At 40.1% G+C, this 144,179-nt stretch overlaps 7 protein-coding genes across 10 annotated transcripts; 5 read left to right on the forward strand and 2 right to left on the reverse strand.

Moving 5' to 3' along the window:
• The first annotated feature begins 261 nt into the window (after window positions 1-261).
• Window positions 262-19,696, forward strand: LOC119733404. 4 transcript variants are annotated; one of them, XM_038207008.1, is made up of 7 exons: window positions 262-408; window positions 13,444-13,660; window positions 14,386-14,563; window positions 14,790-15,437; window positions 16,169-16,338; window positions 16,749-16,828; window positions 18,006-19,696. In XM_038207008.1, exons 2-7 carry the CDS (start codon window positions 13,496-13,498, stop codon window positions 18,235-18,237), a joined length of 1,473 nt encoding a protein of 490 aa, XP_038062936.1. In that variant the 5' UTR covers window positions 262-408; window positions 13,444-13,495; the 3' UTR covers window positions 18,238-19,696. The 4 variants fall into 4 exon arrangements, with proteins under 4 accessions (XP_038062936.1, XP_038062972.1, XP_038062950.1 ...); XM_038207044.1 differs by having other exon boundaries at window positions 13,449-13,660; XM_038207022.1 differs by lacking the exon at window positions 262-408 and adding an exon at window positions 4,436-4,694.
• Window positions 19,697-25,347: 5,651 nt separating this feature from the next.
• On the reverse strand, window positions 25,348-68,329 carry LOC119733783 (probable tubulin polyglutamylase TTLL1). The gene is made up of 13 exons (XM_038207185.1): window positions 68,111-68,329; window positions 64,585-64,650; window positions 63,257-63,399; window positions 62,207-62,311; window positions 60,421-60,496; window positions 59,917-60,051; window positions 58,134-58,242; window positions 54,751-54,831; window positions 52,664-52,726; window positions 50,880-50,966; window positions 50,037-50,146; window positions 27,598-27,651; window positions 25,348-26,942 (listed from the first exon to the last, which is right to left on the reverse strand). Exons 1-13 carry the CDS (start codon window positions 68,224-68,226, stop codon window positions 26,816-26,818), a joined length of 1,272 nt encoding a protein of 423 aa, XP_038063113.1. The 5' UTR covers window positions 68,227-68,329; the 3' UTR covers window positions 25,348-26,815.
• A 396-nt stretch (window positions 68,330-68,725) lies between these two features.
• LOC119733863 (transmembrane protein 41B-like) lies at window positions 68,726-80,889 on the forward strand. The gene is made up of 7 exons (XM_038207256.1): window positions 68,726-68,831; window positions 70,337-70,481; window positions 73,344-73,472; window positions 74,980-75,073; window positions 77,929-78,033; window positions 78,723-78,861; window positions 80,291-80,889. Exons 1-7 carry the CDS (start codon window positions 68,753-68,755, stop codon window positions 80,458-80,460), a joined length of 861 nt encoding a protein of 286 aa, XP_038063184.1. The 5' UTR covers window positions 68,726-68,752; the 3' UTR covers window positions 80,461-80,889.
• A 6,828-nt stretch (window positions 80,890-87,717) lies between these two features.
• On the reverse strand, window positions 87,718-98,619 carry LOC119733955 (peptidyl-prolyl cis-trans isomerase FKBP4-like). The gene is made up of 10 exons (XM_038207359.1): window positions 98,469-98,619; window positions 95,249-95,504; window positions 94,137-94,235; window positions 93,007-93,168; window positions 92,065-92,133; window positions 91,754-91,932; window positions 91,098-91,181; window positions 90,109-90,294; window positions 89,150-89,389; window positions 87,718-88,519 (listed from the first exon to the last, which is right to left on the reverse strand). The coding sequence occupies exons 2-10, from the start codon at window positions 95,493-95,495 to the stop codon at window positions 88,250-88,252; spliced, it is 1,536 nt and encodes a 511-aa protein (XP_038063287.1). The 5' UTR covers window positions 95,496-95,504; window positions 98,469-98,619; the 3' UTR covers window positions 87,718-88,249.
• Window positions 98,620-110,786: 12,167 nt separating this feature from the next.
• LOC119718737 (forkhead box protein G1-like) lies at window positions 110,787-113,573 on the forward strand. The gene is made up of 3 exons (XM_038194447.1): window positions 110,787-111,036; window positions 112,112-112,357; window positions 113,274-113,573. Exons 1-3 carry the CDS (start codon window positions 110,977-110,979, stop codon window positions 113,418-113,420), a joined length of 453 nt encoding a protein of 150 aa, XP_038050375.1. The 5' UTR covers window positions 110,787-110,976; the 3' UTR covers window positions 113,421-113,573.
• A 4,028-nt stretch (window positions 113,574-117,601) lies between these two features.
• LOC119723125 (vitelline membrane protein Vm26Ab-like) lies at window positions 117,602-120,309 on the forward strand. Its single transcript, XM_038193709.1, has 3 exons — window positions 117,602-117,655; window positions 118,341-118,466; window positions 118,864-120,309. Exons 1-3 carry the CDS (start codon window positions 117,602-117,604, stop codon window positions 119,089-119,091), a joined length of 408 nt encoding a protein of 135 aa, XP_038049637.1. The 3' UTR covers window positions 119,092-120,309.
• A 2,358-nt stretch (window positions 120,310-122,667) lies between these two features.
• Window positions 122,668-124,550, forward strand: LOC119734048 (transcription cofactor vestigial-like protein 2). The gene is made up of 3 exons (XM_038207447.1): window positions 122,668-122,840; window positions 123,210-123,338; window positions 124,061-124,550. The coding sequence occupies exons 1-3, from the start codon at window positions 122,790-122,792 to the stop codon at window positions 124,214-124,216; spliced, it is 336 nt and encodes a 111-aa protein (XP_038063375.1). The 5' UTR covers window positions 122,668-122,789; the 3' UTR covers window positions 124,217-124,550.
• The last annotated feature ends 19,629 nt before the right edge of the window (window positions 124,551-144,179 follow it).

A 144,179-nucleotide genomic window follows, 5' to 3' on the forward strand; every position in this document is an offset into this window, starting at 1 on the left:
GTTCATAGCTATCGGCTGTGATGGCCTTCTCTGCTAAGATCTTTAAGGCAAAGACCAGCTGCTAGCCATGCCTTTATCATCCGTTTAAGACCGGCCACGTGACGGGCTCTCGACCAATAGGAATGGCTAAACAGTGTCTGAGGTGTTTATGAATCTCAGACTAAACCCCTAAACGGTTCTACCGCCCTCTATATAGCTATTCTGTGGACTGACGTCAATATAAAATACATACATAATGCATAACTTAACTTGCTTTGCATTGTATGATAGGGCCTACAAAAAGTACATGTAGGCTAAACTGTACAAATGCACGTTATGTATTACTTTTAGTGTTCCAATCTTCCAGGCTGATGGGACAGGGATTTCTATATTTCCCTCGCCATGATGACAATAAGTAGTGTGTAATTGGTAAGTAGAATAGAGAATGAATTGTTGTCGGGGAAGATTGTATCGAAATTGTGCGCATTTCGTGAACAATGACGTGAATGAAACACTGCGGTAAATATACAGTTGCACTGTTGTTGCGGGCCACTCAGCACTGCTAGTGCTACTCGGGCGGCGGTAGTTAAGCACTGTACCCGGTAGCACAAGCAGTCCTACATTGTATTTACGCAGGCTTACAAAAAGTATTCTTTTCAAATTGTATTGAATTGTTGTACCATGGAGGAATGGTTGTACCACTAGGCTAGTTGCTGAACTACATGTAGAACTACATGGTGTAGGCCTACGTTAAAAATGGACTGTCTTTGAGCAAATTGAGGGCCTATATTATCATGATTATACTACTACATCATAGCTTGAGTAACTCCACCAGCTGTAATGCTTATAAGCATTATAGAGCTGGAGTTACTCTAGCCCCATAAATGTGGCCTATTTACTAAACATAGGCCACACATCCACATGTACAAAAATCGTGTTGACTTTGCCAAATTTTGATTTCCACATTTAGGCTTAGTTTGTAGGTTTTTTTTGCTTTTGAAGCATACTCGCCCTCTTTATAGGCTAATCAGAAAGTGCTGCCTTTTTCAGATGTATATTTATCGTGAAATTTCCAGATTCATTTTTACACGTTTGCGTATCAAAATTTCAACATGAAATTTCACAAAAATTAGACATCTGAAAAAGGCAGCACTTTCTGATTAGCCTATAAAGAGGGTGAGTATGCTTCTAAAGCAAAACAATCCTACAAACTAAGCCTAAATGTGAAAATCAAAATTTGGCAAAGTCGACACGATTTTTGTACATGTGGATGTGTGGCCTATGTTTACAGAGGCAGTCCAGTAAATAGGCCACATTTATGGGGCTAGAGTTATTCAGGCTAATTTGAATCCACTTTTTTATGCATGGTAATGGTATTCACAATTTAAGGTGATCTTATTCTTAAAGTAAACAAGTAAATTTTATCATTCAACAATTTTTAGCCTAAAGGAAACTTCTGTCAGTGTCTATTCTAATGACACCTTGTTAATTTTCAACAGTTTGGGGTAGAAATTACGATTTTTGAAGCAGTAGGTCTACACGATCGTGGTGATCGGCATCTAGTAATATTGTTCATGTCGTGTTTTGTCAATATTATCATCCATTTATTCCAAGATTTCCCTCAAAAGTTCAAAACCCGCCCTCAATCGTTTACATACAGTGTACATGTATGTGGTCTGCATGTTTGTAATGTAGCCAAGTTCATGAAGTTTGGTAGGCAATATTGAAAGTGGATTTTGTTCTCTCAAGCTTATAGGGAACTGGGCCCAAAACTACATGATCGTCAAATACTAGGCCTACATTGAAATTTGGAAAACTACGACAACGAGAAGATTGCAATTTGCATTAAGGTTGTAAAACTGAGTCATTTGGAATGATAAATGGGTTCCTAAAGTTGCGGTTGATTGAAATCTTTGATTAAAAAAAATAAAAAAAAATAAAAGAATTAGGCTCCTAATAAAAAAACAAGTTAAAAAAAAAAATTACAGGTCTGATAAATAAAAGCCTGTGAAGAATGAAGTCCCAATGTTTAAAACAATTTTGTCTTTATTAACATGGTGATCATTCCACAAATGATTGCACCTTCATCTCCGAAATATGGTAGCATGGGCGTCATTGGATAAGGCAAGGGGGGGGGGGCCCCCCAAAAAAAGGAAAAAACAAAATGGAAAAAAAAGGTAATCCTTACTTTTAGGACACCTCTATTTTTACAAGTTCTGTTCAAAACTGACTTTTGCAGATGACTGTCCATTACCAAAGTGACTTTTGCAGGCTAAAGCAGTCTCTTTTCTTCATATAAACTCATGTTAGTTGTAATTTTGAAAGCACTTTCAAAGAAAATGTGACTTTTCTACCTTTTTTCGCAGTCAGACATGCATGTTGTAGTTCTCACACGCGTGAAAGCCCCTTCATAATGAAAGCCTGATGCTGATTGGCTGCTAAAAAAATTAATAAGATGTTTATTTTTTATCAGCTAATCAGCATCGATCTTTCATCGCATTGAGCTTTCAGGTTTGCCATCCCTACATAATGAAAGCCCGATGCTGATTGGCTGCTTAAAAAAAATAAATGAGATGTTTATTTTTTATCAGCTAATCAGCATCGATCTTTCATCGCATTGAGCTTTCAGGTTTACCATCCATCCCTACATAATGAAAGCCCGATGCTGATTGGCTGCTAAAAAAATAAATAGATGATTATTTTTATCAGCCAATCAGCATCAAGCTTTCATCGCATTGAGCTTTCAGGTTTGCCATCTTGGTTTTTTAGTCTGTTTTCTGGTGGTCATCGTCGTCTTTTACCCCTGAATTTCCCTCATAAATCAAAGCCCTGCCCTCTTTCCACAAAATTAATCCTGCTGATATTCAAGAAGGTGTCATTGCCAATTGTAATAACCCGAGCCGGAGGCGAGGGTAATTATCAGCACCCAGACTCTAAGCGGTCTTAAACAGAGTGATAAATACCGACCGAGCGTATTTATTCCCATTCATAAATACCTTTTCGGTAAAAAAAATTCAAAAATTCGTTCAAAAAATCCTGATTTTGTTAACAAGTTCACTTCATGCTTTTTGAAACATCCCTCTAGCAAAATAGGCCTAATGGAGTGTTCAGCTGGCGAGTAAGATGTAAACAACCCTTTTATGGAGATTGACGCGCGCGAAGCATGTTCTGCGCGATGTCGCGCAGAACGCACTTGGGGTGTTGCGTTTTGAATTTAGAACTTTAAAATTCTGACTCGCTGGTAGTTATGCGCATGCTTACGTGATGATTGTGAACGTTCAACCAATGAAACGGTAAGAGGCATTGGATTTTTAGGAGTCCACATTTTATTGTGACACTGGAAAAGTGTTTAAGACCAGCTAGCCATGTCTTTATCATCCGTTTAAGACCGACCACGTGACGGGCTCTCGACCAGTAGGAATAGCTAAACTGTCTGAGGTAAATTTATGAATATTATTTAATGTAAATATTTTCTCCTGTAACAACCTGAAGAAAATAATTAAAGTCTTCATTTCATGAGATGGCTGCTAAATTTAGCATTGGAGCTACCGCGGAACATTTTGGAAAAAAAAAAGATCGACGCGCATGATTAAAATCGACGCGTGCGCTGACCAGAGACCGACTTATTTTTTTTTTTTGGCCTAACATTGACCATGTTGACAGTGAAAATAGGCCTATAAACGCAACTACCGTACATGTACTGTACATTGTACGCTGCATACAGACAACTTTATAACGTTACGCTCTGGTGAGTTATAATACAGTACATGCAAATTTCTGATTTCAATACATCTTTCCAAATATAATGAAATGTATTCAATTGTCCTGCTATTTGACCTCGGTTTTTTGGCTGTATTGAAAAGGCAAATCCAAGGGGTCTAACTCTAGATTGAATGTGATTGTGATATGCACAATGTATTGACAAGGCCAGAATAGAAAAATGCTGCGTTTATTGTAACCCCTCCGAGTAGGGTCGGCAGTTGATTTTTATTTTTTTAAAAATGTTATACGTGTAGTTCATAACTTTTGTTTGAGGTTTCTTTTTTCATATACATTGTACATGTATTTGTTTAGAAGTAAAAAAAATACCCCAAGTACAACTACAAGTCTGGACCACTTGTAAGAATATGCAGTATATACTAAGCTCCTCGATCCTTACAAGTTTATCTACAGGTCTGTCCATAATTTGTCCTCCAATATCAGGCATGCAACTTTTCCTCGGATCAGCTGATCTCCCCTTTTTTTTACTTCCCATGTGTGCCATTGAAAATAGAAAAACATTGTACAAAGTCTGGGAAAGATTTGAATGTCCACTTTTTGTGTGACTTCCCAGTTGCATGCCTGCAATATGCTTGTGTTAATGTATATGGAAAGTACATTGTACATGTACATGCATGTTTGAAAAAAACCTACCTACCGACCCGTTCTGTTTGGGCAGTATTACCAGAAACACAACCTTTTTTGGGGGGCCAATCACAAAGCTGAAGGTGTGGCATACGCTGTTCATGAACAAAATGGACTTTGTTCGTGGTGCAACTTGGTACGCTGTATGTATGCACAGTTGACTGCAGAATTTATCGTAGATACTGCTACACGTACCATTATGTGTTGTGGCACAAAATGCGCATTGGTCATGTTGGCACCGGTAGGCTAGGAATATACCCTTTCTGGACTCGCAAACTAAAGGCGTCTAGACTATCATCATGTGATCTGCTGTAAGTACATTGTGTAGCCTAGGTATGGTTTAAAGTTTTGCAATCTCAAATCTCCAGTAAAACTCACCTTTACAAAAAGTAGTTGATGTACCGGTACATGATTTGAATGGGTGTATTCAGAAATTGGCGATTTGGTGCAATGTACATACAGTACCGATCAGAGTAAACAATTCCTGTTATACGGTAAATACGTTCTTCGTCAAAGTGTTTCAGCTCTGCCCACTACGGAAGGCAGATTAGCGGGGATTAAAAAACCACAAACGATCCTGCAGTCAAGCGGCAAGTCGATATCGTTTTATTGCTGCAGTACACGTTGTTGTGTTTACCATTGAACCACAGGCAGATCTCGTGGCGGTAGTTCGTTTTTATGAGGTCGGCGAACGCTTCTTATCTGCGCTTAATCCTTAGCAAACACTGCGAGATAATAACATTGTTACCTGGAGTAATTCTGCACTCATACATGTACCAACAGGCCGCTACACTACAGTATGAGTATGATGAGTGGATACCGGTTTTCAGAACATTTCACGAAAACGTTCTACAGTATAGACTGTATAGTACGTACGTATCCAAAGAGCGGTCTAAAAAACGACCTATATAGTATCATGCCCGGGGGGGGGGGGAATCAGGCTTCTTTCTTTGAGAGGCCGCCTGGGTATTTTTTTTGGGGGGGGGGAATACGAAAATGTTAGGAAAAAAACATTTCCAGAGGCGAAATACAAATAAAGAAGAACTCAATCTTCTGCTAGTGTTGTCAAATATAGTGTCACTGTCACTTCAAAAATGTCACTTCAAGAAAGACATTTTCCAGGCCTGAGGAAGATCGTTTATTTGTATTTTGTACGTAACGTTCAAGCTCAGATTATCTTTAAAAAAATTATTAAACGAAATAGAAGCCGCATCTTAGGCCATAAGAAAGTTCTGCTTCCGGTTCCCTACCTGCCCTATTTTTATATGGGAAAATGAGAACAAAACACCCGATACCATCAATGTCTACCTTGTGCCGCATACGTCTCCATAATGATCCTACCAAAAAAAATGTCAAAAAAAATTAAAAATACATTCCCTACCTACCATACCTACCATATTTTTGAACGCCATGAAAAAATAATCGGAAGCAGAACTTTTTTGTTTGTTGCCTTCACAAATGTCCCCAAAGCGTCAGCATTCGAGAAAATAGTCACACCCTCTCTCACATGCAAGATTTTCTGGCTACGCAACCGGCAGTCTGGGACATCACAGGGGAGCCTCCCTAGCAACAGTATCTCTAGGCAACCAGGTTGGAATGTGACAGTTTTGCTGCACCTGCGGCTCAGCCTAGCAAGGAATTCCAGCCATTGGCCATCAATATCCATTTGAGTGTGGAAGGCGTGTCATATTCATGAAAGCATAAATGGTCCGTGAAGAAAGCAACCAATGGCGTATTTATTTGCCGGGACCGGCTCATTTAATTGGCTGAGACTGTTCATCAGACACCGTCCTCAAAGTTCGGCGGCGCCTTTTAAATGATGCCAAATAGATCTTTGTAACAACAACGAATATGTGTTGTATCAATTTGAACAATGCGGCTATCAATCATTCTGCGGGGAAGGTTTTTTTTTTGTTATATTTTATCTGGGCATTTTTTCAAAGGCCATGAAAACTTTGGAAAAAAAATGAGGGAAACTGAAATTTCACCCAGGCCGGTTTTGTGAATATGCACATGGCAAAATAACGAGTCGGATAGGGATATTCCAAGTCCCAAAATGAGTCATTAAATGCAGAGATACCTCCATGTCTTTTTTGATATTATTCTTCGTTTAAAAAAACCCATAACATTGCCTACATTATTTTGTGTAGATGTTACTCTTGAATATATTTTTCACGTTCAGTATTAATAAAAGTTCAAGGGCTGTTCAGTGTTGATAATCTTGATTTTATTCCTTTAAAAATAATAAAAACTAAGCATAATTCGTATAAAATTTTCCCCAGGAATTCACAGGAGATTGAACTGACAGTTCAGAATTTAATGGGCTAAGATGTGGTGAAATCGTTTCATTTAAAAAAAAAAAGAGAATCAGACAAATTGTATTAACTTAACTCCTTAAATGTATTCGGCGTCTCTCTCTCTGAGGTCGGGTGAATAAATGGGCATGGCCTATTATTTTTGGGTCCGCTCATAAGTCCGACGCCTCATAAGTCCGACAACGGAATAACGAGACGTTTAATTTGTCGGACTTATGAGGCGTCGGACCTATGAAGCGGAATAAATACATTTTAGGCCTCATAAGTCCGACGCCTCAAAAGTCCGCAATTTCGGACTTATGAGGCGTCGGACCTATGAGGCGTCGGACTTATGATACGGCCCCATTATTTTGTGGTCTTTTTATTTGACGAAATAGAAGCCACATCTTAGGCCCAAAACAGAGTTCTGCTTCCGGTTTCTCGACTTACCCTATTTTGACGGCCCCTACCTACCCTATTTTTTTATGGGAAAAAAATGAAGGAAAAAACACCCTAGAACCATTAATTCCTACCTTTTACCCTTGATTACGCGCAGACGCCTCCATCAGTGTTTCCTCTGGGTTGGTGGAAGGTGTGAGGTGGTAAAATAAATTTGGTCGAAAACAGACCCCGCGAGCGCGAAGCGCGAAGCCTTTGCGGCGTGGGGTTCGGGGCCCGCTTAAGGGCCCCGAAAAATTTTGCGTTCTAGACGCTCTGTGGTGCAATGTGAGGCATTTAAGGTCACTTTCTTCTTACTTTTTTGGGCAGTATATGTGAATAAAATATTGATATAAATTATTGAAGTTTTTTTCAAAAAATCCTACATAGGCCCCTATTTATTTGTGAAAATGTAGGCCTACCACCAGGGAGTTGAGCACTTTTTGGATTTTTTTTACAACCCTGGAAAATTTGGTATAATTGGAAAGAGAATCACACGACAAAATCACTAACGTTTAAATTAGTTTCATTTGAGCTTGCATTCTGGAGAAATAATAGTTAAAATAAAAAAAATTCAATGAAATTGAAAACATGCTGAAATTTTTAGTGTCAAAATATTATTATTATTTTAACACCTCTAAATTTTCGAATCCATCAAAATGTTTAATCAGGCTTTTTATCACTCGTTACAGAAAAGTTATGATTTTTTCCCCCCGTAACACTAACACCGCGCGGCACGATTGTACGGACAGACATATCTGACTCTGGGCCCACACCGCAATGCGACCACACAGCCCGCCGTAACACACGGGTAAAATACAGCTCCATTCACGGTACACACAACGCGGCAACACGGAACATGCACGTGTACGCGTAATCACGCGTTGCGGCATGCCGATAACATCGGCTGCCGGAACGGGCCGGCATTATTTTTTTTTGACAAAAAAAAAAACTTTCGTGTTCTCCTGAAAGTCCAAGCTTCCGAATAAACCCCCTTTCGTGGACTTCTTATGCATGTATTTTGAGGATTTTTGATTTGAAAACCGTTACTTGGTACCGTTTTGTAGCCTTCGGAAAACCATGGAGAAATAAAACGAACAAATTGCATTCACCGATCGCTTGGCAGGCTGAGCAGGGTACCAGGTCATACATAATGTACGCACGCGTGCTGTGCAACCAACGATCGTCGCATCACTTGCCCAATTGCACATGAGGAGCTCACTGCGAATCAGCCGGAACGTGCGCAGCATTCTGGGACTATCTGCCTTGTTAAGCACGGAGGATATGCGTTCATTTTAGGATTGCGCAGTGTATCCATAAATGGGATCATTGTCACTTCGTCACTCAGTCGAAAATCTCGAGTCGACATGCACCCAGACTCGACCAGTAATATACACACGTACACGGACGTTGAAAAGGCTCCATACTAGCTAGAGAATTGCAGGTACATCGACTTCGTTTACGCATGGAGAAATTTCTCCATGGTTTACGGTACGAATAACGATCTCAAAGAACACTAACATTAGTCCGGAGAATTCGAAGGTGAAATACAAAGACACACACATAAAATGCACAGGTTTGATTATAATATTTTTTTATTCCTTTTTCGTATCCGTGAGGCGGCAACATTGGCCAAAAAAGGCCGAGGCGGCCTCAAAAAGTCCCGAGGCGGGCCACCTCACAAAAGAATGGGCAGGGGAAACACTGGCCCTCCATAATAAAAATGGCAAAAAAATTAAATTCCCTACCGATCAACCTTATTTTTGAATGGCATATAAATCGGAAGCAGGACTTTTTTGGGGTTGTTGCCTTCACAAATGTCCCCAAAGCGTCAGCATTCGAGAAAATAGTCACACCCGCTCTCTCCCATGCAAGATTTTCTGGCTACGCAACCGGCAGTCTGGGACATCACAGGGGAGCCTCCCTAGCAACAGTATCTCTAGGCAACCAGGTTGGCGCGTGACATGACAGTGGGCATGCTGCACCTGCGGCTCAGCCTAGCAAGGAATTCCAGCCATTGGCCATCAATATCCGTTTGAGTGCGGAAGGCGCGTCATATTCATGAAAGCATAAATAGTCCGTGGAGAAAGCAACCAATGGCGTATTTATTTGCCGGGACCGGCTCATTTAATTGGCTGAGACTGTTCATGGGACACCGTCCTCAAAGTTCGGCGGCGCCTTTAGCTGATGCCAAACTGATCCTTTGTATATAACGAGCAACATATGTGTTGTATCAATTTGATCAATGCGGCCATCAATCATTCTGCTGGGAAGGTTTTTTAAAGATTTTATTTGGGCATTTTTTTCAAAGACCATAAAAACTTCAAACAGAAAATGAGGTAAACTGAAATTTCACACGGGCCCCTTTTGTGAATATGCACATGAAAAAATAACGAGTCGGGTAGGGATATTCCAAGTCCCAAAATAATTCATTAAATGCAGGGCCCTCCATGTGTTTATTTCGGGGCAAGACTTTCTTCTTCATTTAAACCCCCCATCGCCTCCCCCCCCCCCCCAAAAAAAACCCACCCCGCTTACATTATTCCGTGAAGGCTAGATGTTACTCTAGAATGTATTTTGACGTTCAATATAAAAGTCCAAGGGCTGTTGATAATCTTGATCTTATTCCTTTGAAATAAAAAAAAAAAGCATAATTCGTATTTACGTTTCCCCAGGAGTTCACAGAAGATTTAACTGAGAGTTCATAATTTAATGGGCTAGGACGTTGGAAATCGTTTTATTTTAAAATCAAGCGAATCAGACCGTATTAAATTAACCACTTGGTTGTATTCGGCGTCTCTCTCTAAAATAAAATGGCATGGCCTTTCAATAGTTTTATTGTGTAAATATACTTTGACGTTCAGTATAAAAGTCCAAGGGCTGCTGATAATAATCGTGATGTTATTCCTGAAAATAACAAAATCTAAGTATCATAATTCGTATTAAATTGTCTACAGGAATCAACAGGAGATTTAGCGAAGAGTTCGGAATTTAATGGGCTAGGACTTTTGAGTTATTCTGGAAATCGCATTTTTATTGTAACAATCAAGAAATTTAGAACCAGACAAATTATATTAAATTAACCCCTTGAATGTATTCGGTGTCTCGCTCTCTCTCGCTCTCTCTCGCTCTCTCCGAGGCTATAGAAAATAAGACAAAAAAGTGCGGTATAAACCAGTCTGTGCATGTACACGTACGGTAGCTATTCGCTATAGCGCAGAGCGCTAGCATGGCAGGCCCACGCGGTGCACTGTTTACTGGTCAGTCGGATTCGACGTCGTAAAAATGCCAAGAAAACACCAATGGAGAAGGAACATTTTAGCAAGTTTATTCACAGAGCTTGATCTCTCTTGTCTGTGTATGTATTTTCCGTGTTCAAGCGTTCATTTTCAGATGGCACTACTCGTACTTGGAGTGATACGATCCAGCGTGTTTCCCCAAAATTGTCCACAGTAAAAACGAGGTCTGTCGCCCGCTGGCCACACATGCATTCACTCATGAATTACGGAGTTTTGGCCAGTTTCCAGTCTTGACTAGCGTTAACTTTTTGTGGCATTTTTTGTGTAGCTTTCGTAGTGCAATGGAAAAAGTTCAGTCTAAAACTCCGCATATAATTGAATACCCCATTCAATCAGCATTAAAAAAAAGGCAAAACAAATATTCCGACCGACCGACCCTATTTTGGAAAAGCATGTAATCAGAAGCAGAAGTATTTTTTGGCCTAAATGGGAATGACGATTTTCTTCGTTTATTAAAAAAGAACATTACAACAACAACAGCGCACGGCCTATTATTTTGTTTTAATGATACTCTAGAATGTACTTTAGAATATATTTGATTGTTCGATTAAAAGACCAAGGGCTATTGGTAATCTTGACCCTCATTCCTTTAAAAATAAGAAAAACTTTAGAACAATTCATATTAAATAAAATCACGAATTCGCAGGATTTAACGAGGAGTTCAGAATTTAATGGGATGGGATGTAGGGAATTGTTTTGTTTCAAAAATCGAGAGGACCAGACAAATTTGTCTAGAATATATATTAAAAATATTCTTTGACGTTCAGTTAATGGTCCAAGGGATGCTGGTTACCTTGATATTATTTGTTAAGAAACTAAGCATAGTTCGTATTAAATGTTTCCCAGAAATCCACAGGATATTTAACGGAGAGTTCGTGTAGGTGTTTGTCGTTGTTTTACTTTAAAAAAACGACCAAGCACATTTTTATACATGTTCCCCAATTACAGCCGGGGAATAAAATAGTGTCCTATATATTCTTGTCTGGAAAGCCATTTCGAGACGATGATTGACAGGCGAACTTCAAAACTTATACATTGTATATATCTTTGATGATAAGCGGCCTTGGAGGTACTTGCACCATACATCGGTCAGCATGCCTTCTTGCAGCTGGAAAGATCGTGGTCAAAAGTTGATACACGATAGCAGATAATTGACTCAAGGATTTTACGACTGCATTATCTAACCACAAGTGCGTGTACTGGAACAATAAAACGATGTGTAGGCTGCTGCAGGAGGGAACGTTGTTTATAGAATCCATGAACGAAGGCAGGAAGTTTACAACCTTAGCCTGACCGCAGACTGTTTACCAATCGGATAAGCATGCCGTTTTGCGGCCTTTCGTCCAAACGCAACGAGATTATCGGGAGGATTATAGGTAACCATTGGTTACCGTTAACCGGTGGTAGGTTTACAATGATCGGTACTGTAATACATACATACTGCAGTTATGCGCCCAGGTAAGCCTAATGAACTTCTGAAGGCTATAAATCCAAACAAGTTTAACCCTCTAAAAATATTCATGGATTTCAGGTTTTTTATTCTTCCGTTGGGCACATATGTGGAAGGGGTTTTTCCACAATAACTGTTATTTTACATAGTCTTTGCGATGATTATGTAAGTAACCCTGCTATGCCCAGTGCAGTTGGCAAGGAGAATTATCAGACCTTTCAAAACATTTTAAATTTGCCTGACTAGGAGGTTTTTGAAAGGTGAAATAGTGCTGGAACTTTGGGACTTTTCGAAAGGTTTCGGAAGGTGAAGCAACTCTGTGGGCAAATTCAGTAAATTGCCCTTTCAATACCTTTCGAAAGGAATTGAAAGGTGTGGTAGTGCAGTAACAATACATTCTGGAGGATTTTAAAAGGTCCAGCATTTTCTTCCCTCCAATTTGCCAGCACCCAGATTTTGAGGTGTTTCGAATGGTCTAACTACAGGAGAGTTAACGCGTTATTGTACAAAGTATGGGACAAAAGGAGACCTTACTTTTCTGGGAATTATGACCCCGTTTCTATATACACGGGAAGGAAAATCAACTTTTAGGTTTTTGGACAAACTAGGCCTATTACATGTACATTGTAGTTAGCGATCGATACTTAAACCAACATACATTGTGGACAGATGGCAGGGTTTAGATATTTTGTGGGAAATTTTGGGGTAAAATGAGGATGACAACCTCAAAAGGCAACACGAACATAACGATGGCAATCACTGCATCGCACCATTTACATGTGTGCGCAGAACCGCATTAATTCACATGGCGTCAACTGAAAGTATGTTTCAAATTAGGCATTTTCTACCAAAAGATACTGTATAGAATTACAAATAGTACAATCATTAGAATTTTGGAGGTTTGTTTAAGATTGCTTTTCATTTTGGAATGATAAAAGTAAATTTAAAGTGGTTACTGTTACCACAGCCATAAGGCGATTTCCATCTTTTATTGTTAAGGCATTTCAGATACATGTACACCATCGCGAATCTTTATAATGTTTGCACCTTCATGTACCAACCGGAGTGCTTTGGTAGCTTGTTTGGTTGAATACTCGACAACCATGCTAAAGGTTCTGGGATCAGATCCAGGCTGTGCCATTTTTTTTTTCTTTATTCTTTTTATGGTTTTACTGATCAAATCCTACTTTTTATCGAAGTAGATATCATTTTCTTCTTTGGACATGCAATAAGTGGATTTTGAGGAGTTTTTTTTTTTAAGGAAAATAAAGTCTGAGAACCGTTTGGTTGATAGTCTGGTTCCAACAGCCAAAGATGCCGGCGTTGAATACTATGAAGTCAGGGAAACAGACGGTTGACTGCCGTAACAATAGCCACTGCGTAAAACATTCTTGGCTCAAACTTGGGCCAAACGAACATGACTAAAGAGGAGCCTGAAAAGTCGCACAGAAATTTACATACATACATGTACATTACAAATGTAAGAAATTGAGGACTTAATTTCCAAAGAGAGTTGTCTGACCCTCACATCTTCTGATGTTTATTTCAGATGTTTGTTTGTCTTTCTCTTTTTGTTTAGGATAGATGTCATGTAGCCACTGTCATCCATCTTTGACAGTAGATGTGCAGTCATGAATTCCAAGATGTCCTGTACGACGTTGCCACGTCAAAGGCCACGGATTACCTTCATGGCAATCAATGCTGTGGGCAAGAAATTAAATCCTCGGTCTTCTTCGGATTGGAGGCTTTTTGCTGCTTATCTGGATCCACAAAAATTCACTGCTGAATGGATTGATGTAAGTTGATACATTCAGGGACCTATTATTTGGATAACAGCTAGAAACTTTTTAGTTTAACCCTAACTCCCTAGGTCTTTTTGCTAGGACGTAGCCTCAATCCTGCAAAATCCCCCAATTGGCCTCGCCTCAATCCTGCAAATTCCTCCATTATTTCTTGAATATGGTCCATGGAGGGGTGACCACGGCCTGAATCCTGCAAAATCCTCCGGCTATGACTGTCAATAGGTTGAGGCAGAGGCAGTGACATCCTGGAGCAGTGCGGAGGATGTCAAGTATAATCAAGGACTAAATTTATGCACGGCTGAGCATAAACAACACAAGGTCCGGCCCAAGACCTTGACACAGTGCATACTCCGAAATCAGCAACGCACTTTTGCCATGTAACCTCAATCCTGCAAATTCCTCCAATTTGCAAAAAGGATTTTGGAGGATTCAGGGCGGTTAGGGTTAAAGATTAAAGTCTTTACATTTCGTTTGATGCATTCACTTTCTTTAGCAATTTGAAACTAAATAATTGTTACAGTTGAAAAGCAGAGTGCTAGTTTTCATCATTGCAGAACTGTTTACGTGCTTGAAAATGAGGCCCTTTCCACAGCTTCCTTTACCAAGAAAATATTCATAAACCATGTAAACCAGTCTTTACTTTTGTGGACTGCAGCTGGCTTGCTTCTAAGGGCTACTGAAAATTGAAATTTGGAATGTTTGAATCTTTTCAATGGCAGCACACAAAGTTTGAGTGTCTGCAACCAGACTTCTCACCAACCAATAAAGTTCTGAAGGAATGGCAGCAAGGACTGAGCGTAGATCAAGACGTGCCTGTACACGTGCTAATCAACACGTTGCAAGACTTGGAACCTTCGCGAAAAGACGTCGCGACTTTAATCAGTGTAATGATGTCAGGTGAGTGATCAACGTACATGTACAATATTATTCACAACTGTTACATTACATGTATTATTGACAGTTTCTTTTTTACCAAATTCATTTCTGATGCATCTTTCTGAGTTTGTTACATGTTGTGTAACAACACATGTAGTGTAACAATTCAAGTTTCAGTTTGTTTAAACTGTATATTTTGAATGGCTCTACATGTTTTCATGCAAAGGTACGATTCTTTCTTCTTTAGAGGGCACTTTCCTTGATCCGGTAGCTCCAACAGACAGCCACAGATGTCATAGTGTCTCATCCAGTCAGCATTATGAACATGGTCCAGGTCCATCTTGCTATGAAAGGGACAAGGCGCACAGCCAATCCAAAGGCCATCCCTCCCCAGGGGAATCATCCTTTCACGGCTGGCAAGATCAGATGAGCGCCTCCGACAATGGAATCCCGCGTCTGCCACCGAGTCACATTCCAGACACTACCATGCATTCTCAGTCTGTGTTCCATCAGAGCATCCCAAATGGCACCCCAGGACCCCAATCTGGACAAGAGCCACAGAACTTTAATAGGAGTAAGTTGTCTCTAAACACGGATGGATCCGGTAGTTGCAATGGGCTTCAGTCGGATCCAAATCCTCACTGGCTTCGACAGAAGAACAGGGATCATGACAGTGCCTTTTCAACTTGGCCACTACCTGGACACAGCAAAGTGTGGCGCCCCCGCCCTTTCATGAATGATGGCACGCAGATGATGATTTTTGACATCGAGCAATCTAATCAAGAAGTGTGCCACGGAGAGCAATTACACAGCCACATTTCACCACTCAATTCTCTCTCAGTGAATTCAACCTCAGCAGGTGCATCTCCTGTTCCAGTTCTGGACCCAAACCAAAGTAAGTCAAGTTTTACATTCTTCCTTTATCGGTGAGACACATGCATGTGCAACTGAAACTTCCAGAGCTAGTGCTACAGCTTGTCCCACAAAGAACCTACATGTAACAGTCGAAAACCAAGGTACATATTGCATGTGAATTTTGGAATATTTTCAAATTACCTCTTAAAGTCAGATAACCAATCTACCGTGCACACTTTATTTTATTCAAATTGATGCATTGGAACAAACGCTATGCTTCATCGAACTCAAGGGTTGAAAATCATCTCGGGCCACTTTCCTTGAAAGTGAGAAAGCGCAGTTAGAGAATCACACAAAGGATGGGCCAAAAGTGTTAGTGCAGCTTATCAGTTTATTATTTGGACAAAAGTGTTTTTGGAATCCAGGAGATCTACCGTACATGTGAATAAAAAAAAAAGTTGCTTAAGTAGTTTTTCAAGTCCCGTATTGTGATTGCTGTATCTTTTGAACAAAACATCCTAATGAAACCAACTAAAAAGCATTTGGAAGACCAATAATTCTACTCGGCAAATCATTAGACACGATTTTGAATACTGGCCCAATTTTTAATTTTTTTTTGTAGGACAACCTGTAGTCTCAGAAAGTTGAACTCTTTTTGGCCGGTGAACAAATGGTGGATATTTCCAAAAAACTTAATGAGTAGCATATATTCAGATTAACTTTTATTGTGTATTTATTTTATCGATTCACTGTTCTGATTCACTCTTACAGAGAAGTGTTGGTTCATTACCTACCCCTACAAATCCTACAAAAAGGCATTTGATTTGGGCATTGCGTTGAAGGAGCAAGGGCAAGATGTCATTGTAGACGAAAAGATGGACTCTGCTTCCGATGAACAGGATGAACAAAGACAAGCCACTACGCGTAACCACTTCCAAAGGGTAAGTTCCTACTTCGTACGTAGTCAGAGAATTGTGGGTGTGAGTTTGTTTCTGCATTCAATAGGGGACGTTGAACAATAGAGGACAATAGGGTCCCCAATTCCCGAAGGTCCCCAATTTGGCGAACGTGTACAAAACATATGGGAGGTCTGCCAAAAAAAGTTATAAGAGGGACGATAGGGGGTCCCTGATTGCAGGCAAAGACATAAGTCCATCCAAATCTTATCATTCAGTAGAAAGAATGAAAAACACAAGTCTGTTTGGTCAAAAGTAATGCAGGATTAAACAATGACAAAGGACTTTTTAGGGGTCAAAATTGGGCTTGTTGCCTGATTAATTGAATGAGGTATCATGAATGATTCACAGATCTTGAATTTGTTATGCAAATTGGTGGGTTTTGTTTCTTGCAGGCAACATACATCGTTGTCATCTTCAACGAACACTATATTGATGAGGTATTTGGTCAAGTACAGTCATCTTTAAACACAAGGTCAGATTTTATTTTTAAATTTTCATATCCATTTGAAATTTGAATTTGCATTTGAAAGTTGTATTTTTATTTGAAATTTGAATTTTTTAGTTTAATTTGAATTATTTGAAATTTGAGTTCTAATTTTGAAATTTGAATTTTCTTTTTAAATTGAAACTTTAATTAATTTTTATTTCACATTGGAATTTTCATTTGAAATGTTTTGAACCTGTTCATTAGTATTAGTTTTAGTGTTGCATGTTGTTGCAATTATGCTCCTCAAATTCAGCTACATGTAAATCCAAGGAATTTAATAATCCCATAAATAAGAACACAATTTTCTGACAAACTAAAGACATTCTTAAATGTTAACTTGGGATTTTCCGAGATTTGTTCAAGTACGCCGTGTTAGGGAACACTCGGCTGAATTTGTGCCCAATTTCTGTTTTTGAATTTTGGAAGAAATTTCATGACACTGAAATTGTTCACCAAGGTACAACAGCAAAAATTAAGGTAAAAGTACCATACATGTATTTCACTGAATGAATTTGAAGTTTGTTAGCAAAGAGGTTTTGCAACACTGCATGAGGAAAGTCAAGGGAGACATTGAAGTGCGCTACTTTAGGAGACTCGAATATACAGGGTGAAAAAAACCCCAAAAGTCGGGACCATTCTTTTGGTGAAGTTCTGCATGTAGCACTTTCAAAATCTAGGATATCAAAGCCCAATTCATAAGCTTTCTTTTAGTACAGGAATCATTCAAATCACTCACGTAATTTTTCAAGTTACAGAATTTTAAACACAACCACTGTTTTAAAGTTCTGTCCACGGATCACAAAACAAGGTGTGCGTTCTTTCAGCAAAACGAAAACAATTCACACACATCCGTATGTGATTTGTTTTCGTTTGCTGAAAGGACACTTACCTTTTTGGTGATCTGTGGACAGAACTTTAAAAGGGTGGTTGTGTTTAGAATTCCATAACTTGAGTGATTTGAATGATTCTTGTGCTAAAAGAAAGCTTATGAATTGGGCGATTATATCCTAGATTTTGAAAGTGCTACATGCAGAACATCACTAAAACAATGGTTCCGACATTTGCTTTTTATTCACTTACCATGTATATATATACTTCTTAAAATTCAGTGTAGATTTCGTTACAGACTGTTAATATTTATATTTTGTTGATCATTTGCCAGGTTCATCTACCGCTTGATGGATCAAGAGTTCAGGCAGCGTGGGAATAATGCCCGTTTTGTTCCCATCATCGACCACAAGCGGATCAGTAACATCCCTCCGCTGTTCCAAAACACACCGCGTTACTCCCTGAACTTTGTCTTTAAGGCACTGCAGGAGTTCAACACTGCCAGGATCAACCCCAGGAGGGGTAGAGAGGTCTCCATAGAGAGAGTAGTGTATACAAGTCACTGATATGACCGATGAATTAAACATCTGGATCAATCTGTATTAAGTATCTGGCTGCAATCAAAGCCACACGAACAGTATGAGCTGTGGTTGTACATGTTGTGCTCACATGCCGTGGTACCTGGGTTCCCCCCCCCCACCCCCACAGGGAACATGGTGCTTGTGTTGTTGGGCAAGACACTACAATTGCCTCTCCACCCAGGAGTATGAATATGTACCTGTGAAGGTAGAGACCAGAACGCGCTGATCTCGAGCTGCTGCAAAAACTGGTCTCGTGGCCTAACGACCAGGGGTAATAATTGACCTATCGCTGTTTTCGAGTTAGTCCTTAGACAACCCTACGGGAATTTTGAACGTTAAATTTTGTTTGCCTCAGATTTTGCGCATTCTGCGTTAATTTGTATCTCATATACGTAACTGGATAATATTTCACAAGCTGCGTTGACGCAATTCTATCTTGATACATGTACATGTAGGTCAAATGGGAAGTGCTCTTTGAAACTTTTGGATGAAGCGCTATATACAGAGTATACCGTTAAGCAGCACATGATTGTCAACAGTAACCAACTCTTGACGCTCACATATCAACACTGCCCCTGGGGAAACGCAACAGAAAGACGGTTTATAGCCCAATAATAGTGGTTTTGACATGTTTGGGGTGATGGGTACAAGTATGTATCTGTATACATGTATATTTTGTAAAATCAGCATAAACGCATTAAAAAAAAACAGATTGGGGAAAAAGAAAAAAGCAACTTAATACTAGTTACTGTATTTGTTATTTTGATTTTAATCAGCTATTTTACTATTCATTGGAATGATTTTGTTTGTATATTTTGGTACTTTCTGAGACCAAGCTATAAATAAAACCTCATTGGTAACTATTGGTTTGTAATTTTTCCATGTTTTAACCTGTAAAAATAATGTTGATATGTATAATTTTTTTTAAATAAATGAGCGAGCACAATTTTTGAGTGTTACATATACATATATATGTACATATATATGTAAATGTTTATGAGACAGGTAAACAGATCAATTATTAAGGAATGTGATTTTTTTCTAGTTACGGTCGCTGTTTCTGACATGCCTCTTCACTTGTCCTTTGAAAAAAATGATTGAATTTATCCCTAATTATTCTGCGTGTTGTGGAAAAATGGTATCTATTTGATATATCAGAGATTTATATTAGATATACACTGTACTACCCGCATTTAGTGGACTTTTTCTTTGGAAGATTTATATAATATTAGATGTCTTTGAGGAAATACAAGAATATATTGCACATGCGATAGCGAGTGCAATATATTTTTGTATCCCAAGAAAACAAAAGCATCTAATATTATAATTTACATCAGGCTGACTTGATCCGCTAAAAATAACTTTCAGGACACCGTCTTTTTTTCTCATATTTTGTTTTTGTAATTTTTTTTGCCGCTCGAAGCTGCCATTGTGTTTATGACAACAGTGTGCGATACCCCACTGCGTCCGCGTGCGACGGTACCGCGCGCTGCGCTCTGTTGACTGGTTGACAACTGCGATCGAGGTTCTCCGCTTTTGATTGTGCGGGAATTACAACCAGCAACATTTGTGAAATCGCCCGGATGAGGACAGTATCAAACATACATACAATATTGTCCTCATCTGGGTACTACATGTATTTACAAAAGCATACATGTACAATATGCTGATTAATTTTTACCACTAGAGGCCTGATATAAAAATTATTAATACTGGTGCGGTACGTGCTGTGGTACATACGTGTGCATGTACAGTTGCAAGTGCCTGAATTTATACACGTAGTTTGATAATAAAAACCAGTAACAGATTTTTTATTGACATGCATGCCAAACAATGAATCATAATATGTGACCTGTTCTGTCAAAAGCAGACGCTTCTGGGCAGAGGTTGAAATTGAGATGGGCCAAAAAAACGCTGTGGGGGTGATTTTTATCGATTTTCAAATTTTTGCATATTTGTAATCCTGAACATGTCTAAACTATTTTATAAAAGTTTGAAACCCTAATTTGAACTCTACATAATGATTTTGATAAGGTATATCAGTTAAATAAATAACTGTTTTGTGACGTTCGTAGCCATTTTCTCTGTTTTCTACTTTTCGACACAATGAACTTTAAAATAGCATAACTTTGCGCAGGAATGACCGGTTTCAAAAATTAAACCACCTATTAAAAGGAAAAAGAACATATGTTAACAATATGTAAAAATATCATTTTCGACCTTATGCCCAGAAAAGTCTGATTTTGACAGAACAGGTCACATATTAGCATCTACAAGGGCATGTTTTTAAATGTACTGATAAAACCTAGTTTGTGTAATTAAGGAAGAATGACTTTTCATATAAAATGCTATATTTTTAATCAGAGTTACTGTATATACTAATCTGTTACTGTTACTGTTTATACTAATTACTGTATACTAATCATGTAACAATGCATGCCATGTGTGCATTTGTATCACATTTACTTTCATAATGCGGGTCATTGTGCAAAGTTCAAGTGGATTGGTTATGTGACAAGGACAAACAAACATGTATGTTCTCTTACTACTCTGTATTAAGCATGGTCCTAAAAACCCTTAACAAATACATTCGACTCTCGTTAACAAACTCGTTCGGACCTAGCCAAATTGTTTGTTATAGCAGAATTGTGTATTGAGAGGAACATCAGTCCCATTCATTGTGCATATACAATGTAAATGCACAGTCGGGACCAAGGCTTTATGTTTGTTATAACCAGAATTTTGTGTTAACACAGTTTGTACTAACGAGAGTCGACTGTATTTGGACTTTTTCCAATTCCCGGTTTCTCACATCAGTGGGTCTACCAGTACATGTTTGCATTTGAAAAATTTAACAATTAGTACGCAGAAAACTACAATCAGCGTGCATTGTGTTGAACAAAAATGAAATTAAACATACATGGAATTTTCTGTATATTCATGGCATTTGGTAATTTGTAATATGTTATGTATATATGTGTGCAGCTGAGAATAAACATAATTTGCGACAGGATCTATATTCGTCAGGACCCCAATCTTTAATATATTACGATTAGAGTTATGCTTGAATCAAAACTTCCCTATACTCTTATTTAATAGCTACCGTGTACTCCATACTTCCATTGAATTATTCTTTTGTTGGCAGTTTTAACTTTTATTTTCATTTCCGCACTTTGTGTTTCAGTTGGATGTGTACATAGGTGGGTAATTCCACTCTCATAACATCCTTATGTATATGCCATGAGGCTACTTTGCCCTCTGTTACAACTGATAATGTAGTAACCAACGGATAAGGCCCCCCAAAAAAGTCTCCGGTTTCTGGTATGGAGCTTGTCCAAAAAGTGGTGCGGCGACGCGGCTTTTTTTTTTTACCTGACTTTTTTGCTTCAAATGTCGGCTGATGACTGCAACTGGTGCCCGACTAAACTTAGTGCAAATATATGGGAGTCCAGAGACGCCACATAAAGCTTATTCTCGATCATAACCCCATCTAAAAACACGTTAAAATTGTGCAGCAGCAGGATTCCAGTCAAACCAGTGAGTTTGGCGGTTTTGAGACATCATCTTTCATTGAAAAAAAAACTTTTTCATTTTGCCGACACGCATGGCTACGGCGACGCGCGCGCATACCAGAAACCGGAGACTTTTTTGGGGGGCCTAATGTATCACCAACCGATAATGTCACACAAATTGACTGATACTGTATCACCAACCGATAATCATGATAATGTCACACAAATTGACTGATACTGTATCACTAACCGATAATGTAACAGAAATTGACCGATAGTGTAGTAAAAGTTACTACACTATCGGTCAATATTTGTTACATTATCGGTTAGTGATACAGTATCGGTCAATTTGTGTGACATTATCGGTTGGTGATACATTATCGGTTGGTTACTACATTATCAGTTGTAACAACCTCTCACCACTTTAACAGTATATTTGATCAAGTTGAATCAAACCAGCCATACAACCACCTTGAGGTATAAGGGCCACGCACAAATGGAAAGACAAATTCAATCCATTCATTCACTTTTTCAAAACATGTGTTTGTTGGTCGTCACTTACGTTACAAAAAAGGACAAGGAAAATTGTCCTGCAATTTTGTTGTTAAAGTCTCCTAAAACTAAAGTCTGAACACAGAAGTGTACCGTATACAATCCCAGGCTACATAAAACCTATTGTGAATCAAAGTAGTGTGTATTTTAAATGCAGAGGACATTAGATTGCAAGGAGGTACTGTCACTCGCATTACTTTCCTCTTCACTCACATCACTTTCCTCTTCATGTTTTCTAACATCTGAATTTGATGAACTACAACATCACGAACCTTTAATTTATCTCTGCATTATACATCTCCGCATTTTGCATGTTAAAGCAAGGTGCCAAAATGACCACCAAAAATGCATGATTTTAACCCCCCCCCCCCAAAAAAAAACCTGTTTCCCCCCCCCCCCAAAAAAAAAAAATCACACTTAAATATTCCATCTCATTGGCACACTGCTCAAAAATGAAACATTTCATTGTCCCCTTTAATTTGACACCACCTTTGTGGTTGTGACGCTTGTAGTTTGGAAGATACATTTTCCACTACATGTGTAGTTCAGTCTTGTCCAGTTTTGCGGGGAATTGCCCTGGTATATATTTATTTCCAAAATGCTATATATCCCATTGTGTTCCCTTTTAAAATCCTGCTCTCTCCTGGCTGCCCAAAAGGAATGTTGACGGCTGTTATACTTAAAACACAACTTAAGAATACAATAAACGAAAAGTGATGTTTATAAATGGCCGTAACAATGTATTTATTCTTTAAATTTTCATGACCGTGCACAATTCTCACCCGTTTCAAATGGATATGTCGCGTTTTGGAAATAAACTTTTCATATAACTTCCATTGTGAATATGTGTGGATATACGTTTAAAAGACCGCAGCTTGGCATGTTAATATTTTGTTGTTGACAGATATGTATATATGTGTGGATTTGCAATGAAGTGAACATCGTTGTCAATAAACATACAGAATCCGTATTAGTGTTTGTTAAATTGTCATTTGAAAATCAATCATGAACAAAAACAATTTACACATTACAAATGAATTCAATATTGCAATTTTTATTTAGTTTTGTAATTCCAAATTCTCTGAACACAAGTATTTACAAATATATTCATTATCTACAATACTGTACATGTTCAGTCGACTCTCGTTAATACAAACTCAGCTGGTTCTGGCCAAACTGTTTGTTATACACTCAACCAAAACAGAAATCCCCCCCCCCTTTCCAAAAATTTACTGAGCACCTCTTGCTCAAATGTGACCGGCTCCACAAAAAAGGGTATTATGTCGCAAAAAAGTGAAATTGAGTTATATACATGGCTGGAAGGCCCACAACGTAAGCTTTCATTTGGTATATAATAGAGCTCCATAGCCCCTCTCGTTCTGGAGATATGACGTGTTTGCATATTAATTACTTCCTTGGAGTTCAAATTACAAAACTGTGAAAACGGGCTTTGAAATAGCTGGCTTTGTTGTAGAACAACAGAATGATGCACACAAAATGGTTGTTTTTTCCACCTTGTTCATCAAAATCAACATTTCTGTGAATGAAACCTGAAACTGTAGGTATTAAAGATGTCATTCATGACAAAAAATGAAAATCACCTTTTGACAAAAGTTTCACCCTCTCAATGTTGAGCGGACTATTACACAATAATGCTAAGCGTGAGTTGCATGTAATACCCTTTTTTGTGGAGCCGGTCACAAATAAGGACTAATCAGCACAGAAATTCCTTAACAATCCAGCCATACTCTTTATTTGGTCCAAAACAGTGATAATGTGAACGAATTTATGCAATTTATGACAAATGATACTGCAAACAGTTGCAATTTTGTACATGTATACGTGCAAGTTATGGTTGCACGTATACAAAAGTGCAACTTTTTTTTGGTACCAGTTGTCATAAATTGCATAACTTTGTACACATCCCTTTATTAGGCCAGGCATGCCAAACAAAGAGTATGGCTGGATCGCTAAGGAATTTCTGTACTGATCAGTTGTAATTTCAGCAAGATGTGCCCAGTAGTGTTTGAGTTAGACAAAAAGTATTTAAGAGGGACTTTCTTTTTTGGTTGAGTGTATCAGAATTTTGTGGAGCGCCAATCCCATGCATTATGCACTAGCACAGTTGGAACCAAGGCTATATATGTTTGCTTTACCCAGAACTTGTATTAACAGTGTTTGTATAGCGAAAGTTGACTGTATGGGAGCGTATCCTAAGTCAGATACCTCACAAGTCCGATGTCTATTAAGTTCAAAATGTCGGATTGGACTTGGGGATTCGTCCTCATAGCTCCGACGCCCCATAAGTCCGATGCCTAATAATTCCTGACAACGGAGTAATTATATGGGCCATTATTTGGTTGGGGATGAGATTTTGTCGGACTTAATGCGTCGAACCTTAGTGTAGCATCAGACTTATGTGCAGACCGTGACTGTATGTACCGGTGTAACATGTAAAACGTTATTATACAATATTGCCATACAACGATATTATCGCTGCATGGTAATATTGTAAACTAAAAAGATGTATGTACTAGACACGTTCATATGTGAACTACTGTCTATCCACAGCAAGATTCAATTTTGTCCAAAAAAAACATAGGCTTCAAAGTTTCATAACCACACTCTAGTCTGATCTATTTTTTTTCAAGTTCAGAAGCGAAACGAAAAGAATGTCAATGCACAGTTTCGAACTGAATGCATACACAAATAAACATACTCGTTTGGCATTACCAGGCAGGATTCTTTTCACAAACTGCTTTGCCACGGCCAAACGCAAACCTTTTCTCTATATACTGACCTGGGAAATACATTGAGTGGATTGATCCAATAAAACCTCCCACGGCAGCATTTACCAGCAAGCTTCCAAAACGACCCTGGCCAGCTTGCACAACTTGTTTCGGTTTCACAACTACAGACCAGCAGTACAATACAGTGTTCTTGTAAATGAACGTGGGCTGTACAAAAGGAAAGCACGCATGTACACAAACCAAGCACCAAAGGCCTTCAAGAACATGTATACATACAGGTGTATAGTGTCAATAACAATTTATGTCATCTTTATTGCAACCAGTACAAAATAATCAATTAAAACCTTTTTCTCTGAAATTCCGTTCACGGACAGTGTTATGAGGTTCACACAATGAATTCTGTACACGCACAGCTTATTTCACACAGCTTATTCCATAAATTTGGGGCCAAACAAGTGGCATTTTTGTGTCCCTGTTACACCTGACCTGTGTAGTTTGCCATGCAAGTATCATTGCAATTGACTTCATACTATTTTTTAATTGTTTGGCAGGTATTTTGCTTTACTTCACTCAAATAAAAGCATTAAAGAATGTGTCCTGATGAACTATGCATCCTTTTATTTAATTGTTTCCAACAAAATGTACTATGTAGAAAGGGTTACTGCTCCTTCGGACACAATTTTGTATCAGCGAAAGAGTGGAGTAAGAGTCGAGAAAATGGAAGAATCCATCCGCCATCTTGGAAAATCCTTGGAATGACCTTTGACCTTGACATCCTTTTGCCCATATCGGTGTTATACAGATCGCATCCATGTAGCTTGGCCTTTTGTCTTAGCATCCCTTCCCTTTGCCTCTATGCCCCGCCCACCCTTTCTCTCATAGACACTGACGTCATTTCACTTGGCCTTTTGTCTTAGCATCCCTCCCCTTTGCCTCGATGCCCTGCCCACCCTTTCTCTCATAGTACTGACGTCATTTCACTTGGCCTTTTGTCTTAGCATCCCTCCCCTTTGCCTCTATGCCCCGCCCACCCTTTCTCTCATAGACACTGAAGTCGTTTCAATGATGCATCACTTCCATGTGGCTTGGCCTTTCGTTTCAGCATCCCTCCCCCTTGCCTCTATGCCCCGCCCACCCTTTCCACCACAGACACGGAAGTCATTTCAATCACTTCCATGTAGCTTGGCCTTTTGTTTTAGCATCCCTTCCCCTTGCCTCTATGCCCCACCCACCCTTTCCATCATAGACACTGAAGTCATCACTTCCATGTAGCTTGGCCTTTTGTCTTAGCATCCCTCCCCCTTGCCTCTATGCCCCGCCCACCCTTTTTATCACAGACACGGAAGTCATTTCAATCACTTCCATGTAGCTTGGCCTTTTGTCTTAGCATCCCTCCCCCTTGCCTCTATGCCCCGCCCACCCTTTCCATCACAGACACTGAAGTCATTTCAATTATCACTTCCATGTAGCTTGGCCTTTTGTCTTAGCATCCCTCCCCCTTGCCTCTATGCCCCGCCCACTCTTTCCATCACAGACACGGAAGTCATTTCAATCACTTCCATGTGGCTTGGCCTTTTGTCTTAGCATCCCTCCCCCTTGCCTCTATGCCCCGCCCACTCTTTCCATCACAGACACGGAAGTCATTTCAATCACTTCCATGTGGCTTGGCCTTTTGTCTTAGCATCCCTCCCCCTTGCCTCTATGCCCCGCCCACCCTTTCCATCACAGATACTGAAGTCATTTCAATTATCACTTCCATGTAGCTTGGCCTTTTGTCTTAGCATCCCGCCCCCTTGCTCCGAAGCCCATCCCCCCAGCTAGCCGACTTTTGCTGTCTCTCTCCATGCTATCCAACTGTGCCAACTCTTCATCGTACCTGAAACCCAATTATCAAACAACATGAACAAAAAGGCCCAATCAGGCAACGTCAAAAACACTTTGTACTGGAGTCCATCAAGATCCATAGGCTCCGTGCACAAGTACCCCATCAACGGCCAAAAAGGAGAGTTGGGGGTGACCTAGACTGGTTGCCGATCCATCCACTGCGTATTTCGAATGTATTCAAAGTTATTAGAGGTGGGGATTAGTCTGCGAGACCATGCAAAGTTGAATTCTAATGTATTTACGCGTATTTGCGCACCGACGACGCCTGACGCTCACGCGAAGACGCGCTGGCTATATTCAGGATGTTGTAAGTACTTTGCGATGGACCCTGAAAGTAACGGATTGGACGCCATTATCATTGGAGAGGCGAAGAAGAAGAGAGCCTAAGAGATGGCGAGATGAAATCTCTGATTTCATAGGGAATAAATGGAAACAACTGGCAAGGGACCGAAAAGCATGGAAAGTTAGTGGAGAGGCCTTCATCCAGCAGTGGATTGAATTAGGCTAATGATGATGATGATGAAGTACTTTGCGTGTGAACCAGTACATCGCGCTCACGTTGTGTGCCCCGTCCACGGAGCTCATAATGAGCTGTATAGTCTATAAGTCTAGTCACAAGTCAAATAATGAGTCACAATTATACTTACAGCAATTCATAGTTGCCATAGCTTTCCTTGGATGGGATCTTGTTCCATCTCACGCTGCAATCACAACGAACAAAATAAAAAGAGAAATGCAAAACAAAACACACATTTTATAAATGACAATTTTTTAAGAATATGACATCAAAACTGTATTCTCCTCAATTTTCCAGCAAAGAATTACAGACACATTTCTATGGTTACATCTTTATTTGACATGTACTATGAAAAAAACCTCATAACTTTGGTCTGAATGTTTGCTGCAAGACCGTCCCTAACAGGAACCCCAACTAATTATACATTAAAGCGGAATTGAAATTGAAAAGCCTCAGAAGTATCATCCCTTCCCCGGAAGCAACAATTGTTCACATACATGTACCAACAAAAGGATCATGATCAAAAAGATCAATGCAATTTGATTGAGAAGGATTTTTGAAAGCACTTAACTCACTACACTTCACATGTTTCAAAAACTATACATTGGGACATTACGGCCTGCAATGCCCCCAATTGGGCTACATGTACAACGTGCGTTTTAATTGAAATGATATTAAATGTAAAGAGCATTTAAAAGTAGAATAGAAACGTCCACACAACCATTCTTTAAAAACTGGGCGTTTTTGTGTTATGATTCTTGTGAGAACCATGCGAAAATAAAAAATCTAGCTATTGAGTGCTTGTTGTGATATAGCCGCACAGTGGTTTGCATTCTGGGGATATAAAAAGCAACATTTGTGTATTGGTGCTGTGTGTATTATGATCTGATACACCGTGCCCTCTGGAGACATGCACACAATTTTAGGGAACAAAAGATATACGTCTCCACAGGGCAATTTCTATAGATGAGTACGTCTCCACAAGGTTTTCACGAAATAGATGGATTTTACTCAAAAACTAGGAATTTCCAAGGTGGGTTGATCCGTCGCAAATGGTAGAGTTTTAGAAAAGGGATATTATACATGTAAGTCCGAATTTCAGCCAAGGAAATTCGATTCTGTTTTAAATAAGAGCATTTTGAAACTGTACTTTCAAACTCAAAAACTTTAGTACACGAGAAAAAAGAAATGTCTCCATACAAGGATACACATTTCAGTATGTACATGTATGTACCTTTTTTCGTACCACACATACAATGTGTACGTATGGTACATTCAATAGACATAACTTGAAATATGTACATGGGTATGCCACAAAATGTCCGTCACGTCTGATGTGAACAACAACAGCTTGTTATCTTTTCTTGGGAATAGTAAGACATTAGGTTAGTTTCCTTTAAACCAGACCTTTGAAACAGTATTAACAGCAAACAATCCAAAACATGAACTTTTCAGGGATTTTAAACTATAATGCCCCTTTGAGATTTGCCCTTTAAGATTTGCGATTCCTATTCAATTGCTGCAAAAGAGTACGTGAAAAGGTGGGCATCACTTTCTAAAATGCAAGCACCATTTGAAACGTGTGACTGATTAGTGTAATAGGGCTCTTCTGAGAATAATCTTCTCTTGGGGAATTCCCTTCCACCTACGCTGACAGTTTGTCCTCTGTTGCTTATTAAAAGCTTTTTGTTACTGTGGCATACCACAGATTTTTTTCAAATCTAAAGTATTGGCAGTTGGCACGTTTTCAGCCAACCACCGTACTTTCTTCACAAATTGTAAAATTTGTACACTATATTCCCCCCCTCCCCCCCCAAAAAATGAATTACATCAGTTGAAATGAAATGAACAAGGTCAGACATGTTGGACACTGGCATCATTCGAAACATTGGTGTTGTTTTTCATCCTATGTGGCTTCCTTCTAAATAATGCAAACCACATTTCTAGGAAACAAACTGTAGCAGAAAGCAAATTAGCCTTGCGATTCTCTGTGCACCGCTGACTCCAAAAGAGAACTTTTGACACCACGAACTTCCGGATTGAATATTAATCAGGCACGGAGGTTGAACTATACAGTAAAAAACATAATGTGTTGGTTAGCCTAGAATTTTGGCTTGATCCTTAAAGCATGGTGAAATATCATGGAGCAGAAAATAAGCTGAAAATACTACTGTTACAGCTAATTTATTTATATATAATTTTAATTTTAACTGGGTAGCCCATTCAGTGGAATCCACTGGTCTCCCATGGGGCCCATAAAGAGAAGACAATGTGAAGAAATGACAGTTTAGATGTGGGAGGAAAACCCCCGAAGAATATGCCGAGGAAAACCCACGGAATGGGGGCTGAAAACCTAATCCACATATTGGCCGAGACAGGAATCAAACCTGGGTGGAAGGCGAGAAAAGTACCGCTACGCCAACCAGACTCCCTTGAGTATATTTGAAGTCAATTCAACAGCTCTGTTGTCACTCGGATGCTTCGAAATTATGCACTCAATGACAAGGGAGCACAAGACTTGCAATATCAATCCCATGACATTTCGGGTATTAAAATTAAACACATGCATTTTCTGTCCGTAGTATCAAATTTGTAATGCATTCTGGCAAAATGAGACAGAACTGGGCCGAGGCCAAAATGAGGGTTTGCAGGTATTAGGGAAGAGAATACAATTCTCCTTACAATGCTGTTTGTTGCACTTCGATCCGACATTCCATTGACAAGTTATGGCTGTTTAAAGTTCGCAGTTATCGACATGTCGAAAAAGTAAAATACTGAGAAAAAGGCCTTAAAGTTTAAAGGACTCTGCGCATTCATGAAAGTGAAAGATGCCGATTGTTTTCCTTAAAAACACTTTTATTCCTCCATTTTTATACTGTTTCTTTAAAATGTTATACTATTTGTCGTAGACATATCAATGATGACAATTATCATTAAATTTGAAAATCTGAGGGAAAGAAAATCACTTTTTTTTGGGGGGGGGGCACTTTTCTGCCAGGTTCCACCTCATTTTACCAGAAGGCCTCATATTTCTGTGCTTATAGCAGATCCACATACATGATATATTTAGAGTCTTATGTCCTGTCAAATTCGTAACCAAGGGCGGATCCAGGGGGGGCCAAAGGGGGCCATGGCCCCCCCCCAAAACGAAACCAATTTTTTTTTTTATGTGACATCGCAATAAAGGCAGGCAATGAGTACACCACCATCTTTTCCTCAAAAAACATTGGTTAAAGTGGTCAGAAATTGCCTCAGATCGCACCACAGAGCATCTAGAATCCAAAAATTTTTCGGGGCCCTTAAGCGGGCCCCGAACCCCACGCCGTAATTTTTTTGACCCACTTTTTGGGGGGACCAAATTTTTTTTTTGGCCCCCCCCAAAATTGTGTTCTGGATCCGCCCTTGTTCGTAACTGGGTGTAACGTGGGACATTATTCAGATAGCTAGATAAAGATGATGCATAACATGAAAGGAATGATAATATTTCAATTGACTCAGTATTTGTGGAAGGTACCGGTAATGTGAGGTACTGGTATTTAAATACTATCAAGATGACCATGAAAACTTAATCTAAGAAGATTAACAGATTTATCTACAACAAATACAACAGATTTATTTTAATCGTGCCATGCAGTCATCATAACAGTCAGGCTGGCAGTTCAGCTACTGCGAGGGTTTTTAATAAGGCGATTATACGGCCAAGTAAAAAAAAAAAAAACCAGTTGATCATCCCCGCCCGCATCCTTTTTTGAAGCTGAACAAGTTTGTTGACCTGGTTTACAAATAAAAACAATGAAGCAACGAAAACAGAGTGTGAACAGCACCATCTGATGGATGGAAAGCAAGGGAACCTACAAAGGACATGGCCAATTCCACACTAATGGGCCCAAAAGTGTGACATTTGAGAAGACCTTTTGAGTTTTGATAATAAAACTAGGATCTTGGTCTCTCAATTTTTGATATTTGTAAGCTGTGAACAAATATCCTCGCCTGCAAAGGATATAACTGGTTTTGTATTGAAAAAAAATATGGTTGATAATTGCTTTTAAAAGTGTTACGTACGTAACGAAGGACAGGCATTTTAGATAAAGGCACAAAGTAAGCATTTATATATAACATTTAATGATCCGCTAATGTTGTCTGATTTAAGAAGATGTACCCTGGAGGAATGCCATCAGTCAAAAGCTAGACACATCAGAGTCAATGTGAAGAATTATTTGATATTTTATAATCGGAATTTATACGTACGAACAGACTGGACATTTGTCACAAAATGTCTGTCCCTGTTCGTACGTAACCCTAATCGCATCATAACTTTGAAGCCAGTGCAAAAACTTTTATGTTTTCGCTTGAAAGCAATGTAAATGGGTTCATAATGTCAAATGAAAGTGCCATTAAGAAACTGAATTTGTCCTAAGCACCCTTTTCCTTGCAGTGTGTCTGTCCATGTTACGTATAACACAGAAAATAAACCTGTTATTTTCTCAAACATAGCAAATATCATCGCATGTATTTTCTTATCCTAGTCACTTCCAACTTTAGCAAGGTATAGGAAAAACTAAAGAAAACATTAGCTCATCTTTTATCCTTTATATGCAACATCCAGAAACTCATCTAATTGGCACATTAGTGTGGAATTGCCCACATGTATAAATGTCTGTAAACAGCATTGCTGAAGGACACTACAAAAGTAGGGATCCAACCCATCAACACAAGTCACAACAACGTCAACCAGATCCCCTATCATATCATTACACTGCAATGTACGTGTATATGTGGTCTCGCTATAGCAGTTTACCATTGCACAGAGTTTACAAGACGATCCCTAGTATCCGGTTCTGTGATATATGAATATTCATGAGGGATTTTGTATGCACTGCTGGGACTGAAGTCACGCATCAGAGATTTGTTCATTCCTGGTGGACAAATAGAAGAACTGGCTCAAAGTGCAACGTGGAGGTGGATAGAGTCTGTAAAATCAATATTGCGGCTGTAAATAATGTACTCTACATGTATATTGTTGCATAATTGACTACTGCCTTATACCCCCTAACCTTCTTTATGAATGTTCCATGTTTTAATTATCATCGACCTAAAGAAAAGGAATGAACGTTTTACCCTTGTGGGCATGATGGTTTATAGAGTTTTTAGTGGATTATCGTCTGACAATAAAGCCCCTTTTTTAAAGTAGAGTAGATCAATTGTAATTGGTACCATGGGGGTCGCCAGGATTTTTTCTAGAGGGGGGCAAAAAAAAATTTTGCCAAAAAATGCTTGTATTTCTCAACACATTCTCGATTTATCAGTTTTAGAGGGGGGCAGGGACATTTTGCCCCCCCCCCCCCCCCAACTCATTAAATTTACACCACTTTGTCTTCGCGCCTCTTTTTCTTTTTTTTTCTTTTCTTTTCTTTCTTCCTTTTTTTTTTTTTTTTTTTTTTGCTTTTCCAGGGGGGGGGGGGGGGGCAAGTGCCCCCCCTTGCCCCCCCCCTCGCGACGCCCATGATTGGTACATTTTTTTTCCATTTGAAACAACAAGAAAGTGCTCAAAATCTAAAGACAGATGCTTAATTACTAACCTGATAAAGTTATAGCTCTGTGAGTGCTGTATACATGTAAACGGAACAAACACACATTGTGAACACGATTATTCTGGCTCTCGATTTTGATTCCAAATTAAGTTGCCGAGTGGTACTTGTACATCTTGCATTGCTCCATCTTTTGACACAATCCCAAAATCTCGTTCAGCCGGTTGTCGCCCATTCACGGACTCGCCCCGATTGAACCAACGTCACTAAAATTAGAATGCATGGGGACAGATTCACGGAAATTTCCAAAGATGTGTCACTTGGCACATCTTTGAAAACGACCTTCCTTTGTTGTTTTCTTTAAAGTGACAGCAGGCCGGAAGGAATATTTTCACAGGAAGTTTAGTGCCCATGGGCGTCGCCAGGATTTTTTTTAGAGGGGGGCAAAAAAATTTTTTGCCAAAAAATGCTTGTATTTCTCAACACATTCTCGATTTATCAGTTTTAGAGGGGGGCAGGGACATTTTGCCCCCCCCCCAACTCATTAAATTTACACCACTTTGTCTTCGCGCCTCTTTTTCTTTTCTTTTTTTCTTTTTTTTTTTCCTTCCTTTTGTTTTTTGTTTTTTTGCTTTTCTGGGGGGAGGGGGGGGGGCAAGTGCCCCCCCCCCCCTTGGCCCCCCCTCGCGATGCCCATGTTAGTGCCATTACTAACTTTCAACCAAGCAAGATTTTTTCGATATATACCTGGTAATTTGGTCGGTTACTTTTTGGATAGCTGCACAAATGGCTTCATTTGTACTCTAACCATAACACAATTACGTTTGTAAAATAATGTGCCTGTTCTTGCGTCATTGGCCAATTTCTTGATTTTTATTTTTACATTAAAAACCACTGTATTTTTCTTTTTCATTAATTAAAACTCCAACCCCCTAGGGTGTGTGGCAAATCAAAAGTAAAGTTTGAGCAATCGGGACTTTGTTAGGGTAAATCTATTTTTTTTAAAATTATTTTGAACTCTAAAACTTTACAGAAATGCAACGTGGACTTGTTTGAGCAGTTCTGGAAAATCCACCCACACTATATGTCCCTGTTTGTCAGGTTACTATTAAGTGATAAATGCGACAAAATACCACTTATACAATTTTTTTTAAAAAGCTTTGATCACCAATACAAAAATTACCTTAACCCTTAAAGGGAATGTACAACATTTGCTTTTGCTGGAATTTTCAGAAACAAATGGATTTGGAGGATTAGTATGTTAGAGAAAATATTGTTAAACTGACTTGTTTCACGTTTTGGGCTTGTAGATGCTGGAAAAACCAAGAAAACCTATCATGTTCTTGTAGTCTGGTTCCCTGACCCCACTTAAGATGAAACGGAGCAATTAATTCACTTTGGGGAATTGTAAGGTCAGAGAATCAGTCTAGCAGACTTGTACCCCTTCACAGGTGTGTAATCAATTGCAAAGAAAAGTCAAAATAACTAAATATGAAAAATTAGGAACAGTTGTTGGGAAAAAAGCCAGTTTACTCCAACGCTGGTCGGCCGACCAGCGTTGGAAAAACACAGTTTTTCTTCAAAATGTCAGCACACCAGGAGCCACGATTTTAAAGGATGCTTTAGAATGTCAGTCCCTAACAATTCTGTAAGGTATTTCGTGATGTTTTGATCATATCGTTTTTTGATGTTTGCAAATGTTGTATCTTCCCTTTAACTTGGTTCTGTAAAAAGATTGAATTGGGGCTCTTTCTAGCTGTGGAAAAAAAACCACCACCAAATCTGCAATGGGTTGTGTAACATCATGCAGCATAAACTAAATAGGGCAAAGTACGCCCACAGATTTATCTACCAATGGCACAAAAGACTAGCTTTTGTCGGCCAAAGGTTATTGAATCGTGACAATACAAACTATGTGAATAATTTCGTTCTGTGTTAGGCACTAACAGACACTGTGGGAACAGGGCCTGTGGGTTCTTGCCGAATGGCCTCCGTATTGTTCAAAAATATGCCTGGTTTTTCCCAGAAAGTATTTAAAGCAACTAGAGATTTGCCACTCAGTAGAGACATGAATTGAAACAAATCATGTGACTTGAATGGCATGCCCTGAACAAGACCACATGACTGTTTCCCACGGGACTAGTGTGAGCAAAGGGGGTACATATATACAGACTTTCAAGTATGTCTACTTTTCCTACTTTTTCCTGGTTTTTTTTTTTACCTTGCTCGGAACTAGTTTTTTCCTATTTTTTCCTTGAAATTTCTTATTTCCTACTTTTTGGCCCAGAACTGAAAAAAAAAAAAAAAAAAGGAAATCTCACTGAATATTTGTTCACAACAGCGTTACACACTTTCACATGTAAATCACACAATGAAGGGCTTGGGCGCAGGAGTACTGCAACTGTACTTCCAAGAGCTAAGTTGAGGATGGAGCACAAGTGTTGTGAGTACACAACATGCCGTGATGCTGCACATGGGGGAATATCAACGAAAACTACTCCCGAAAGCCTGCAAAAGTCCTACTTTTATCCTGATTTTATCCTCCAAAGTCCCACTTTTGCGCTGTGTTAATTTGGTCCTACTGTTCTCAAACATATTTCACCTGGGTCTGCTTACATAGGACTCTTTATGGGGTGAAATACATGTACAACCCCCCCCCCCCCACCTTTTACTGCCCATTCAAATCAACATTATTACCAAAGATCTTGCTATAAAATACAACCATTTTTATCTTAAAGGGAATATACAACATTTGCAAACATCGAAAAATAAAACTATCCAGTTTTTATGAAATACCTAAATAGGATGTTGGTAATTGACAGTCTAAAGCATCCCGTAAAATTATGGCACCTGGTGTGAAGTCATTTTCAAGAAAATGGTATTTTTGTACACATTTCCAGCGGTGGTCGGCCGATCGACCACCGTTGGAAAAACCTAACTATTTTTCAACTACTGCTCCAAATTTACCATTTATTCAGTCCAAATTTTGTTTGCTATTGGTTACATGTTCATGAACGGGTGCAGGCCAGCTACACTGGTACCCTCACCTTACAATTTTCCAGCATCTGTAAATTGATCCATTTTATATTTAGTGGAGTCAGGGAACCAGACTACTTGAACAGTTTTGTTTTTCTTGGTTTTTCCAGCATTTTCGAACACAAAACTTCAAACATGTCAGTGTAACAATATTTGATCTATTATACTAACCCCTCAAATAGTTCATTTCTGAAAATTACAGCAAAAGCCAATGATGTACATTCCCTTTAAATGGTAATCATGTGCAAATTAAAGGATACCCCTGTTTAAACTTTTGTTTTTAATTTCTAAAATGCAATTTTTAACGTGGATATCACACATCGTCAACTAAACTAAAGAAAAACTATATACAACTGTATGTACAATAAGCAGAAAGGGTGACAAGCATACGTGCAGTAGCGGATCAATTAGGGGGAGGGAGTGGGTCAACTTAAACTATGACCTCCAAAAGTTATTGGGCAATGTCACCTTTAATACAAATTCCCTTTTGCTGGTGTCGCAATATTTTGCCACGATTAAACTACATGTAGATCCCTTATAATATGCAAATGAGTTGTCATGGTTACACAATGTCAACAGGTGATCTGGAATACCTCAACCTGTTTGATGACCATATACATTGAGCATAAAGGTTCACGATATACATATATCTGTTAGCAAGTGTTTTTATTTTGTATATAAAAGAGATTATTACCGGTAAGTTATAAATCCTCTTAGATCTTTAATTATCTGAAACTTAAACAGTTCTTTGAATCTAAAGCTCAAGAAATAAGACGTAGCACAGGCCAGGTAGCTTTTGCCAGGTACACTGTAAGGTGCACCCCATAAACACCAGTGATCATGTTCCCATACTTCAAAATTCTTTTTACTCAGAACTCTCGCAGGTGTGCAGGCTGCACAGAAAAATGATGATTAACATGTCATCTTTTATTTTCCTTTCAATTGTTGGTGGGTTGACCAATGACTTTTTGGAGAAATTCTCACCCACAGAAGACCACCCCTGAAACAAGCAATGATTCCCAAACTGGAAAAGTAGCCATTTTGAAAAAGGATCCCTCCACAACATGGCTAAATAGCGCCACTTTCAGACCCAATTGCATCCAAAATACACAGAATTAAAAGCCCTAAGTCCGAGCCAGAGGTGCAGTGCCCTATGTCTTCAATTCCCCAATTCAATGGCTCTCAGGACTCTCCAATATAGAATAATTTGAGTGTACATGTATAACTTTTATTAATAAGCTCGGCGGACGGATTTATGGCTTATTGACTGGGGTGTACCCTTTAATGATCCAAGGCAACCTTGTCCCCAGGGCTAACTTTATTTTCAACCTACATGTAGCTTCCCCCGAAAAATAGTAAGCCCTGGAATGGACAGTTGCTTCCTGTATCCTGATTGGATCCTGCAATTAGCAAGAAAATGGAATTATATCGTGTACTTGGGTGTTGTTATTGCCAACGTGCATTGTGTTTTCATATTCAATGTTATTATGACGTCCACACCTCAAAAATAATCCTTTCTTTTCCAATTTGCTTGTACCAATATAAAATGTGATACTGCATAGCCTATTGGCTGGATAAGATTGTAACATTTTAACTTCGAAAAAGTATTTCGGAACTCAAGCCGATATGAATTGATTCTGATTTTACTCCAGATACGCACATCCAAAAACAAATGGTGATGTAAAGCGCAGGCAGCACCAGACTATTTCTAATTTGCATACGGGCAATTCTTTGGTAACGGAATTACGGAATTTTGTCACTTTGTCAAGGATTATTCTTTCACAAGAAAATATGTTCAATGCTAGGCAACTAATCTAAACATGGAAAGGGAGCCAAGACCCAGTAGAATTGATTGACCGCTAAAAAAAAAATTCCCACAAGATTACCCTTTAAGGGGCGGAGTTTAATATCGGTAACGGAATTACGGACGGAGGACAAGCATATTTGAGTTCTCGCATAAATTAATAAAACTCTCTGAAGTTTTGAAATTTTAAAATTGGACACTACCTGTTATTTGTAGAGTTCAGGGGTGTTGTTAACTACAATGCAGAACAAAGTTGAAAAAATAATCACTCTTTTCATAATTTGCATTTTAATCACGGTAACGGAATTACGCCTGGGCGGTAACGGAATTACGCCATAGGTTTACATGTAATAGGTAAATGCAATACATTAACATTGAATTCAACATAAACTCATCACAATACAAATTTTAGAAGTATGTAAAATGCCACAAGGGGAAAGCTCAGTGAAAATAAGTAGATCAAAATGTAAATGTAGGCCTAAACATGTCTGGGCTTCATTTTTTAGGTCAAAGGTCAAGGTCAAATGAAAGCAGTCTGGTGATGGCTGCATTGCCTGTTAGCAATGTAAATTTATTTTTTAACGAAAATCAAATTTTACTATGAACAATTGTATTATCGTATTTCACTAGTTTATCGTGGAAAATACAATAAAACTGTACTGGTTGGCATCTCTGAGCAAGGGAAGATGTTAAGTTATGCCAAGTAGAAGTACAAGTACAGTCTGGTACTCAACTTTCATATACTTGTTGTGGAATATATTTTCTCTGGGTACCAGACAACGGCTTTGGCAACATATTTAAAGGGAATGTACATCATTGGCTTTTGCTGTAATTTTCAGAAATGAACTATTTGAGGGGTTAGTATGTACATGTAATAGATCAAATATTGTTACACTGACATGTTTGAAGTTTTGCGTTCGAAAATGCTGGAAAACCAAGAAAAACAAAACTGTTCAAGTAGTCTGGTTCCTTGACTCCACTAAAGGTAAAATGGATCAATTTATAGATGCTAAAAAAGTGGAAGGTAAGGGAACCAGACTAGCTGGCCTGCACCCGTTCATGAACATGTAACAAATAGGTGTAGCAAACAAAATTTGGACTGGAAAGAGTGTAAAGTTGGAGCAGTAGTTGAAAAATAGTTAGGTTTTTCCAACGGTGGTCGGCCGACCACCGTTGGAAATGTATACAAAAATATCATTTTTTTTTAAAATTACTTCACACCAGGTGCCATAATTTTACAGGATGCTTTAGACTGTCATTTACCAACATACTAGTAAGGTATTTCGTAAAAACTTGGTAGTTTTATTTTCTGATGTTTGCAAATGTTGTATACCCTTTAAGCATCCAAACAATTAGCATTTTTTAAATAGTAAAAAAGAAAAAGTAAAAGTAAAAAATATCAATGGAACACCTGATTATTTTTAATTGTATAATAGCAATTAAAGAGGGAAATGATTTAACAAGTAATTTAGTATTTAAAGATATTGTCCAAGGTTTACATGCAAATCTCCTATTTAATATGTCATGTACCGGTACATGTACACGTACATAATCTGGGGGAAGTGTGCATACTTTGTGCATGCGTAATTCCGTTACCGTAATTCCGTTACCGTTTCGTAATTCCGTTACCACTTGGAAAAATGCCAAGAAATTACTATTTTAAAGTTTTTATTTTTCATTTATGTTTATAGTAGGGTCTTTTCTCAACATACATGATTTGTAGAAAAAAAACAAGAAAATTTGTGAAATAAGTAACTTTTGCCATTTTTTCGGTAACGGAATTACGTGCTAATTTTGACATTTTTAAATGAAGGCCTACACTATATATATATATATATTTAGATTTTTAGATTTTTTTTTAATGACCCTGAGTAATGTTAGTAACTTGTAACATCATAAAATAAATCAAATCTTTTCCCTATAATTCAGAAAGTAATACATACACAAAATTTTATTTTTTTACCAAATCTGAACGTTTTTAATCATAAAATGCAAAAATCACTGTTTTTACCAGAAATATGTATTTTTTTTTAATTTCGTTTTTTGAACTGAATTCCCCATTTAATTGAGGTCTGAAAAAAGTACAAAAAAGGTTTAATATGTAAATATTTATTTTTGACATTTTTTGCTCTCCCATGGAGAATTGCCCATACGTATCCAAAATTGTTTGGATGTATGCAAATGATCCAATACCAGGGTGAGAGAGCAGATATATTGTGGGAGGGTACTTTTGACACCATGGGACCGAGGTTGATCTCAAGGGGGCCTTCAGATGGCTTTTCCAAAAAATCACTATGCCATTGGAATTTATGACCTCCAAAAATTATTGGGCAATGTCACCTAGTAAATTCCCCTTTGCTGATGTCGCAATATTGCGCTAAGATAGAATCTCTCATATGCAAATGAGCTGTCATGGTTACACAACGTCAACAGGTGACCAAGATACATGTACCTCAACACCCTTTGTTGTGTAATATTCATGGAAATACTTCCCTGGGAAAGATAACAATCAATCACAGATCTGCAGTACATATTTGCACACGCTAGACAGCGTGCTAAAAAAAAAAATCTTTGGAAAAAAAAAAAAATCTTAAAATCAATTGGGAAACTGATCAGGAAGAAATGTGCATTGTGCGAAATAACATTCCCAAAAAGTTTGTTGGAATGGAATTTCAAAACAGAGTTGAGTAATGTTTAGGCCAAAAATATAAACTTTGTGTTAGCAGTAACCTGGCCCACCTGCATTTTTTTAAGGCCAAATTGCCGACATCAAACTTTTTAGTGACCCTTTTGGCAATCAATTTAAAATAAAGTAAATTTTGAAAATAAAAAAAATTGTTCCCTTTGCTATTTTTTTTATGTGTTGTTAATTTAACAATTAAACAGAATACTGTTAAAGGTATCTGAATGGAATACTCTTAAAAGGTACTGAAGTTTACAAACTAAATACATGTACAGGGTGTCTAAAAATCCCGATCTCTCAAAGCCCCATCTTTGTCACAGCTTTTAAAGACATACATTGCAAATATCGATACACATGTAGAGAATATATTTCATTAGCTTTTCAACGCCGAAAAAATCTTTCCGATCCGGTAAATATTTATTGAGTTATGGCCAACTGAAAGCAAATACTGCTTTTCATTTTGTTCACAGCGACTGATATTTTGGCTGCCGCAATAAGAACATATGGTCCGAAACATGCATGTGAAAAAGGCTACCAAGTAGAGGGCAGAGACAAAGCAACGTGCAGTGATCATCTAAGTTAACCAAACAGTCCCTTTCAGGACTACCATTCCTTTAAAAACGATAAAGACCACTGTAAAAGGAAAAAGGAAAAAAAGGACCAAATAAAGAGAGAAAGATTAAAACGTTAAAGAAAGCAAAACTACCCTCACCCCAAATCCATTACATTCCTAACAATGACAATTGAGACCGTGGACAGATTGAAAAATCGGCACTTATTTTGAACTGGCCATAACTCAATAAATATTTACCCGATTGGCAAGATTTCTTTTGTTGATGCAACAAAGCTAATTAACTATACTCTCCACATATGTTTCGATGTTTGGAGGTATGTTTTTTTAAAGCTGTGAAAAAGAGGGGGCATTGAGATTTGTTTATAGATGCCCTGGATAAGAGACCGATAGACATACCGGTGCATAAAAAGCTATAAAATTACTTATTTTTCTACCTACCCACCTGGATAATTTTAGGTCATCAACACACATTGTTTTGCCCTTTTCTGTCCCTATTTTCCCTTTCTTTCAAAAACCCTAACCCCTTGAACACTTTGACTAGAAAGTATCCTGAATCCGCCAAAATCCACCAATTTTGACATGCAACAAAATGTTGGTGTCCTGATGAGTCCATCAGAATCCACCAGTGAGTCCATCAGAATCCACCAGTGTAGTACATCTATACCTCCCACACACCAAACATATAGCCAAGCTGTTAAACTGTTGAGATCCTGAATCCATCAAAGTCTCCCAACTGCTCAATATGGAGATATCCTGAATCCATCAAAATCCCGCAGTACCTCTAGGCCTAATGTCCTGAATCCATCAAAATCCCCCAATATGGAGGTACCGGTATCCTGAATCCGCCGAAATCCTCCAAAACAGGGGTGTGGATTTTGATGGATTTAGGCACATTATAGCTTTTAAAGCAGAGATCTTTGTAAATCATATAAGTTGTTTATCAGGAAAATGGGACAGAAACTGCCAGTGGTACCGGTAGGAATATCTTGCAAAGTTGTTAGAGGACTGTGGACAACTTCATTATATTTACAAAAGATTTAGTTCGATAGTAACCGACTAAGGAAAAAACACCAACTAGGTTTTTTTACAACACAAAAGATGACAAATCCAGTTAAATCCAGATTGATCCAGTTCTTGCTTTCAGGTACAACATTTCAATGGAATATGGAGCTGTGTTCTTGCTATCCTTTAGGGCACAAATTCAGATAGACCCGCTTTTGATTACATTGAATAGCATGGTATCATGAAGCACGGCCGTCAGCAAAAATGACCAAAGGGTTTCCTGGAAATGCCAGAAAGTTCACAAACACCTCCCTCTGTGCTAAATTGGGCGGATTGATTTTTTTTTTTTGTGTTCGTCTGGAATGCATTCGTGAGATTGTTTGGCTCAACTTGTGCTAGCAGCTGACAAATGAAATGAACAATAGAAAACTAACAGGTTTGTGACTTTGATTTGTCATACAATGTACAAATACTGTACAATGGCAGAATGGAACCAATTCAACAGCTAGGCCCTATTTTGGTAAAATGATGTATCTCACTTGAAGGACATTTGGAGAAAAAGTGATTTAAAGATTGAAATGTTGCCGTTTAAGTCTTTCCGTCTTCAAGACTGTGAAGCAGTCATTTTCTGATGTCTTGGCAACCATTATTTTGTTTACTTACATAATTCACTAAATTTCGTGGATATTTCTAGAGATATATAGAATGTTTTTGGAAGATACACCATTTTACTAAAAATTAACAAACAATTAACGAGACATTAATTACCAAAAATGCAGTAAGTAAAAGATACACCATTTTACCTTGTTTGTGAGATTTGCAAACACAGATATATCACGTATGTCAGACTTGCATTATTTTTCTAAAAAAAGCTGCACTAGTTAAGTTTTCCACGGTGAGATACATATAATATCTTTTAAGCGCTTCATTACTTGACTCTAATATTTTCTGAATCGGAAATAGCGCCCTCACTTTACCGGGATTCGACTCTAACTCAAAATCGCCCGAAAATCGACTTACAAAATGTACATCATTTTACCAAAATCTCTGCTTTATTTTGTAGGGCTGAAGTGAGCTACATGTGGGCTTGTATTCAATAACAACCGTATAGTGACAATATTGTTTTGATACCTAATAATTATATAATATTGGATGCCTTTGAGGAGATACAAGGATATGTATTGTTATAGCGAGCGCCGAGAGCAATATATTCTTGTATCCCCCAAAAAAGCCATCCAATATTATTATTATTAAAAATAATTATATATCAGGCTGACTTGATTCAAAAGAAATACATTTCCTGACGCTGTGGCGAAATAATCGCTGACTGCTTTCCTCATTTCCACATTAACGTTAACTTAGAACTTCGGCAAAAAACCCGCTAGCTTAAGCTTTTCCGGCGTCACAAAATCCGTCAGATTCTTCCCGGCCAGAAACGTTCGCTGTCATGTTGGTTACTTTCAAGGCATTTTCAGCATCTTTACCGGTAGTTCTCAAATCTGTTGAAGTATTCTTCGCTTATGGAAGCGAATCTCGCGCCGCTCAAACAGTCAAAGCTACCATTTTTGTTGTTGATTTATAGTGATCACATACATGTACAAAATGTACATGCAGCCTGCGTGCACCTGCGACAGCACAGCATGCTACGACTGTATGACAACTGTGATTTTCTACGCTCTTGATTGAGCAAGAACCATCACACTGTGCTTCGATGCCATAAAATGCATAGCCTTTAGTCAAGTCCCACGCGCTTACCCGGACACGTGACGCACCGCGGATGCTGACACGTAAAAAGACTAGCACGAGTGGCGTAGCTGCGAGGGCCTTTACCATCTCGTGGAGAACTCTTATGTTTTTCTTTACATTTGTCTACCGATTTGGTAGACATGCATAATGCATTACCCGTTGTGAATTGACCAATGACAATGCAGAATTACTAACAGACAGCACGCGCGCCATGGCGCGCGTGCTGTTGTTGGTAACCGCAAACCACCTTTAGATGATTGGTTTATATTGCTTGATTTATATTACGTGAAAAAATGAATACGTGATTAGTTCCACGAGATAGTAAAGGCCCTCGCGGCTTCGCCGCTCGTGCTAGTCTTTTTACATGCCAGCATCCGGGGTGCGTTACGTGTCCGGATGGTCCGGGTATAGGCGCGTGGGACTTGACTAAAGGCTATAAAATGCCAGGATGTCTATACAATATCAAAAACGATATTGTATAGTCATCCGGGTATTTTGTCCAAAAGCATATATGCTATATTTATTTTTACTACGTGGAAACCTGATATAAATAATGTACTATAAAGAAGAAAGGGTGTGGGTGTTTTTGTGTAAGCGGCCGTCACCACGTTACGGGGAAGTTTTTTTTATTGTTAAGCAACTTTTGACCAACTGTCTGCTGTCCCAATAGCGTCTTCGGTCCCAGTATCATGGGACAACTCGAGTGTAGTCCCCACAACTGTGTGTGAACGTATAAACACTGCCTTATGTGGTACCAGAACAATGGGAGGTACCCCACAAGGAATGCCTACCGACTTGCGGGGTACCGTTTTGGTACCCCAAAAGTTTTTCAAAAACTAGGCATTTCCAAGGTGGGTTGATATGTCGCAGATATTGTTTTAGAAAAGGGATATTAAGTCCGAATTTCAGCCCAGGAAATTAATTCTGGTTAAAATAAGAGCATATTGAAATTAGTGTGCGACATTGCAAAATTTTAGTACACGAGAACAAAGGAAGTATCCCACTTCTATGCCTGTGTAAGCATGTGTGTGCGTGTTCAAGAGTTGCGGGCACTCGACCACAAAGCAAAAGGAATGCAAAAGCATTTACACAAAAAAACACTTGGCGAGATCTGCACTACGGTGTACGTATATGATGCGACGGAAAGTAATCCCGACAGACGGAAATCAATCGTAGTCGCAGTGTGTGAAGTTACGACGTCGTGCATGCATCCTGCAGGGTCATCTACGTTTTATAATTTCATTGTACAGCCAATCAGCGTGCATAAACTGCATACATGTAGCTTTATAACTACCATGGCGGCCAAATGAACAAACGTGGCCTTGGAAGATAGTTTGATTGTTATCAACACGCGCACTAGTGCCATTTTGAAGAAGTCAGATGATCATGTCTGTGCCGCGGAATCGTCATCGCGTTGTGGGTGACATGAGCATGGTTGCGATTATTCTGTTAAGGAGAATACACAAGAAAGTGTGGATTCGTAATTTAAGAATTCACGAGGCGCAAAGCGCCGAGTGAATTCGTAAATCAACAATCCACACTTGCAAGTGTATTCTTCGACTTAAAACCATTGAGAACAATTGAGCAAACAATTGAGCCAACAGAAGTATTGGTGAATGCTGCAACCTGACGCCACCTTTTTCTTCATATATCATCTCAATGAAGTCATTCGTTGCAAAAATGACGATAATACATAAATTTGGGACAGAGAAATGTTTCCAATTTTGTTAGGAAATACTTGAAATGACTCTTCATAGCCCTTGTACACAGGCGCGGAAGTGGCGTCAGGTTGCAACATTTTTTCCTGGCGTTTTTAGCATGTGTATCGCCACACCCGTACAACCAAGTCATTTTGTGTGTATAGGCTCCTTACGTCAAAATGGATAGTTCAGACGACGATTTCTTTCTGACTAAAAGTAGATTTTGCAGTGACGGCTGAGAATCTGACAGTGAAGATGCATTGGTATTATTAAGAAAGCAAATTTTCACGCAGACGGTCCTATTCAGCCTCATTATGGAGAACAATTGTCCGACGTGTCCAAAGTGTGGATTCGTAATTCCGAATCCACACTTTACTAAAGATTCGTAGTTCCGAATCCACACTTTGTGACCAGTGTAAGAGATTCGTAGATCCAAATCCACACTTTTAACAATAGTGTGACGTCATAGCAATGGTTTAAGTGTCAAGATGGCGCTTGTTCCACGATAATTACACAATTTCTCCGTTCTGTGATCTGAGCGTGACTATTCTGCTTGAAGGCGACGGTTCCGTTGTAGTGCAAGCAAATCACAGGTCGACCTGTGGGCTCACTTAAAATACTGTAGTAACTTATTTGGAAATAGATCATTCCATGAATTGGATGTTTAGGGTTTGGCTAGTACTGTACATGCCATCATTGCTAAGGATATGACGTCAATTGGTTCAAGCAAGCAACACCGTGCTGCAAACAGTTTTCACAGGTGACGATAACTGTGCAAAAATATGACTAGCAACGTCTAGCAAGCATCAACACTAGCAACAGAAATTTTTAAAAATGCACAAAATTGTATGACTCATCACAACTTTTCAAGTCAAAACAACCTTCTACCCCCAAAGCAACCTCTAGTGCATGTTATCACCAGCAATGCTGGGCAATTCTCAAGAGTTTTCAAGTGATTGATTAAAAACAAACTGTAAAGTTCGGATCTCCTACAGATATACACAATGAACCGGTCTACTCCCATTGTTTTGTTTGTTTGATATGGTTTGTGTATAGATCTACCGGACGTCATCAATTGACGTCAATTTTATTCAATATATATCAAAAGGGTGTTCTATAAAACACTTTTTTTCTACTCAAAAGTTTGCTAAATAGTCTCAACATTCCTATGCAAGAACAAACACTTACTGCGTGTTGACTTAGGCTTTTGTGTGTATGATTTGCACAAAATTTCTTGAGAACTTTGTTCTGGGAATTTATGAAGGAAATATACTATGAAGTCACCCAACCGTTTATATTTGCCTGTTTTAGACAATTTTAATTTGTACACCTCTTACATTTTAAAATTTAACTGGTATATCTGTATTTATGTAAAGCGCCTTGTGTGTCAATTTTTAATTGCCCGTTTGTCTCATTCTTATTGCCTAACTTGACAGTTTGGCTGTCTTTTATCAACCATATTATTTTATAGTTATTTTAAAGGTTCTTCTTGCATAAGTTTTATTTTATTCTTAAATTTTAACCTGTTCATTTTTATTTCTGTGAAGCGCCTTGAGGGTCAATTTTGACGGATTTGGCGCTATACAAGAATTAGATATTATTATATTATTATTATTATTAACTTAACAACAACAAATACCAGTTGCATGTTTTTTTGATTTTTTTAAAGGGTATACTTGTACATGTACCTGTACAAGTCAAACATCTTACAATGCCTTATACACAAGATTACATGTAACAGTTCTAAATTGGACCATGACGTAACTTTTGTAAATACCATCTCCCCTTGTTGCATGAAGCCAACATTGGATTTGGACTCCATACAAAGAAATCCCTTAGCTGTGAGGTGATGGCGTTGGGAGGGGGGGGGGGGGAGGAGTAAAGGGAAAGACATTTGTATCATTGGCCATTGTGCTCGCATACTCAAGCCCAAAACTTAAGCTGCCTACACAGCCATAAATACATGATATAACAAGACATTGCACTGTCATCAATTCCATTTTAAAGGGACATTACGGACTGGAATGTGCCTGTTGGGCTACAAAAAATTTCGCTACGCGGCAATCCGTGGTCCGATTTTTATGTTTTTGGTATCAAAAGATGCGCAAAGCTCGAGGCTAAAAAGTCATAACAGCTCGGGTTGCGAAAAAAATTAGGGCTGAAACGATACACCTGGGTCACGATACGATACGTATCATGATACAGTATGCCAACGATACGATACATATCACAATATATATTAAAACAACGTTCCAAAAAATCCTGATCCGAAATGATTAGTGCGTGAAATCAGCAGCGATTGCACTGGACCATGGAGGTAGAATTCTACCTCCATGACCGGACTAAGACTAACGTCACTTCACAATTGGGTTATTCTATAAATTTGGGGTCCACTTTTTTTCCCGTCCCTGTTACATCTGACATCTACGATTGTATAATTCTGATGCACTCCTTAATGCAGTCATCCTCCAAGAGTGATTATGAATAGCAAACTACCTACCCAACAAATAAACAATCATTTGAAGTCACTTTTAATGATGCTTGAATGGCAAATTACAAAGTACCAAGGTAACAGGGACGGGAAAAATGTCACACTTTGGACCCCAAATTTATAGAATGACCCAATTCCAAACCCCCAAAGCAGATACAAAGAAGGAAAACAAAACCTGAGTCAAAAATATTATATCTGTTCTCCAACAACACATGTGCAAACCAGTCCCAAAAAATAATAACAAATTTAGTGTTTAAGCAATTTTTTTTAACATTGTTCGAACGGTGTTAAAAAATTGTGGGTACATGAACGCGTCACTGGAACCCGGTGTGCAAAGAGTGGAACCGGGGCCGTGCTTCGCTCGTACCCCCCGCCCTACAAACAGGACGCTGGTCAGGGCTGACGACATTTGAGCTCTCATCGGATAGATTTGCGTGACCTGTGACGTAGAATGCGTCACACAAACTAGCTTCCGGTGCCCATCATGCATAGCGCGCGCTAGCTGCATGCGAAGGTCAATCTGTACTTCCTTCACAAGATTCTGTGAAGCTAATCAGCCCTTACCAGCGCCCTGTTTGCAGGGCGGGGGGTACGAGCGAAGGGCCGTGCAAGGAATGAACCCACGTCCCACTTCAAGTCATGACCGGCACGTAACGATGTAACAGAATTGTCTCATGACGGACGGACACGTACCACTAAAAATCCCCTCACCAATTTGTTTAATCGCATTGGTACATAGAACTGTGATCATTTTACAGACGGAAACTAACCGGTCACGTATGTAGGCCTATTTGCATTAAACAAGCAAAAATCAAGTAAGAACTAAGATGTATTTTATCGATCGTGTTCCGATGCCCGGAAAACAGCCTAGTTCCCTTTACTAATGCATGCAAATATAATTTACCCAAGATCGGTACCCATCTATCAGTGCAGTGAAAAGTGACAACAGAAGCCCTCAGTTGTCTGGATATATAAGCGACTCATGCACATTTAAGAGTGACCACACATCAGCTAGTATTATTAAAGTGCAGCGTGATCCCCTTTTTAATTTTTTTATTCTATTTATTGACAAAAAAACTAATAGGAAGATTGAAATCCCAACGCGTGTTCCATTTTGCAACAGACGTACTCAAATAATCGGGGTGCCTCGTAACAAATTTTCTTATTGGCTGAACGCCACACGGCGCAGTGAACCAGTCTTTCGGGTTCAGCTTCATTCTTCTGTTTATGATAGTTTAATAATAATAATAATAACGGAGTCTTATATAGCGCACGTATCTACCAACAATTAGGTACTCAAGGCGCTGGTTATTATGTCTATTATTAACGAAAGGTAAATAAAGTATATGAGAAATATGAGACCCATTATGTAGCACCTTATAAGGGTTGACAAGGTGCTGCGGCGCATATTGCAGCCACTGCCAGAAACACCAGGGCAAACCCCTTCTCTTAGCGATAAGTGTTACTGGGTTCTTTAATATGCATTACACAACACACGGGACCTACGGCTTTACGTCCCATCCGAAGCAATAATGGTAAAGTGCCTTGCTTAAGAGCACAAGCACCATGTTCCCACGGTCAGGATTCGAACTTATGTACATGTACCACGGCACACAAATCGAACACCGTAACCATTGGACGACAGCACCCCACAAAAGTTTACTCTAGTTTACACTAGCTGAGATAAACCCAGAAATAATTATAAGCCTGTCAATCAGGGGTAAAACATATTTGAATATCAAAGCACTTCACAGGTATTATTTTCCCTTGGCCAACATGAACCATCAACTCCTGAATCTTTGCCTCGCTCGGGTTCATGCGCCTGTAAGCAACCCGTTGTGTACTGTGTAGCATTTCTCTGTACCAACCACACACAATAACTAAATCTGGGTCAGGAGATGCGATTACGGAAAACTGTCTTGCTTGAGGACACAAGCATCATGATCCATTCTTATTTCTGCTACTTAACAATCGGACTGAGAACTCACAATTCTACTGTACTTACTCAGGTGGTTCGCCGTTCGGCACGACGATGTTGAGGGAGTCATTGATGAGGTTGTACTTCATGATGCGATCGTTGGCTGTCGTTGAGGTCAGCGAAGGTGAGGCATTGACCTAACACCAAAAGATAACACCAATGGTTGGAGCTTGATTCGAACCTTTAACTACTGGAATTGAGCAGCAGTGCTCTACCAACCTGCTACCTGTAATTTACCATTGACTGAAATAGAATTTAAAGGGACACTAGGTCCTGAAATCTCCGAAAATTGTATGTTTTGGATTGTTTACTTAGCCTATTTCAAACATCTGGTTGAAAGGAAACCAACCTAATGTCGTACCATTCCCAAGAAAAGACGAAAAGAAACCGCTTGTTTACACCGGACATGACAGAGTACGAATACGTTTTTCGTGTCGTTCTTAGTGTACGATATACACGTTGTGTGTCTCGGGAACAGCGCGCGGTGACCAATCACCAATGCAAACAAAAAATGGTTTCTTCAACGTCCGCAAAAGGCGAACACTTTACGAATGAAATCACAACTAGCATCCAAACAGCTTGAATTTATGGGGTCGCAAAAGTGGACCCCGAAATTCGTTCTCGCACGCATAATATAGGAATAACACAAAAACGCCCAGTTTTGAAAGGATAGTTGTGTGGATGTTTATGTCCTACTTTTAAATGTTATTTCGGAGTAGGGATTATTATAGGGATTAGCATGTTTAGACGTCCCACGGAGGCGGTTGAGGCAAGCTCGACATCTTTAACCCATCAGCCGTGCCTGTGTATATACATGTAAACAGCCAGTGCGTGTTTACGTCCTCCGACGCAAACTGGTCAATATCTTACCTCGATCAGCCAAGGCTTCAAGTTGTCATCGATGATGATGTCATAACCATAACACTCAAAACAATGTCTATCATTGGCCATCACATTCTAAAAAGAGAGCAAACATGAATATCCATTTTTTGTTAAGACCAATGCAATTACACCCCCCCCCCCAAAAAAAAATGGAACTCATTTATCTATAAGGCCAAAAAAAAAAAGTCTCCGGTTTCTGGTATGGAGCTGGCCCAAAAAGTGGTGCGACGACGCGGCTTTTTATTTTTTTTACCTATTTTTTTGCTTCATATGTGTGCTGATGACTGCAAATGGTGCCCGACTAAACTTAGTGCAAATATATGGGTGTCCAGAGAGGCCACATAAAACTTATTCTCGACCATAACCCAATCTAAAAACACGTTAAAATTGTGCAGCAGCAGGATTCCAGTCAAACCAGTGAGTTTGGCGGTTTGAGACATCATCTTTCATTGAAAAAAAAACGTTTTCATTTTGCCGACGCGCATGGCTACGGCGACGCGCGCGCATACCAGAAACCGGAGACTTTTTTTTTTTGGCCTAAACTATAATTATAGGAATCTCTGTGTGTCTGTCGTGCTGTCTGTCTGTACGTCGATTATCTCCAGAGCCTGGCACTGAAAGAAGTTGAAAATCGGCGGGTGTATTGCTCGGGACCACAGAATGTGCAGTGCTAAGTTTGAAGTGGTTTGGATGAGCGGTTCTCGAAAAAAGCTGCAAAAAAGCAGCATTTTCTGAGGCAAATGTGGCAGTATGATAGCCTAGACCACCATGCGCTGCCGTCCTTTTCAATTGTTTACGTCATGTTCGAGCTAAAGCGCGTGCACAATATGACGCAAACAATGGATTAAGGACGGGCACATGTATTGAAGGGCGATACCATTGTCCAGTATGGGTGAATAGCACTGCATACAATGTTTCCGTATGTACACGTACGTGAGCGGCTGCACGGGTACATGCATTTTGCAGTGGACTGAGCAACCTTCACCGTAGGCGGTCGATTAAGCAACCCTTACTGTAGGGCGATACCATTGTCTATCAGGGGTAAATATCAGTGCCGGAGGATGGCAATATGTACAAAGTGTGCGTTCAACCTGTGAATGTGCGTTCAACCTGTGAAAACAGCACCATTGAATCGTGTGCACTGTTTGCATGAGCAGTTTTAAACTGCCCCTTTCGAACAGGCGCATTTTCGCCGGGCCCTGCACTAGTGACACACAATTACCATAGAGCTATATTAAATTACTAGAGCGTTAACTCGTCATTCTGCATGCGGAGACGCTTTGAAGCCGTCCTGGGCACAGACATTTTGAATTCATGTGCGTGTTTGTTGAACATAATGAAATTAGATAGATTGAATTTTGAAAGCGTACTCTACATGCAACGCGCAAGCATGCGCGCAAGTTGAACATACGCAGACAACTTAAGCGCGTCATTGACGATTAAAAAAAAAAACATGACGGCAAAAAGCATCTGCAGCGAATACGCGCACGCGCGTTGCGCTGTTTGCGTAGAGCAAAATGACACGCTCATTTGCTGATCGTGCGTTTCGGTTGTGGGCGTATTGGCTTCGATAACGCATCAGTATGGAATACAAATGCAGATATGCAAATAGCCGTTCAAAGGCCATACAAAATGTTTAGGTCTCCATAGGTTTGTGCACAAACATGGATGCGCCCAGCAGGCATTACTTTGTACACGAAGTTAGCACTCTAGTAATTTAATATAGCTCTACGACAATTACACAATTTTAAAAGCGAACAATTGGAACTTACTGCCATTGCCTTGAGTGAGTGTACGATGACCCAGTTCATCTCATCGAAAAGCTTGTCTGTCACCTGCAACCAGAAGACAGTTCAAAGATATAGTCCATCATTTGTAATTTGTGCATTTTGTTCGTTTGAAGCAACAAAAGTGTTCAAAATCTAAAGAAGGGTGCTGAACAACTAACCTGATGAAAGTTTCAGCTCAGCTTTAGCTGTATATTCCGAGAAAAACAGCATTCTAGGATCTCGATTTCAAATCAAAAGTTGCTGAATCCTGTTTTGAATTGGGCCTGAATTCAGCGTCTGAGACACGTTCTCACTGAGCCGATTGCAGCGACGCGATGTCACGCACTGATCCGACGAATTATAGCAACGGCGCGCGTGTTGTGCGTCGTACCAATGCTTGCGGGCGCTTTGCTGCAAAACAAAACGAACTACTAATTTAAATTTCCTACGGTGCGTCTTAAGAAGCACCGTTGGAAAGGCCTTCTTTTGTTGATTTCTTCAAAATGACAGCTTGCCAGAAAGAATAATTTCACAGGGAGTTTAGTCCCCTTACTATCTTTCAACCAAGTATGTTTTTCAACAAGAATTACGCCAGTTACTTTTTGGATAGCTGCAAATGATGGACTCCAGCTTTAAACCACAGGTGGAAATACTAATTCACTGTATAGAATTCCATATGTCATTTTATAAAGTGCCTGAATAAATCCCCGTCATCTGATTGGTGGGTTGCTGGTCACATGTCATTGAATTATTCGTCCCAACGCAAGGCGCGGGCGTGGCCGCACCGCAAAAATAGAAGTTCTATTTCATGGTAAATAGGAGTGGCATTGCACGGTCACACGAATGGTGGCTCTGATCAATCAGATGACGAGGATTTATTCAGGTGTTGTATAAAACAAGGAATGAATGTTACACATGCATGCAATGGAAAGAATAATTTCATTCGGTGACAGATGAAATGTTGCATTCGCCGCATGGAGTGGAACATGAAATTATGTGTACTCTTACCATTGCACTCATAAACATTCATTATTTGCATAGTATGGTTGGAGGATCAGGATTCAGGAATGTTACAAGCAAAAGGCTCTGGTCAATTAGATTTGAAGTATTACTTCGTTGAGTTCTATCCTGAGGTGTTTTCCGGCCTGTGCGACAACAGACAAATCTACAATGACCAAGACTGCACAACCAAATGTCCAATAAAACCAAATGTCCAATAACAGTCCTATAAATTATGCTTGCACTTGGGTATGACTCCCAGTGAAATTATTCCTTCTGGCATGCTGTCATTTTGAAGAAAACAAACGATCCTTCGTGGCTTTAAGTGCCTTTTACCAATTTACCACAAATGAGAAATCCTTGGTTTCATGGCCACAAATATCGACAATGTTTTCACGAAGTGACAAAAACCTGGAAAATTGATAATTTTTCGATTTTTGAGTTTTTCTGGCCAATATATTGCACTTGACAAAAAGAAGAATTTGACCAAGTTTCAAAGCGAAATATTGTTTACTTCTGTAATTATTGTAAACAAACATTTGACAAAAAGCCTGAAATCCTTGTTTTTCTCTTTTCACGAAGTGACAAAAACCTAGTTAGCAGGGCCAGAGGGATAATTCATTTCTCTACGCACGCGTTAGGATGGGAGTAGGCGCGCGTCGCGAGCAATGTCGATACAAAAACAGACGCGCCCGCGCTGCAGTGACGTATGACGCGCAATGTAACAATTTCTTGGAACGTTTTATTGTTTTCACAAAGTGACGAAGAGTGTGTACAACATAATGGGGAAAAATAGTGAGGCCTCTGTGTTTTACTGTTTTCACGAAGTGAAGAATATCTTTATTAATGAATTACTGTTTAATTAAGAGAGATTTTTAACAAACAACTTTGAATTAGCAAAGAACAAAGCATACGTTGCATGACAATGCAAATAAAACACCCAAATCTATAACTACATACTAATCGAAAATGCATTTTGAAAAAAGGGCTAACTCCAAATGCGATTATCTCGGGTTGAGCCTTTTGCAGGATATTGAGGTTTTTGTCACTTCGTGAAAACACCGTCGATATGTTCTAATCACACTTGTTACCTCCTTGCCTCGCGTTCCTTCCAAGTACACCCTGAGATTATGTACAGTCCACTTCCCACCGTGCTGAGAATTATACTCCTCCTGTGAAAGGAAACAAACGTGAATCAAGTCAAGGTTTGTGTACATAGCATACATGTGTACAACTGTCAGAGGTAATAAAGCAGTACAGGGTGCGTAAATAAAAGGAAACCCAAATGTCGGGACCATTGTTTTAGTGAAGTTCTGCATGTAGCATTTTCAAAATCTAGGATATGAAAGCCCAATGCTTAAGCTTTCTTTTAGTACAAGAATCATTCAAATCACTCATGTACTTTTCAAGTTACGGAATTTTACACACAACCACCATTTTAAGGTTCTGTCCACGGATCACAAAAAAGTTCAGTGTTCTTTCAGCAAAATGAAAACAAATCACATAGGGATGTGTGTGAATGGTTTTCATTTTGCTGAAAGAACGCACACCTTTTTTTTTGATATGTGGACAGAACCTTCAAATGGTGGTTGTGTTTATAATTCCGTAACTTGAAAAGTACATGAGTGATTCGAATGATGCTTGAAATAAAAGAAAGCTTATGAATTGGGCTTTCATATCTTAGATTTTGAAGGTGCTACATTCAAAACTTGTACATTTTACCATAACACCATAAAACAATAGTCCCGACATTAGAGTTTCGTTTTTTTTGTCACCCTGTACACATTGCAACTGGGGTTGTCAACTTTGTTTTTGTCAATTGTTTTGTTTAGTATCTGGGCTGTGTACATGTTGTGTGATTGAGCCCATGATTGCCAAAAACAATGCATTGGATGTTACCTCCAAACTGCTTTACTGTTGATTTTTAATGTTGGGTTTTTGCTTCAATGACATAATGTTTCTACGAGAACTATTTATTCATATGATGCAATTTTGCGTCGGGGTGACGTAAATTAAATTAGGTTTTGCCCTTCACCAACGTAGAAACACTGTATACTCAGTGTGTTACCTCCCGAGTGAAAGTTGGCAAAAAAAATAATTCGGGAGGTAACACACTGAGTATACAGTGTTTAAACGTCGGTGAAGGGCAAAACCTAATTCGATTTTATACATCACCCCGACGCAACTTATGAATATCTTATGAATAGTTAATGTGGTACCCGCTGCTATGTACATCAGATTTGAACCAGCCAACCGATCCTGTTAGCTCGGTGGTCGAGTGGTAAGGCATCTGCACTAGAAAGCAGGAGGTCGTGGGTTTGAGTCCCACCCAAGTGATTTTTCCAACTTTCACTCGGGAGGTAACACACTGAGTATACAGCGTTTTAAATACGTCGGTGAAGGGCAAAACCTAATATGAAGAACTATATACTCAGTACAAGTGCTGTCTGAGGGCTTGCAAGAAAAATTCACAACCTTACTCAAGTGGGACTCGAACCCACGACCTCCTGCTTACTAGTGCAGACGTCTTACCACTCCACCACCGAGCTTGCCGGGGTCAGCTGGCACGAATCTGATATAGCAGCAGTTACCGCAATCAATATCTTGGAGACCAAAGACAAGTTCGTTTAGAACTTACAGCAGGACTGTTCTTATCAGAACAAAAAACTACTTAGCAAAGTTGATAATAAGCAGGACAAGTTCTTTTCAGAACTAATATCTTCTAAGCAGTACCGTAATTTTCGGAATATAAGCCGCGGCTTATACGTTGAATTTGCCCATGAAAATTGTTACTGCGGCTTATACACAGGGCGGCTTATACGCCGAGACTTGAAGAATAAAAATGACATTTACATGTGTATTTAATGTACTGGTACAAGAAGAGATGTGTTGCTGAAATGATTATCAATTAAGAAAGTCATTAACAAACCGAAAGCACGTCCCACAAAAAGGTACAGAGCGGTAAAAAGTACGGCTAGTGAAAGCTGTCCCTTGGACATCGACAACCGGCCGTACGTGATGCTGCATATGCTGCATGCATGCTGCATGGATTCCCATGGACCACACCATTTGTGGTAATAAAGGGGTGTACTTTCTTGGGAACAATAATTACCAATATTTCCCCTGTTTAAAAAAAGGAAAAAGACAACTACTACTTTTTATGGAGTTGGAAACATATCTTTATTTGATAATCAGTTGTTCAACGTCACAATATAATTTTTTTTCTTGAAAGGTATTCAAGAAACGATGTAAAACTCAAAACAGGGGTGAAATCACCCCTTACGAAATTAATGGATTCGTCCATAAAAGTCTCAGCATCGTGTTGACTGTTTTCGAAGAAAGTTACGATCCAAACTTGAATTTTTGACGTTACTACTCGTTAGTAATCACAACAATTTGATAAGTTTTGCTGTAAAAACGGACTTGTTTATCCTTTAGGACAAAACAACTCAGCGTTTGTTGCCACAAAGCAGGATTTGTAGCGCTCCAGTCAGACGCCACATGGTGGGTTGCATACTCTCTCAAGTGTCAAGTGCTGGGGGAAAATAATGTCATTCGCCGGCACAGGCTCACGAGCCAGCCGGCAGGAATTCCCGTTTTTTATTTCTCATCATCAATTTCCATATTTGTTTGTAAGAGTAATCGACTGTAAATGATTTGACATAACTTTTGTGGCCCTTTTATAGCTTTCGTAGTGTAAATGGAACTGGTTCAGAGCATTTTGACTAGAATTTGGAGGCCTTACAAAATTGAACCGCTGCGGTTGGTGCGGCTTATACGCCGATGCGGCTTATACGCCGACTTCAAATCTTAATTTGCAGATTTTTGCGTGCTGCGGCTTATACGCCGCGCGGCTTATATTCCGAAAATTACGGTAGTTATTACCACATGGTGTTACCGCAAACCGAAACGATACCGATAATCAATATCTTGTTTGGCAGAACCCACAATATAGAGTTCCCAATGCAAAAACTCCATCATACAAGACACATGTTGCTGTTTGTGCATAACTTTCCATACACGTAGGCCAACGTACTAAGTATAATCTGAGGAAGTGCAGAACAAACCGTGCTTACAAACAAGAAAGTTGTTCACTCAAAGAGCAATTTTGAGAGAAAGTGCTCATTTGGGCTTGAACAACGCGTTTATCATTTGTTTATCATGAAATGATAAGGGTGTCTCCAAAGGGCAGTCAAAGAAAAAACAATTCTGAGGAAAGTACATCATTCTGAGGAAACTAAATCGATAGTCATCATTCCAGTCACATTTTTCTAGGATTGCTATGTGTTTAATTCTGAACCTGAAATTTATGCGAAGATTTTTTTCTGAGGAAAATTAAATCATTCTGAGGAAACTAAATAGATAGTCATCATTCCAGTCACATGTTTCAAGGATTGCTATGTGTTTAATTCTGAACCTGAAATTTGTGCAAAATCTGGCCAAACGTACACCTTTAAAATGGCTCCAAACTCACCCCGTGCTTCTGAATGGAGACGTTGGTCAGATGAATGAACATGTTATCCAGCTCGTTAACATTGGCGCTGTATTTGACTGTGCAGAACCGACAAAAGCCAAGCTTATAGCTGAAAATGCAAAACAAACAAATAAATTTCCAAGATCTTTGAGGTGAAAAGGGCAAAGTAAATTTTACTCCCAATATAATAAATTTCTGTATTCTTACTGCCTAAACAGTGTAAGAAAGCCACCCCAATCCACAAAAATCAAACAATCTGCATTCATAAATACCTGATAGTTTAACCCTGCGCCGAGTGACCTGCAAACCCTGGGTACCGTACGCAGGTGACCAAATTTTTTGAAAAAAAAAAAAAAATTGAGGGCCAATGACGTTCACCTTCCATCTAATCCTCATTCAACCCTTGCCAAATCAGCTGGTTCAATGAACTTTGCAGCCAGGGTTTCACCCGAGCGGTGTCAACAACCTTGGGACCAGGCCTCCTGCCAAGTCTCATTGAAACATATACAAACACCTGTAACTTGACACAGCCATCTCCCTTCATAGCTGCATACCGCAGCCGCCAGTCAATTATCTTTCAAGTGCACTGTCTGGCAACTGTCTGGACACTGTCTGGCACGTGGCTTTTTGTTGTTTTGACATGGATAGGGTCTTGCGTAGTGGGGGAAGTACCTGCGTCCCAAAGGTACGCAGTTGGCGACTTCGGATAAACATTTCTTGTAAACGCTGCGCAGGGTTAACAATTACTATTGGTTGAGAGCCCGTTACGTGGATGGCCTTCAACCTTACCGCCGGTAAAACACGGGTCAGTAATGTTTAAAACTGGTCAGGAGCACCCGCGCTCTACGCCACATGCGCACAGTACGCCCTGCGTGCTCCGCCGGCTTGATAGCCACTGATATGATCTCCATACAAGGAGAGGTGTGCATGCCGTAGAAAAGCCCTGAAACTTGTTGGAAGTATGTCAACTTTTGAACTTTTTTGGGTTATTAACCGAAACGGTATTCATGAATGGGGATAACAGTGTAATAGAGCAGCTACATGTATAGACGTGATGTTTAAAATCGGGTAAAGGACTGGTTGCCAATAATGGCTTTTGCTGTAATTTTGTAAGGCAAGGGAACCAGTCTAGCTGGCCTGCACCTGTTCATGAACATGTAACCAATAGCAAACAAAATTTGGACTGGAAAAAGGTAAATTTGGAGCAGTAAGTGAAAAATAGTTAGGTTTTTCCAACGCTGGTCGGCCGACCACCGTTGGAAATGTTTACAAAAATACCGTTTTCTTAAAAATGACTTCACACCAGGTGTCATAATTTTACAAGATGCTTGAGACTGTCATTTACCAACATCCTAGTAAGGTTTTTCGTAAAAACCTGGTAGTTTTATTTTTCGATGTTTGCAAATGTTGTATATTCCCTTTTAATTTTCCATCATCTATTACATTGATCCATTTTATCTTTTGTGGAGTCAGGGAACCAGACTACTTGAACATTTTTGTTTTTCTTGGTTTTTCCAACCTTTTCGAACACAAAACTTAAAAAATGTCAGTGTAACAATATTTGATCTATTATACTATTACCTCTCAAATAGTTCATTTCTGAAAATTACAGCAGAAGCCAATGATGTACATTCCCTTTAATATGTTGACACATTGTAGGGTGTACTTCAAGACTCATGTAAAGTAGTTGCTTAGAGTACAGTTCTATATCCAACAAAACCCTACAGAATCTGGGAAGGGATTTGAAGGATTTGGGTCGCTAGAGATGACAACAAATACTCACATATAAGACTTGAGAGGCCGGTATGATGTCACCAACACGTAGATGCGAAGATCAAATTTCTTGCCTCCAATCAGCAGAGGGTTGTCGATGTATTTGGAGATGACGTAGGCATCCTTCGCTGAAGGAGCTTGGAATCTATTGACAAAAAACGAAGTGCTTATATAGCACTTTATAGTCAAAAGGTCTCAAAACGCTTCACAACTATTATCCCTGTTCATCAGGCCATGAGACCAGTTTTTGCAGCAGCTCGAGATCAGGGCATTCTGGTCTCTACCTTCACAGGTACCCAATCATACTCCTAGGTGGAGAGAGGCAATTGTAGTAAAGCGTCTTGCCCAAGAACACAAGCACCGTCTTCCCCGTCAGGGTTCAAATCCACATACAGGTACACTGACGTACGTCAAACATTGTAACTACTAGACCACATAATTTTAAGAGATAAAAATCAGTTGGTTTGCTGTTAGTGTAGTATTGTGGTTGCCATGGTAATGATGGAACACTTACGAAGATGTGCGGCTGTCTCGTGACCATTTCTTCAGCTGCGATAACTTGTTGATCAGGAAGATGCCTATACCACGAGCTGAAATCAAGTAATGATAATGTTATTATCATATTCAATTCAATCAGTATCACTGTCGTTCTTGTCATAATCACTATATTGTCATTTAAATCACCATTATTGCCATCATCATGATTAACACTATATAATTATATAATATTGGATGGCTTTGAGGTGGATACAAGAATATATTGCACGAGCAGTGACAATATTGCAAGAGTCGAAGACGAGTGCAATATTGTCATAGCGAGTGCAATATATTCTTGTATCCACTGAAAACAAGCCATCCAATGTAATTATTATTTATATCAGGCTGACTTGATCCGCAAGAAGCACAATTGAATATACTGTCTTTATTACATCTTTTTCGTTTACATCAAACGTTTTGAAGCTGCCACTGTAATTTTTGACAAATTACAGTGTGCGTATACCTGGCCTTTTGCGCGCTACGTGCGCGCTGCATACGCGCAGCGTGTTCCGTGTTCGACAGTATGCGCCCGCTACGCTCTGCTGAGTGGTTGACATCTGTGACTTTCTATGCTCTTGACCAAGCGGGAACCAGCGAAAATGCCCGGATGACTGCAAAAATAATGTTATTGCAGTCCACCGGGTACTTGATTATTGCAGTCATCCGGGAACTTTTTACAATACGCTGATTTATTTTTACCGCCGGAAGCCTGATATAAATAATAATCCCCATTATTGCCCTCATCATGATTAAAAACATAACAATTAGCACCATTATCAACGTTATCCATATTTTCATCATCATATCAGAGTTGATGTCAAGTCTTCAAAAGTGAGATCACAAGTCAAATAATCACCAAGTCAAGTTGCAAGCTATTGCCATTTGAATACACTGTGACACAAACATTTGCCATTGTTCATTCACCTGTTACTTGCAATTTGGTTTGTGATAGGACCTGCGATCTGTCTGATAATACATGCATGTCTTAACTATAACTCGACTACATAACAACCATCTATCTTTAAGAAGTCAGGTTGGGGTAGCAGTATTTTCCTCGCCTTCCACCGCTGTGACCTGGGTTCGATTCCTGCCTGGGCCAATATGTGGATTGGGTTTTCAGTTCCTACCTGATTCCGTGGGTTTTCCTCAGAATATTCTACTGGGGTTTTCCTCCCACGTCTACAACTATAATTTCTTCACATTGTCTTCTCTTTACTGGGCCCCATGGGAGATCAGTGGATTCCACTGAATGGGCTACCCAGTTAAAACAAGGAAAAAAAAACCATTTAAAGGAAAAAAAAACCAAATAGTCGGTCTCTGGTCAGACCGAAGTTCTGGAATTGATGCGGCAACGCGGTTTTGTTTGTTTTTTTTCTTTTTTTCTTTTTTTTTCTTCAAGCTTGAATTGTACAGACAAGGTGGGTACTATTTTGCTTGTTTGTGTCCTCATTATACATTGGTGTCCTGCATAATTTGCCTTGGTGCCCTTTATCATTTGCCTTGGTGCAATTTCCCCATTCCTTGGTGCTCCTTGGTACAAACATTTGAGGAGGTGCGGAAATAGAGGGTGCTGTTGTAGCTTCCGTGTTAATTTGAAGGAAAAAAAAGGTTGACGCGTATGATTAAAATCGACGCGCGCGCTGACCAGAGACCGAGTAATTTTTTTTTAGCCTAATAGATGAATAAATATTTCATCTCATCATTTCCACTCCTTGATAAATTTCAACCATCAAGAGATCCCAGACATATTGCCCGTGTCTCACCTTTTCCAGTGGGTTTCATGATCCACGTGCTGGAGGGATTTTTCCGAAACTCCTCAACAAAGAGATTGTAATCAGCTGGCAGCAGGAATGTGACCGGTATGAAATCTGAAAGAGAGACAATTTAAAAAAAAAAAAAAAAAAAATCACTGAAAAAAGCTAGTTACATGTACAACAATCTGATTTTTGACAATAAATCAGTTAACACTCCTACAATGGGATCCGTGCACAAGTACCCCATCAACAGCAAGAAACGGAGAGTTGGGGGAGACCTACATGTAGACTGGTTCCTGGTCCATCCACTGTGTATTTCGAATGTATCCAAAGTTATTGGAGGCGGGGATTAGTCTTGGAGACCATTGCAAGTTGAATTTGAATACATGTATTCGCGCGCCGACGACGCCCGACGCTCACGCGAAGATGCGGTGGCTATAGCTTTTGCACATTCAGGAAGTCGTGCATACTTCGCACGCGAACCAGTACATTACAGTTCGCGCATGCTGTGAGTCCCATCCACAGAGCTCTCAAAAGACGTAAAAACGAGCCCTCTTTTGTTGTCACACAGAGCCCATAGTCACAGATGGTCAAAATGTCCATCCACTTCCCCTGCTATACTTTTATACACAGGCTAATCACATGACAAGTATTTATGCTGGAACAACATGTAAAAACGCTGTTCATTTTCAACCTTCAAAGTGCGGCACGCAGAAATCTGTCATGCATAGAACCCATAGGTCACAGGGACTGGCCGAGTACCAGCTGATGTCAATAGCTGGCTCGCTGTCATTTAACGGAAGTAGAATATGAGAAAAACTGTTTGTTCTCAGCGATAGTTAGGTCCTAACCATCGTAAGTACTGATACAAAATTCCTCTTTTCTTGAGAATGACATCATATCAGGCTCAACGATTTCGAGGGATGTTTAACACTACTATTTAGTAACAACAAAGTGGGCTTTTTCATAATATTCTGGCAGTTTCATTCTTGAGTGTATGCAAATGATCCTATATGCCTTTGAAATATCTTCAAAGAACTGTTGTAATATTACATGTACCAAGATGAATGTATTTGCCGTTTTCATCCTTTTCTGCTAGTGGGCTGCCCTCTTTATCCAACTCCTTGCGATATCTCTTGATGTTCTTGACCATTAAATCTTTCCTCGTCAACTCATAGTGGTTGGGAAAGTGATTGATGACCCTAAAACGAGAAAAAAATATCAGGAGAAGTCATTTATTTGCATAAAATTAAAAACTGTTGCCTCTTTTTAATTTTTTTTTGGGGGGGGGGGGGGAGATCATGCATTTGTTAAATATAATGGGTTGCACGAATGACAGGCAACTAGCCATGCAGATAGACTTTCCCAAAGTTCGACGCAAGCTCAGCGAGGGCGCGATTATCACAACCCATGACGTCAAGCAGCATGACGTTTTTGTAAAAAATGGCAGCAGAAATTGTCTGAATTCAAACCGAAATGATAAGATAACTAGACCTCTGAAGGTAATGAATTCCACAGCTTTCTGCTATTAAGCAGTTATACAGGGTGTTCCAAAAAAAAAGAAACCGAGCTTATTTTGTTGATTTCTCGGGTATGACTAATTATTTCGGAAAATGGTAACCACCATCTTTTACATAACCATGTCTTCTTTTTCTTGACACCATGAACTCCATTTTACCATCACGGATGACTGAGCACCAAGTGGTGTAACTGACATGTCAGAAATGGCCTTGTGCCACATGCACCACAAGACGATTTGACAGTTTTCAGCATGTTAAAAATAACAAAATCCAGGACGTACATTATCAAAGTCATTAATCAATTGCTAAAACATATCAAGTTTGATCCCTTTCCCCGTTAATCCCACTGTCCTGGCCTTCAACATGCCCCCCATTCCTTTCAACGCAAATCTCTGCCCTGGTTCTCATTGCTGTGAACAAATTCCCGATAATGTCTCTCTCTGATTAACTGTCAATTGGTCTTATGATGCATGTGGTGCAAGGCCATTTTTGGCATGTCAGTTACATCACTTGGTGCTCAGTCATCCATGACGGTAAAATGGAGTTCGCGGAACGTACCATTTTACTAAATAATTAGTCATACCCGAGAAATCAACAAAATAAGCTCGGTTTCCTTTTTTTTTAAACGCCCTGTAGAATACTTGGGGTGATTATAAAGTGATAAAATAATTTCGATCTTGGTTTGATTTTTTGCTCTTAGCAACGGGGGGTGTCCATGCATAGGGTACATGTAGCAGTGTGGCTGAACATACAAGGTACGGAGATTAGTCCAGTATTTCAGCCACATTTATGGGGCTATAGGTACACGTGAATTTGGACTGATGAGATTTGAGTTGCATGCTCTGTATGTATGCCAACTTTACTTACTGATCATCTTGCAGCCTGTAGCCAGTGTCAACATTGAAAATATTCCGAGTTGTCTGCACATTGCTCCTGTAAAAAAATACAAAAATCATCAATTGAAATTGTGAGTGGCTTACACAGGGTCAAGCTGTCTGTAATCCTTACTATAATTTCAAGAATGTGATGTGTGTGTCCGTCTGTCTGTCTGTACGTTGATTATCTCCAGAACCGGACTACGTATGAAGTTGTAAATCGGCGGGTGTATTGCTCCGGACCACAGAATGTGCAGTATCAACTTTGAAGTTGTTTGGACGAGTTGTGGTTCTCGAAAAAGCTGCAAAAAAAGTAATATTTTCTGAGGCAAACGTGCCAGTATATTGCCTAGTCCAAAACTCTGCAAGCATAATAATAATAATTTGGGAGGCTAATCATCCTTACTCGCAGCTGATAATATGCTGAATTGCGAAGGACGCGGCTACAACATGGTCGGGCCGCTGGCACGTAAAGGCGCCTATGGCTGCCGGCCACATCGACCTCGTGGCACAGGAGAGAACCAACGCACAACTCTACTCACATGCGATCCGCGGCCAGGATTCGAACCGTGGTTGTCTTGGTGAGAGGCGAGCGCTTTACGCACAAGCCACCCATGCAACCAATACCAGCAGCAAAGCAATTTGCGCTTCCCGAACATGCACATTTTAGACGGGCATTGTACTAGTGACAACAACAAGGCTAAAATGCCAGCTAACGTAGTGTATTATTTCTGCACTATTTCCTCAATTATTTTTTCCAGGCGTGAGGCAGGGCGACGTACTGTCTCCTCTACTTTTTGGGTTAGCCATTGTCTTTGCCATGAAAACAGCTGTTATGATAAAGACAATAGAGGTCTAACCCTAGTGCCTAGAAGCTCCAGGTATCCTGCAGTTAAGCTAGCTGACTTGGACTATGCTGATGACATAGGTCTCCTCAAGGAATCCGATGTTGAGATGGCAAAGACAACTGAGGCCATTCGCGTTACTGCAGGGAAACTCGGCCTCAAGATGAGCTACAAAAAGACTGAAGTCATGCCTATCAGGAGAGCTGGTAACACTAACCCAGTAGTCCCTCTTGGCAATGAAGGTTTCATCAAGGTAGTCAACCACTTCAAATATCTTGGCACTATCAGGCACTTTGTCGTTGTCAGCAGAAGTCTGGAACATGTCACCAGGTATTGGAGCGAGGTCTTTTGCAGCCATTTTCAAGAACCAGGGGGGAATCCCATCTGGACCTGTGGCTTTAGATGCATCGCTGTCATTCAGCAGCTTTTCAACTCCAGTAGTGATATTCAGGTGTGGTATAAGGCAGGGTGCCGGGCAGGTGTGAAAGTGGGGCTGTCGTCTTCTTTGGTGAATACACTTTGGAAATGTTTGCAGAACTGGGCTGCTCGTGTCATCTTTAAGTTGGATCGCCGTCATGATGCCATGCCTCTTCTAAGATCGCTTCATTGGTTACCAATTAAACAGAGGATTGTGTTTAAGATTCTTTTATTTGTATACAAATTCTTTCATAATCAGGCCCCAGAGTATTTTAATGAGTGTCTTGAGCTGTATCGACCTTTGCGTACTAATCTTCGCTCCAATGCAGATCCATCTCGGCTAACTTTTCCCAGGACTCGTAGTAAGGCAGGAGATCGTACATTCACTGTTACAGCAGCTAAGGAGTGGAATGAACTTCCCTCCTATATTAAATCTGCTCCATCAGTGGATGTGTTTAAGAAGATCCTCAAAACATACCTCTTTCCCAATTGATGTATTATTGTTGTTTTGTTTGTATAATGTTTAATGATTTGTTGTTATATTGCTCATTACTACTGTAATCGCTGTGATATAGTTATACTATGAATAGCGTACCTAAATGCATAATAATAATAATAATAATAATAATAATGTTGGAGAATTTCCGCCTTCTCCTTATTGTGCCACTAACAGTCTTGTCCTTTTTCAGGTCAGTGAGGTCACCAACACCAATGTCTTCTTGTCTTAGGTTCTTTATGTAAGACCAGAATGCTTTGGGCTTCTCTCTGACGGTAGACTCCAGAAATTCATTTACAAACTCGGCTTTGGCTGTTCTTAGAGATACATGTAAGCTCCCTTCTGGCTGAACAGTAGATACTCCAGTCCTGGCCAGACTTAATCTTCTTGGCACGGTTGTAAAGCTAGCTGCTTTTGTCTGCACTAGCTACATGTATGCAGGGCTCTGCTAAACCAAGGAAGGTTGGATGGCCCTTGAGCTCGTCATACGGCTGGGAACAAATTTTCCCATGGCTTCCAACCAAGATACAACTTTTGATGCATCCCACTTCTGCTTGGCGCTGGAAGTAGTAAGCTTGTCAAAGTACAGGGTGGAAAATTGCTGGATGTGATCACTTATCACCGTCGTGTCCGCCTTATTCACAAGGAAATTCTTCTGCTCAACTTTGCGCTTTCTGCTGGGTCTCCGATCCAGTTCCACTAAAAATGCATCATAATCGGAAATACCATCTGTAACAGTTACATTTTTGACAATGTTCGTGTTATTGGTGAATACCAAGTCAAGAATGTTGTCACATTCTCCTATACGCCTGGTTAGTTTGGAGCCTCCTAATTGGCTCGTCTGAGGCCACCCGCGATATGCACTATGAAGACGGTGTCTTTGGTCAGTTCCCAGATTATGCAGACCAAAAGACTCAGACGTCACGCCAACAACGCTTTGTGTATGTGCACGTTAAAACGTAGACTGCAGCTTCGGTATGGAAATGGCAATGTTTTCATCACTTTTTTTCGCACTATCGGGATCGATTCAACCCTTATATTTTAAGCTTGAGTATGTCAAGAAGTACTACTGCTGAGCATAGTCTTGGGGTACAAATATACAGCCGCAGCTCCAAAACTCAACTCTACTTTTTTGGGTCGTTGATTATTCGTGGAGTTTTATACAGCATGTTCGCACTGACATGGTTAATATGCCTTTAACTATGGGTACTACGTGTAAAACTAACAATACCCATAGTTCTAGGGGTAAGCTAGCCCCATAAATGTGGCCTATTTACTGGACTGCCTCCGTAAACATAGGCCACACATCCACATGTACAAAAACGCGTCGACTTTGCCAAATTTTGATTTTCACATTTAGGCTTAGTTTGTAGGATTCTTTTGCTTTAGAAGCATACTCACCCTCTTTATAGGCTAATCAGAAAGTGCTGCCTTTTTCAGATGTCTAATTTTTGTGAAATTTCATGATGAAATTTTGATACGCAAACGTGTAAAAATGAATCTGGAAATTTCACGAAAAATAGGCCTATACATCTGAAAAAGGCAGCACTTTCTGATTAGCCTATAAAGAGGGTGAGTATGCTTCTAAAGCAAAAAAACCCTACAAAGTAGTAAGTGCGAGTAGGAGCGCTGGTCTAATTTGTGCCAATACTACTAGAGGGCGCACTGTGCACGATGGAAATTCTGCACGATCCGTGTCTCGGGCCAAGACTAGGCAAGGTTTCCAAACCAGCCAACTTGCTCAGCTCAGCTCAGCTCACCAATAAAAATTCCAATCTTCTTCGGGTGAAACTTGTACCCATCCTCGCTTTTCAAAGTTTCCCATTAGGACAGTTTTGTCCTGGTCAGTCGCGAATTTTACTACTCGCCCAGACATTTTGCAAAAGTTTGAACAAAATGTCTTAAAATGCCCCCGAAAATCTACATCGTTGCTTAGCAAAAGACTCGTCGCCCTGTCAAATTCTGGGACAATAATTGTTAAAGTTAATAATTTATTTCTTAACAAATTTAATAGTATTTGTATACTAATGTTCAGATTGTTTAAATTAAATTAATGAATGAAATGTTTTTTAAATGTTAATTTATTGTTGAAAAGTTATAATTTAAGAAGTTGAAAACAATATTTTTTTTATTTGTTTAATAAAACTTGTTTTATCTAAAATTTGTTCTGCTAATTTTAAATCCATCGACTTTAAGGAGCGTATGACAGCAACAGTATCCGAAAATTTGTTCAGCGACACGGTTTCCTTTAAAAAGCGTTGAAAGCGCCCTCTGAAGTCAGATTGCAAAAGATACTGGGATACTTCTTCTGTTGTCATACCTTTGGTTTATGTGTTATAAATTATGTATTTATATTGCCGGTCTATCATGTCTATATTGCACGCTCGTTTACACACACGAAGATGTCGTCGACGTCGTTGCGGTCAGGGTTTAAAAGGCCCCCTTTGAGGGAATCCCATGTAAATAATTCAGTGAAAGTTGGTAAGTATGAAGATCAAATGTATATTAAAGTTTTACCTAACTTTGGTCATAATCAAATAAACAGGTGTGACAATTGGCCTCTGTAATATTTCCGGAAAAAAATGATGATTCACGTCATTGTGACTTTTGTGTGACTTGTGTTCATGGTCTTTGTGATTGCAACACGTACATAGCGCCACCACTGACGCCTCCAGCAGTGACTTCCTTGATCATGTGGGGAGTTCAGCACTAAGTTATGGGATTTTTTCTTGATACTGGATATTTTGCCGGAGGTAATGACGGCAAACTAACGATTACTAAAGGTTTGCCGGCGGCAATCCATATCAACAGAGAGCGCTGTACTCTTTAAAATAGGGCTGAATTATAAGATGTATTGAATTCCCATCAAAAGTTGTGTACCATGTTTGGTGTAGTGGTTAAGCAAAGGCTCTACTAGGCGGGATGACTCGGGTTCGATTCCGACCGCACCACATTTTAAAGTTTTTTTTCTCATCCCCAAATAAATAAGAATATTCTTCTTTTATTATTTTAACATGTCTCAAACATTTTTTGCAGAGTTTACATTTTCTTTTTCAGATTTGTGGCTCTGGAGGATTTTTTTTAAAAGGGAAATAAAGTCCGAAATTATAAAATGGTCTGAATCCCATCTTGTGAATACGAGGTAACAACGATAATTTTGGCATGGAGCCAGACTAAAACTTGTCACCGGAAAATGTTTAAGTACAACAAAAAACCAGTAACTGCGCATGTTCAGTGCACATCCGGCAAACTAAAGTTTACTAAAGGTTTGCCGTCTCCGGCAAAATATACACTGCCTTTTTTCTTACAACCCTAGAAAATTTGGTATCACTGGAAAGAGGAGCAAACGACAAAATCAATAACGTTTAATCATGAGCATCAATGAAAATATTCTGCGATGGTGTTGTGTATGGCACCTGTTTTGTTTTGATCAAATATGACATTTTCAACCGTAGTAAATTGAAGCAGACTTCTCATTTCTCTCGATATAATGACACCTTTTTTTGTAATTTGTGAACAGTTTCTTGGGGTAGAAATTACGATTTTCCTACGCGGTTTACGTTTGGTGCAGTGCGATTCAGCGCTCCTTACATGGTACAATGTAGGTCAAATAATTGAAAAGTGGATTTTGTTCCCTTAATACTAATAGGAACCGGGCCCGTAGATGCACGATCGCCAAACATTTTGTGATTTTTAGTGTCAAAATATTATTATTTAACACCTTTATTCTTTAAATTTTCCCACAAAATTCCAAACTTATCAAAGTGTTACAAATTATAGGAATCGTTATAAAATAAGCAATAGTTTGATTTTTGAATCAGCTTTTGAATATCTCTCATTACAAAAAAGTTATGACTTTTTTTCCTTAAACACCACACGATTGTCGGACATGTCCGAGCCATGTCTGGGCCCACACCGCAATTTTCCCAAGTTTTTTTTTAATATTCATTGATATATTCGTTTTATTTCCTCTTCACCTTTCACAGATGAAGCTGATGCAACCAAGAACATGCCTGAAGATGATGCTGATCGAAACAAAACCACAAGATCGTTCATCATACTAGCGTTGATATTCCTATCAGCGTTGTGTGTCATGGTCTTCGTGTATTTCAGCTTTCCACATTTAGAACCGTATGTAACCAGTGAATTTCTAGGCCAAGTAAAACAAAAAATTAGTTTCTACTTACAGGTACTTACAGGTCCTCTTCTGATGAAAGGCCTTGTGTTGCCTCTAGTATCAGATCTTCATAAAAACTAGATTTGAATTATGTTGTACGCACGCCTAGTGTGGAGGTAGATACTGGGGTGTCTATATCATATTTAAAGGGATGTGAAGCCCACATCTTATCCAATCTGCCCTCAAAGGACTGTGTACTAGGAGCTGAAACCACAACTTCTGGGAGGCTATTCCATGTGTCAGTACATCGATGCACAAAGGAGTACTTTCTGACATCCAACCTTGTCCGGACCTTGTTTATCTTATACCGATGGCCTCTGGTCACACTAGAGCTTAGGGGGATGAAATTGGAGACTTCGTTGTCATACTTTTTCCGCTAAGTATTTTGTACATTTCTATCATATCTCCTCGTATGCGCCGATAGGCCAAGGTTGGTAGTTTGAGATGTTTTAGCCTTCCCTCGTATGACATGTCCTTGAGTCCTGGGATAAGTTTGGTTGCTCGTCGCTGTACATTCTCCATTTCGATTATATGTTTCTTGTGACGTCGTGCCCAGACTTGGTTGGCATACTCGAGATGTGGTCTCACCAGAGCTTTATACAACAACAGGAAACTATCCTCATCCAAATGGTCGTACGTTCTTCTAATTAAACCCATGATCTAGTCTGAGCTTTTTGAAAAAAATGAAGGAGGCGCCCCTTTTTTTCTCTCAAGATGGCGGATGGATTCTTCCATTTTCTCCACTCTGATCTTTTGTTGATACAAAATTGTATCCAAAAGAGACAGTTTTGTTGAAAGCAAATTAAAAAAAAAATGTATTGACAAAATTTGCAAAATCTATTAACAATTGTATGAATAAATTTTAAAAAAATTGAAGGCCGGCTGGAAAGGGAAGCGCCGGGGACAAGAAACTGGTCTATATTTTTATTTGGCCTAAATTGATTACAGATATGCAGAAATGTGACTTGAGTGATAACCATTCCGTGCTTTTCGTTTCACTCTCCCATAAAATTGACTTTCCCAACTATCTCAATAGCCTGACATTTTAATTTCTCGGTTGCCATTTGTACCGGTAGGTGTATTTTTCCTTAACCACTATTGTATTGCTAGAAAACAAAAGCATTTGTGAAAGTCTCTATTAATTTGTGTTTCAAAATCCTGACACAGAAATAAGTTGATATCAATATTGGGTTTTTCTTTTCACAGATGTATTTTACCAAAATGGTTAAACACTGTATACTCAGTGTTACGAGAAAAGAAGCCCTTAGACAACACATAGTGCACATGTAGTATTTAAAAAAAAATATCGGTGAAGAGGAAGACCCAATATTGAATTTACATCCCCCAGATTCAAACCCATCCGTTAAACTTGCTATGCAAACATACATTCTCTGCAAAGTTGTTCAATCAATCAAGTGACTGTTTTTAAGAGTTCCCAGCCTACATAAAGCAGGATTGACTGGCTGTGACTGATTATGCAGAGTTGTAACGAGTCACTGATTTTTGTGACGCGAGTCGAGTCGAGTCATTTTAAAGAAGTGACTCGAGTCGAGTCGAGTCATTAGGTCAACAAGGTCGAGTCGAGTCGAGTCGAGTCACAGAGTGTGGTCGAGTCGAGTCGAGTCGAGTCAAGTATTTAGCTCGAGTCAATTCGAGTCACAAATATTTGAACACTAAATTACAATAAAAAGCAACAAACACAAGAGAGAGAAAGAATACAAGGCACCAGTCTATTACGGAAATCCAAAGACATTAAGTATGCTGTATGGTACCCAACCAACAGTTTCCATTGCTAGCTCACGTCACAGATAAGAAGATGTGAAACTTCGGTCTTATAACCAGTTTGGCTTCGGGTCTAGATTTTGTTGTTCGCTGATCGCTGACAACGTTAAAACCTAATTGCATTATACAAAACTGTTTCTGATTATTTAAAGGTGGGCCCGTCCGTATCCATTTTTTTGTGTGAAATCGGGACATGAATTTAGCCAGCGTTCCACCAAGAACTTCAAAATCGCCCGAAACCAATGATGAAACCACGGATTGAGAAATGCGTTTTAAGTCTGGTTCCGGGTTTAGCATTACATGCTATAGAACCACAAGGTGGGAGTCCGCGACACGGTGTATGTTTGTTGTTTCATTATGGAGGCAGGAAACAGACTGCCGCTGTATATAAAGGTACATTATTCGCGAACATTAACGTGACGTGAACAAAAACTGGCAACGCGAACGGCGCAGCGTAAGTCATTGCAAATATTTTTCGCAAGTAAGTTTTGCTTTTATTTTGGGACTCGAGTCTTATTAGCCTTCCTCGAGTCGAGTCGAGTCATTCTGATGAGGGACTCGAGTCGAGTCGAGTCATTTGCTCGCAGTGACTCGAGTCGAGTCGAGTCATTTACCCGTCGGGACTCGAGTCGAGTCGAGTCGCCAAAAAATGTGACTCGAGTCGGACTCGAGTCGAGTCATTGACTCGAGTCATTACAACTCTGTGATTATGTAACTTGATACAGCTATGCTTTGACTGTAGGTTGCCTGATTTTGTCAGGTGACTGAATTTGACTAGTCAATGTGCTTGATTGAAATATGATATGACAGTTGGTGACTAGGCTGCATAAAGGGCATGGTTGGAAAGTGGATGGAATTTTTGACTGTCTGTGACTGTTAAAACAGTAGATGGGTTATAATAGTGAATCTGCATGGAATTGAAAACGCTATAAGAAAGGAAAATTTTCTCTGCCATTCTATTATTGAGTCTTGCAAGTTTTCAATTTGGTTTGTTACAAATATGTTTATGTTGTTCAACCTCGTATTTTGTGCAGGGATGAAGTGCAATATCTGAAGCTACCCAGAGATATAGAAGACGCCAAAGCCCTGGGAAGGGTCCTGTCTCGGTACAGCAAGACCAACTACATTACTGTCATGGTGGCATTCTTCATGACCTATATATTGTATCCTTTAACACATTAACTTAAAAGACTTAAACCCCTAGGAATTTGGACTCCAATTGGACATTTCAGAGTCACCCAAAACTACAATTATTTGGAGTGTCACATGCACAAGAAGTTTGAACTCAGAGAAATCATCGACGATGCACACACTCTTGTTGTATTACACTCTCGAGGACAATGCTTTGTGTTTTCCTTTGTCCCTGTAATATAACACTCACCCATAGACTAAGCACACAGACCTACTACAGAGGACCGTTTCCAACAAAAGACCCAATTCCCAAGGACTGAAAGGATCTGTTGGTCTCTCTTTGTGATCTGTCCTCGGGGGGATATGTAGAACACATCCTCTTGACTTGTTCCGTAGTTGTGGAGACTACACATGTGTTGTCCCATGGTACTATACATGTGTTGTCCCATGGTACTATACATGTGTTGTCCTATGTATATGACATGTGTTCTCTCATGGTACTATACATGTACATGTGTTGTCCTATGGTACTATACATGTGTTGTCCTATGGTACTACATGTGTTGTCCCATGGTACTACACATGTGTTGTCCCATGGTACATGTACTATACATGTGTTGTCCCATGGTACTATACATGTGTTGTCCCATGGTACTATACATGTGTTGTCCCATGGTACTATACATGTACATGTGTTGTCCTATGGTATTACACATGTGTTGTCCCATGGCACTATACATGTGTTGTCCCATGGTACTATACATGTACATGTGTTGTCCTATGGCACTACACATGTGTTGTACCATGGTACTATACATGTGTTGTCCTATGGTACTATACATGTGTTGTCTCATGGTACTATACATGTGTTGTCCTATGGTACTATACATGTGTTGTCCTATGGTACTATACATGTGTTGTCTCATGGTACTACACATGTGTTGTCCCATGGTACTATACATGTGTTGTCCTATGGTACTATACATGTGTTGTCCTATGGTACTATACATGTGTTGTCCCATGGTACTATACATGTGTTGTCCCATGGTACTATACATGTGTTGTCCCATGGTACTATACATGTGTTGTCCCATGGTACTATACATGTGTTGTCCCATGGTACTATACAGGTGTTGTCCCATGGTACTATACATGTGTTGTCTCATGGTACTATACATGTACATGTGTTGTCCTAGGGTACTATACATGTGTTGTCCCATGGTACTAGTATGAGGATCCAAGACACTGTGGGGACTGCAGAAAGTCCCCATAACTCGGTCCTAATTTGCCTAACAATAAAATACTTCCCCATAACATGGTGACGGCCCGCCCGCCATGCCATGACGCCTATTGTTAGGCATGTTTTCCACCAGTGTGCACTGCGCCGCACATTGTTGAGCTGAGGGAGGCTGTTAGTGCAGCATTGTGCGGTGCAGTGAAGCGGGTCGCAGCGCGCCATTAAAATTTGAATAAGAAATACAGACCTGAAGCCTGTTTCTGATGTATTTCTGTTTTCCTGAGCTATATTTTCTTTCTCAGCTTACAGACATTTGCAATTCCTGGGTCTATATTCCTCAGTATTCTGTCAGGCTTTTTGTTTCCTTTTCCTCTAGCATTGCTATTGGTTTGTCTGGTAAGTTATTCATGGTTACTACATTCAAAAATAATTAATAGTAAGAAAGTAGAATTACTCTAAAAATGTTTAAAATGTATTGTACACATTTGTCCGAAAGTCATCAAAATTTAGTGCATTTGCTTGTTTCTTAAAAAGACTTTTAAAAGCTTTGAGGCTCAGAAATTCCACATAATGTCTTATATTTACAGAGACAATGTTGAAAAACCCTTTTTGTTTACATCGAACGGAGCAGCAAGTTTTTGCCTCATAGTTATTTATCATTTCTGGTAATGAAACTAAGGATTCCTTAAAAGTGCCCTAGGCACTGTTGCTCGCAAGCCTGAAGAAACCTGTTGAGAGGAGACAATGAGTAGCAATTACAGTTTTAGAGGTGGGAGAAAACCCCCAGAATGATTGGAAAAACCCAGGGAATCAGGTAGGGACTGAAAACTCAATCCACATATTGGCCAGACGGGATTCGAACCCAGGTTAGTGCTGCTACGCCAGCAATGAATAACGGTTTCAAATTTGATATCTCCCTAATTAGCTGTTTCGGTGACACACCGAAACAGCTCTTGTTTTCGTTAAGATTTTTTTTAGCTGTTTCGGTGACACACCGAAACAGCTCTTGTTTTCGTTAAGATTTTTTTTTTAGCTGTTTCGGTGTACACACCGAAACAGCTCTTGTTTTCGTTAAGATTTTTTTTTTTCTTTTTTTTTCTTCTCCTTTTTCAGACTTTTTCTCCATAGGTTTAACACACGTTTCTTCTGGCAGTCCACTTTGCCACTTTTTCAAATCCGATTGATTTCAGACTTGATACATACTTAGACCACCACCCACAGATGGTCCTAGAAGAAATTCGTGACCGTGACCTCATCAGGTGTCAGGTTACGTCACATTAAAGATGCTTTTTTCCCCATATGTTTTGTACACGTTTTAGAACACTCCACTTTGGCCTCTTCGTAAATCCGATCGACCTCAGACTTGATACATTTTTAGACCACCACCCACAGATGGTTCTAGAAGAAATTTGTGATTGTGACGTTATCTGGTGTTGGGTTACGTCACATTAAAGATGTATTTTTCCCCATAGGGTTTGTACACGTTATAAAACACTCCACTTTAGCACTTTTGTAAATCCGATCGACGTCAGACTTGGTACACACTTAGACTACCACCCACAGATGGTCCTAGAAGAAATTTGTGATCGTGATGTCATCAGGTGTTGGGTTACGTCACATTAAAGATGCATTTTTCCCCATAGGGTTTGTACACGTTTTAAAACATTCTACTTTGGCACTTTCGTAAATCCGATCGACATTAGACTTCGTACACACTTCGACTACCACCTACAGATGGTCCTAGAAGAAATTTGTGATCGTGACGTCATCAGGTGTAAGGTTACTTCACATTAAAGATGCATTTTCCCCATAGGTTTTGTACACGTTTTTCTTTAAACCATACACTTTGGCACTTTCGTAAATTTGATCGACTTTATACTTGGTACACACTTAGACCACTATCCATAGATGGTCCTAGAAGAAATTCGTCAACGTTGCGTCATGAGGTGTCAGGTTACATCACATTAAAGATGCATTGTTTCCCTATTGGTTTTGTATACGTTTTTCTTCAAACTGAACTTCGGAAGTTCAAGTCTGATTGGGTTAAAACTTGGTATGCATATTCACATGGAGGTGTTATAGATTGAAATTGAAGTGGCATCATCATCAAATGTCATGTGAAGTCCCTTAAAGGGGCATTTTATTCTTTTATAGGTCTATATATCTACAGAACTAAAATATTCGATTTGGTTGTAACTTGACATGTACATATTTTAATGTGCTGTTATAGATGACATTTATAGTGACATCACTGATTGTTCATCCCCTGCTCAGAGTATTTCAAATATCCGAAACAGCTTGTGTTTGTCCACAAACACATTTCTAGTTTCTTTTTTTTTTTTTTTTTTTTTCTCCTTTTTCAGACTTTTTCTCCATAGGTTTAACACACGTTTCTTCCACCAGTCCACTTTGCCACTTTTTCAAATCCGATTGATTTCAGACTTGATACATACTTAGACCACCACCCACAGATGGTCCTAGAAGAAATTCGTGACCGTGACGTCATCAGGTGTCGGGTTACGTCACATTAAAGATGCATTTTTCCCCATATGTTTTGTACACGATTTAAAACACTCCACTTTGGCCTCTTCGTAATTCCGATCGACCTCAGACTTGATACATACTTAGACCACCACCCACAGATGGTCCTAGAAGAAATTTGAGATTGTGACGTCATCAGGTGTTGGGTTACGTCACATTAAAGATGTATTTTTCCCCATAGGGTCTGTACACGTTATAAAACACTCCACTTTGGCACTTTTGTAAATCCGATCGACCTCAGACTTGATACATACTTAGACCACCACCCACAGATGGTCCTAGAAGAAATTTGTGATCGTGACGTCATCAGGTGTTGGGCTACGTCACATTAAAGATGCATTTTTCCCCATAGGGTTTGTACACGTTTTAAAACATTCTACTTTGGCACTTTTGTAAATCCGATCCACGTTAGACTTGGTACACACTTAGACTACCACCCACAGATGGTCCTAGAAGAAATTCGTGATCGTGACATCATCAGGTGTAAGGTTACTTCACATTAAAGATGTATTTTCCCATAGGTTTTGTACACGTTTTTCTTCAAGTCATACTTAGGCACTATATGTCTGATTGACTTTTCACTTGGCAGATGACATTCGAAGTGACTTCATCAAGTGTTCATCATGTGCACAGAGTATTTTAAATATCCGAAACAGCTTGTGTTTGTCCACAAACACATTTCTAGTTCTTTGTTGTTATTGTTTGTGCAGTGTTCTGCCATTGGTGCGTCCAACTGTTATTTATTGTCCTACCTCGTGGGTGTGCGGCTGGTCATGAAGTACATTCCAGATAGAGTAGAAAGCTGGTCAGCTACGGTAAGTCTGTAACATTCACTTATTCTTTGCACGCAGAAGCAATTGTAACAAAGTGTCTTGCTTAAGGACACAGAGCATGTATTTCCTTGATGGAGTTTTGCTTTTACTTCAATGCCCTTGCAATGAGACCATAATTACGCAAAGCAAGACCGGGTCTTGACCTAGAGATTCTGACCATTCAACGGGTGCCTTTCATAATTATCGGGTCTTCGGTAAGCTGTTGTCAAAGACATCTAATAAAACCTAGACACGACATCTTTTGTGATTTTACGTTGCGTCACGTGGCCTGTAACGAAATGTTACACGGTACGCGAACTTCCTGTGGCTTTGAAAGATCATCACATAATATTTTATATAATGCGCTTAATGCCAACGCCCTCTTGCGCGCTCAAGTCACGCCCACGATGAGCGTTAATGTATTCTATTCGCGCAGCATTTTGCTGACAGTTTTGAGAGCCAAGGTCGTGTTTAGTTTTTATTAGATCTCTATGTCTGTTGTTGTTCGTGCACGGCATCCAAAATTGTCCGACCAGAGACAGAGAGAGGGCCCTGTTGGACAACGGGTGATACCCGGACTAGTGGTTATCAGGCTATAAGACCATTTTCTGCTGCAGCACAAGAACAGTGCAATCTTGACTTCTTTCTTATTTCTTCATCATGTCTTGATTTTGTTTCTGTTTATCAATCAGGTTGCCAAACAGAGACAGCACTTACTCAACTACATCATTTTTCTACGCATCACCCCGTTTCTACCCAACTGGTTTATTAACATCACATCGCCTGTTCTGAAAGTACCCATCACCCCATTTTTTATTGGAACATTCCTAGGTTGGTATTCTTACTTGCGTTTGTCTAGCATATTCCAATTGGGTTTAGACAAATTTTAGGGAGTTTTTGCACATCCTCTAAACTGTACTCCACAGTCTGTGGTGCGCAATGTGATGGAATTAACTTTTAACCAGTTAACGCCGGAGAACATGTTAACATGGTTAACACGGTTAACACGATCAGATTCTGGCATTGTATATTCGCAAAGGCGGCTGACGGGTTAAATCACCAAGCTTTCCCCAAGTCTCCAGCGGCAAATGTGTATACACGTCAGTGGTTCCTATTGGTTTTGTACACATTGTGTGTTAAACTTGAACTTGGCTGCTGAACTTGGCTCAGAGTGTTGCAAAAAACACACACAATGTATTAACCCTAAAGGGGCCGGGGGGGAATCCCCCCCCCCCCTTCAACATTTTCCTCGATAGCCTCTAAAAAAACTTTTTAGCCTCGAGCTTTGCACATCTTTTGATACCAAAAACATAAAAATTGGACCACGGGTTGCCGCGTAGCGAAAAATTTTCCAGCACTACACACCGTGAAAACTGAAATTTCACATATACGTCGTGTACACAGAACAGAATTGCCATTCGTAGATATGAATAATTAATTAGTCATAATTCCAAAACCCTTTGACCTATAGTCATGAAATATCTTGGGTATGTTTAGGAAGAGTTGCTCTATGCGTGTGCGGAGTTTCAAAATTTCGTCACTTGATGGCCGAGATCTTAGGGGGGGCGGAATCCGCCCCCCCCCCCCCCCCCCCCCCCCCAGCTGAGAGATGGTCAAAATAACCCGGCCCCTTTAGGGTTAAGTTGCGGTGAGAATGACTCTCAAGAGTCAGTATACATGTATTTTTGTAGTGTTTGACTTAATTTTACCTGAGTACCCAACCGTTGATGTCAGGAACAGGTTCCAGATTGTGGGATCTGGTATCCTAACCAACTTTACAAATTACTTAGTAACTTCACGGACAATGAAAATGTATGGTTTTGAATGTCATTTGTGGGAAATCTTCAAAATGAAAACCTAGCCACATGGGAAAACGAAACATATTTTCACGTTTATGAAGCTCGCGAAAGTTGCAGTTTACGCCATAAATCTAGAAAACTCACTTGAACCGTACTGTATTGACACACAGATGTGGTAGTATTATTGTGTTAACCTTTATGAACAATCTGAGCAGCAACTTCAGAGATTTGAATTGTGGGGTTGGGTTTCTTTAACGGTATCCGGGTATCCGTGTTTTCTTTTCAATCTGATACCCCGTTCCTGTACTACCCGTAAATGCAAAACTCTACAAGTTTGGCCGATATATCTTGTCTTTTCCAAATATGGTGTTTGTCGGCCAGAAATAATCCCGGCATCAAGTGCTTAAAGTAGACTAATAAGAAAAATGCTAAAATTTTGATATTTTTTATGATTTCCTTAGGAGTGGCACCACCGTCTTTTGTAGCAATCCAAGCGGGAACCACCCTCTACCAGCTCAGTCACTATGGCGACGCTGTGTCTTGGACATCTGTTATTGTCTTGGCCGTTCTGGCTGTCGTGTCCATCCTACCGGTCATATTGAAGAATCGCTTGGGAAAGAAATTTGAATAAATACGAGAAGGAGAGGTTGATAGTATACAAAAAAATGAATGTTTATGAGTGCAATGGTAAGAATAATTTCATGAGGTGGTAGATGGAGTGTTCCATTCCATGAGTCGAAGCCGAGTGGAATGGAACATTCTATCTGTCACCGAATGAAATTATTCTTTCCATTGCATGAATGTGAAATAATCATGTATTTGTTTTATACAACACCTGAATAAATCCTTGTCATCTGATTGGTCAGAACCACAAATACGTAGTGATGTCATCATGTGGGGTCGTCTCCTATCGTGATGGTTCCAAATATTGTCTTGTCCGCCATATTTACCATACGATTTGTACAGGCAATGCAGGTGATTTTCTAGTTGAAACTAGCTTAGGCCAAAAAAAAAAAGTCTCCAGTTTCTGGTATGGAGCTTGCCCCAAAAGTGGTGCGGCGACGCGGCTATTTTTTTTTTTACGTTTTTGTTTCTTCAAATGTCGGCTGATGACTGCAAATGGTGCCCGACTAACTTTAGTGCAAGTATATGGGAGTCCAGAGAGGCCACATAAAGCTTATACTCGATCGTAACCCCATCTAAAAACACGTTAAAATTGTGCAGCAGCAGGATTCCAGTCAAACCAGTGAGTTTGGCGGTTTTGAGACATCATCTTTCATTGAAAACAAACACTTTTTCATTTTGCCGACGCACATGGCTATGGCGACGCGCGTGCATTCCAGAAACCGGAGACTTTTTTTTTTGTGGCCTAAATATCGCTACGTAAGTCCAGGTTTGTGTCGAAATATCACCCCAGGTAATGCGTGACCACTAAGCGTACACAATGTATGATGTAACCACCTCTACGGTGTATTATGTGTTCATGTAATGGAACTTTTATTTACCGTGGAAATAGAATTTCTTTTCTTTTTTCGGTGCGGCCGGATAATTCAATGACATGTGAACAACAACCTACCAGTCAAATGACGGGGATTTATTCAGCTGTTGTATAATACGTAATATTGGTCTGTTTATGGTAAGAATTAGATGTTAATTTAAGGGTACAATTAGTTTGTCAAAAATGCAGGGAAACATGTTTTATACTCGCCAGTTTATTTATAATGCACATTACCTTAATGAGTAGATTACTGCAATTTGTCACCGACATCACGAACGGACACTCAGTTTCACGTGAGTGCCCGGCACGTGGGAGTACTTTACAGAACCGTGTTATTTTGTTTTTCACGAACTGACACCTGGTACTACATGTGCGCGCACTCCGTACATTTTCGTGTTCACAAGCTGAAACCGGTCTTAATTTCACCAGCAAAAAACTTTAATTATATTTTTGTCGTAGTCCACAAATAATAAATAATGATAATAACTAATTCTTGTAAAGCGCCAAATCTGTCAAATTGACCCACAAGTATACCGATCTCGTAAATTTGTGTCAAACCTTTCATTTCAGCATTTTTCACCGAATTGTATTTCCGACACATGTTTGCGATTCAGTTTGTGAAAACCAAAATTATTCTACGCACCAGTGAAAAAAGTGCGCTCAAACACCCTGGTGTCAGTTCGTGAAACTGAAATTATATATTGATTATGCGGTTTCACGAACTGACAGTACACAGCGCGTACCTGTCAGTTGGTGAAAATGGTAACGAATTGTTTTGGTGGATTTTTGAAGAGGAAAAGGTATTATTTACCATGTACAAGTAATTTTAGCATGCAGCTGAACAAGGAGAAAGTTTCAGCAATATACAAGTACTAAAGCACATTAACGTGTTAATAGATGTATAATTAATTAACATAGACAATATGACAACTCTGAATAATTGTGCTTTTTTTTATTTAACCCTCTTATTGTTTGATCAGTCACAGACAGTCAAACATTTCTAACACTTCCCCTGCCATGCATTTGTATACAGACTAGTCAAATTCCATCAACAGACAAAAGAGGTAACTGGTAGGTACAGCTGGCATGTCAATCACCTCCAGTCAAAGCATGGCTATATCAAATTAACAAGGGAAGTCTTAAAGCCAGAGTCCATCATTTGCAGCTATCCAAAAAGTAACTGGCGTAATTATTGTTGAAAAACATACTTGGTTGAAAGATAGTAAGGGGACTAAACTCCCTTTGAAATTATTCTTTCTGGCAAGCTGTCATTTTGAAGAAATCAACGAAAGAAGGCCTTTCAAACGGTGCGTCTTAAGAAGCACCGTTGGAAATTTCAGTCAGTGGTTCCCTTTTTTATTCGGCGAAGCGCGCTCAAGCGTTGGCACGACGCACACGCGCGTGTGGTTGCTATAATTCATCGGATCAGTGCGGGACATCGCGTAGCTGCAGTCGGCTCTATGAGAACGTGTCTCGGGCGCTGAATTTAGGCCTAATTCAAAACATGATTCAAGGAACTTTTGATTTGAGATCGAGATCCTAGAATGTTATTTTTCTCGAAATATACAGCTGAAGCTGAGCTGAAACTTCATCAGGTTAGTTGTTCAGCACCCTTCTTTAGATTTTGAGCACTTTTGTTGCTTCAAACGAACAAAATGCACAAATTACAAATGATGGACTATACCTTTAATTGTTAGAAATAATCACTTGATTAATTTTGACTGTGGTGATGACGTAGCTGATTAATCTGCATACCAGTTTTACACTCTTATGAATGTTGATATACGTATTGGATGGGGCCTAGCTTGCTTTACTGGTGAAGGGTTGGAGTAATTGTGATTACTATTAAATGTGATTTTGTTTTTGTTTTTGAGTGTTATGGATAAATATAGGCTTTGAGGGGGATACAAGAATATATTACACGAGCTATAACAATATTTCACGAGTCAAAGACGAATGCAATATTATTATACTGGTGATTAAAAAAACGAAACCCAAATGTCGGGACCACTGTTTTAGTGAAGTTCTGCATGTAGCAATTTCAAAATCTAGGACAAGAAAGCCCAATTCATAAGCTTTCTTTTAGTAGAAGAGTCATTCAAATCACTCATGTACTTTGCAATAGTTCCCTACCTACTTATCCTATTTTCAAATGTCATGTAATCGGAAGCTGAATATTTTTTTGGCCAATAACTTAGCCAGTTTGGTATCTCAATGAAGTAGTCCAGGTCAAAGGTCATTCTGGATAATATTGCATTCTGCTCGTATTTATTGGCGAGCGTCGTGCGCTAGTCTCCCTACACATTTAACCCCGTATGACCTGTGACCCGTATCATTATGCGCATGCCCAGTTGAAATACTGAGCTGGCTTACTGATTTTCATTGTATTATAAGATGGAATTTTTAGTTTATGCGGTACCCGCTGCTATGTACATCAGATTCGAACCGGCCAACCGATCCCGCTAGCTCGATGGTCGAGTGGTAAGACATCTGCACTAGAAAGCAGGAGGTCGTGGGTTCGAGTCCCTCCCGAGTGATTTTTTTCCAACTTTCACTCGGGGGGTAACACACTGAGTATACAGTGTAAAAAAAAACGTCGTTGAAGGGCAAAACCTAATTTGATTTGATTTTCATTGTGTAAGATTACTTCAAAATGCCTTTTACAGCTCTGGGGGCTAATGACCTTAAATGACCTTTAAATTCAAACTGAGGGCAGCAATCGCCCCCGTATTATTTGTTGTCCTATAAATAATGGATTTAGTTGCCTGCTATAAATCAAAAAGCGCTGTGAAAATTATTTCCAGAAGACTTTTTTATTGGCAAGGAAAAAAAGTATTATTTAGGGAAAGCACAAAAAGTTGTCTCTTCAGCAGAGACTCGTTGACTGTTTAAACTGTGACCTTTATTGTTTTACCTGTGTAGTTGGTTGTACATTTCATTGAATATATATACACTGTAAGACACCTCACCAAAACACTTGTAACTGAATAAAATATTTATCCTAGTATTGGAACTGATTGCTTGAAATTGAATGGTGTTTGTTTAATATACAGTCGAGTCTTGTTATAACAATCTCGTTCGGACCTGGCCAAATTGTTTGTTATATCAGAATTTGTGTATTAAGAGGAACATCAGTCCCATTCATTGTGCACATAAATGCACAGTCGGGACCAAGGCTTTATGTTTGTTATAACCAGGTTTTGTATTAACAGAGTTTGTACTAACTTGAGTCAACTGTAGTTATGTAAATCTATCAATATGAAATACTCTGTACCATATACACGTTTATAACACCTCACCCACAGATTCTGTGTCTTGATTGGCCGAGAGCGAGTCACATGTTACTTTCTAATTTTGCTATCTTTCTGTGCACGGCCAAAAGTACTATACCCGTAGCAACCAAAGTACTATACCATTGGCAACCAAAGTACTATTTCCACAGCGCGGTATTTGCCTGCAAATGGATGCTTGTGTGCGCGTTGCGTGTATCGTTCCAGAGAGAGGGCGCCGCAGACTTGGGTTCAAACATTTCGTGAAGGGGTAGTTTGGAAGAGAGAAATACATTTTCCACGAATTTTGTATTGAAATTGAAGTTTATTTCAACTGTGTTCAGATTTAAATAATTTGAAATATTAAAATCAAGCAGAATTTGTGGGTGAAGTGTTATAAAACAAATATTGAATGCTTTATCTCGTGGTGAAGTAGAACTAGCCTCCCTCGGTGATCCATGGACCATTCTATTTTCCCTCGTCTTCGCCTCGGGAAAATAGAATGCCCACCACTCGAAGCATTCATTATTTGTATAATATTATGTACTTTGGGAGTAGGAAACTAAGGACATTAATTTTTGTTAAACCTTGCCCAATAAAATCACTACGCTTATCCAATAAGTGACTGCGGTACCTTTGTCCCGAACCAAAAGTGGGCGGGGCCAAATAATGGTCATTTCAGGAAATTGGCAAAGTTGGGGGTGGGGGGGGGGGGGGCTTGGCTTCAGAAGGGATTCATACAAGACTTGTTTTATATTTGTACACAGTCAGACAATTCACACTACATGTATTTATGCATCCAAGACATTGGTTTTTATTCTTGAATAATATTATTGACGTAAATTTCGTTCTCGTATAATGCACATTGACATTATTTGCATCCTGATTAACTTAATGGATCTGTTCCATTCAAATTGGTCATTTAAAATTTAAACACTTACAAAAGAAAAACTATTACATTTTGACGGTGGAAACAATATTCTTTCTTAGTTAACCTTCCTATACGAACTTCCTAAGACAATCAAAAAATCAATCCTCTTCCCCTGCCATGCCTTTTACAGTCGGATATTTCAAGCAAGCACTTTGACTAGTCAAATTCAGTCAACCGACAAAAGCAGGCAAGTGGTTGGCACAGCTGGCTTATCAATCACCTACAGTCAAAGCATAGCTGTATTAAGTTACATAAACAGTCACAGCCAGTCAATCCTGCTTCGTGTAGGCTGGGAACTCTTAACTGTTGAAAACAGTCACTTGATTGAATTCGACTGCAAGGACAATTTGATTTGTCATGAGGATATTGTGAGATCACGAGACATCAAGTCAATTTTATTTCTGTTTACATATTTTTTGGGGGGGCAATGCGTAGTCAACATTACAGCTTTGTGTATTTTATATAATGATTCGGATCAAATACTTTGGAAATCTTAAGTTAATCTTAAGTTATCATCAGAAACTTCGTGGGACTCGAGGGATTTTACTTGTGCGCGTTCCTATGTGGTAGACAGTCCCTACTTCGTCTGGCGTCCCGACTTCGCTCCCACAGGAAAGCGCATATGTAAACAAAGCCATTACGTCATTAGGACTTAAAGCTAGAGCCCATCATTTGCAGCCATTCGAAAAGTAACTGGTGTAATTATTGTTGAAAAACATACTTGGTTGAAAGATAGTAAGGGAACTAAACTCCCTGTGAAATTATTCTTTCTGGGAAGCTGTCATTTTGAAGTAATCAACGAAAGAAGGCATTTCCAACGGTGATTCTTAAGAAGCACCGTAGGAAAATTTAAATTAGTAGTTCGTTTTGTTATTCAGCGCAGCGCGCACAAGTATTGGAACGACGCACACGCGCGCGCTGTTGTTATAATTCGTCGGATCAGTGCGCGACGTCGCGTATAGCTGCAATTTAAAACATGATTCAGTAACTTTTGATTTGAAATTGAGATCTTAGAATGCTGTTTTTCTCGGAATGTACAGCTGAAGCTTAGCTGAAACTTCATCAGGTTAGTTGCTCAGTATCCTTCATTAGATTTTGAACTCTTTCGTTGCTTCAAACGAACAAAATGCACAAATTACAAATGATGGACTATAGCTTTAACTCTATCTCATCTTCAAAACATTGGCAAACAAATTCCTTAGAAAACATAAAAAATAAAATACAAAACAAATTCTTTACTTAATAGAGAAACACAATTTCTTGAAAGGTCGATTTCTCGAAACCAATTCCATTATTTCCAACAACTCGACTTGAGGAATGCTAAGCATGAATATAAAGCCGACGCCCAACTTTGGAAGTTTCAAATCACAAATCCCAGAGTTGCAATTACAAATCCTTCAAAATTTACAAATGGGTAATTGTTACACAGTTACTCCAGACAAAGTATTTCAAATTTTCAAGACAACTAAAGCTTTGCAATCAAATTAAAGGTAGAGTATACTGGAGATCATTTGCAGCTATCCAAACCGTAACTAATGAAATTATTGTCGAACTGCTTACTTGGTTTAAAGGGAATATACAACATCTGCAAACATCTCAAGACGAAATGATAAAATTATCACGAAATACCTTACTGGATTGTTAGGGAATGACAGTCTAAAGCATTCTGTAAAATCGTGGCTCCTGGTGTGCTGACATTTTCAAGAAAAATGGTATTTTTCCAACGATGGTCGGCCGACCAGCGTTGGAGAAAACTGGCTTTTTTTTTAAAACAGCTTGCAAACTCCTTGCTGCAAAAACTATTTGCAATGGATTACACACCTGTGAAGGGGTACAAGCCTGCTAGACTGATTCTCTGACCTCACAATTCCCCAAAGTCGATACATTCTCTGTTTCATCTTAAGTGGGGTCAGGGAACCAGACTACATGAACATGAATGGTCTTCTTCATTTTTCCAGCATCTACAAGCCCAAAACGTGAAACAAGTCATTTTAACAATATTTGCTTTAACATACTAATCCTCCAAATCCATTTATTTCTGAAAATTGGAGCAAAAGCAAATGTTGTACATTCCCTTTAAAGCTCGTCATGGCCATAAACTCCCTGTGAAACTATTCTTTCTAGCATGCTGTCATTTTAAAGAAAACAATAACAGAAGGTCATTTCCAAAGATGAGTCATGTGATGCATTTTTGGAAATTTCCGTTAGTAGTTGGTTTGTAATTCGGCAAATCCGTGAATGGGTGCCACACGCTTTGACACAGCACACTCTTTGTTGGCTCAGTGTGTGACATCGCAAAGCTGCGATCGGTTGAATGAGAACGAGTCCCAGACGCTGATTTCGGGCGCAATTCAAAACATGACTCGGCGACTTTTGAATTGAAACCAAGTTCCTAGAATATTGTTTTCTTGGAAATACAGCATTCACAGAGCTAAAACTTCATCAGGTTATTGAGTTGTTATCAGTGCACCCGTCTTGACATTTTGAGCAATTTGTTGCTTCAAAAAAAAAAAATGCACAAATGACAAATAATATATCCTACCTTTATAAAGCTCAATTCAGAAATTGTCTATCACTACACGTATATTTCTAATTTACATGCTTTTTTTGTTGGTTTTATTTTTGCACAGGTTTTCTAAGATTTCTAAGATTTGCTCCAGAGTAATCCATATAAAATTTCACAATGGTCAGTATAACACATGAAACAGTTGTAGGGCTATCCTTATACCTCTACCTCTTCCGTGCCTTCTGCTTTTGTTTCACTGGGTGCATCACTGGGTGCATCGCTGGGTACATCGCTGGGTGCATCGTTGGGTGCATCGTTGGGTGCATCGCTGGGTGCATCGCTGGGTGCATCGCTGGGTGCATCGTTGGGTGCATCACCGCTGTTTGATGTCTCATTTTCTACCTCGCTTGCTGCTTGTACCTCTTCCTTGCTGAAAACGCCGCCAAAGTCGGGAGGGGGCTTACTGGTCATTTTCGCTGCTTCAGCCTGCAAATGGAAGATGAGGTACCTCTTTATGTAATGGAACAATCCACCTCAATCAAAAGGGCATTGGGTTGAATTGGGTGAACCAAGGGGTATTAGGGGTGTTGTTAGTTACTGAGGGACCGTTTTGAAAGCATCTGCAGTTCCAGTTGACAATCCACACAACGAAAAGACTTAACCCCAACTCCCTAGGCCTTTTTGCTAGGATGTAGTCTCAATCCTGCAAATTCCTCCATTATTTCTTGAATATGGTCCGTGGAGGGGTGACCGCTGCCTGAATCCTGCAAAATCCTGCGGCAGTGACTGTCAATATGTTGAGGCTTGGCCAGTGACATCCTGGAGCAGTACGGAGGATTTCAAGCATAATCCAGGCCTACATGTACATGTATGTACGGCTGGGCAAAAACAACACAAGGTCCAGCCCAAGACCTTGACAAAGTGCATCCTATGAAATCAGTTACGCACTTTTGCCATGTAACCTCAATCCTCCAAATTCCTCCACTTTGGCAGACAGGCAAAGAGGATTTTGAAGGATTCAGGGCGGTAAGGGTTTAAGTTGATATTTTGAATATTTTAGTACCCCATCATTACAAACAGTAAATTAAATTGTGGAGGATAAAAATTTCAACAAACCTTGCGATCCTGCTCAGCAAACTTCTCAAACATGTTACCGTAGATTTTCTTCTCCTTTTGCACGGCTTGTTTAATCTTGTGCTGGCATATCGTCAGTTGGTTCTTAGCGGCCTTGTTCTCGGGGTCCAGCTCAACTGCCCGACGGAAATCGTTCCTGGCCAAGACGGGATCCGACAGGGCCAAGTGGGCTTGACCTCGCCGGAACAGCCCCTTTACGTTATTGGCGTCTAGCTCCAAGGCCTGGACAAAACACAAAAACATTGTGACTGCAGGAACGTCTCAAACGTCAGAACGCTTGGAGCGTAACGCTTGGAGCGTTCCACTGGGGAACATCACCTGTTCCAATTGGGAACATACGTCGTTCCAACTGGAAACAGCCCGGGAACGTCAGGTGTTTCGTGTGGGAACATTGGTCTATTTGATACAAAAATAACACTTTTCTTGAAAATGACAGCCCACCAGGTGTCATGATTTTACAGGATGCTTTAGACTGACATTCACTAACGGTCCAGCAAGGTATTTCAAGATAATTTGGTAGTTTTGTTTTTTTAATATTTGCAAATGTTGTATATTCCCTTTTGGGTGGCATGGGTGGCTTGCGCGTAAAGCGCTCACCTCTCACCAAGGTGACCACGGTTCAAATCCTGGCCGCGGATCACATGTGAGTAGAGTTGTGCGTTGGTTCTCTCCTGTGCCACGAGGGTTTTTCTCCGGTTTTCCTCCCTCCGGAAAAATCAAACACTTTCGATCTCAGGCTGTGCTCCATGGTCATATATGGGTCGATGTGGCTGGCAGCCATAGGCGCCTTTACGTGCCAGCGGCCCGACCACGTTGTAGCCGCGTCCTTCGCAATTCAGCATTCCAGCTGCGAGTAAGGATGATTAGCCTCCCAAATTATTATTATTATTATTATTATTAAATGGACACACAGACAGTTACTAACCCCACCTATCCCCTACCTTGTCGCACGAATTGATAGCTTCAGCATTGTCTTTACTCTTGATGTACGCCATAGCTAGGTTCAGATGTCCGGCCAAAAGGATCTCCTTGGATGTCGTCTTCTGTTCATCTGAGAAGTCCGAGTCCGAGTCCAAGAAATCCACAACCTTCTTGTATTGTTTGATGGCTTTCTGGAAGTTACCCGCCTGTTGACGTGAACAAAGTACAGTAAACGTTACCACAAAGTTTGCTACCTCGAAACTCTGTTTATCACGAAGTAATACCCCATTCCTGTCAAGAGAATAGGATTTTATGTACGCAAATACCTCCTACCTTAGAATACCCGCACATGCCGATACCTCTGTTTACCTAAAACTTTCAGGGACGTAGCCGATGGTACAAAAAAGGGCACAACTTTTTTTTTTTAAGTGCACTTTTTTTTTAAAATTGATGGAGGGGGGTAAGCACTGGTGGAAAAAAGGGCATTTGAATGGAAAAGGGCAGTCTTTACAAATTATTGGGGGGGGGGGGGATTAAATATCGCCCTTACCCTCCTGCTGGCTATGCCGATGACTTTTGTTTAACTTGATCATTGTCAAGTTGGAATAATCGAAGCTAAATTATTTGAAACTGCACAGCCCTAATAAACACCACTTTTCAAGCCTTCATTCCAAGTTAAACTACACAATTGCTTGCTCCACACTACAGGGTGAGTCAAAAAGAAAGTGACCTGGATTCATGTTTTTCTTTCTTGAAAAGCAATCAAATTTGATACACCAATGAAGTAAGTCTTAATTTTTTAATTTTTTTTTTTAAATTCAGTCACTTTCTTATTGACTCACTCTGCAGGTGTCCCTTCCCCAGAAACTTCCAGGAGTGATTAAGAAACGTCATCTATTCTTCAGGTCTATATAGCTTGCTACATGAAAAGAGTCAAAACTGAACATTTCTGAGGGTTAGAAATTTAGTTTTTTCAAGAATCATTACCTAACTTCTGCAGATCCCTTACCTTGAAATACTCCGTTCCTTTCGCCTTGGATCTCTCAGCTGCGCTCAGCTTCTCTGCAGCGTTCATCTCCCAGGATTCCTTGGCCTACAAAAACACAAACAGCACAGTGTGTGTCTGGGGTTCAGATCCTACACACGTATATGTTCATAGCCTATTGCCTGTGTAGTCACTTAATTCACTTACAGGCTATACTTGCTGCACATGCGCAGTGTGAGACATCCACTAGTCTTCGCATATTGGCGACATTGTACCAACATATGCTGGCGCTATGGTGGCATAAAATGTCCAAATTATATGAGTGTATACGAGTTTTCCCAAAGTTATACCCTGCAAATATACTCAAATTAAGTTTCCAATAAAACTTACCATATAATCAACTAGGCTACATTTTTTTAAAGAAATAATCGTTATTTTTTTTTTTCCATTAAAATTGACCGTGAATCATATTGCATAAGGAACCTGATGGACTCACTTGCCACTAACATTTTTGTGAATGACAAAATTGATGGATTTTGGCGGATTCAGGATATTTTCTAGTAAATATACCCAAGGGGTTAGGGTTAATCAACCAACATTTTTTTGACAATTATCCTATAATCCTCCAAAACCGCCTGGTTGAAAAGTCATGACCATATTCATTATAAATCTAAACATACCTTGACTAATTTGCTGAGAGTGACGGTGTACTTGAGAGTGGCATTGGAAGGAACATTCAACTCCGGACAACCTTGGCTTCCGAATCCATACTTGGGCAGAATCGTGAATTGGGACGTCTCTCCGTCCAGCATCTCGGACAGACCTTTCTCTAAACCCTCTGGAATGTTGTGTTCACAACCTGATTGCGAACAAGAACCCAACTTTATTTTTTGACATTGTCTTTTAAAAAGTGAAAAAGAGCAATCTTGTTAGATTTTACATTTTTTTGTTTTTATGAATGATGCCACGATAAATCTTGTGTTTATGGTACCTTCTCCCATCAGAAAGCTGACGTCACGTTCATCAAAGACGGTATCGCCATGCTTGCCGACAATATGAACTGAAAGAGGAAAACAAAATATTAAAAATAAATAAATAATATACAAACAATAAGATTGTTACTTGTTCATTAATTTCTGATTGTATTTCTTGCAAGATTCTGACCCCAGAGTTGTGAATGTTGTGTTCTTGAGCAGGACACTCTACCACAATCACAATTTCTAAGATGAGACAGGCATGGCGGTTTCTCTGGAAGGTTTAGATGCTGGTTTAAAAGATTGTTAAAATGTCTCAACAGCCAGTGCCGTAAATCTGTGCCGGCCCCTGAGATTTACGCCCCTGCCAACAACTCAGCCATTTTTCTAAAACATCTACTGGTTTGGTTAGTGGAAAACCATTAGCCTCAAGATATCGGACCACTGTAAGGTTTTATTTTCAACAGGGAGTAAAGCAGGGGCTGGTGGTTTAACCCTAACCGCCCTGAATCTTTCAAATCCTCTTTGCCAAAACGGAGAAATATTGAAGATTGAGGTTACACGGCACAAGTGCGTTACTGATTTAGTAGGATGCCCTTTGCCAAGGTCTTTGGCCGGACCTTGTGTTGTTTTTGCTCAGCCATGCATAAATATAGGCCTGGATTATGCTTGAAATTCTCTGTACTGCTCCAGGATGTCACTGGCCAAGCCTCAACATATTGACAGTCACTGCTGCAGGAGTTTGCAGGATTCAGGCAGTGGTCACCCCTCCACGGACCATACTCAAGAAATAATGGAGAAATTTGCAGGATTTAAGCTAAATGTTTTTTTCCATGAGGCCAACTAAAGGATTTTGCAGGATTGAGGCTGTATCCTAGCAAAAATGCCTAGGGAGTTAGGGTTAAAGCTGACATTTGGATCTGGAGGTGAAATAGATATAGCAAAAGGTCAGAATTTACCATCAACGCTAGAGTCATCTGTCGCTTTGTCCATTCCCTTCCCTTCCTTAATCACTCGTCGCATGATGCCGCCATCTTTACTCTCACTCAGGTCTTCTCCTGACCAATCAAAGAGCTCCACCTCAAAGACTAACGTCGCATCGGCCGGAATCTTGCCTTGACCTATCAGGAAACAAAGCAAAGTCATCATAAGCAACTTGGGATCAGGTTGGCGTAGCGGTACTTTCCTCGCCTTCCACCGCTGTGACCCCGGGTTCGAATCCCGCCCGGGCCAATATGCGGATTGGGTTTTCAGTCCCTACCTGATTCCGTGGGTTTTCCTAGAATATCATTCTGGGGTTTTCCTCCCACCTCTAAAACTTGTTATTTCCTTCCACATCTTCTACCAAGTCTTATCTATCCTGTTCTGGTGCTTGTGCTGTCGGATGTTGTCAAAATAAATAAATAAATTTAAAAAAAAATTCATCATAAAAATGGGACTTGTGCGGACATTCAGGAGCAGTTTTCGTTGATACTTGCCAATGTCCACAAGCTTCATTTGGCATGTTCTGTACTCACAATACTTGTGCTCCATCCTCAACTAAGCTCTTGGAAGTACAGTTGCAGTACTCCTGCACCCAAGCCCTTCATTGTGTGATTACATACATGTACATGACTGTGTGTAACACTGTTATGAAAATTATTCAATGAGATTTCATTTTTCGGAGTTGTGGAACAGAAAAGTAGGAAAAAGTAGGAATTTCAAGAAAAAAGTAGGAAAGATAGGAGCAAGAAGGAGAAAGTTGGAAAAGTAGGAATATTTGAAAGCCTGTATTTGGTCCAAGCCTAGTCTTGTTAACCAGTTCACGCCGGATGACATGTATTAAGGCAAAAGTTTGGCGGTATTCGGAACGGATGACAGATGAACACGCAGGGAGTGAGGCCGGAAATATCTGTCAGTGACCCGCTTGCAGCGAGCGAGGCTGGAAATATGAGTGTGCTGCCCGAGGGTGATGGCTTCAACCCGCCTGGCTTGAGGTCGAGTGAAAAGAAATCCCGGGCCTCATTCCATTCTTGTCAAAATAATCCCGGCGCGAACTGGTTAAAATTGGTAGGGGAGGGAACAGGAATTGTAAACTGAAACAACTCACCATTTTTGCCGTATGCGTAGTCTGCACTACAGGTGAGAACGCACACCTCCCCCCTTCTCATTGTAGCCACGCCTATGTCCCAGCCCTTGATCACTCGTCCTGCAAGACAAACCGTTCAGTGAAAAGGTCGGAGCAAACCACACTTTAAAAAAAAAAATATTTTTACTTGAGCTACACTTTATCTTTGTTCATTGAAAAAAACACATTAACAACCTTGGCATACATTAACTAACACCTACCAAATTTTTTATGAAATTCCTTTCTACCCGGTAGACTGTAAGTGAATAATAGTCTCAAGCATCCTGTGAAATCATGGCACCTGTTGTGCTGTCATTTTCAAGAAAGTGGTATTTCTGTATCAATTTCCAACGATGGTACATGTAGGCCGACCATCGTGGGAAAATTATGAAATAACAGACTTTTTTCAAATAGGCCTACTGCCCCCAATTTACCAAATTTAGTAGGTCCACATTGTGTTTGCAATTTGTCACACATCCGTAAACAGGTGCAAGACAGCTGGACTGGTTCCCTGACCGGACAATTCCCCGAAGTCTATAAATTGCTCTTTTTTCCATCTGAAGTAAGCTCAAGGAACCAGACTACAAGAACATCACTTTTCAGCATTTATGAACACAAAGCTTTAAACAGGTCAGTGAAACAATATTTGCTATAAAATACTAACGCCCAAATCCATCCATTTCTGAAAATTACAGCAAAAGCTTTAACCCTAACTCCCTAGGTCTTTTTGCTAGGATGCAGCCTCAATCCTGCAAAATCCTCCAATTGGCCTCATGGAAAAATAGCATATAGCCTCAATCCTGCAAATTCCTCCATTATTTCTTGAATATGGTCTGTGGAAGGGTGACCACTGCCTGAATCCTGCAAAATCCTGCAGCAGTGCCTGTCAATGTGTTGAGGCTTGGCCAGTGACATCCTGGAGCAGTACGGAGGATTTCAAGCATAACCCAGGCCCTATAACATCAGTCATGCACTTTCGCCATGTAACCTCAATCCTCCAAATTTCTCCACTTTGGCAAAGAGGATTTTGAAGGATTCAGGGTGGTTTGGGTTAAATGGAATCTCCTGTTGTTAGAATACACGTAAATAATTACCTTCTCCCAATTTGAAAGAAAACTTTTCATTCCTCCTCCGACTCGAGTCAAACTCTTCCCCGTTCATGAGAGTCCCAACATAATGCACGTAGACTGTATCCCCCTTCATGGGCCGTTCTTCCCCAGTGGTATCACCCTCTTTCACAATGGCCTTTAAGACTCCTCCATCCTTGTCAGGGGTGATGTCCTCGCCGGTCCCAGCGAGGGGGTGTTTCTGTGAATCGTCTGCCACATTTTCAACGGCCATTTCAGCTTCCTGCATGAACGGGGGCAATCGTTTTGATTTTGTTATAGTAAATAATAATAATAATAGTGGATATTTATAAAGCGCACGTATCCACCAGGACTGGTGCTCAAGGCGCTACATCATTATTACCCCTGCTCATTGGGCACATGAAACATTCCAAATACCATCTCAGCTCCCTGGGGAGTATACAGCTCGATGCAGCCTGTTAGGCGCAAGGAAGCTAATTCAATCACAATAACCATCTCTGCCCTCACAGGTACCCATTTACTCCTGGGTGGAGAGAAGCAATGAGTGACAAAGTGCCTTGCCCAAGGGCACACGCACCATGACCCCGCCAGGACTCGAACCCACAACCTGCAGCTTTACCCGCAAGCCACGAATCAGTGCCCTTAACCACGAGGCCACAGTACTCCACACGGGAGTAAAGGGATACTATGGGTTTTTATTACATTTGGAACAATTGTTGTTCAGGGGATTCAAATGTCCTTCTTGTCTGTATTAAAACATAACATGTTAGATCCAGGGCCTATATGTACTTAGTCTAGATAACTTATATTATCTGTATAACAATTAAGAAAGTTAGCTCATGGTTTAAATATTAGGCCAAGCAAAAAATAAACCAGATTTGTTTGCGCACGTTTGCGTATCATTTTTCAACATGAAATTTCCTGAAAATTAGACATCTGAAAACATGAAAAAGGCAGAACTTTCTGATTAGCCTATAAAGAGGGTGAGTATGCTTCTAAAGCAAAAAAAAGCTACAAACTACCGGTAAGCCTAAATGTGAAAATCAAAATTTGACAAAGTTCGACATGTTTTTGTACATGGTGGAAGTGTGGCCTTTATTTACGGAGGTACATGTAGTCCAGCGTGTCCAGTAAATTGGCCACATTTATGGGGCTAATACTCGGCATGTGGGTTCACTTACCCATACATGTACATCCAAATTTTTAACCAAAATAAGGACTTCCCGTGCTTCCTTTTTGAAAAAAAATTGTCTCTTAAAGCTATAGTCCATCATTTGCAGCCATCCGAAAAGTAACTGGCGTAATTATTGTTGAAAAACCAACTTAGTTGAAAGATAGTAAGGGAACTAAACTCCCTGTGAAATTATTCTTTCCGGGAAGCTGTCATTTTGAAGTAATCAACGAAAGAAGGCATTTCCAACGGTGATTCTTAAGAAGCACCGTAGGAAAATTTAAATTTTGAAGTAATCAACGAAAGAAGGCATTTCCGACGGTGATTCTTAAGAAGCACCGTAGGAAAATTTAAATTAGTAGTTCGTTTGGTTATTCAGCGCAGCGCGCACAAGTATTGGAACGACGCACACGCGCGCGCGGTTGTTATAATTCGTCGGATCAGTGCGCGACGTCGCGTATAGCTGCAATTCAAAACATGATTCAGTAACTTTTCATTTGAAATTGAGATCTTAGAATGCTGCTTTTCTCGGAATGGACAGCTGAAGCTTAGCTGAAACTTTATCAGGTTAGTTGCTTAGTATCCTTTATTAGATTTTGAACTCTTTTGTTGCTTCAATCGAACAACATGCACAAATTACAAATGATGGACTATAGCTTTAATCATTTGCCAACCAAAATGGAAGTTCACGGCGGGCGGGCAGACAAGTTCAGTAAAACTTGTCTGATTCCCCGACCAACAGAATCCCCTTTCTTGTACGTACACGTGTGAGGGCACCGTGCCTGTGTAATATTATAGAACGAGACTAGTAACTAACAGTTGTTATGGCCGGCCACATCATTCATAGTCAATGCGGTGGGGGGGGGGGGGGGGAATCGCCTATTTTGGGGATCAGAACAGCCAATCACAAGGCACCTTGCTTATTCATGCTGAGTTGGACTAGGACTAGCCCCATAAATGTGGCCTATTTACTGGACTGCCTCCGTAAACATAGGCCACACATCCACATGTACAAAAACGTGTCGACTTTGCCAAATTTTGATTTTCACATTTAGACTTACTTTTGGTTTTTTTTTGCTTTAGAAGCATTCTCACCCTCTACATAGGCTAATCAGAAAGTGCTGCCTTTTTCAGATGTCCATTTTTCGTGAAATTTCCAGATACATTTGCACACGTTTGCGTATCAAAATTTCAACATGAAATTTCACAAAAATTTTACATCTGAAAAAGGCAGCAGTTTCTGATTAGCCTATATGGAGGGTGAGAATGCTTCTAAAGCAAAAAAAACCTACAAAGTAAGCCTAAATGTGAAAATCTAAATTTGGCAAAGTCGACACGTTTTTGTACATGTGTGGCCTATGTTTAAGGAGGCAGTCCAGTAAATAGGCCACATTTATGGGGCTAAGTTGGACTAGGACATGAAAAAACAGCAGTCGGGTCAGTAGCACATCACACACAAAACAGTCCACTGACCTGTCAGCTGTTGGGTGACTAAGCCTAGCCGGCCATGGCTATATATGTAAAATGAACCGCTTAAACAGTTAAGGACATGAAGGAGAGGTTCAGCAATTAATAAACGAAGTGGCTATCGTTACGGCAGTCGTTGTATAGCGCCCTCTACGATACTTTTTTGATACGCACGCAGGTATATAATTATTTGTTTCCACACAGTTAGGGAGCAGTGCGACAGCTCAGTCGATAGAGGGTAGGATTTTGCACCGCGAGGTTGTGGGTTCAAATCTCAGTTTTGCACTCGAATTTTTTTTCCTTTTCTAACCTGAGGCTTTGGAGGATTTTTTTTAAAAGGGAAATAGGGCCTAAAGTCCGAATTTCATAACGTTCAAATTCACTTTTTTCCTTCTAATTTGATATTTTCTTGTAATGTTTTTATAAAAGTTGCAGTCTACCGTAAAGATAGAAAATAGGAAATGCGTTACGGCTGCCGTAACAATAGCCACTGCGATTAATATTAAAATCATGAAAATAGGCCTAGGGGAAATTACTGCCTGAAATAATCGTTTAACCCACACGTCTACCAAGGAGAGCCATTCTTACCTATTGTTTACAACTTCCTGAATCTTGGTGTTGAAAAACTTGAATGAACAAAACGAAAGTACAACGCGTTAATTAGGCCTAACTCGAGAGTTTCTTTGTGATATTCGACCACATGCGCCACACACACACGTACACACGCACAGAGCTTTCTGGAAATAAATGTAGTGCGCCCTCTGCCTTCAAATAAAGCCAGTCGATCAAAATCCAGGGATTGCTCAGTCTGACCAAAAAACCCTAAAAGGCGCTTAGGCAGAGGGCGCACTTTATTTTCACTCGGCAAGTTTTAAGTTTGGCAAAACTTGCTGGTCCCGGAGCACACAATTATTTTCTTTTCATGCATCTGCATGGTCTATCGCACAATGGGCTGGAATTAGTCCATTCTTTGGCGTTATTATTAGGCGAACCGGATTAATGGACCGATCCATTAAACCCCGCCCACTGCGCACTGGGCAAATTAACAAGTGCTCCTATCCAATGCCACACTGCATTTTTTGCCGCGTGCATCATACGCGCGTGACTTTTTTGCGAGCACGTCGGACATATAAGTCACGGCTGTGATTGGTCAGAACACCATTGGGCAGTGCTTACTGGATCGGTCAATCATAATCCACCCACACACCGTATACCTTTATTAGAAAAAAAAAATAATTCTCCATTTATTTCGTTGCATTCCCGATGATCATTATCGTACACCACCAAACATTTATAGTGAATTTCATGTCGCGAAAAAAAAAGCGATGTTGTAGAACTTCAATGTCTAGGAAAAATTGCGATCATCGACAGTGTCGGGAAATAAATTATTTAGTACGTCTTAGTTGTCCCTAGTTCGGGCACAGGGCGGCAAAACCGGGGTAACACTCCTTAGATTTTCCCAAGTGCCCCTCCTGCGGACATAAATGTGCCCCCCTTGAGCATAAAATGTGCCGCTCCCCTCTAGATAAAAACAAAACTGGTTCCAAAATATCGGATAACTTGTTTTCCCAAAATGATACAGCCTGAGAGTTCTGAGCGGGAAATATGAGAACCCGAGCCATAAAACCGTCTACAATGGGCCTTGAAAATGGGCACATTATAAATTTCAACCAGAAATACGTCAAGAACCAAGCATTGGAATTTTCAAGTCACAGGATTTCTGTCTCTTAACATAGATGACATCATACCCAGGTAGCAAGCCCATATATGGGGCCCATATGGGAAGTATCTGGGCAACCTGGGTATGGGCAAACCTCTATGTATCCCATATGGGACCCATATGGGTTATCCCATATGGGGCTCTACCTGGGCTTTCCCATATGGGTGTCATATGAGGGAAAACTGGGCAAACCCATATGGGCTAGAAAATGGGTTGACCCATATGGGTGTCATATGGGAAGAAACTGGGCAAGCCCATTCGGGCAGAATATGGGCTGGCCCATATGGGTGTCATTAGGGAAAAAGCTGGGCTGGCTCATGTGGGGAAAAGACGGGCTGACCCATGTGGGCGTCATATGGGATAAATCTGGGTACGCTCATATGGGCAAAATACGGGCTGGCCCATATGGGTGTCATTAGGAAAAAAGCTGGGCAAGCCCATGTGGGGAATATACGGGCTGACCCATGTGGGCGTCATATGGGATAAACCTGGGCACGCTCATATGGTGCAAAATACAGGCTAGCCCATATGGGTGTCGTTAGGGAAAAAGCTGGGCAAGCCCATATGGGGAAAATACGGGCTGACCCATGTGGGCGTCAAATGGGATAAACCTGGGCACGCTCATATGGGCACAATACGGGCTTGCCCATACGGGTGTGATTAGGGAAAAAGCTGGGCAAGCCCATGTGGGAAAAATACGGGCTGACACATGTGGGCGTCATATGGGATAAATCTGGGTACGCTCATATGGGCAAAATACGGGCTGGCCCATATGGGTGTCATTAGGGAAAAAGCTGGGCAAGCCCATGTGGGGAAAATACGGGCTGACCCATGTGGGCGTCATATGGGATAAACCTGGGCACGCTCATATGGGCACAATACGGGCTTGCCCATATGGGTATGATTCGGGAAAAAACTGGGCAAGGCCATGTGGGAAATATACGGGCTGACCCATGTGGGCGTCATATGGGATAAACCAGGGCACGCTCTTATGGGCAAAATACAGGCTGGCCGATATGGGTGTCTTTGGGAAAAAACCTGGTCAAACCCATATGGGGAAAATACGGGCTGACCCATGAGGGCGTCATATGGGATAAACCTGGGCACGCTCATAATGGGCAAAATACGGGCTGGCCCATACGGGTGTCATTGGGGAAAAACCTTGGCAAACCCATGTAGGCGGAATACTAGTGCTTGCTGGCCCATGTGGGTGTCATAATGGAAAGAAAACCTGGGCGAGCACGTGTGGGCAAAATACGGGATGGCCTGTATGGGTGTCATAATACTGGGCAACTCCATGTAGGCAGAATACAGACTGACCCATATGGGGGTAAATGGTAAAAACCGGGTGTGTGGGCAAAATATGGGCTGGCCCACCGGGGTGTCATTATGGAAAAAGTTGGGCAAACCCATGTTCGCGGAATACTGGCTGGCCTATAACGGTATCACATGGGAAAACCGTGGGCAAAACCAAGTGGGCAGAACACCGCCTGGCCCATTACGGATGTCATATGGGGAAAAGCGGCAATCCAATGTGGGTTGAATACGGATGGGCTCATGTGGGTGTCACATGGGAACAACCTGGGCAAACTTATGTGGGCAGAATATGGGCCGGCCCATATGGGTGTTACACGGGGAAAAGCTGATCTAAGTTTGAACTTCCGGTCGAGCCGGAAGTAAATGTCGAAGGAGGTCATGTACAGTTCGCAAATGTTGATCTATGAATGTAGCATCGCATTGCAAAGTATGATCACGATTGGTGATATTGTTTAACAGTTATAAGAGAAATAATTGATCATATTTCGAACATCCCGTAGAGCCGGAAGTTAAGGTCAAACGAGGTTGTGCACACTGCCAAGTTGTTGTTCAGTGAATTGTCTATGGAAAGGGAAAGTATTCACAAGATCGACGGTGTTAGTCAAGAGTTATAAGCTAAAGAAGTTGTTTAGAAAATGTCTTGTTGATCATTAAGAGTTGGTATGCAAAAAAAGTCATGAATATTTATTACGTAACTGAGCATGCTCACTTGTGAAACAAAACTGTGGGCGGAGCTTGACAATTTGCTAACTGTGATTTAGAAAATGGAAATTATTGGGCATATATATTGGAAGTGTGCACACAAAAGATATAATTAGAAAGTATAGAGAGGGAGGGATGATTATGGGGAATATGATTACGGGTATAGGGGATGTGATTACGGGGTATATTATGGTTGTAGATGCTATTTGGGAAGATTAAGGGATTAATTAGAAGAAGTAAAGTTGGAAGGTTGGATGGAGCATTGTGAGATGTATTAGAGAGGAATGTGACTAGGGTATGCAAATATTAAATATAAATGGAAATATAATGTGATTTGGACATTATGGTGGATGAAAACGTAATAAGGTAAGATTCAGGATTGAAATTCAGGATTAAGATTAGGATTAATATATTTTGGACAACCCACATTTTACCCAGATGGGCCCCACAGGTAACCCATATGGGTTATCTGGGCTGGCCCATATGGGTCCCATAAGGATCTTGGGTGCAAAATTATCTGGGGCCCATATGGGTCCGCCCATATGGGGCCCATATGGGTCCGCCCATATGGGACCCATATCTTGGCCCAGATGGGGCCCATTAAAGCTTCCCCATATTTTACCCAGATGTTTGCCCTGATGGGCCCCAGACATAACCCATATGGGTTTATCTGGGCTGGCCCATATGGGTCCCATAAGAATCTTGGGTGCAAAATTATCTGGGGCCCATATGGGTCCTCCCATATGGGACCCATATATTTGCCCCGATGGGGCCCATATGCCACCCATATGGGCTTGCTACCTGGGATCAGGGGGCCCACTTTGTTGGGGAATGGATAGGTCGATACACAATTTGGTTGAGGACTGTGTTTACCGTGACTTTTTATTCCACAACAATATTTTAATACACATTGATTGATTGAACTGTTTACAGTGAACTGAGACAAAGATAACTGGGTGAACTGAATTAGTGTCAGGGCAGGCCAAAGTGTCCAAACTGAATTTCACTGCAAGAACTGCAATCCGATTGGTAAAGAAAGCTTCAGTTCAATAAATGATGAGAAGGGATCAAGCATGATGCCACTAGTTTCGATTTTGTGCAGTAAGTGAGGCCTGTCAGCAACAGCCGACGTGGCTCTCGTGTATCGCGGTCAAAAGGGACCTGAACATGGATGGATTTGGACAAACTATAGCCTGTTGGAAAACAGATGAATAGACCAACCAGCTGGCAAATCGGCAAGGCTTCAGACTTGAAAACTTTTGGAGTGAGCCTCAGAAGTAGGTACTTGATGCCACTAGTTTCTTTTTTGGGCAGTAAGTCCCATAGCAAGGCCCGTCAGCGACAGCCGACATGGCTAGTATCGCGGTCTAAAGGTACCTTAACAAGGATAAATTTGGACAAACTATAGCTTGTTGGATAGCGGATGAATAGGCCAACAAGCTGGCATATTGGCAAGGCTTCAGACTTGAAACCTCCGGAGTGAGTCTCAGATGTGGGTACATGACGCCACTAGTTTCGTTTTTGTGCAGTAAGTCCCATAGCAAGGCCTGACAGCGCCAGCCGACAAGGCTCTCATATATCGCGATCTAAAGGTACCTTACCATACATGGCTTTGGACAAACTATAGCCTGTTGAAAAGCGGTTGAATAAGCCAACAAGCTGGCAAATTGGCAAGGCTTCAGACTTGAAAACTTTTGGAGTGAGCCTCAGATGTATGTACATGATGCCACTAGTTTCGTTTCTGTGCAGTAAGTCCAGTAGCAAGGCCTGTCAGCGTCAGCCGAAATGGCTCTCATGTATCGCGGTCTAAAGGTACCTTATCATGGATGGATTTTGACAAACTATAATTTGTTGGAAAGCAGATGAATAGGCCAACAAGCTGGCAAATCGGTAAGGCTTCAGACTTGAAAACTTTTGGAGTGAGCCTCAGATGTATGTACATGATGCCACTAGTTTCGTTTTTGTGCAGTTAGTCCCATAGCAAGGCCTGTCAGCGCCAGCCGACAAGGTTCTCATGTATCGCGGTCTAAACGAACCTTTACATGGATGGATTTGGAGAAACTATAGCTTGTTGGAAAGGAAATGAATAGGCCAACAAGCTGGCAAATCGGCAAGCCTTCAGATTTGAAATTGTTGGAGTGAGTCACAGATGTAGGGACATGATGCCACTAGTTTCGTTTTCGTGCAGTAAGTCCCATAGCAAGGCCTGTCAGCGACAGCCGACATGTTTCGCGGTTTAAAGCGAAACATGTCATGGATTTGGACAAACCATAGCTTGTTGGAAAGAAAGTGAATAGGCCAACAAGCTGTCGAATCGGCAAGGCTTCCAACCTGAAACTTTTGGAGTGAGAATCAGATTTATGTACATGATGCCACTAGTTTCGTTTCTGTGCAGTAAGTCCCATAGCAAGGCCTGTCAGCGACAGCCGACATGGCTTTCATGTTTCGCGGTTTAAAGCTAACTTAACATTGATGGATTTGGACAAACTATAGCTTGTTGGAAAGAAAATGAATAGGCCAACAAGATGGCGAATCGGCAAGGCTTCAATCTTGAAACTTTTGGAGTGAGACTCAGATTTATGTACATGATGCCACTAGTTTCGTTTCTGTGCAGTAAGTCCCATAGCAAGGTCTGTCAGCGACAGCCGACATGGTTTTCATGTTTCGCGGTGTTAACCTACCTAAACATTGATGAATTTGGACAAACTATAGCTTGTTGGAAAGAAAATGAATAAGCCAACAAGCTGGCAAATCGGCAAGGCTTCAAACCTGAAACTTTTGGAGTGATACTCAGATTTATGTACATGATGCCACTAGTTTCCTTTTTGCGAAGAATTCGATTTAATGCGTCACTGAATATTGGAGATATTTTGTCGTCCAGGACTATCGTTTCTGTGCAAAAGTGAGGCAAATGATCTTTTTGGAGTGCAACTGCAGCCTATCCCCCCTTTTTTTCCCCGTGTTTGCTCAAGACACTGTTGAGCAAGAGAACAACAATATTTTGTCTAAATCTTCTGTTTTTTTGTCTATTTTTAATGGTTAATAATCAGGCCAGAATTCGATTTAATGCGTCACTGAATATTGGATATATTTTGTCGTCCAGGACTATCGTTTCTGTGCAAAAGTGAGGCAAATGATCTCTTTGGAGTGCAACTGCAGCCTATCCCCCCTTTTTTCTCCGTGTTTGCTCAAGACACTGCTGAGCAAGAGAAGAACAATATTTTGTCTAAATCTTTTGTCTTTTTTGTCTATTTTTAATGATTAATAATCTGGCCAGAATTCAATTTAATGTGTCACTGAATTTCGGAAATATTTTGTCGTCCAGGACTATCGTTTCTGTGCAAAAGGGAGGCAAATGATCTGTTCGGAGTGCAACTGCAGCCTATCCCTCATTTTTTCTCCGTTTTTGAACAAGACACTGTTGAGGAAGAGAAAAACAATATTTTGTTTAAATCTTCTGTCTTGTTGTCTATTTTTAATGATTAATAATCGGGCCATAATTCGACTTAATGCGTCACTGAATTTTGGAGATATTTTGTCGTCCAGGACTATCGTTTCTGTGCAAAAGTGAGACAAATGATCTGTTTGGAGTGCAACTGCAGCCTATCCCCCATTTTTTTCTCCGTTTCTGCACAAGACACTGTTGAGGAAGAGAAAAACAATATTTTGTCTAAATCTTCTGTCTTGTTGTCTATTTTTAATGATTAATAATCGGGCCATAATTCGATTTAATGCGTCACTGAATTTTGGAGATATTTTGTCGTCCAGGACTATCTTTTCTGTGCAAAATTAAGGCAAATGATCTGTTTGGAGTGCAACTGCAGCCTATCCCCCATTTTTTCTCCGTTTCTGGAAAAGACTCAGTTGAGGAAGAGGAAAACACTATTTTGTCTAAATCTTCCGTCTTTTTTCTATTTTTAATGATTAATAGTCTGGCCAAAATTTAATTTAATGTGTCACTGAATTTTGGAGATATTTTGTCGTCCAGCACTATCGTTTCTGTGCAAAAGTGAGGCAAATGATCTGTTTGGAGTGTAACTGCAGCCTATCCCCCGATATTTGTACCTTTTTGCACCAGACACTGTTGAGGAAGAGAAAAACAAAATTTTGTCTAAATCTTCGGTCAAAATGTACCTTAAGATGGATGGATTTGGCAACCTATAGCTTGTTGGATAGCGGATGAGTATGCCAACAAGCTGAGAAATCGGCAAGGCTTCAGATTTTAAACTTTTGGAGTGAGCCCCAGACGTAGGAACATGATGCCCCCAGTTTTGTTTTTGTGCAGTAAGTCCCATAGCAAGGGCTGTCAGCGCCAGCCGAAATGGCTCTCATGTGTCGCGGTCTAAAGGTACCTTAACATGGATGGATTTTAACAAACTATAGCTTGTTGGATAGCGGATGAATAGGCCAACAAGCTGACAAATCGGCAAGGCTTCAGACTGGAAACTTTTGGTGTGAGGCCCATAGCAAAGGCTGTCAGATCCAGCCGACATGGCTCTTATGTGTCTCAATCTTCTGTCTAGTTTATCTATATTTCAAGATAAATCACCTGGCCACGGCTCAATTTAATGCATTACTTAATTTTTGAGATAGTTTGTCCTCCATGACTATCGTTTCCAAGAAAAAAAGTGTGGAAAATGGTCTGTTTGGACTGGAACTTCACTCTCTCCAAGTTTGTCCTCCATGACTAGTTTCCGAGAAAAAAAAATGTGGAAAATGGTCTGTTTGGACTGGAACTTCATTCTCTCCACGTTTTCCTCCGCAGTTACACAAGACTCTGTTGAGGGAGAGAAAAACAATTTTTTTGTCGCAATCTTCTGTATATTTTGTCTATATTACAAGATAAATCACCTGGCCACGGCTCAAATTAATGCATTACTTAATTTTTGAGATAGTTTGTCCTCCATGACTATCGTTTCCGAGGAAAAAAGTGTGAAAACTGGTATGTTTGGACTGGAACTTCACTCTCTCCAAGTTTTCCTCCGCGTTTACAGAAGACACTGTTGAGGGAGAGAAAAACAATATTTTGTCTAAATCTTCTGTCTAGTTTGTCTATTTTTCGTGATAAATTAACTGATTACCGTTTAATTTAATGCATTACTCAATTTTTGAGATAGTTTGTCGTCCACGACTGTCGTTTCGGAGAAAAAAAAGTGTGGAAAATGGACTGTTTGGACTGGGACTGCACTCTCTCCAAGTTTTCCTCCGCGTTTACCCAAGACACTGCTGAGGGAGAGAACAACAATATTTTGTCTCAATCTTCTGTCTAGTTTGTCTATTTTTCATAATAAATTAACCGGTTACCGCTCAATTTAATGCATTACTTAATTTTTGAGATAGTTTGTCCTCCATGACTATCGTTTCCGAGAAAAAAAAGTGTGGAAAATGGTCTGTTTGGACTGAAACTTCACTCTCTCCAAGTTTTCCTTCGCGTTTACACAAGACACTGTTGAGGGAGAGAAAAACAATATTTTGTCTCAATCTTCTGTCTAGTTTGTCTATATTTCAAGCTTGAAATCACCTGGCCAAGGCTTAATTTATTGCATTACTTAATTTTTGAGATTAAGTCAAAAAGTTTGTCCTCCATGAATAGGCCAACAAGCTGACAAATCGGCAAGGCTTTAGTTTTGAAACTTTCGGAGTGAGCCTCAGACGTAAGAACATGATGCCCCTAGATTCGTTTTTGTGCAGTAAGTCCCATAGCAAGGGCTGTCAGCGCCAGCCGACATGGCTCTCATGTCTCGCGGTCGAAAGGTACCTTAACATGGATGGATTTTGGCAAACTATAGTTTGTTGGATAGCGGATGAATAGGCCAACAAGCTGACAAATCGGCAAGGCTTCAGACTTGAAACTTTTGGAGTGAGCCCAAGACGTAGGTACATCATGCCCCCAGTGTCGTTTTTGTGCAGTAAGTCGCTAAGCAAGGGCTCTCAGCGCCAGCCGACATGGCTCTCATGTGTCGCGGTCTAAAGGTACCTTAACATGGATGGATTTTGACAAACTATAGTTTGTTGGATAGCGGATGAATAGGCGAACAAGCTGACAAATCGGCAAGGCTTCAGATTTGAAACTTTTGGAGTGAGCCCCAGACGTAGGTACATGATGCCCCAGTTTAGTTTTTGTGCAGTAAGTCCCAATAGCAAGGGCTGTCTTCGCCAGCCGTCATGGCACTCATGTGTCGCGGTCTAAAGGTACCTTAACATGGATGGATTTTAACAACCTATAGCTTGTTGGATAGCGGATGAATAGGCCAACAAGCTGACAAATCGGCAAGGCTTCAGACTTGAAACCTTTGGAGTGAGCCTTAGATGTAGGTACATGATGCCCCCAGTTTCGTTTTTGTGCAGTAAGTCCCATAGCAAGGGCTGTCAGCGCCAGCCGTCATGGCACTCATGTGTCGCGGTCTAAAGGTGCCTTAACATGGATGGATTTTGACAAACTATAGGTTGTTGGAAAGCGGATGAATTGGCCAACAAGCTTGCAAATCGGCAAGGCTTCAGACTTCAAACTGTTAAAGTGAGCCTGAGACGTAGGTACATGATGCCCCCAGTTTCGTTTTTGTGCAGTAAGTCCCATATCAAGGGCTGTCAGCGCCAGCCGACATGGCTCTCATGCATCGCGGTCGAAAGGTACCTTAACATGGATGGATTTTGACAAACTATAGCTTGTTGGATAGCGGATGAATAGACCAACAAGCTGACAAATCGGCAAGGCTTCAGACTTGAAACTTTTGGAGTGAGCCCCAGACGTAGGTACATGATGCCACTAGTTTCGTTTTCGAGCAGTAAGTTCCATAGCAATGCCTGTTAGAGACAGCTGACATTGCATTCATGTATCGCGGTTTAAAGGTATCTTAACATAGATTGATTTGGACAAACTATAGTTTGATGGAAAGCAGATGAATAGGCAAACATGCTGGCAAATCGGCAAGGCTCCAGACTTGAAACTTTTGGAGTGAGCCTTTGGAGTGAGCTAAAGGACACTATCCTTACGCGTCTTCACGCTTGAGTGTTGTGCAAGGCATACTGCGTGACGCGCGGGGATTTTTGAACGCCTACGGTGTCCGATGAACTACTCGAGATTTAGGAGACGTATTCAATTGAAATTTCGAGCACTGATTTTCCACCATGTGTAACATAAGTGTATTGAATATTACGAGAAACCGTTGACCAATTAAAACAATATGATCGTAACAATGTCAATCCACGTTGACTCTAATTCGGATTGCGTAAAACACTGTATCGTTATGGTAATAAGAGCTTCACTGTTGGTCGGTTTCTTATGAAATTAAATCTGCTAATTTTTCAAATAACGACAAATCAGTGGTCAAAATTTCCATTTTTCACATCTTGTATTTCCTGAGTTGTTGCCCCCAAAACGAGTTTGGTGCACGGGAGATCGAGACCGCTATTTATGTGGCGCGCCCTTTATTGACAGAAAAAATAAAGTAGGCAATGGAGCGAGATCGAGATCACTAGGCCGGGTGCACCCGATCAAATAGATTATTCACGAGTCGGTCATTTTTGTCGAGTTCCCTGAATGTATTTTATTAACTGTTAACTGTTGAAAGGGATGGCACCAGATTTTTTATTCAGGCACAATGCAGCCTTTTTTATTCTGTCATGTTTTTTTTTTATTAATACGGCGTTAAACATTAGGGAATGTTTAATTACAAATTTTGTAAATTATTAATTGAAGCAGATTGCAATTTATTATGAATTACCTAACGCCTGAGCACTAATAGCAAAGTGCGAACGTCTCTAGTCGAACGCTGGTCAAAATGTCATTGCAAAACGTCTGGATCCTGGCTCCCTGCTGTACGTTATGAATGTGCGCGTCTATGGTTACCAGCGATGCAACCAGCCCCCGTAGGTTGGTTCCAAATAGTCGACTAGCGTAGTTAACCATCGTCGACTAGACAGAGTTCAGGCAAGGGTTAGTCGAACAATGGTTAACTATAGTCCTTGTGCGAACCTGCCCCTAGATTAAGTGATTTGTGATGAATACCTCGTGACTATAACATTACTGCACATACGTTGCTTCCATTTACATACGTTTTAATAAACATCTTTCCAATTGTTGCAAACATTTTTTGATTTTGTTCACTTTTTATCCTACAATTTGGTAATTGGAAAAATTGTCTGTGGGAAACGTATGGGGCTCATTTTTAGGCATAGATTTATATTAAATTACTAGAGCGCTAACTCCTCATTCTGCGCGCGGAGACGCTTTGAAGCCGCTCTGGGTGCAGACAAACATGCATGCGCCCACCAGGCATTACTATGTACACGAAGTTAGCGATCTAGTAGTGTGATATTATAGCTCGATGGTTTTTGTCACATTTTGGGGACAGACGTATGCAAAATAAAAAAAAACCGCATGTGCATCGATGAAAACAACACATGTGTTCCGAAAACTGTCAGCAAGGGTGTATTTTATGTTCACGGCTTGACATTTTGTCAATTAGTTAATTATTTTGGTCAATTACTTTTAGTAAATTACTTTTGGGACAGACAGAAAGAAAGGCAGACTGACCACCAAGTGACACGTAGAAACTCCCGCCAGAACTTAAAACATCATGTGTACCCAGAATTACAAGCACTTATTAAACAGTCCAGAAGGTATATAAATAATTTTAAAGACATAACCTATAGGTATATGCAGTTAAATGTACAGTGAGAGGGCGCTGTTCGATTCTGTGAATGATTTTAAAGACATTAGCCTATAGGTATATGCAGTTAAATGTACAATAAGAGGGCGCTGTTTTCTGTGAATTATTTTGTATTTACCTACAGTAAATAGCGTCCTGCTACCATGTCGTCCATCTTAAATAGGCCATGTAGGCACCAATTACATGCGTGCCTATTGCCTGCAGTTTCAGAACGAGAAAAGGTTTGCGAGATGTCATTGTTCAAAGTCTCGCCCTTTGGGCCTGATTTTTCAACTCGAGTTTATCTACAACTTGAGTATTTTATTTGGCGCGATAACTATTTTCGGACCACTTGACTCCGTCTTCGTCTGTTTTTATCAAATAATACTTTGGTACCCTTGTGCAAGTTTTAAATCCAACTCGCCTTTGCTTTGGTTTTTGCAATAACACCGCCCTGGATTCTGTGCACAAGCTAGATATTGTTTGCTTGTTTGTTTTTGATTATCAAAGATTCTTTGCAAACAAACAAGTCCAATGACGTATTTTCGTGACGCAGGGAGTCAGGTGGCATCCACTGCGCGGGGCGTTGTTGGCTATCGTATAATTTGGCCAGTTGGCAGAAATTCGTTCATTGCTTGGGAAGTTGTCAGCGTTGACTCTTTTTTTCCCCGTTCCGTTGAACCTTCATTTGTTGAATAAATTCAAGATGAGCCATCATCATCACCACGGACATGGACATGGATTGTTTGGCGGTCTATTTGGCCATGTAAGTCGGTTTCTAGATTTTCTTTTCTGATTTTTACCCTTTTGAGGCAAGGATTTGTCCCAACTAAATTGAAAGCCATGCAAAATCAAAAAAGGACTGTACTGCATGAGACAAGACCGTGGTTGGCGTACTTTGGCTTTAGTATAGTGGCGTAAATTGAATGAGTTATGCCTAAAGCCTGGGATCAAATAAGATCTTGAGAATGGTGCAGTTTTTCAAATTTCCTTTCAGAATAAGTGGTATAATTGAAATTGAAATAGAGACTTTTTGTTTCTAATATCTTTTTACACTGCCTACGGAAGTAGTTTTCTTTCTTTTTTTTTACTTACCTTCCTTAAAACCTTAAAGGAAAAATACAGCATTTGCAAACTTCAAACAGTAAAAATACCAAATCAATTTGAAATACCTTGCTGGACTGTTAGCAAATGATTGTCTAAAGCATCCTGTAAAATTGTGGCACCTGGTGTAATGTCCTTTTCAAGAAAAGTGGGTTTTATTGATTAATTTCCAACGCTGGTCGGAAGACCAGTGTTGGAAAAAAAACTGGTTTGTTTTCAAATACTAGCCAGAATGGAACATAATTATTTAATCCGCATTTGTTTGCAATAGTTCACACACCTATGAACGGGTACGAGTTAGCTTGACTGGTTCCTTGACTTTACGATTCCCCAATATTTATAAAGTGCTCCGTTTCATTTAAATTCAGTCAAGGAACCAGACTACATGAAACTGATTGTTTTTCTTGGTTTTTATAGCATTTACGAGCCCACAACGTCAGTGTAACAATCAGTGTAACAATATTTGCTAAATATTAAAAACCCCCAAATCAATCAATCATCTGAAAATTACAGCAAAAGCAAATGATGTATTTTCCCTTTAAAGTTTATTATAGTCTTTGCGTTGTGTATGTTTGTTTGTTTGTTTGTTGGGGGTGTTGAGTTGTCTGTTTGTTAGGTTGTTGGGTTGTTTGTTGGTTTGTAGGGGGTTTTGTTGGTTTTTGTTTAATTTTATGACTGCAGCATGCTGTTTGCATGTAAAAGTAATTGTTCGATGTTTTCTCTCTTTTTTTATGCAGCACGATGATCACCATCATGATCATCACCACCACGTGATTCACCACGACCCCCACGGTCACCACTACGATCACCACGATCACCACTACGATCACCACGGCCACCACTACGATCACCACTACGATCACCACGATCATCATTATGATCACCATCATCACGCCCCACACGTCAGCGGTGTAGCGGCTGGAATTGCGGTCGGGGCTGCCATTGGTGCTGCGCAACGGCAGCCTGCGGTTGTACACGTTCAAGTGAGTATAGAGCAGAAACAGACGTGTTTCCAGTCGTGTGACTTCTTGTATCCATTTGTTAGCCAACCTCTTGTTGGCTATTTGTGTACTTATGTGTTTAGAACAAGTTAACCTGACATAGCGTCTGCACATGTCTTGCATGTAAAAGTATTACAAACTCTAAAAGGCGTGTTTCAAAATTACTGCTGGTCGGTCTGTCTTTTTGATTTAATTTTCTGATCGTCCCTAGATTTTTTTCGCTTAATTTTTCCGGTTGCCTTTTTTTTAGTTCGGGTTTTCTTTAATTCAAATCTTCATAATAATGATAAATGTTTTTTATTGAATGGGCTGGTATGATTGATGTCTCAATTAAGTTAAATTCAACTAAATAAACTGAAATACATTTTTGGAGAAAGTTATATTGACAGTGATGTTAACCTTTCATAATGGTGTTCTTGTGTTAAGTCTCACGATTAGGCCGAGTGTGGCTTCAACTATACTCGTAAATAAACATCTTATTTGAAGTTATGCAACCAAAATAGATTGTATATTTTTCATTACCTTTTTTCTGTAATTCGGCACCAGTCTTGGGTGCTCCTCTGCAGAAGGCTTTGTCCTTCTCTCGGATGTCACATCCATTCATATCATTATTCTACTCTTGATGCAACATTTATTATATGACCTATTTCGTTTATTCTATAATTTGGGTAACAACCTTTTTGTATGAATGGAAATTTAAAGAAACAAAGAAACAAACTATGTTGAGCCCTGCCCACCTCTGGTTTGAATAAATTTTGCACTGTGTGTGTCACCGAGTTTGCTAATGTATACCACGGTCACCTGACCAAATGACGTAATGTGATTGGTCACTGAGAGACACTCTTGATTGACAGGCAGGAATGATCCATCCTTTTTCTTTTTTTTACCCCACCTACAGGCTCCTCCAGCAGTTGCTGCCCCGCCAGCTTACCCGACCGGTGCGATGCTTCCACCCGCCCCTGCTGTCTACCAACAGCCCGCCTACCCACAGCCTGCGCAGCCTGCCTACCCATCAGCCCCGGGATATCCTGCTTATCCACGCTAGAATTACATCATCGGTTAACGAGACTTGCAAACCTTCAGTGAAAACCTCCAATGCGAGGACAGAAGGGTCGTGGCTTCCTTCTTTTTAAATCCCCCGCTTCTACCGATCCATGCGCAGAGCGCTAGTACTGTGCCAGGGCAGTTTTTGTCATTCAAATTCAGTAACAACATCTGCATAACTATATATTGCTACTTATGCATACTTATTACCAATGAACGAAGATATGCCCTCAATCTTGAATGATAAGCTTTTCTGTTATGTTGTTAAGGTCATGGTCGTAATGCATGTATATATATATATTTGTCTGTCTTTTTTTTTAAAATAAAACTGGCATTCTTTGTTTGATGATGCATGCTGGCGATGACATGATCATTTTTTTCAACAGTGAATGAGTTTCAAAGTTCCCTTCAATTTGATTTATATGTAACCATTAAGTTGGGTCTTTAAGGCTGATAAAGGAATACGAAAATGAAGAATGACAAAAGAAAGCAAAGGTTTCAATAAAAGGGGAAGGCATATTTGTACAAGAATTTTTTTTTGCAATTGTTTAAGTTCGGTTTAAGGTCAATTATGGACCATTATTACAATAAGTTGATACATCTCAGTGTACATGTTTCTTTAATCGGCAACAGTTCAACTTTTACTGGAATCAAGGTATGTTCTTGCTTTGCGTTAAAGACAATCCCTGAAACTGCAATGTAAACAAATGTTTGCAACATACTTTTGTTTCTATCTAAAATACTTTGTGTATTAAACAAATAATGTTGAAACAATGTAAATATTATAAACAACATATTTTAATTGTTACCTGAAATATCGAGGAAAGTTTAAAACGTATTAAACAAATAATGTTGAAACAATGTAAATATTATAAACAACATATTTTAATTGTTACCTGAAATATCGAGGAAAGTTTATCTTTTAAAGCGAAAAATTGAATGTTTATGAACATGATTATTTTGATGAAAAAGTGTGAACAAGATACATTTATGTATTCCTTTCTACATTCTTTGTAAAATATATTTCAATAAACTGTTATGTACAAAATGATATCAAACAACTTTCCGTCTGTCTCTGAACTCATGGGAATGTATTTTGTTTAACTCTTTAATATCCTTATTATGCTAAAAAGAGATGTGGCATAGGGACTCCTCTTTTTCATCTTGCATTATTCTTTGAAATAATCGCTGAAACTCATGTCTGTCGCGTTCCTTTCCGAGAGCTAATACCTAAAAAGATGAAAAGTTAAACGACACATCCATACCGCAGTGGAAATACGTTTCCGATGTTCCAGTTACAAATGAAATACAGGATTAGTCAGAATGATCTGGACCCAAATGAAAGAAAATATAAAGAATATGTAGCAATTATCGAAACAAGTGCAAATGAAATATGTTATAGGCTGGTATTTTGGACATATTTGGTGAAATGTTCATGTACTATTTTGAAGAAAAGCGCTAGCAAAGAACACACGCTAAAACACACTCTGACCACGGCTCCAGAGTTCAACACATTTATTGAAACAATGCTGTCACATCAGTGCGCGATTTCAATAAATTGTATGAACCATTCAACCGGGGTCGGAGGTTTTTTTCTTAGCGCGTGTTCTTATACACTTGAAACTTTCATCAAATATGTCCAAAATACCAGTCTATAACATATCTCTTTTGCACTTGTTTTGATAATTGCTACATATTTTAAATATTTTCTTTCATTTTGGGTCCAAATCATTCTGACTCACCCTCTCAGTAGTGCAAAGGGAAACACAGATGGAATAGTATGCTGGGCCTGTTCAGCCAAACAACTAAAAGGGTCCATGCAGTGATTTTTTTCTTAGGAACATAATGTACATCTTTCTACTCCCCTAATATGTATGAACATTTTCATACTGTTCAGCTTAGGGGCTTTCTGTTCAAATTGTGAACCCCAAAATTTACTCATTGAAACATTTGTGAAAAGGTTTTGCTCACTGGCATACTGACATGTACTGATACAACAACAAATCCCCCCCCCCCAAAAAAAAAGAAGAGAGAAGAAAATTTACGACTGCAAGTATCCAACATTCTAGCAACATTTTGTGCCGAAATAGCTGTAACGTAAGAGGTTTCTGCCCGGAATGACACCACAGTTTTGCTCATGAATATAGAAAATTGATATAGCACAACAAAATGGGAATAAAACACCCTTGAAAATGGCAGAACGAAAATTGACAATAAGGTAAAATTGGACTCAAAGGTGCATTTTCAAGGATTGCATTGAAAATAGCCTTCCCTTCAAGATATAATTACTGAAACAATATTTCAAATTCCTATTTCATCATCAATTCACACGATCTCTGGTCCACGGTATACAGTCATTGCACATCCAAAAAAATGTAGAGACTTGCCAGATCATGAATTTTGCTTTCGTTTTACTGTGTATCATTGTGTGTGTAGCACTAGACGCGTGATAGCGTATCACGAGATCGGATGTTTCAAAGTTTAATGATTAATCCAGGAATGTGTTTCGTTTTTAATTAAAGGGCCCATGCAATGTATGTTTTGTTTTAATTCACCTTTGTGTTCCATTTAACCTCATTTTCAATTTTTGATTTGCCATTTTCAATTTGTTAGTGTCCTTTTTTGTTTTTCTGCTAATGCACATTTCAATATTCATGAACAAAACTGTGGTGTCATTCTGGGCAGAAACCGCAATGTTACAACCATTTCAGCATGAAAGTGCGACAAGTTTGTATACTTTGCTGTCTTAAATTTTCTTTTCTTGGATGAATCGTTGCTGTGTCAGTCCATGGCAGTAAGCACCTTTCGCAGCGATGTTTTCAATGAGAACAGTTTGGGTTCACGATTTGAAAAGAAAACCCCTAAACATAGAAAAGTGTTTTTCTGAAATAGCATCATTTGAAACCTTTAAATAATTGCACTTCTCAATAAAATTAACCAAAAAGGGGGGTGTCTTATAGTTTCCATACAATTAGGAGGAGTAGAAGGTTGAACAAAATGTGTTCCTAAGACAAATTAATCGTATGAACCCTTTATAGGGGCTTATTTCCCCATGGTTTGACTCAGTAATGCACGTTTCCTTTGGGAGGCAAAAACGTGCAAATCCTTTGGCAGGTGTATAATTATAGTGGCGTAACAGGGAGGGGGAGGTATTAGGGCCCGCCCAGGCCATCCGAGGCATGTACCCTCCTGGTGGCCCTCCTGCCAGTGGCGTAGCCAGGATTTTCTGTGCAGTGGGGGCCCGCGGGGGCACAAGCATTAAGGGGTCACCAATGGTGGACCGAAGAAAACTTCACCCAAATTTCCACGCCACCATATTAGTGCTGAAAATTTGAAAAGCAGGGGTGGGGGGGGGGGAGGGGAAAGACGTGCCCCTCCCCCAGGACCCCTATCCCCATCTTGGCTACGCCAATACTGGCTCTAATTACTGCATGAAGGCACATCAAGTTATTACAATATAAAACTTCAGAACTATTATAATTATTATTTATTCGACCATCACAAAAACAAAACAAAATAAAATTGAGTAAAACGATCATAAAACAACAAACAACAAGTACAGTAAGACAGTAGCGGGGACCTGGGACGAAAATCCGAATACATGTCAAGACAAATGACAGTTGTGTGGGTCAGGGACCGCAAAAGCAAAATGAACTACTGTTAACCGCGGGTATGCAGCCCCGCGACCCCCCGAGAACTGTACCGATTCCATCTTTAAAATCGTTGAAATCGGACGAACAGACAAGAAATATTATATTTATTCCCGAGTTTGGCCTTTAGAAAATGATTCTTTATCCGGAAGCGGAACTGCAGATGAACTGCAGATGTAGCCGTGGTTTGGTAAACACCGCTGTGTGAAAGGTGAACACAGCGAGTACTGTTCTAATTTTAGAATGACCTTTCCCTGATGTATACCCATTGTCAGCGCATATTATTGTTGTTGACCTTTTGTAAAAAGTCCTTGAGCTTGTATACCAACTGCAGTCACGCGGTGTTTCCACAATCGGAAACCAATGACGTACTTGCGTGACGTAGGAACACGCAATCGTCATGGGGCGAGCTATTATTAACATTTCCACTTCCATAAATTGAGTGAGAGTCGGATAACTTTTCATTCCTCAACCGATCGTATACCGATAATTTACTTGTGTTGTTTTTGTCGTTAAATTTTGTTTGTCAAAAATGCCGCTGCATCATCACCATCATCATCACGGACATGGACTCCTTGGTCACCACGTAAGTATTTGAGTAATAATTTGACAAACTCAATTATAGTACGATTATAGGATCATTTACTCTCCATGTACTTCGTTTGTTTCCAATAAAAGCACCACTCAAAATCCAAAGAAGAGTCTTCAAAACCTAACTGTGGAATGTTCAACTCGGTGGATACTATACACTTTTCAAGAAGAAAGTAAAAAGCCATGCGCAATCTTTTGACCACGAAACACACGATTTCGGCAACTCTTCTATTTGCAGTCTTATTTAAACAGGCTGGCCTCCTCAGTTAAAACTGCTTTCCTTGAGGGCCCTGTACAAAAATAAAGAAAAATTAAAATAAGAACTATAAACAAATTAATCAAGTAATGTTTAAAATTAAATTAAAAATACCATTATTAAGATATAAACATAAATAAATGATATTAGTTTAAGCAAATATATAAGGTAGTGCAAAGCAATACAAAAGATAACAGCATATTAATACAATGATATAATAACGTATATGCATTATAAAAAAAAACAAAATTCCACAAAATATTACGACAACAAACAAAGTTTACACGTACATGAATAAATGATAAGACACATTTACTTTTATTTCAAACGATCAGTCAATTGACGTACTCAGCTTTAACACAAACCTCTGCATGCTAGATTAGATTGGAGATGATACAATTGATTTTAATTGATTTCTTCACAGCACGGTCATCATCACCATCATCACCATGGTCATCATCACCACGGTGGGCTCATAACCGGCCTGGTGGTCGGTGCAGCGATTCGATCAGCGTCTAGGCGACGGGAGCGACGTGCAGTTGCTGCGCAGGTGAGTTTTTGTTACTGTTTCTTCCATTGACAAATTACCCCGTTTTGTTTATGTAGACTATCTATGTTTATTTCATAACGAACGGATATCCCTTCTGCTATCTTTCTTTACCCCGTCTTAAAACCTCTCGCTCTTTGAATACAATATCAACATATTCTCCTCTGTTTGTTTCTTGTTTGGTTCCACCTTGGCTTGGCCTTGTGGTTGGCGATTTCCATAAAAAACCTGATTTGTTTTTGACGTTCGTTTACTTTAAAGACAGATACTCAATTCAACATTATCCCTTTTCAAATTGTAAACCTTCAGTTTTTGAAAACTGGCACAAATTGGCACAGCCACTGTTCAATCAGATAATTCTCTAATCGTCGCCATTTCCTTGTTGTTGTTATTTTTCCAGGCCCCACCAGTGGTAGTTCCGGCCTACCCTACCGGGCAACACGCACCTCCAGCGCCGGTAGCTTACCCCGCTCCACCCGCCTACTCCGCTCCACCCGCCTACTCAGCTGCTCCGGCCGTACACGCTACACCAGCAGCTCCAGCGTACCCGTCAGCTCCAGCCTACCCGTCAGCTCCTGCCTACCCTACAGCTCCTGCCTACCCCGGCCCTCCTCAGTACCCACACTAGAAGGAACCTCGCATCTCCCTTGGAAAACCAGACTGAAGACTTGATGTGATACTGGACACTTGTTGTTCACTTGCCAAAGCACAACAATCTTTCTAACACAACAAGGAAGTAAACATCTTGATAAAATGTCAAGGAGTAGCCGAAGTGCCGAACGTCACATTGCATTAATTGAACAAAAAAAATCCCACATCAATGTTGGGTTTTCCCTTCACTGACGTACTTTTATTTATATAAACACTGTATACTCAAGTGTTGACCCGGGCGAGTGTTAGAAACAAATCAATCGGTTGCGATTCGAACTCACGACCTCTTGCTTACTTGTACAGACGTCCGAGTTTGCTGGGGTCAGCTGGCTGTTTGGAATCTGATATAGCATCGGGTAGCGATATCTATTTTTTTCCGTACGCTTTTTTTTTTATTTGTACACATGCATATATGGGCGTATTTCGAAGAACGTTGAGTTGCAAGTCAGGTTCTCGGACTTTAAATAGCATCCAATGGGAATCGAACTCGCACCATCGGATTTGTAATCCAATGTAGTAGCCATGACACTACAGCAGTGGTTCGATTGATGCAGTAGTTTTAAACATTATACTTCTGCATATATAGGGCCCTCCAGCATAATTCTAAATATACTAACAACATGTGGTATTAAAAAGAAAACATCCAGCGGGTCCTGCAAGAAAACTATTCATAAGATGAAATTTCCGTCGGGGTGATGTACGTTGAATATTGGGTTTTTACCCTTTACTGATGTATTATAACAAACACAGTTCACTCAGTATTGTCCCTGGTGTTTATGAGATGGCGATTCTATCTTACGAAAAAATTACATCAGCAAAAACATACATTGTTTTGGCTGGTACTTTATTAGTACAGGATTACTACAGGTAAACCAAGCATTCTGTGTTCAAGAAAGTTTGTCTGCTTGTCTTTAGACTTTTGTCTCTTCGAAAGACCAATTTGTTTATGACTTCAAACAAGTCGGTGAAACCGTTTATAGAATGTCGTGCAACAACCACTTAAATATAAAGTATTTATTTGCGTTTTTCTTTGTTGGAATTTTGTATAATTTATTCACATGTACTAGTTTTGCAAAGAACTGCTTGTATATACTTTCGTCACATATTATGTTTTTTTTATAAAATGTATTATATAAGCTGTTTAATATAACTTATTTTTGGGTAGATGAATAAAAACAATATAAATACCGATTACCTATACCTGTTTTAATTTTGATTTCTCGAATATATAACGAAATAATATAGTTATTTAGCCCCCTTTATATGGACACGCAGCATAAGGCACACATTTAGTACAGCGGGGTGGGGGTGGTAAGGGTTTATTTACCACCGCAATATTGTGTAAAGACAGCCCTTTTCCATTCAAGTGCCTTCTTTTCACTAGCGTCCCCCTCCAATAATTTTAAAGAGTGTATACCTTTAAAAAAACAACAAGTCCCTCCACTATTTGATTTTACTGAGGCCAAGTGTCTGGTGAAAAATACCTGTCTACATTTCAGCACGGATGTGCGAGTTCCCTTTTCAAGAACTTTGTATCCCGCCCTCAATAAAGATTGATTGATTGATTGATAAATGGTTTATTAAATCAGCTTTCTCGCTACCTTTAGCGGAATTGTGTGAAGCTGTAACAATATATATTAAGAATGCATTAATTTAAAAATACTAAAAAGTAATCATTACAATTATACTATTAAGAAATGATAAAGCAAAATTTAAGGACACCAACATTGATAAAATAGCAAATCAACAATTACATGTATTCTTGCTGTCTTCTTGTGGCAGTCGCGGCCCAATTACAGGGGGGGGGGGGGGGAGGTGGAAGAGATTACGGGGGGGGGGGGCTCATTTTCAGGAGAGGGGCACTCAATGGGTTTTAAAAGACACTAACCAGACACGATGATTTGATGACAAAAACCTTGCTCAAGGTTGGCAAAGTGAAGATGGTTTAAAGAAAGGGGCTGCAGGCGATCCACTGGGTAAAAGCCAACAGTGGTCGGATCGGGGCCAGGGCCCTATTCCTTGGCTTGGTTAACCAAAGAATTCTGCGCCTACGATCACCGTTCTTTGCTACTACTAACGGTGCTAGCAAAAATAATATGTACTTACCCTGTTTGCAGTTCTAGGATGTACCATAGCACGCATGGGCATAAGCCAACATTCCTCCCTAACCCGTGAAATATGCTTTCCGTAAGCAAGGAATTTAGTGCTACAGGATTAAGGGGAGGTTTTTTTCGCTAGCGGTAAGAAAGAGGGTGGAGACTAGGGTCACCTGTAGAGTTTGAATCTAACCATGGAAATCTGTGTACCGTCCACACTTTTCAGACATATTTGCTTGTCAGTTACCACTGCGGATTCTGAAAACGTACACATGGCAGAGGGGGGGGGGGGGGGCACGGGTACATTATGACCCAGCTAGGGTACAGCATAGAATAGTGGTTGTTTCACAATTTCACTCTTCTTGCATTATAGATTACAATATTTTTTTGGGGGGTGGTCTCAAAAAATAATAATCACTTTCATAATGTCTCCGATTGTCCATTCTACCACTTAAGTATCCCTGCTACTTATTTTCTCAGATTTTGTCGTCTGCATGCGTAGACAACGTAGTCAGGTTCCCTCACTGACAATTCACTGACGCCCTGACGTCCAAATCGTAGGTCAGGTAACCGCCAGCTGGCTAAAAAAAATAAACATGATGGCCCTTTTTCAAAGCTAGGCTACGTTTGCGGTGTGGGTTTACCATTGATGTTCCAATCAATTAAAAAGAAAATCACACACTTCTTAATATCATGGAGTAATGTTTCTGTGAACAGTGACTAATGTTGAGCTGGGGGTCTTCAAAGTAAGGGACCCAAATAGCGGGCGAAGCCGAATGGAGACAATGCTGAGGTTTTGTAACCGTTGTCAGATCCAAAATAGTACATGACGCAGCAAAGCTCGCCATGGCCCTCGTACGATGCGAGTGCATACTGGATGCACAAACTCATCATTGAATTTTTTTTTTTAAATGCAAGCAATGAATATTAACTGCCAACTCATTTTTGAAAATTTCAATACCCATGGCAGGTAGATAAAACCTACCTATACCCCAAAATAGCCGGGCGCCATGATTGTCGACGAAATGCATTCGGCACACTTTGGACATTTTCGGAACCTGGAGACATTCCTCCCGTTTTGGGCACGTGCCTTGGCGGCTACCTGTCCTGAGATTCATCAAAAAATAGTCCGAATCTTTTGGTCTGCGAACCAGACTACATAAACGCTGTCGTCTGCTTCAAAACGTAGTACGCATGTGGACTGGTACATGACGTAGGTTGAATAGGGTATATGAACACACGTGCAAAGTGACTAATGTTCTGTTTTTAGAATAACCTTTCCCGCATATATTTTCCATTGTCAGCGACTATTGTTGGTCCTTGCGATAAGAAACCATTGTAAATAGTACTCTTGGTTTGTATAGCCTAACTGTAGTCACGCGGTGCTTCGACAATCAGAAACCAATGACGTATTTGTTTGATGACGTAGGAACGCGCAATCATCATGTGACAAGCTATTATTATTAAACATTTCCACATCCATAAATTGAGAGAGCGTCGGATAACTGATCATTTTCAAACCGAACGCATTCCGATATTTTACTTGAATATTTTCGATCGTCAATTTGTTTTGTCTAAAATGCCGCTGCATCACCATCATCATCACGGACATGGACTCTTTGGTCACCACGTAAGTATTCGAGAAAAAAAACCTAAGAAATGTTAAATAAGGTGGTTCAATCTCATTCAAAAAAAAAAAACTTTAAAAAGTGGGAAATAGACAACTTTTACTCGGGAGGTAACACACTGAGTGTACAGTGTTTATACGTCGGTGGAGGGCAAAAGTTAATTTGATTTACATCACCCCGACACAAAATTCCGTCTTATGAATAAATTAAAAACTGGTAGTTGGTACTCTTATTTAGGCCTGGGATATTCTGTTGTCAGGGTTAACATTGGACCTGCTGCGTTTTAACACAAGCCTCATAATGCTAGATGAGATTACAAATCTGACATTAGATACAAATCTGACATATGATTTGAATTGATTGCTTCACAGCACGGTCACCATCACCATCACCACCATGGTCATCATCACCACGGTGGGATCGTAACCGGCCTGGCAGTCGGTGCAGCGATCGGAGCGGCGTCTAGACGATATGAACAGCCAGCAGTTGTACACGTACAGGTGAGTTCACGCCCGAGTACCTCCGTTTAAATAATAAACGTATTTCCAGTCGTCTCTATTATGCTTACAGTGTATTGAATTGAGTCCGCAATGAAAGGATATCCTTTCCAGATGACCTTTCTTTTCCTTCTCTGTCCCCAAATTGCTTCTCTCTTTAACTAGTAAATCTCAGTTGCGGTCAGCGATTACCAGTTCCCTGAAAGATAAAAACGGCAGGGAAAGTGCTGATTTGGGTTTGGTTATCCGTTCAGACTAAGGACTTGGGACGATTTCAATGGGCCCGAGAACGTGGGCACTAGTCCTCGGGAGAATTCGTGTACAAACCTTATGGGAGCTGTTGACAAAAAGTTAGTACAAACAAAAGGGAACACAAAGAGGAAAGGATCAGGTCCTCATGGGTACAGTAAAAACGAGCTATGTGTGAGTTTCTTCTGCATTCAATAGGGGACGTTGAACAATAGAGGCCAAGAGTTTCTCCAATTCCCGAGAGGTCCCCAATTTGGATTTGTGGACAAAACATATGGGCGTGCGTGTGTGTATTGTTTTGTTTATATAGTATAGTCCTAGATAGGCTTCATGCCAAGAAGAGGCAAGAATCGCCTATAGTACAAAATGAATCTTGGACACATGAAATAAGAATAGGAGACAGACAAGAGATTGTGGCCGATTCATTTCTTTAAATATTTATCTAATCATCGCCTTTTCCTTTGTGTTATTTTCAGGCCCCACCAGTGGCCGTTCCAGCCTACCCCACCGGGCAACACGCACCCTCACCCCCGGTAGCCTACCCCGCTCCACCCGCCTATTCAGCTGCTCCTGCGTACCCAGCTTACCCGTCAGCTCCAGCCTACCCCGGCCCGCCACAGTACACACACTAAACAGGAACCTCGCAAATCCCTTGGAAAACCATGCTGATGACTGGAAGTGATACATGTACTTGACAGTTCTTGTTCAATTTCCCAGATACTTAAAAGGGCAATGCAATGTATTTTTGTGTAATACAATCCTCGAAAATGCACCTTTGTGTCCCATTTATTCAAATCTTCAATTCTTGTTTTGCCATTTTCAAGGGTATTCTGATGCCTTTTTGGTAATGCAAATTTCAATATTCAAGAGTAAAATGTGTGACACCGTTTCAGGCAGAAACCTCAATGTTAAAGTCAGCACCACAAGTTGCCAGAATATTGGAGATTTTGTTGTCGTAAATTTTCTGTTCTTTTGGTAATTCGGTGTGTCAGTACATAGCAGTAAGCCAGTGAGAAACCATTTCTCACACATGTTTTCAGTGGTCACATTTTTGGGTTCACAATTTGAACAGAAAACCCCTAAACTGAACAGTGTCTTCCTGAAATGACTTTACGGCAACAGCGCCCTCAGTTTTCCAGAAAAGCGTGAATTACGCGTTGTGACCTTAGGTGATCGGTGACAATATTCGTGCAACAACAATTTAAATATACAGTATTTATGTGCTTACAAATATTTAGATTTTGTAGAAGTTGTTCGCCTGTACATGTTGTGCAAAGAAGTGTTGTATATACTTTGTCACATATAATTTTTTTTTATAAATGTATTACAAGGTGCTTAATAAAAGAGTTATTGTATTAGTGATTTCAAGTTACCTCACTTATTGTTTGTGTTTAATATCGATTATAGAATTACTGTTCAGCACAATTTTGCAGTCTATATGGACTCACAACATGGGGGTGAAACGTGAAGAATAATTTGCTTTATTATAATATCTCGGAATTAAGTAAGATTTGAGGCTTTGCATGGTGAAGATACTAAATAATTAAAGGTTTGCGGAAACACCATGTGCGAATAATTTCTCAACTAAGAGAATGGTTCTGAAAAGAACCAGAGGTATAAACTCGACGTTCCGGTCAGTATGCTCTGACCGTCTTCAATCTCGGAATTGAAAATGATTTTACTGAGTGTCTCTGCAGCAGTGGCGTGGGGGCATTTGAATGGGACACTCAGTTTGTGCGGGGGGGGGGGGGGGGGGGGGCACTTACACAGTTGTTATTACAGACTCATTTGTGCCTTATCCATAAAGGAGGGGGTAGGGGCTGGTTTGAAACCACATTACACTAGGTGCCGGTGAGGGGGGGGGGGGTGTTGGCGGCTGCCGGGCAGATGGTTGGACACCAAATTACACTAGGGGGCGCTGATCATTATACAGATGTACCCCTCACACTCCCTTTAACCTTACATTCAAACTTCGTATTTAAAGCTATAATTGTACCTTTTTCCTCTGTTTTTCAGAGCTGTTGAAATAATTTTGGTTGTTGGGTTGCCTTGAATGCAATTAGGCTGTGTGCATGTTCAAGCACACAATGTTTCCCCTTCTCTGGAAAACAGGTTTAGAGTCATTTTGGGGTTATTTTTATTTGTGGCAAAATGAACAGAAACACAAAAAGGAATCATAGGGAAAAATGGGTTGAAAGAGTTTTCACAGTGTGAGTAACATGATTTTTTTGACAGATTTGTCTTAACTACACGAACACAAAAGAATGTCCACACTAGGTATGTAACGTAAACATGCGTGTCTGTGTGGCTTTGTGCCTGTGACGGATCGGTGTTTTGCCGCTCGGTACTTGGTACGGGTAGGCTATGCACGGCCAGCAATGATATACAGCTTTGCTTTCAAGGCTAGTTATTGGGAAGTTCGAAAAATACCTCAAAATCCACATTTTTGATTTCTCATTACAAAAAGTTGGAATGGGGCGTGGTTGCGGGAGGGTGGGGGGTTTCCAAAAAGTGGGTGATATACCCCTCCCCCCCCATTAAGCCCCTGCCGATGTCAATGACCCAATAAGAGTGTAACTAGAGATTCACGTTTTGTGAGTTACAAACGCAGAGTGATCGGGCAGAAAACTGTTTCATTAGACATTGCCCGGTACAGTTTTGAATAATTTTAACTTAAAACAGAAGAAGGATCACGAAATTTAGTATTCCTTCCCGTGGAACCATTTCACATATTAAAAGTAAAATGCATGTTTTGGGTTTGATTCATTTTAGTAAACAAGTTACACATACATGGCACTCGAATTTTGTTAATATTCGGACTTCAAAGTGCACAGTGATCCGGATTTTGTCAAAACTTTATAGTCTGTAGATCGTTGTATGTACCCTAAACTATGCTGTGTCTGGGATAAAAACATCATCAATTGTTGCGCCTTGAGTTACGAAAAGACGATTGTTTTCAAAGTTAAAATGTTACAATCTTATTCCACAATTATGCAGCATCATATTTCATATTGATATGAGTAAATTGGAAAGGAAATCAGTATTGTTGAGATGGCGTGGACGTAATAATTGCAGCAGTGGCGTAGCCAGGAATTGTTCAGTGGGGGTGAGCGGGGGGGGGGGGGGGGCTGGAACATTTATGGGGGGCGTCATGTAGATCAATGACATTTTTTTTAGAAACTCAAAATTTCAGTGGGGGAGGGCGACTGGGGGGGGGGGGGGGCGACAAGGTTTCATGCGGGGGGGGGGGGCTGTCGCCCCCACGCCCCCCTTGGCCACGCCACTGAATTACAGTGATCGTGAAAACACATGCACGTTGGAAATCACAACACCAATTACACGATATTTAAACCCATTACTAGCCAATTGCGGTATAGAATCAGGATACATGAAGAAAGTTTCCTATCCAGGGCTTACTATTCGAGCACCAAGTGTGGGCGTATCGCCTGGGCACGAGCGTGGAGAATACCTCAATAACGGCTTAAATTTTGATCGTTGGATAGGTCTTTTAGCAAACGCGTCATTAAAGTATGAGAAGAGAGAGCTACGTAATTGTGGATGTGGACATTGTCTCACTTTATTTTGAACACGACACAATGACATCACCATGGATCATTGATTTACATTTTTTTTTAAACTGAGAGTCAGATTCCGTCGCACTGATTTTGCACATTGCACAATTATTTGTTGCGTGTAAATTTATCGACGAAACAAAACTATTTCACAAAAAAAATATATTTAAGGTATCAGTTTCTGACCTTAGCTAACTTCCAAGACTTAAATTCAAATGTCAGGCAACAAGCTATCTTTTGAAGGGTTTTGTTTGTTTATTTTTGGGCTAAAAATTCACGCCTTATCGGCTTTTACCGACGCAAGTGGCCCGCTGGATGGGTCACGGGGCTACTTTCGGTTCAAGAAAATGGACCTTGAGCGATAAAACGGAGCAATTTGGCAATTAAATTGTTGGTGTTGTTTACCCTGATTACTATTATTTCTTTGACTTCTGTCTTGTCACGTTTCCTACCCATAGTCCAATGACGTATTTCGTGACGCAGGTTGATCCGGTCACGTGACAAACTTTTGCCACGAGGATGGTTATATCTAGGGGTGTGATACCGGGTGCTTTTCATTCGAGCCCGGGCCGCCAACAACTCACCAACTTCCTTCAGTTTCTTGGTCTGAATTTGTTCAGTTTCCGCCGTCAAGCAGAATGAGCCATCATCATGGACATGGACAAGGGCATGGCAGCGGCCATGGTATCCTAGGCAACATCTTCGGTGGTGGACATCATGTAAGTTTTCCCCAAGATTTCTTCGGTGAAATCGTGTACTTTTCCAGGTTAACCTGCCACTTAAGTGTCCTTAGATACTTACTTAATGCCTTGATGATGCCTAGTGGCACCTTAGCCATCAACAAAGCTCCTCCATCTTGGTCTGTTCTTTGCTAGCCTTTCCAGTTCCTTGCAGCTGTGTCCCATCTGTCTCGCATCAGCCATTGTGTCTTGCTGCCAAATGTTCTTTGGCCTTCTTCTATTTCTTTTCCCTTGTAAATTCCAAGTCAAAGCTTGGGGCTAATCGGGGCTAATTTATCTTGATGCCGTCAAGAATGTTCATTCGGTATAGATCGGGGTATTCGTGGCAATAGGTCGGAAATGTGTAAACCTATCGTTAGAGTGTGGACGATCCACCTCCATTTGCGCTTGAGGATCTCTTCCCCAATTGGGGATTGTTGAGCTCTCTAGTTAAACTATTATATTTCCTTGCCAAGAAAAGTAAAAAGGAATAATAATGGTTCTTATTGCACTCCAAGTAGAACAATTAAAAATGAACTCAAATATTTTCGAATTTGCCAAATGCCAAAAAGACATGTAAAGTGTATATCACAGTATACATCGCAGGTACTGCAGTTTAGGGGTCTATGCGTTCGATTCCCATCAGTCAAATGTTCTATTAAAAAAACAAACTACATTAATTTTGCTAATTTTGCTATAAAAGTACTTTTCCGCATGAGTTTGTAACTGCGCTACCTCTGTGTCATGATGAGTAATCACGAAAGACACACTTTGATTTGGAATGGGATATTTTTATTTCTGTAAATCAGGATAGTCACCACGCTCCTCACCATGGAGGTCACCATGACCCTCACCACCACGTTGACCCGCATCACCACGTTGACCCTCACCACCACGTGGACCCGCATCACCACGTTGATCCTCACCACCACGTGGACCCACACCACGCACCTGTGCACCATGATGTGCATGTAAGTTCGTTTCCAAAAAATGTATCCCTCATAAGCCCAAACATAATTATTGAAGCCCACACGGAATTTTTAATGGGCCAGCATAATTGCTCGTACTGAGTGACTTACTGACCGATATTCTGACTGACTGACTGACCGAGTGACTGCCTGACATGCTGACTGAGTGACTGGCGGACTGACTGCCCGCTTCACTTACTGACCTACTGAGCAAGTGAGTGCCTCACTGATTGACCTCCTGACCGAGTGACAGTCAGCCGACTGACTGCCTGCCTGACTGACTGACCGAATGACTGGGTGACCTTCTGACTGCCCGACTCCCCGAACTTCTGACTGCCTGACTGCCTGACTGCCTGACCTACTGACCGAGTGAGTGCCTGACTGTCTCCCCGACTGATCTACTGACTGGCTGACTCCCCGTCTGACTGACTGACTGACCTATAGACCTTTATCATGCTGCCACCATTTCAGTCGTGTTCCCTGTGTCCATTAACAGTACTGAATGATAATGTGTTTGTGCAGAAAGGAACCATACTATTGTTCCTTCCAGCCTCGCTTCGGTTACGTTGATTCGAATGGGAAAAAAAAATCAAGATAGCTGCAACATGATAATGGTCTATTGAATGACTGGGTGACTGACGATCTTACTGACTGACTGGCTCAGTTTAAAATGTCGTAAACTGAGTCTTTTAGGTCCAGCTCAACCTCAGTATTAATGTTCTCTCAGTTGCCAAAAAGACCACATTTGCCGAATTATTAAAAACAAATCCTATAAAATCTTAGATGACAATTCAGACAGATTTTCAGACGCTCTTTGCGTCAGTTGTTATAATTTCCTCATCTTATATAGTCTGTTTGCCCATCTTTTTATGTTGTCTATCTGTCTGTATATCATCTGACTAATCACCATTTGTCTCTTTCTCTTTGATTTACAGCACCACCCTCCCCCACATCACGATCCCCACCATCACGGACATCACCACTAAGCAACCTCAGATCGACCAGGCTTGGAACCACCTTACGATAATTGATTGATAAATCAGCAACGTTCAGCATTGGATTATTAGGATCAGGGCAGGGGCGTGGTTGCAACTATTTCTTTGATCAGATCACATAAGATCTGGTTTCCATATTGAATGTAACAAACGTAGATAACATCGTAACGAATCGCAGGCAGATGCACAGTGGTTAAAACTCTGCTTTGACGTATAAGAATGTTGCTGACATTATTGTCAATATGGACACAAAATTTCGAAAAAAAGTTCTTAAATTTCAATATCTTATTCTCTAAAGCAGATTTTGACCATAAACTGTTGAACGTATTTTTCTATGATGATTCCTTTTACTTACGAACCGGCGTTTTAAAATATACCTGTTAAAATTGGATGAATTCTTACTAGCTCTTAAAATATGCTTCTGAAACATAATTGTTTCTTTGAATATACGACTTTTTAATGCATATTGGTATTCTTGTGTTTTATCAACCTAACGATTGTTTTACTCATGCGTTATTTTGCGCTTATCAGGTTGTTCTCAAATCCATCAGCAAATTTAAAAGGCAAACATACTACATAGACACGATATTTAAATAACATCTTGTTATTATTAACAGTAATTATTAACAAAGCATGGTGTGAAGCCTTATAAAGAGTCAAACTAATTGTTACTTTTTTCACACAAATAATCTTTGCAATGGTTGTCAAGGAAAAAGCAACAACATTGAGTGGAATAAATCTTAGTATTTACAAGGAATGACAAAACTCTTAGTTTCTTATTTCTTATTTCTAATGTGTTATAAAACATCGAATGGTAGAGTCGACTCTCGTCCTATAATTTTTAGTTATTTTGGGGAAAAAAGGTAAATAAGACCATTTACAATGAGTAAAGAAAGCCTTTTTTCCTTTAATATTTAACGTCAAAGATTCCTCCCACCCAGCAAAAACAATTTATTCCGGAACCGCCTCCAAAAATAAACAGTCAAAAACTAAATATTAAATATTTGTCACTGCTATTACCTGTTACTCAAGTGAGAACTCTACTCCACAAGTTTGATAATGCTTGTCAATCTTATCTAACAGCCAATTCACCACTTCAAAATCACAAAAATACATCGTTTTTATCCTTGTTTTTATCGGAAATCAAATAAACACTTCAATTAGATGCATCCTATGACGACAAAGTCCAGAGACAAGTGCAAAATGCAAACAGCATGCAGCGTTTGTATCTTGATAAGTTGCTTAACATGGCACAATTGTAAATCATAGGACTTGATTCTTATCTGCCGACACCAAAGTCAATACCAGTTTCTCTAAGTCAATCTACGGTGGAAATAAACTCTATAGTTAGTGCACGAGAGGGCGCCGTTCAATTAACTGCATCTGGGTAGAGCCGTTAGTAGCATATGATATTTGTAACATATTTTGATGTACACATCCGCAAGTACGTCGCAAGACAACTGATTGCCTGGTTCACTCCATATTATCTTCTCGCCTAGACTTCGCTGATGCTGTTCTAATACACTTACCTGAATATCAAATTCATCGTCTCCAGCGCCTTCAGAACCCCGCCGCCAGATTAGTCACACAAACATAGATTAGTCACACCTACCAAAGGAACATCGCACATATTTTCTGTCCTCCATGCACTTTACTGGCTTCTTGTACATCAGCGAATTAACCCAAAATGGCGTCCAAAATCGGTACCCTTCATGTCAATATCTCTTTACACTAGCGCAATGCTTTCACCGTTTAAAAAGGCCTCCGTGAATTCACAGTTATCACATACCCGGATTCGTCCATAAAATAGATCGATCTCTGGGTATTTCCGGTCCCCCATAAAATATAGGGACAGGTAGCTAGTTCCTTTTTGAAGCCATTGATTGGATCACCTCTGCGCCTGCGCAGCATTATTTTGGATTTTTGAAAACGATGTTTAAAGCTAATTTGTGCTTGAATGACTCTTGAACACATGGCTATCACAAAACGGACTCTTTCCAAAACCGGCAGGCTGAGTGTCTCCATGAAGGCAACTTTCAAGCATTTCAACTGCATAGTTGAATACCGAAAGGTAGTGACCCTCTCTTTTTCGATAGTTGCCAAAGACACTTTCGAATTCAGTGAAAATCGCACACGAACTGCACAACAGTGGTAGCCTTGTTGCCAACCCTCCCACAAACTACTCTCCCTTTCCATTTTACTTAAGTATACCACAACGCTGAATTGATAAGACTATGGCGTTGCAATTGTGTTTTCCAATCAGACTGGATTTGATTCATCATGTTGATATAGCGCCCTCTACCGCTTTAGCTGTTTGACCTCGCTTGCCAGAGACTAACTGAAGTAGGAAAAAACTCTAAAATCCAGTATCAGCCACAGTTATTGTTAAGTTTAAGATACTGTTTTTGATTTTAGGTGTCATGAATTTACCTTGACCAAAGATCTGATCGCCCGACTTTGAAAAATATGGCGTTGACTTATGGCGTTTTGTAACGAATTCATCTTTTCTTGATCTTGATCCAATACTTGGCAATGGATAGGTAGAAACCACGTAAAGCCACGGGAGGAGATTGGAGTAGTCAGATACATGTATTTTGAAATGATTCGTGGTCTCTTTGTCTGATTAATGAGGACTTTGATAGTTGACAATGCAACAAAGGAATTTGGTAAAGCGCCAAATACATAGCACAAGAGAATGCTTTCTGAATGTGAGTCCGCGTCCATAAAATGACATTCATCAGAAATACTTTTTCCCAACAAACTATAATCTTGGGGCGCCAGAGGTTATGGGAGGGGGGATGGTGGACATACAAAGAAGAAATATTCACTTATTAATTAAAAAAAAATCTATTTCAGCGTGTTCTGCATGCAGAGAGGTCGGTGAAATATCCGTTTGGAGGAGATGGGATTCTCGAAGAGGGCGCTGTTACTTATTAGTAGGCAGAAACGTATTCACGGTGCACGCCTAGCATGGACCCTATCGGGAAGGGGGGGGGGTGTGGTGGCAGTGGTCAACAATCCCCCTCTATCGACAAACCCACGCTCATTATTCACATAATTGATAAAAACAATCCCAACTATCATTTATTCATCTGAATATCGTCTGTTTTCAATGTTTCAAATTGGTGTCCATTGTTTCAATCCCTTTTTGCGCCGATTGCAGCTCCTCACACAGCCCCTCCCCTTATAATTATTGAACAGCTATTCCCAAGAAGATCGTAGATCCGCGTAGAATAAGCGATGGCTTAGCCCAATCCGTATGTTGAAGCTATTCTGATCCAGAGGGTTGGGGGCTTGGGTGGGAGGTGGGGTACTTTCGAGTACCAAACATTTCAAAGAACTTGGGAGGGGCAGTGATGCGGACGGGGAGGGGTATTGAATTAGCTCTAAAATCGATCAGTTACAACATCCTCTCTACGTCACCTGTTTTATTCAGAAATCTGTCCATAACAGAGCTGTTATACTCAGTATAATTCATTACATCAGTAACACACGAACTAATGGGCTTCTCGTAATATGTAATGGTTGTTTATAACAACCGTTTCTTTTGAAAAAAAAATCTTGAAGTGTGTCGCATTCCGATAGAAAGTCGACAAGACACGTCTTTAACAATGTCACAATCTACTACACTCCTTTTAACTGTTCAGTGGAACCTAACACAACTGATAAACCAACAGATATTGTATGACAAACGTTTTTTTATGGTTCTTTGTTTTCCGGCTTTGTAGGAATAAAAAAGAAAAAAAAAGAAATATAAGACCCCGATAATTTATGACATCGTTACTCAAACTCCAAGGTAATGTAAAAACAAACGAAAAAGATAAAATTAGAGTACCTTTAAATACGACGATAACCCTTTTTTAATCCGACCTATTAATTTCTATCGTGACATTTTAAACCTGGGATGTAAATATTTTTTAACGTGTGTTTATTGCTTACTCCACTGAAAAAGAAACTGATATGAAAGTTGAAGTGAGGTATACTTATATATTAATGGAAGGAAGTGTGTATTGCATTTTTTTTGTTCATGTACTTCAAACAATCCTAAGTTACATTTTTACAATCACGAATGTTAGTTGAATCAACAGTCAGATACAAAACTTTGCTTGAGTTTACGAGAAATTACAGTTATGTCCTCAGCCTGAAAATCATCGTTTCACAGAGTACTTCCATTTGCTGAAACATATCTCACATTGAACGTTTGGACAATCAACTTAAGATATCTACTTTAATATGACTAGTATATCCAGAAAACTTGTCAGTCATACACAACGAAAATTGATTTGCAAATGAGCGTCATTCGATGTCGTTGTGTAAATCCTGAAATCCGACAGGTGTTTCTCATGCAGGTGCCAAAGTTTGAAATCCATTTTCGTTAGATTTGAACATATTATCATACATACAATCATAAAACACAATCAGAACGAGCATCTGTGAAATTATTTGGCAGTAAAATTTAAATTTTACTATATGTTAATGCATGTTATAGAAGACCTTATTTTAGGTGCTTCTGCATATTAAGTACAATACAATTCAGCAAATGATAGCACTTTGATATAATGTGTCTCATATATGTATTACTGTTTAATGTGTACAACTTTATACAAAACTAATTGCTTATTCACATCTTAAGCGTGAACAGAGGGAAGGTATACATCTTTATTTCCACTGTCAGTGAACTTCTTCATGCTTTCAATCATTTTCGATATATTTCGTACAGTTTTTGTCACTGTTACATCGTCTCGCCTTGAATTCTCAAATTCTCATATGAAAACAACACTTTTGAACACCAACATTCTCGATGAATTTCATATACCAGATTGAATCTCTGTCTAAAACTAGTGCCAAATTAAATATCTTTAGAATGTCTACTCCAGACCCCTTATTTATAAGGATCCAAACGGGAGGAAACGAAGGAAAAAATAAGGTTCCTCAGTAGTATAGCAAAACCGGTCTTTGTGTATGGGTGTGGGCATGGGCGTCGCCAGGATTTTTCCACGGGGGGAAGCAAAGCACATTTTCCTCAAAAAATCCTTAAATTGTTCATCATATTCTCAATTTATCATTTTTTTCGAGCGTGAGCAGGGGAGCATTTGCCCTCCCCCTCATATTTACAGCAATATGGCTTCGCACCTCTTTTCCTTTGATTAACAGTGCAACATCAACAAGCTGCGGATTACAACATCACACAATCCTTCTTTTTGCTTCCCTTTTTTTCTGTTTGATGTGGAGTGTTTGATATTGTTAACCACTCAGTACCCAGAGTGAACGCTTCCAACGAAGGAACGGCAGACAATGCATCTCCAACGTTACCATGAAATGTGTTGCCGCTTAAACTGACTGCAGTCACATGACCAAGAGATGACAGCCAATGTATGATAGCCCCAATATCGCTCTTTTCCAGACCACACTCAGACAAAACCAAAGAGTGAAGGGAGAAAAGAGGATGGATCTTGACATGTGATAAACCGTGAAAATTGTTTCCTTGCAGATTAACTTTCTTTATGCTGCCCGCTGAGGAAAGAAGAGAGAACAGAGGCTCAATATCACTCTTTGTCAGACCACTCTCACGTATATTAAAATATTCAAGGGACGGGAGTCTGGGAATCGTAACAGGCTGCAAACCGTGCAAATTGTTTCCTTGGAGATGAATTCTCTCTATGCTGCCTGCTGATGAAAGAAGAGAGAAAAGTGGCTGAATATCACTCTTTGTCAGACCACTTTCAGTTAGGAACAATTCTTTAAGGAAAGGGAGACTAGCGATCATGACAGGCTGCAAACCGTGCAAATTGTTTCCTTGGAGATGAATTCTCTCTATGCTGCCTGCTGATGAAAGAAGAGAGAAAAATGACTGAATATCGCTCTTTGTCAGACCACTCTTACGTATATCCAAATATTCAAGGGACGGGAGTCTGGGGATTGTGACAGGCAGCAAACCGTGCAAATTGTCTCCTTCGAGAAAAACATTCTTTATGCTGCCTGCCGCTGAAAGAAGACAGAGTAGTGGCTCAATATCACTCTTTGTCAGACCACTTTCAGTTAGGTACAATTCTTCAAGGGAAGGGACACTAGTGATCGTGACAGGCTGCAAACCGTGCAGATTGTCTCCTTCGAAAAAGAGTGTCTTTATGCTGCCTGCTGCTGAAAGAAGAGAGAAAAGTGGCTCAATATCACTCTTTGTCAGACCACTTTCAGTTAGGTACAATTCTTCAAGGGAAGGGACACTAACGATCGTGACAGGCTGCAAACCGTGCAAATTGTTTCCTTGGAGATGGATTCTCTCTATGCTGCCTGCTGATGAAAGAAGAGAGAAAAGCGGCTCAATATCACTCTTTGTCAGACCATTCTCACGTATATCCAAAATTTTAAGGGATGGGAGTCTGGGGATCGTGACAGGCTGCAAACCGTGCAAATTGTTTCCTTCGAGATAAACTCCCTTTATGCTACCTGCTGATGAAAGAAGGGAGAAAAGTGGCTCAATATCACTCTTTGTCAGACCACTTTCAGTTAGGAACAATTCTTCAAGGGACGGGACACTAGCGATCGTGACAGGCTGCAAACCGTGCAAATTGTTTCCTTCGAGAAAAACTCCCTTTATGCTACCTGCTGATGAAAGAAGAGAGAAAAGCGGCTCAATATCACTCTTTGTCAGACCACTCCCACGCATATACAATGTTTTAAGGGATGGGAGTCTGGGGATCGTGACAGGCTGCAAACCGTGCAAATTGTCTCCTTCGAGATAAACTCCCTTTATGCTACCTGCTGATGAAAGAAGGGAGAAAAGTGGCTCAATATCACTCCTTGTCAGACCACTTTCAGTTAGGCACAATTCTTCAAGGGAAGGGACACTAGCGATCATGACAGGCTGCAAACCGTGCAAATTGTTTCCTTCGAGATGAAGTTTCTCAATGCTGCCTGCTGATGAAAGAAGAGAGAAAAGTGGCTGAATATCACTCTTTGTCAGACCACTCTCACGTATATCAAAATATTCAAGGGATGGAAGTCTGGGGATCGTGACAGGCTGCAAACCGTGCAAATTGTCTCCTTTGAGAAACACATCCTTTATGCTGCCTGCTGCTGAAAGAAGACAGAAAAGTGGCTCAATATCACTCTTTGTAAGACCACTTTCAATTAGGAACAATTGTCCAAGGGAAGGGACACTAGCGATCGTGACAGGCTGCAAACCGTGCAAATTGTTTCCTTGGAGATTAATTATCTCTATGCTGCCAGCTGATGAAAGAAGAGAGAAAAGTGGCTGAATATCACTCTTTGTCAGACCACTCTCACGTATATCCAAATATTCAAGGGACGGGAGTATGGGGATTGTGACAGGCAGGAAACCGTGCAAATTGTCTCCTTTGAGAAGAACTTTCTTTATGCTGCCTGCTGATGAAAGAAGGGAGAAAAGTGGCTCAATATCACTCTTTGTCAGACCACTTTCAGTTAGGTACAATTCTTCAAGGGCAGGGACACTAGCGATCGTGACAGGCTGCAAACCTTGCAAATTGTTCCCCTGTAGAAGAACTGTCTTTATGCTGCCTGCTGAAGACAGAAGAGAGAAAAGTGGCTGAATATCACTCTTTGTCAGACCACTCTCACGTATATCCAAATATTCAAGGGACGGGAGTCTGGGGATCGTGACAGGCTGCAAACCGTTCAAAATGTCTCCTTCGAGAAAAACATTCTTTAAGCTGCCTGCTGATGAAAAAATGGAGAAAAGTGGCTGGATATCACTGATTGTCAGACCACATTTATAAAGGTGCAGTACTTCAAGAGAAGGGACACTAGCAATCTTGACAGGCTGCAAACCTTGCAAATTGTTTCCCTGCAGAAAAACTTTCTTTATGCTTCCTGCTGCTGAAAGAAGACAGAAAAGTGGCTCAATATCACTCTTTGTCAGACCACTCTCACGTATATCAAAATATTCAAGGGAAGGGAGTTTGGGGATCGTGACAGGCTGCAAACCGTTCAAATTGTTTCCTTTGAGAAATACATTCTTTAAGCTGCCAGCTGATGAAAGAAGGGAGAAAAGTGGCTGGATATCACTGATTGTCAGACCACATTTATAAAGGTGCAGTACTTCAAGAGAAGGGACACTAGCAATCTTGACAGACTGCAAACCTTGCAAATTGTTCCCCTGTAGAAGAACTGTCTTTATGCTGCCTGCTGAAGACAGAAGAGAGAAAAGTGGCTCAATATCACTCTTTTTTAGACCACTTTCAAATAGGTACAATTCTTTAAGGGAAGGGACACTAGCGATCGTGACAGGCTGCAAACCGTGCAAATTGTTTCCTTGGAGATGAATTCTCTCTATGCTGCCTGCTGATGAAACAAGAGAGAAAAGTGGCTGAATATCGCTCTTTGTCAGACCACTCTCACGTATATCAAAATATTCAAGGGACGGGAGTCTGGGGATCGTGACAGGCTGCAAACCGTTCAAATTGTCTCCTTTGAGAAAAACATTCTTTAAGCTGCCTGCTGATGAAAGAAGGGAGAAAAGTGGCTGGATATTACTGCTTGTCAGACCACATTTATAAAGGTGCAGTTCTTCAAGAGAAGGGACACTAGCAATCGTTACAGGCTGCAAACCTTGCAAATTGTTCCCCTGTAGAAGAATTGTCTTTATGCTGCCTGCTGAAGACAGAAGAGAGAAAAGTGGCTCAACATCACTCATTGTCAGACCACACTCGAAAACACAAAATATTTCCAGGGATGGTATTTGTTTAATGGTTTGTTTAGATAATGTATCGTGCAAATTGATGCAACCAATTTCAACCCTTTGTGTGTTGGTTTTTGGCAACACGTGGAAAAGTTTGACAAGGTTCCAATCGCAGTTGTGCACTTCTAGCGTCTTCAGATATTTCAATATTGTTTTGGAGTTATCCACAAACGTATCCCAGCTGATGTTATGAAGTACAAGGTTTAGCGATGGCTTACATTGTATGTGTGTCATTGTATCCTCTAAAAGTCTTAAGTCAGCCAAACCTCGACATGTAGCGCTAATTTCTTGTATGTCTAGTTTCTGCAGGGTTTTGTCTTTGGACCAGACTTGAAAGAAATAATTCGCAGCCACGAGTACTTCACCTTTGAGTTCATATGGAAACGCAATCTTCACAGTCTCAACAAAATATTTAATGAGAGATTCTGACTGAGCCTCAAATATGAGCAACATCCACATTCTAAGCAAAAAGTTGTTGTGTTCCTTTTGCTTCAAGAAATCTGCCATTCGCCTCAAAATCTCATCGGCGGCATTTGTCTTCAGTCCACAGCAGAATCTCAGAACATAATCTAATCTTTCCACATCAACATTAAATATACGAAACAAGTATTGGTCGAAGGCTTGTCTGTCAGTCCTTGACAAATCTACCAGATATGTTGCCGCGCTATATTCTTGGAAAGTCTTGTGCAGGAAGGAAAAGTGAGAAACCGTCTTGAGACCTTGACACTTTGTTCGTTTTGACAACAAGCCAACATCACATCCCTTCATAAAAATCAATAAATCCTCTGTTTTGATCTCATCTTCCTCGAAATGGAGCCTTTCGCCATTTAGATCTAACAAACCTTCAAGAGCTATCCGACCGAGTTGGGAAAGAATTGTCTCTTTGTCAGATACTTGCTCATCTGTTTCCTTACTGGCCTTATGCTCTAAAAGCAACTGAATGTTTTTCTGTAAAAGGCTTGTAACTTGATCAGGCAGTTTTCCTTCTTCTGCCCATGTCTGGCACAGCAGCCACAGAAATAACGGTATCTCCGCTAAACTACGAAGCGTTTCAGATCCATTCACCAATTCAAGGAAGCTGTTTTGATTATCTGGTTCAAAATTTGCCAAGTATTTCCTCACGTATTTTTCCCTGTCTTTCTCGTCAAAGCCCAACATGTTAAGTTTTGTGTAGTGTGCATGCATATTCAGCAGTTCATTTGCCGTCTTCTGTCGGCTCGTAACTATTACCTTGCACGACTTGAGTGATTTGAACGAGAGTACACCGTTCAAGTCAACTCCGTTTTTGCATCGTGCGTCCTTTACTCTTTGCAAAGAAATCTCATCAGCGCCATCTAAAAGAATTAATACGCGCTTTGGGTTCTCGTGGATGTATTTTTCTAAATCTTTCTTCTTCAGTTTGCTGTCTGTGAGTAGTTGAGAGAAAATGGCGTCGATGATGTCGAATTTCTTACCCATTCGATTGACCTCGACCACAAAGACAAGCTCGTAACTTCCCAGAACTGATGTGGGCTCAGGTTGTTGTTGGTTTCCTGTTTGATCCCTTTTGGTTTTCAGATCAGCCCAGTCGTATGCAATCCTTTTAAGGAGTGTGGTTTTCCCGTAACCCGCCTCAGCTCTGACTAATAATCGATTTGATTTGAGCACAAGCATGTCTTTATATGAGTCAAGGGAAATTTTCTGAACATGAATCTTTCTGTCCTTATCGGGATGTGCATTTGGGAGATCAGGGGTACCTCTTTTCGAAGCTTCCAACTGCTCCGATTGGCTGCCTGTTTCTGCCTGCATCTTTGTCTCCGATGAGGATACAGGAGTTGGTATGTTGGTCTCTTTCTCTAGCTGTAGGTTGACGTACATATCATCCATCTCCCTAGACATGTGCATCTCTTTAGGATGTGTCGTCACTTTTATCGTCTCCTGGTAATGTGCTGCCAGTTCTATTGCACACTGTCGAACATCAAAAGAAGTTTCTGTAGTGCCTGTGCAGAAAAAAAAAAAAGAAGTCATTTCGGGGGAACAATCAGGTAAACTATCAACATTTGTCGAAAGACGTTGATCTGTAACTTAAAAAAGACAAAATTTAATAGCGCTGCTAAGCACATGCTAAAGACAGCCTTCATCATTTTTTTTGTAGACCGCACGTAGTAGATTAGCAGGAACCACAATCACAGGCATACTATTTTCTGCCTGAAAAAAAACTTTAAAAAGTGACGCTATACAAATGTGAACCTAAAGGCACTCCCAACTGTAGTCAAATTAACGCCATGAAAATTCATTAAAGTTGGCACAGATGCAGTACATCTGTAACAGGTTTTTTCTGCTTACTAATTCAGCAACGCACAAAACGGCTCTTGGATTTTCCTTGTATGCAATTTGGCCTTCGAAAGGCCAAGGATGTAAACATACGGGATACTTCATACTTTTATATAAAGGTTTCATGTAATATATTTGTTAAATATACAGTCCTTGAAAGGTTCCCTTGTGTCCCATTTAACTTTATTTTGAATTTAAATTTGACTATTGTCAAGGGTATGTTGGTGCCTTCTTGGGGATATGCAAAATGTGAATTTTATTATTCGTGAGCAAAGAATGTGATGTCATTTCCGGCAGAAATGTTACAGCTAATTCATCGCCAAACGTCGTGAATTGTCTTCTTTTGTTTTTCTTGTGTTACCGCTTTTGTTGATTTATTTTGTCTCAGTAAATAACAGTAAGCAAATGGCAAGCTTCTCTAAAATGACTTCAAAAGAAGAAGTACACTTTAATGAGAATTACACAAAGGTGATGTCAAACAAATTTAATAAAATTTAAGAGGAATAGAGTGTCACACAAACTATGTTCATGGCATGGGCCTCTAAGATTTCATGGGAGTTTGTATCATTTGTTAGTAGTTGGAACATCATGAAGAAAAGAAATGCACAACAGTCATTGTCCAGATAATTCAGTTTCATTGAGTTGAAATCGCATTTACAAAAGAGGTACAACCTTTATATAGCCTTACAAAGCTTTTGAAAGATTATCCTTCACTGTATTACTTTAAAGTTGATGACAAAAGTAAAGCAGTGATGTATAATATGCTAAATTCGACCGAGAAACAGTTCATTGCTCTTTGCTATTAATTTGCTCTAAGAAGAGAACATTGACCTCTTCGGTTAATTAGCTCAAACCTTGCACTTGCGATGCCAAGTCAGCACGGTCCACATCTTTCAGAGCGTCAGTCATCTGCTCATGGGCGTTTGCGGGGTTGTCCTGCTTCTTTTGCCCGGAATCTAACAGCGAAAAAGAAAATGGTGGCTGAATCCCATTCAGAGACGCTCTTATAGACTGACAATACCCGTAAATATGCGTGTAGGGCTTTGAATGTTTTCTTTTTGGGGGGTTAATTTCCATTCTGTCCAATTTTAGAGGGTTTGGGTGGGAAATTATCCGTACGTTTTGGGTAACCAATCTAGTTTGTTGATCCTTGGGTGTGAAGGTAGGTCTGGACAGTAGGACAATACTTCATTTTCGTGGGGCGAGCGGGAATGCATTTTGGTTGTAGTCTAGGCTCATCAGCTGCATTGGTTCCGGGGAACCGGGGTTGTCCATAGTTGGGTGTGTAAGCGTTGCGTGTGATTGCAAGTAACCAAGCAGAAGTTGAAATAGAAAATGATGAAATAGTGTTTATGGTAATTGAACACATGATTTGATGGACTGATTTTTTTAGTCTAGTCGGAATATAAGGTTCTCATGCATCCCTGGGTATATTTTTTAAACTTACTTTGTTGTAATCCTTGAGGTGCCTAGTCAAGTCCTACGCGCTTACCCGGAAACATGACGCACCCCGGATGCTGGCAGGTAAAAAAGACTAGCACGAGCGACGAAGCTGCGAGAGCCTTAACCATCTCGTGGAGAACGCTTATGTTTTTCTTTACATTCGTCTACCGATTTGGTAGAGAACTTTTGATGCATAATGCAGTACCCGTTAATTTTGACCAATGAAAATGTAGAATTACAAACAGCTGTTTAGACGATGTAACGTCACACACACACACACACACCCAGACTTACGTTACATACCTTGTGTGGACATTGCTTTGTTTTCGTGTAGTTAAGAAAACTCGGTACAAAAAATAACTTTACTTAAACTGTGAAAACTCTTTTAACCCAATTTTTTTTCTATGATTCCCTATAGTGTTTCTCTTCATTCTGCTACAGATAAACCTAACCCAATAATGCCTCTAAACCTGTTTTCCAGAAAGGGCAAAACCTTATGTGGACACGACTTAGTCCACATAAGGTTAACACAACCTGCATTATGTGGACCTCTTTTGTTCACAAGTCCACATAGGGTATGTAACACAAACTCACAGAGTCGTGTTTTACTATACGCCTGAGGACAACCTATAGTGTTCCCTTTAATACAACACTTTCTCATAGACTATTCCCATAATATACTCAGTATGACTATACGATCAAGCCGAACTTGATAAAAAGAGGTATTTTGAGTGCAACTCCGGGTGTGAACATGATGGTTGCCAGACCAAAACATTAAGGGCTCTGACCATTCCGGCCGGGTATCAGGTATGAACGGTCCGCGAGAAGGCGAAGCAGAAGAGAGGCATGCATGGACCGTTCACAGTGTATCGTGAATCAGCCGTCGTCAGGCGCGCGTGCTGTCGCTGGTAACTGCAAACCGCCGCAAGATGATTGATTTATATTACTTGAATTATATTACTTGAATAAATGAACAAGTGATTAGTTCCACGAGAAAGTAAAGGCCCTCACGGCTTCGCCGCTCGTGCTCGTCTTTTTTTACATGCCGGCATCCGGGGTGCGTCACGTGTCCGGGTGGTCCGGGTATATTGGCGCGTGGGACTTGACTATTGAAAGATTATAATCAGTAGTTGAACACATAATTTGGCTGCCTGAATGTTGCTCTTCCAGTAAAAAAAAGGTTTTACCTTAAAGTAGTCTCACAAAGCATTTGAAAGGTTATCCATAACAGTATTTCTTTAAATTAACGTCAACAGTTACACAGAGATGTATAATAAGCTAAACTTGATCAAGGAAGATAATAAACATTGACCTTTTCGGTTAAGACTTCATTGTCTTTTCGGTTAACTGCTCTAACCTTGCACTTGCGATGCCAAGTCAGCACGGTCCACATCTCTTAGAGCGTCACTCAGCTTCTCAGGAGCGTCTGCGGGGTTGTCCTGTTTCTTCTGCCCGGCATCTAACAGGGATAGGGAGAATGATGGCTAAATCCCATTCAGAGACGCTCTTATAGACTGACAATAGGCCAACCCGTGAAAACGTTTGTTGGGGTTTGCATGTTGCAACATTATGAAGAGCAGATATGTAAAGCAGTCATTATCCACTGAGTTCAGTTTTGTTGAATTTAAATTGCAATCACAAAAGAGGTATAACCTTTAAGTAGCTTAACAAAGCTTCTGCAAGAGTAACCATTACTGTTTTACTGTACAATACACGGGACAATTAACACAGTAATGTATAGTGAGCTAAACTTGACCAAGAAAGAGTACATTGATCTTTTTGATTTAATAGCTCTCGTACCTTGTACTTGCAGTGCTAAGTCTACACGTCCTATTGCTTTCAGGGCCTCTCTCAGCTTCTCAAGGG

This window comes from Patiria miniata, unplaced genomic scaffold, assembly GCF_015706575.1.
Source record: "Patiria miniata isolate m_02_andy unplaced genomic scaffold, ASM1570657v1 HiC_scaffold_1, whole genome shotgun sequence".
NCBI lineage: Eukaryota > Metazoa > Echinodermata > Asteroidea > Valvatida > Asterinidae > Patiria > Patiria miniata.

Coding starts and splice junctions, on each gene's coding strand:
- LOC119733404 (XM_038207008.1), top strand. CDS start 13,496: ATGAATTCCAAGATGTCCTGTACGACGTTGCCACGTCAAAGGCCACGG. Junction 14,564..14,789: donor AATCAGTGTAATGATGTCAG/GTGAGTGATCAA, acceptor TTTCTTCTTTAG/AGGGCACTTTCCTTGATCCG. Junction 15,438..16,168: donor AGTTCTGGACCCAAACCAAA/GTAAGTCAAGTT, acceptor TCACTCTTACAG/AGAAGTGTTGGTTCATTACC.
- LOC119733863 (XM_038207256.1), top strand. CDS start 68,753: ATGTCGTCGACGTCGTTGCGGTCAGGGTTTAAAAGGCCCCCTTTGAGG. Junction 78,034..78,722: donor TAGAAAGCTGGTCAGCTACG/GTAAGTCTGTAA, acceptor TTTATCAATCAG/GTTGCCAAACAGAGACAGCA. Junction 78,862..80,290: donor TTTTATTGGAACATTCCTAG/GTTGGTATTCTT, acceptor TGATTTCCTTAG/GAGTGGCACCACCGTCTTTT.
- LOC119733783 (XM_038207185.1), bottom strand. CDS start 68,226: ATGTCTGGGCGAGTAGTAAAATTCGCGACTGACCAGGACAAAACTGTC. Junction 60,497..62,206: donor CATGAAACCCACTGGAAAAG/GTGAGACACGGG, acceptor ACTTGATTTCAG/CTCGTGGTATAGGCATCTTC. Junction 52,727..54,750: donor AAGGAACGCGAGGCAAGGAG/GTAACAAGTGTG, acceptor TTCTGGTTGCAG/GTGACAGACAAGCTTTTCGA.
- LOC119718737 (XM_038194447.1), top strand. CDS start 110,977: ATGAGCCATCATCATCACCACGGACATGGACATGGATTGTTTGGCGGT. Junction 111,037..112,111: donor TTGGCGGTCTATTTGGCCAT/GTAAGTCGGTTT, acceptor TTTTTTATGCAG/CACGATGATCACCATCATGA. Junction 112,358..113,273: donor CTGCGGTTGTACACGTTCAA/GTGAGTATAGAG, acceptor CCCCACCTACAG/GCTCCTCCAGCAGTTGCTGC.
- LOC119733955 (XM_038207359.1), bottom strand. CDS start 95,495: ATGGCCGTTGAAAATGTGGCAGACGATTCACAGAAACACCCCCTCGCT. Junction 93,169..94,136: donor CTACGCATACGGCAAAAATG/GTGAGTTGTTTC, acceptor GTTTCCTGATAG/GTCAAGGCAAGATTCCGGCC. Junction 90,295..91,097: donor AAGGAACGGAGTATTTCAAG/GTAAGGGATCTG, acceptor TCACGTCAACAG/GCGGGTAACTTCCAGAAAGC.
- LOC119734048 (XM_038207447.1), top strand. CDS start 122,790: ATGCCGCTGCATCACCATCATCATCACGGACATGGACTCTTTGGTCAC. Junction 122,841..123,209: donor ATGGACTCTTTGGTCACCAC/GTAAGTATTCGA, acceptor ATTGCTTCACAG/CACGGTCACCATCACCATCA. Junction 123,339..124,060: donor CAGCAGTTGTACACGTACAG/GTGAGTTCACGC, acceptor TGTTATTTTCAG/GCCCCACCAGTGGCCGTTCC.
- LOC119723125 (XM_038193709.1), top strand. CDS start 117,602: ATGCCGCTGCATCATCACCATCATCATCACGGACATGGACTCCTTGGT. Junction 117,656..118,340: donor ATGGACTCCTTGGTCACCAC/GTAAGTATTTGA, acceptor ATTTCTTCACAG/CACGGTCATCATCACCATCA. Junction 118,467..118,863: donor GACGTGCAGTTGCTGCGCAG/GTGAGTTTTTGT, acceptor TTATTTTTCCAG/GCCCCACCAGTGGTAGTTCC.